Here is a 144,179-nt window from a genome sequence, read left to right as displayed (position 1 = left end):
AATTAGACGGGAAATGCTGCCACATGTTGAACAAATGTCTGAACCTATGCAATGTCATAGAGTTTTGTCTAGGGCGCAACGTCAGGAGTTTAGAAGACGTAATAAGCTGTGTTTTTTCTGTGGAGATGCCTCTCATATTATTTCTGTCTGCCCTAAACGAGAGAAACTTTTTGCACACACATTTGCTGTAGGTGGTGTACAACCTAAGTTTCTTCTGGCAATTACTCTGATCTGCTCCCTGTCTACATTTTCCGCTAAAGCCTTTGTGGACTCAGGAGCGGCCTTGAACCTAATGGATTTGGATTTTGCTAAACGTTGTGGTTTCCCTATGACACCCCTGCGGACGCCTATTCCTTTGAGGGGTATTGATGCTACTCCGTTGGCGAAGAATAAACCTCAGTTTTGGACCCAGGTGGTAATGCGGGTAGCCCCAGACCATCAAGAAAATTGCAGATTTTTGGTGTTGCATAATTTGCATGATACCATCGTTCTGGGATTCCCCTGGTTGCAAATCCATAATCCAGTTTTGGATTGGAAATCTGTGTCTGTGGTGAGTTGGGGTTGTCGGTGTGCTCTTAGTGACACTCCTGTTTTCTCCACCTCTCCCCAGTCGCATGAGGTTCCTGACTATTTGGCTGATTTTTATGATGTGCTTAGTGAGAGTAAGTCTGCGTCTTTGCCTCCTCATAGGAGTTATGACTGTGCAATTGAGCTGAGTCCAGGGTGTAAATTTCCCAAGGGTCGACTTTTTAATTTATCTGTACCCGAACATGAGGCTATGCGTTCTTATATTAAGGAGTCATTGGAGAAGGGTCATATTAGACCATCCTCTTCACCCTTGGGTGCTGGGTTTTTTTTTGTGGCCAAGAAGGATGGTTCATTAAGGCCCTGTATTGACTATCGCTCCCTTAACAAAATTACTGTGAAATATCAGTATCCGTTATCCCTGATTTCTGACCTATTTTCTAGAGTTGAAGGTGCTTGCTGGTTTACCAAGCTTGACCTCAGGGGGGCGTATAATCTTATTTGCATTAAGCATGGGGATGAATGGAAGACAGCGTTTAATACTCCGGAGGGACATTTTGAGTACCTGGTGATGCCTTTTGGGCTCACTAACGCCCCTTCTGTCTTCCAGTGCTTCATGAATGACATTTTCCGGGACTTTGTGGATAAGTTTCTGATCATCTATTTGGATGATATTTTGATCTTTTCCAGGGATTGGGACTCTCATGTGGAACATGTTCGGACTGTGTTCCAGATTTTGAGGGAAAACTCCCTGTATGTTAAGGGATCAAAATGTCTTTTTGGGGTACAGAGGATTTCATTTTTGGGATTTATTTTGTCTCCGTCAACTATTGAAATGGACCCGGCCAAGGTACAGGCCATTTATGATTGGGTTCAGCCCACTTCTTTGAAGGCTCTCCAGGTTTTTGGGGTTTGCTAACTTTTATCGTAAGTTTATAGCCAATTTTTCTGTTATTGCCAAACCATTGACTGATTTGACTAAGAAGGGCGCTGATTTGCTGAATTGGTCTCCAGAGGCTGTTTCTTCTTTTCAGTAGCTGAAGCGGAGGTTCACTTTTCCGGTTTTGCGACAACCCGATGTCTCACTTCCATTTCAGGTGGAGGTGGATGCTTCAGAGACTGGTGCAGGAGCTGTTTTGTCCCAAAAGGATCCTGTAACATCTAAAATGAACCCCTGTGCCTTCTTTTCCCGAAAATTCTCTCCTTTGGAACGCAACTATGATGTGGGGAATCGAGAACTGTTGGCCATGAAGTGGGCATTTGAGGAGTGGAGACATTGGTTGGAGGGAGCTAGACATCAAGTTGTGGTCCTCACTGTCCACAAGAATTTGATCTACCTTGAGTCGGCTAAATGCTTGAATCCGAGACAGGCCAGGTGGGCCTTGTTTTTCACACATTTTGATTTTTTTGGTCTCCTTTCTTCCGGGCACTAAAAACGTTAAGGCTGATGCCCTCTCTAGGAGTTTTTTGGCTGATTCTCCTATTGTGACCAAGCCTGCTACCATCTTAGGTGAGGGGGTGGTTCTTTCTGCCATCTCGCCCGATTTGAGACGTGCTCTGGAGAAGTTGCAGGAGGATAAGCCTGAGCGTTGTCTAAGTGGTAGGTTGTATCTTCCTGACCAGTGGAGGAGGAAAGTGATGTCTGAGGTTCATTGCTCCGCGTTGGCTGGTCATCCAGGTATTTTTGATACTAGAGATTTGGTGAGTCGGTCTTTTTGGTGGCCTGCCTTGTCTCGTGATGTCAGAAATTTTGTGCAGTCCTGTGGGACTTGCTCCCGATCTAAGCCTTGTTCTCGTTCTATTGGGTTGTTGATGCCCTTGCCGGTGCCCAGGAGGCCATGGACCCATATTTCAATGGATTTTATTTCTGATCTGCCTGTCTCTCAGAGGATGACTGTTATCTGGGTGATTTGTGATAGATTCTCTAAGATGGTCCATCTTGTACCTCTCCCTAAGTTGCCATCTTCTTCAGAGTTGGTGCTCTTGTTTTTGCAACAGGTGGTTCGCTTGCACGAGATTCCAGGGAACATTGTATCGGACAGAGGAGTTCAGTTTGTCTCTAGATTCTGGAGGACCTTTTGTTCCAAGTTGGGAATTCAGTTGTCCTTCTCCTCTGCATTTCTCCCTCAGACCAATGGGCAGACGGAGAGAACAAACCAGACTTTTGAGGCTTATTTGAGATGTTTTATATCTGCTGATCAGGATGATTGGGTTTCATTTTTACCCTTGGCCGAATTTGCTTTAAATAATAGAGCTAGTTCTGCCACTTTGATGTCACCCTTTTTCTGTAACTTTGGGTTTCATCCTCGATTTTCTTCAGGGCAGGTGGAGTCTTCTGCCTGTCCAGGGGTTGACACTGTGGTGGAAAGAATGCAGCAGATTTGGGACCAAGTGGTGGATAAATTGTCTCTTTCCCAGGAAAAGGCCCAGTGGTTTTCTAACCGGCATAGGACCATTGGTCCCCAGTTTAAGGTGGGTGATATGGTCTGGTTGTCATCAAAGAATATCTCTATGAAAGTGGCTTCTCCAAAGTTTAAACCTAGATTTATTGGACCTTACAAGATTTTGGAGATTATTAATCCGGTCTCTTTTCGGTTGGCTCTTCCTGTCACATTTAAGATTCATAATGTGTTTCATAAGTCATTGTTGAAGAGGTTTGTTGAACCAGTGGTTCTTATGGTGGCACCTCCTGACCCTGTGTTGGTTGAAGGTAACATGGAATATGAGGTAGAGAAGATACTGGATTCCCGTCTGGCTAGACGGAGAGTCCAGTATTTGGTTAAGTGGAAGGGTTATGGTCAGGAGGATAATTCCTGGGTCTCTGCCTCTGATATTCATGCCGAAAGATTGGTGCGTGCTTTTCATCGGGCTCATCCTGATCGGCCTGGTGGCTTGGATGAGGGTTCGGTGACCCCTCCTCAAGGGGGAGGTACTGTTGTGAGCTCATCTGTTCATTCACCTTTTGTGTCCGAGGATCTCCCTCTTCTGGTGAAGGAAGGTAGTGAGGCTGATTTGGAAGAAAGAAACCAAGCACCTGATCAGGTGGATTGTGACTGGGTAACGGGAACTTCAGACTGGATATAAGGCAGCCGACGCCCTTCTGAGTGGCTGGTGATTTCTCTGCTGGATACTTGGAGACCAGTCTGATTCCTGCTTCCCAAAGATAAGTTTTTGCTCTGCTATTGAACTTATTAGTTTTGGTTTTGTTTTCCTTGTTTTCTGAGTTCAGCCATCCCCGGCTGGGGGTGTGCTGGATTCTTTTTCCTTGATCAGTGTTCTCTTTTGCTCTGCTTTCAGAATATTCTGAGTGCTGATATAGGGTTTGAAGTCTAGTGACTTCAGGGTCCTTTTTGCTTATCAGTTGTGCTGGTAATATTTTTAGCAGGGATTTCTCGGCTTGCAGACAGCAGCTTTTCTGTCCTGTCCTTTTTAGTTAGCTTGGGCCCCATCATTTGCTCAACCTATCTTTCTATCTGTGTTAGTGTTTTCATCTTGCTTCACCATCATTATATGTTGGGGGCTGCCTATTGCTTTGGGGTCTGCTCTGGGGCAGTCAGTTTTTCCCTTTTCTCTCTTTAGGCTTAGGTAGATCTCCGGCTGTGACGAGGTGTCTAGGATCACCGTAGGAACACTCCACGGCTATTGCTAGTTGTGTGATAGGATTAGGGGTCTGCAATCCGCTAGTTTCCAACCTCTCTGATTTTCTGTTCAGAGCTTGTGTTTTGTTTTTTCCTCCTCGGTGACTCAATCATAACAAGAACCCCAAAGAAATAGATAGCCCCAAAAATATATTGTGTGTGAGACCAGATGAGGGACAAACACAGGCAGAAAATAGACTGAGCAAATGATGGGGCCCAAACTGTCTAGATAGGATAGGAAAGGAAAGACATTGTCTGCAATCATGCAAAAACTCTAAAAATCCAACACGTCTGATGTACAAAAAACACTGAGGCCTCACGACCTCTCCCCCACTACAGTATATCAGCATTTTGGTGTAAACTGGAAGCAAAGGAAAAGGGACTAATATAATAGGGGACTGAACAAACTGACACAAGCTGTAACATATGGAGCGGGGTCCAGCACGATGAACCCGCACAGCAAAGCAGAATGAGGCAAAACCAGATCAGAAGCAAAGGATTAGCAAATGAACAACTTAGCTGAAAAATGCAGGATCAGGCAGGAGACAGCAGACCTCAAGTTGCATAGGAAGAACTAATCACCAGCAACAATAGAGGGAAGCATGCTCACTTAAATATTTCCAATCAGTAACCCCAGATTTCTAATCATCATCATCAGGTGAAAAAAAACAAAAAAAACATTGCCGTGACGTGGCGGGATGGCTTGTACATTATTTTGATCAAAATTATGTTTACTAAATACCCTTATTATTATTACAACTTTTATGCATTATTTGCAGTATATTTTTTACTTTTTAGTTCAGGATATTTGTGTTTTTGTTTTTTTGTTTTCTCTGGTTAATGGTCATGTGTTAATATGCACTTACATTGTGCATACACATTAACTTACTTTTCTCAGTTCAGATTTGCTTTTTATTAATTTCATTGTGCATTCAGTGCATATTTGGGTGTAACCGCCCTTTTTCTGAGCTGAGAAAGCCATCCAGTCTGGCCTAAGCTGTTACTAGTGGTTCAGCCGCTCGATCCTTATTCACATTCACGTCACTTGGCAAGTGAAAAGGTTTTAAATACTAGAGTAGGGACTGTCCCACAAGGGTTGCCGTGACGTGGCGGGATGGCTTGTACATTATTTTGATCAAAATTATGTTTACTAAATACCCTTATTATTATTACTACTTTTATGCATTATTTGCAGTATATTTTTTACTTTTTAGTTCAGGATATTTGTGTTTTTGGCTTTTTGTTTTATCATCATCAGGTGGCAGACCTCTGTCAATCCGGCCAGCTCCACTACTCACAGTAACCACCAGAGGGAGCCCTGACTCAGAAGTAAGAGAATTCACAACAGTACCCCCTTTGAGGAGGGGTCACCGAACCCTCATACACGCCACCAGACCAATCAGGATGGGCCCGGTGAAAAGCACGAACCAATCTCTCGGCATGAATGTCAGAAGCAGAGACCCAAGAATTATCCTCCTGGCCATAACCTTTCCATTTGACCAAGCACTGGAGTCTCTATCTAGCCAGACGAGAACCCAATATCTTCTCTACCTCATACTCCAAATTACCCTTAGCCAATACAGGGTCAGGGGGTGCCGCCATGAGAACTACTGGCTCCACAAACCTTTTCAACAAAGATTTATGAAAAACGTTATGAATGGTCCTATGGTACTATGGTCCTATGGAACCAATGGTCCTATGCCGGTTGGAAAACCGTTGGACCTTTTCCTGAGAGTGGGACAACTTATCCACTACTTGGTCCCAAATCTGCTGCATTCTCTCTACCACAGAATCCACACTTGGGCAGGCCGAAGCTTCCACCTGCCCGAAAGAAAATGATGAAACCCAAAGTTACAGAAAAAAGGAGACATTGAAGTGGAAGAACTAGCTCTATTGTTTAGCGCAAATTCGGCCAAGAGCAAAAATGAGACCCAGTCATCTTGATCAGCAGATATGAAACATCTCAAATAGGATTCCAAAGTCTGGTTTGTTCTCTCAGTCTGCCCATTTGTCTGAGGATGAAATGCAGAGGAGAAAGATAACTGAATTCCCAGTTTGGAACAAAAAGCTCTCCAAAATCTGGAAACAAACTGGACTCCTCTGTCCGACACAATGTTCTCAGGAATCCAGTGCAAATGAACCACCTGTTGTAAAAACAAGGGCACCAACTCAGAAGAAGATGGCAACTTTGGGGGTGGTACAAGATGGACCATCTTAGAAAATCTATCACAGATCACCCAGATAACAGTCATTCTCTGAGAGACAGGGAGATCAGAAATAAAATCCATTGAGATATGGGTCCATGGCCTCCTGGGCACCGGCAGGGGCATCAACAAACCACTAGAACGAGAACAGGGCTTGGTCCGAGAACAAGTCCCACAGGTCTGCACAAAATTACTGACATCATGAGATAAGGCAGGCCACCAAAAAGACGGACTCACCAAATCTCTGTTACCAAAAATACCTGGATGACCAGCTAACGCGGAGCCATGAATTTCAGACATTACTCTTCTCCTCCACTGGTCAGGGACATACAATTTTCCCATAGGGCATCATTCAGGTTTGTCCTCCTGAAATTCCTCCAGGGCACGTCTCAAATCGGGTGAGATGGTGGAAAGAACTACAACCTCATTTAGAATGGAAGTAGGCTTGGTCACATCAAGAGAATCCACAAAGAAACTCCTAGAAAGGGCGTTCGCCTTAACATTCTTTGTTCCTGGAAGAAAGGAGACCACAAAATTAAAACACGTGAAAAACAAGGCCCACCTAGCCTGTCTAAAATTCAAGCGCTTGGCTGATTCAAGATAAATCAAATTCTTGTGGTCGGTGAGGACCACAACTTGATGTCTAGCTCCCTCCAACCAATGTCTCCACTGTTCAAATGCCCACTTCATGGCCAACAATTCTCGATTCCCCACGTCATAGTTACGTACAGATGGGGAAAATTTTCGAGAAAAGAAGGCACAGGGATTCATCTTAGAGGTTACCGGATCTCTTTGGGACAAAATGGCTCCTGCACCTATCTCAGAAGCATCTATCTCCACCTGAAATGGAAGTGAAGCATCAGGTTGCCATAGAACCGGAGCAGAAGTGAATCTCTGCTTAAGCTCCTTAAATGACGAAACTGCCTCTGGAGACCAATTCACCACATCAGCGCCCTTTTTAGTCAAATCCGTCAGTGGTTTAACAATACCAGAAAAATAACTTATAAATTTACGGTAGAAATTAGCAAAACCCAAAAACTTTTTGAGAACTTTCAGAGAAGTGGGCTGAACCCAATCATAAATGGCCTGTACCTTGGCCGGGTTCATTTCAATAGCAGATGGGGACAATATGAATCCCAAAAACAAAATCCTCGGAACACCAAAGAGACATTTCGATCCCTTAACATACAGAGTATTTTCCCTCAAAATCCGGAACACAATCTGGACATGTTCCACATGAGAATCCCAATCACTGGAAAAGATAAAAATATCATCCAGATAAATGATCAAAAACTTATCCACAAAGTCCCGGAAAATATGGTTCATAAAAGATTGGAAGACGGAATGGGCATTAGTGAGCCCAAAAGGCATCACCATGTACTCAAAATGTCCCTCCGGGGTATTAAACGCCATCTTCCATTCATCCCCGTGCTTTATGCGAATAAGATTATACGTCCCCCTGAAGTCAAGTTTGGTAAACCAACAAGCACTTTTAACTCTGGAAAATAAATAAGAAATCAGGGGTAACGGGTACTGATATTTAACAGTGATTTTGTTAAGGGCACGATAGTCAATACATGGCCTTAATGAGCCATCTTTCTTGGCCACAAAAAAACAGCACCTAAAGGTGAAGAGGATGGTCTGATATGACCCTTCTCCAACGACTGCATGATATAAGATCGCATAGCATCATGTTCAGGTACCGATAAGCTGAAAAGCTGACCCTTGGGAAATTTACAACCGGGCATTAACTCAATTGCACAGTCATAACTTCTATGAGGAGGCAAAGACACAGACTTACTCTCACTAAATACATCAGAAAAATCAGCCAAATAGTCAGGAATATCATGAGACTGGGGAGGGGTGGAGAAAACAGGAGGGTCACTAAGAACACATTGACAGCCCCAACTCACCACAGACACAGATTTCCAATCCAAAACAGGATTATGGGTTTGCAACCAAGAAAACCCAGTACAATAATATCATGTAAATTGTGCAACACCAAAAATTTACAATTCTCTTGATGGTCCGGGGCGACTCGCATTATCACCTGGGTCCAAAACTGGGGTTTATTCTCTGCCAAAGGAGTAGCATCAATACACCTCAAAGGGTTAGGAGTCCGCAGGGAAAACCACAACATTTGGCAAAGTCAAAATCCATCAGATTCAAAGCTGCTCCTGAATCAACAAAAGCCTTAGCGGAAAATGTAAACAAGGAGCAGTTCAAGGTAACCGCCAAAAGGAACTTAGGCTGTACACTGCCCACCGCAAATGCGTGAGCAAAACGCTTTTCTCGTTTAGGGCAGACATAAATAGTATGAGAGGCGTCTCCACAAAGAAACCACAACTTATTACGCCTTCTAAACTCTTGATGTTGCACCCTAGACAAAGCCCTATCACATTGCATGGGTTCAGAAGTTCGTTCTAAAGGCGGCACCGCCTCTCGTGAAGTTTTACGTTCATGTAAACGTCAATCAATTTGAATGGCCAATGACATATAGTCGTCAAGACCAGAGGGGACAGGAAATCCCACCATAACATCTTTTACAGTTTCTGCCAGACCCTTCCGAAAGAGAGCTGCTAGGGCATCACCATTCCACTTTCGGAATTTTTGACAATATAACTGCTGAATCCTGACCCTGGTTCAATGCCAATAAGGTTTTCTCAGCTTGATCAATAGCACTAGGTTCATCATACAACAACCCCAGGGCTTGAAAAATGCATCCACATTAGCCTGAATAGGATGTCCAGGTGTCAAAGAAAAAGCCCAGTCCTGGGGATCGCCGCGCAGCAGGGAGATGACAATTTTAACCGGCTGCACAGAGCTCCCCTAGGAGTTAGGTTTCAAAGCAAAAAATAGTTTACAATTATTCTTAAAATACAAAAATTTAGACCGATCCACAGAAAACACATCAGGAGTAGGGATCTTTAGTTCTACAGTAGATGATTGAACGAGATAGGCAGAAATTCCCCGCACTTCAGCAGCGAGCTGATCAACACGATTGGACAATTGCTTAGTCTCCATTAGACAAAAAATCCTCCTATGGCCCCAGAGAAAAAGAGTAAAAAATATATAAAAAAAATTCTGACACTTTTTTTTTTTTTTTTACAATTCTTTCCTTCTTTAGAGTACCCTAGAGTCTACAGTATAGTTGATGATTCTGTTATGATCAGGCCACCGAGGAGGATGGCAGGAATAGGCTAGGCCACCAGGAAAACAGAAAGGTTGGTCACTTAGCGAATTGTAGACCCCTAATCCTAACAATACAACTAACAGTAGCCGTGAAGCGTACCTACAATGCCCTACACACCTCGACACAGCCGGAGAACTAACTAGGCCTAAAGCAAGAAAGGTGATATCTAAACTGCCCCGGAGTAGAACCCCAAAGAAATAGATATCCCCAAACATATTGTCTGCGAGACCAGATGAGGGACAAACACAGGCAGAAAATAGACTGAGCAAATGATGGGGCCCCAACTGTCTAGATAGGATAGGAAAGGAAAGACATTGTCTGCAATCACACAAAAACCCTAAAAAATCCAACATGTCTGATGTACAAAAAACACTGAGGTCTCACGACCTCTCCCCCACTATATCAGCATTTGGGTGTAAACTGACAGCAAAGCAAAAGAGACTAATATAACAGGGGACTGAACAAACTGACACAAGCTGTAACATATGGAGCGGGGTCCAGCACAGCCCCAGCAGGGAGTATGCTGAACCCGCACAGCAAAGCAGAAAGAGGCAAAACCAGATCAGAAGCAAAGGATTAGCAAATGAACAACTTAGCTGAAAAACGCAGGATCAGGCAGGAGACAGCAGACCTCAAGTTGTACAGTAAGAACTAATCACCAGCAACAATTGAGGGAAGACTGCTCACTTAAATACTCCCAATCAGTAACCCCAGATTTCCAATCATCATCCTCAGGTGGCAGACCTCTGTCAATCCGGCCAGCTCCACTACCCACAGTAACCACCAGAGGGAGCCCCGACTCCGAAGTAAGAGAATTCACAACAGGGACTACTTCCACCTTCCTTTAAAAGGTCACCTGAGGCATCAGCTGGTGTTGATGATACACTTCCTCTTTGGAGACCAACCAACCTGGAGTCAGAAGCTGGCTGAGTGCAGTGGAGCTTCAGCTATTACCTTGTTCTGGTGCCTAACTCTGCTGTATGGTGCATTGCAGCAGATAAAGCTAAGTTTAGTTTTTTAGTTGACTTAACACCCAGGTGTCTCTCTTATCTTTCCTTTGGTTTTGGGTGCAGTTCACTTTTTTCCTGTCTCACCTCCTGGGGAGGGGGTTGGGGGTTTAGCTCAGGGCTAAACAGGAGATAGGGACAGGTCAGTGACTTGGGCCTCATTACCATCAAGTGTACCCCAAGTTAAGGAAAGTCAGGGCACCCCCTTAGCCTGAGGGGCAGTTCAGGGGCCCAGGTTCCTCATTCCCTGTTTTCACACTACTGCCCTGTGACATCTATGGTGTGTTGTTGGTTGGGTAACACTCAAGGTTGTTTCCTCTGTGCCCTATCGCCAACCACGGACAACAGAGAGGGGATCATTATCCTCTTCACCTCCTGACTGTTGTGCATCCATCACCTTTCTCCTCATACTCTTTCATTTGTTTCTCAGCTCCTGCACCTTTATGCTTTGTCTGGTACCATGATCCCCCCTCAATCTCTGTAATCCACCCTCTGTGCTATGAATCTCCGGAACTTTGAGCTATTGCTATCCTTTCTGTATATCTCCTCTGCTTCCACCTCTACCTCTGGTACCACCGCCTTCTCATGCAGACAATTCAATTTGTGTTCAGGCATGTAGATGACCAGAATAGTGATGCTGATGATGTCATTGTCAGCGCTAACCATCTTAGTAGCCATATCAAAACTGTTTTGAAGGGTGCAGAGGTCCTTCATGTGTGCCCACTGTGCAAGCCTGATTTGCACCACGTCCATTCTGCTTTGGCACAGGCTATTTGAAAGGATATACTGCACCAGGGCTCGTTGCTGCTGCCACTGTTGCTGCATCATGTGCAGAGTGGAATTCCACTGTGTCGGAACATCGCAAATCAAACGGTTGAACGATAGGCTGAAAGACCTTTGTAGTGATGCAAGTCAATAACCTGCGCGGGTGCAATCAGCAGAAGTGAGCACACAGCGGCCATGGTTTCTGCAGCAGCGCATCCTGGTCAGGATAGTGGTGGAGATATTGCTGTACCACAAGCCGCGGTGTAGGTTGCCACCAGATTGGTGCCATTATCACACATGGCCCTCCAAGGCTCCAGGTTCAGTGCAGACAGCCATTTCTCTAACTTGGTCCAGATAGCTGTCCACAACTCTTGAGCCTATCTGCACTGTTTGAATGCATGTCTGATTAAGGGAGAGGTTGAGGGCACAGGTGGAAGCCTTAGAGGAGGTGGAGGAGCCAGAAAAAGTGGAGGAAGTGTTAAATATAGAAGTTTGCCCTGCAAGCCTTGGGGATTTAAATACTTGGAGTATTGTGTGCAATTTTGGACGCCGGTGCTCAAGAAAGACATTACTGAACTTGAAAGGGTTCAAAGGCGGGCTACCAAAATGATAAATGGAGTTGGTTCACTACAATACCCAGTAAGGTTATCAAAATTAGGTCTATTTACTCTAGAAAAGAGAAGACTTAGGGGAGACCTAATATATATGTACAAGTATATAAGAGGGCAATATAGAGATCTCTCCAATGACCTGTTTGTACCAAGGACTGTGAAAAGAACAAGGGGGCATTCTCTTCGTTTGGAAAAAACACAATTTCTGCACCAGCATAGAAGAGGGTTCTTCACAGTAAGATCAGTGAGGCTCTGGAATTCTCTTCCTGAGGAAGTGGTGATGGCCAACTCACTGAATGAATTTAAGAAAGGAATGGATGCTTTTCTTGTGAGTAACAGTATAGAAGGTTACGAATAACATAATATCATAGGTAGATGGTTGACCCAACTTAGGGGAAGGAATATTTTTCCCTATGGAGAAAATTGGCAGAAAATTGGCTTCTACTCTGTGCGTTTTATGCCTTCCCCAGGATCAACAATGCAGAACAGCTGCACTAAAAATAGGCTGAACTAGATGGACATAAGGTTTTCCTTCAACCTTCAAAACTATGTTACTATGTTACTTGTGGAGCAGCCCCTTTACTACCTGCCCCCACAGTCACCAGAGTCACCAGTGCCCAGTCAGCAATATGTAATGCCCCTGCCCATATTTGTGCATTCAGGTGTCAGTGGTGAAATGCACCCTAGCAGACATAGATTTTTTCAGGGAAAAGGTGATGTTGTCTGCAACAGGCTAGTGTAGTGCAGACACAGCTTTCTTAGAGAAGTAATGGTGACTGGGCAACTGTTACTGTGGGACTGCGATGAACATGAACTTTCTGAAACCATCATTATTGACCAGGCAGCATTTCCGTGGCCACAAATTGGAAATGGCGGTGATCATGCACTTAGCTTTGGCATGTGTAGGAGGAAACATTATTGTATGTGACCACAACTGTGGGATCAAGGCCTGGCTGCTGTGCTGACAGAGAGTGGAGTATGGAAAACAGGACAAACTGCAGGACTGAGAGGGAGCTGCAGGTGGACATGTTATGGTGGATTGAGAAAGATGTGCTGTGCTAGGTGACACAAAAACAACAGTCACGTCCACTTCTGTAACAGCTGGCAAGCTCTCACTCACCCTGACTGTAGGGGGTAAACAAGTGGAGTTTCTGCAGCTGGGGACCTGTGTGAGAAGACTTGGCACAGTGACAGAGGAGAAAGAAGCAGCAGATGGGGTTGATGGGATAACTGGTGGTTGGCAAAGCCTGCTTTTCTGCATTTTTAAGCACTGAAATTTCCACACTAAGGCATGTTGATCACATGCCTCTACCGAGTCCTTTTTTTTGCAAATTTGGCACATAATGTTAGTTGGGTCATCCTTTGTTGTCATAACAAATGCCCAGGCTAGGCAACCCTTGCCGCCCCTGAGAACTGCAGACTTGCGACCGCTGCAGGCCACAGTCAAAGTTGTAGATGCAGTGCTTGCTGTGGTTGTATCACTCCGAGTCTATGTGGAAAGCCGCAATGTATCCTTCTCGCCTTATTCCTCCTCCACCACCTTTGTTGAGCTACTCAGCTGCATAGCTCTTGAGTTCACACCAAGTGGGATCTACAACCTCATCATCATCTTCTCTGTTCTCCCCTCTCCTTTTCCTTCCCTGACTCCACATTACAGTCCGTTTGTGCATCTGGTATCTGAGTCTCATCAGGATCACCTCCACCCCCAGTGGTTAATATCTGGTGATGAAAGTCCGGATTCTGTTTGGACCCCGATTATTCTGGCACCAGATCCATTTTGAAAAAAATTTGGACATTGGAGCACATGCTTTTCTCCTCTAGATTCTGGGAATTTTTGGAACAGACCTCTGATGGCCATGGCATAGAACAGCTTTGCAGAGTGGCCCATCTGTGGTTTCCCTTAGCCAGTTAAGCATTTGGAAATTTGTACGAAAGCATGGGTAAAGGGGAAAAGGAAAATAGTCAGCTCACCAGTCTTTTGCAGGTTTCTCTGATTGAGTACGCACGGAGCCGCCTTGATCAGAGGCGTGGTTCACAATGAAAAATGGAAGAGGAAAAAAATCTCCAGCGTGTAATCCAATAAAATCAATTCTTTTATTCAAGACATATTAAAGTTTATGTATCGAAAATACAAAGGAAAGGAAGGATGGGGTCCCTATAACAACCAACGCGTTTCAAAATCTTGCGGTCTTAGTCATGGTATGAAATGAGATCCCTTGTCCAAACCTAAAATGATTAGCTGCACATGACAAAACAGGTGCAGTAATTAAAAATCTTAAGAACACACAATCAAATCCACTTGGACAAGAGAATGACAAAAATACAAATATACATATCATAGTATCATAGAGAACCTATAGTCGGCACTTCTTTTCACGAAAAGCAATCCCAGCCCTCCACGTGCATGTGAAAGACCGCATTGTCCATGCACTCAAGCAATTAGTGAGTGGAAAGGTGTACCTCACAACAGATGTGTGGTCCAGTAGGCATGGCCAGGGCCGTTACGTGCCCATCACTGTGCACTGGGTTAATGTGGTGGATGCAGGGTCCACAGGGGACAGTGGCGGTGGGACTGTGCTGCCTAGCCCACGGTATAGGAAACAGTTGGCCCTAGGCGTTCGACCCTCCTCCTCCTATAGAAGCGAAAGCTTGTCCACAGAGCGCAGTCGCATGAGCACTCCATCCGCAGCTGCCAGTGTTGCACACGAGGTGTCCCACTATCTAACAGCTAGTGGTAAGCGTCAGCAGGCTGTGTTGAAGATGATGTGCTTGGGCGACAACAGACACACCGCGGAGGTACTGGCCGACTACTTGCAGCGACAAACTGAGTCATGGCTGTGCAGTCTACATCTTGAGGCAGGCAAGGTAGTTAGTGATAACGGCTGGAATTTTGTGGCAGCCATAGCCCTTTCAAAACTCAGACACATACCTTGCCTGGCTCACACCTTGAACCTGGTGGTGCAGTGCTTCCTCAATAATTATCCAGAGTTAACAGCCCTGCTCCATAAGGTGCGAAGACTGTGCTCGCACATCTGCCGGTCACCCGTACACTCCAGTCGTATGCAGAAGCTGCAGCGATTGCTCCACCTTCCCAAGCACCGCCTAATTATCGACTTTGCAACAAGGTGGAACTCCACCCTGCACATGGTTCAGAGGCTGTGTGAACAGAGGCAGACTCTAATTCATTTGTGGGAGGATGCATGGGCAGGCAGTTTGCAGGCAGACATGGAGTTGTCTGGTGTGCAGTGGTCGAAACTGAAAGACCTCTGTAAAGTCCTTCAGTAATTTCAGGAATGCACATGGCTGGTAAGCGCAGACGACCCCATCATAAGCATGAGCATCCCACTTATGCGCCTGCTCATGCAAACTTTGATGCACATTAAGGAGCAGGCGTCTGCAGCCGAGGAGAAAGAGGAGGAGGGAAGCCTTGATGACAGTCAGCCATAGTCTGGTCAGGGAAGTCTCGTGGACGAGGTGGAGGAAGAAGAGGAAGAGGAGGAGGAGGAGGATGATGGGGATGATTATTTTGGGGAGAAGGATGCTTCTCAGGGGGCAAGAAAAAATGTTGGCATGGAAAGGTCAGGTACAGGGTTTGTGCGTGACTGGAGGGATGTGGATTTGCCAGAAAGTGCTCCTCCACCCAGGACTCACAGTGTATCATTGACACCTGGAACATTGGCCCACATATCTGATTATGCCTTGCAGATCCTAAAAAGGACCCCTGCATTACCAAAATGTTGAACGATGGCGACTACTGGTTGGCCAGCATCCTGGATCCACGCTATAAAGGCAAATTCCAATACATCATGCCACAGGAGATCCTAGAGCTAATATTGGCTAACAAACAAGCAACTCTGGTAAACCGTTTGTTTGAGGCATTCCCAGCACGCAGCGGCGGTGATGTTTTTCCAACGAGCCGTAGGAGGCAATATGGAAGAGGTGTTCGTGGTGCACACAGCTGAAGTGGCGTTGGACACAGGGGTTTCACGACCATGTTGTGGACTGATTTTTCAAGTACCGCTCACACGACTGGTAATACTGCATCTATCGAAAGTGACAGGAGACAGCAGTTGTCAACTATGGTAACAAACTACTTCTCCTCCCATATCGATGTTCTCCCTCACCGGTCATTCCCCTTTGACTATTGGGCCAGTAAACTTGATACCTGGCCTGAATTGGCACAATATGCCTTACAGGAGCTCGCTTGCCCTGCTGCTAGTGTGTTATCTGAATGAGTCTTCAGTGCTGCTGGATCAATCCTGACAGAAAAAAGGACCCGTCTGATGACCAAAAATGTTGATGATCTAACCTTCATTAAAATGAACCATGCATGGATTTTGTCCCACCCTCCCCTGCTGACACATAGGTTGCCAGAAAAATGGCTTGCATTTGTCCTCCTCTTTCGCAGACTTCTCCAATTACTCCATTTGCAGCTGCTGAATGTCCAACATCAACATATGCCAATTTTTCCACCTCCCTAACTGGGCTGCCTCCCCCCACAGGACCGGGGTCGCCACCTGGCGCATGCATCCGTGCGAGTGCCGTTGCCCTGGACAGGTGGGTGGGCACACTCTTTGGCAATGGCACTGGCACAAGGTCCCTCATAGTAGAATCAAGTGTCTCTGACGGTGGGGGTGCACACCCGCCGTCAGACATACCGGCTTACAATGAAGGGCCCTATGCCAGTGCCGTCGCCAATGAATGGGCCCCCCCTGCTTGCTCAGGATCACAGCACTTGCAAAGTTGAAATACTTACCTCTCCCTGCTCCACCGCCGTGACGTCTTTCGCGTTTCCTGACAGTGACATTTTGGTCAGAGAGCGCGATGACATCACGTCTGTACGCCCTCTGCCTAAACAGTCCAAGTGCAGTGAGATGGAAGATGGGGACAACGAGGAGTCCAAACTAGTACAGGGATTCCCTAGTGAGGAGACTTATTTAATTGTTTTCAATGCTGGGACAGCTATTTTTGGGAGCACAATACTCTGGAGAATGATATATGAGGCCCATCATACACTGGAGCATTCCAAAGGTGGACATCAGACAGTGGAGCAGCATTTACAGGGCCCATTATACACTAGAGCATTAGAAATGGGGCCCATTATATATGGAGCATTATTTGGGCCCATAACACAGTGGTGCTTCATCCATGGGGACCAACATATACTGTAGCATTATGCGGAGCTCATCATATACTGTTTCAAACATTATATGGGACCAATGATTCTGTATGGAGAAATATATGGGCCTCATTACTCTGTATAGCACACTAGGCGGTGGCCATAATACTGTATGGAGTAATATACTGTCCGTTTTTGGAGCTATTGGAGAATTTAAAATGGATATCAGTCATGAGATGTAAGTATTTTTCTTTGTACTATACCGCTATTTCTCTGCCGTATCAGAGGATCATGAATTGTGGCATTTGTTAAAGGAGCCCATTGACACTCTTTGGCCCTGGTCCCACGAAAATCTGGAGCCAGCCCTACCCCCCCCAACAACTTTTAGCCAAATAACCACCAGTTTTCAATGCCTAACTATTATTATAAAATAAATGAAGGTTGACAAGCTTAAGTAATAAGAATTGATGTTTTTGGCATTATAATGGGAACTGTAGGTGTGCTTCCTGTCCTCCACTCCCTGCCGTGGTTACCTATTGACTTGCATTGGGTTTCATGTTTCAGTCGGCCTTCGACTTTTCACGATAATCGGCCGATTTCGTTCGACCCGACTTTTGAGAAAGTCGGGTTTCATGAAACCCGACTCGACCCGAAAAAAGGTAAAGTCGCTCATCTCTAGTCTAATGTCCAATCCTTGTATTCTTTAGCCCAATCAAGTCTCTTCTGCTTGTTTGCCTGTCCTTAGCAGTGGTTTCCTAGCAGCTATTTTACCATGAAGACCTGCTGCACAAAGTCTCTTCTTAACAGTTGTTGTAGAGATGTGTCTGCTGCTAGAACTCTGTGTGGCATTGACCTGGTATCTAATCCGAGCAGCTGTTAACCTGCGATTTCTGAGGCTGGTGACTCGGATGACCTTATTCTCTGCAGCAGAGGTGACTCTTGGTCTTCCTTTCCTGGGGCGGTCCTCATGTGAGCCAGTTTCTTTGTATCACTTGATGGTTTTTGCCACTGCACTTGGGGACACTTTCAAAGTTTTCCCAATTTTTCGGACTGACTGATCTTCATTTCCTAAAGTAATGATGGCCACTCGTTTTTCTTTACTTAGCTGTTATTTTCGTGCCATAATACAAATTCTAACAGTCTATTCAGTAGGACTATCAGCTGTGTATCCACCAGACTTCTGCACAACACAACTGATGGTCCCAACCCCATTTATAAGGCAAGAAATCCCACTTATTAAACCTGACAGGGCACACCTGTGAAGTGAAAACCATTTCCGGTGACTTCCTGTTGAAGCTCATCAAGAGAATGCCAAGAGTGTGCAAAGCAGTAATCAAAGCAAAAGGTGGCTACTTTGAAGAACTTAGAATATAAGACATATTTTCAGTTGTTTCACACTTTTTAGTTAATTATATAATTCCACATGTGTTAATTCATAGTTTTGATGCCTTCAGAGTGAATCTACAATTTTCATAGTCATGAAAATAAAGAAAACTCTTTTAATGAGAAGGTGTGTCCAAACTTTTGATCTGTACTGTATATTTATCTATGGCCATGCTACACATGTTTCTGATGTTTCTGAATTGCACCACTTCATAGCTTTGGTTTTATTATGTATTGTTTTTTTCGTTTCAGTAAAATTTGATATATTTCAAAGTAGAGTCCTTCGTTTTCTGATAGGATTATATTGTTGTATTTTTGTGGGGATACTACACATAACAATAAAATATATTGTCCATTTATCGGTTAATGAGTGTTCAATAGCTAATTGCACCTTAAGCATAGTGCACAGGTTTAGCCCAGCTCACCTTGGTTGAGGCTTCCAAGAGACTTCAGCATGGAAACACCACTCCTGCCCAATGTGGCCAAAATTAAATAAAGGAAATTCCAGCCATTGCTTTGATTACATATTTCAAAACCTTTATTCTAGAAAATAGCAAAAATTGGCAATATCGGTACATCCAAGAACATGCAATTTTTCCTATGAGCTTCAGACTAAAAAGAAGTCATTAATTACCATATATACTAGAGCTCAAGCCGACCCAAGTATAAGCCGAGGCACTTAATTTTGCCACGGAAAACTGGGTAAGCTCATTGACTCGAGTATAACCCGGGTATGCATTGTCCCCTCATCCCTGTCCTGGTATGTGTGGCTCCCCCTGCTGTATGCATGGCTCCTCTATCCTCCCCCTGCTGTATGCTTGGCTCCTCTGTCCTCCCCCTTCTGTATGCTTGGCTCCTCTGTCCTCCCCCTCCTTTATGCATGGCTCCTCCATCTTCCATCCTCCCCCATGTATGCATGGCTCCTCCGTCCTCTCCCTGTTGTATGCATGGCTTGCCACGGCTTCCCCCATCCTCCCCTTCATACTCACCCCCTCCTGGCGTGGTCTCTGCACCTCCCTGCTTTTCCGATGATCTCCGGCGCCAGCAGCTTCTTCCTGTGTTCAGCGGTCACATGGTACCGTTCATTAAAGTAATGAATATGCTCTCCATGCCTATGGGAGTGGAGACACATTCATATTCATTACTTTAATGAGCGGTACCACATGACTGCTGAACACAGGAAGAAGCTGCCTCGTCGGACAACAGAGAGATGCAGGTAGGACTTGCAGCGATTGCGCGAGGAGTGGGTGAGTATGATGTAACAGCCGCTGGCTCCTTCCACTTCCCCTCCTTCACCAACCCCCTGGGACAAGGACTCTTGTATAAGCCAAGAGGGGCACTTTCAGCCTGAAAAAATGGGCTGAAAATCTCGGCTTATACTCGAGTATATACGGCATGTTTAAAAACGTACTTGAAGTCCAAAATGTGCAAGAAAATTGCATATAATTGGATGTATAGAGATTGCCAATTTTTACCATTTTATGAAATATAGGTTTTGAATTATTTTATTATAGAAACAATTGGAATTTACTTTGTTACTATACAGTTACTGATGTCCATCATTTGTGCTTTTACATGTGTATTAATGTACCTCATTTATTATTTAAATCATCAGAACTTTGGCATGTCTTTATTGAATTGTTCTTGATATATTGTGCACTTTTGTTAGTGTCCACTATCACAACTTCACAAGAAAAAAGTGAGAAAGGATCCATATGGCTATTTTTGGTAAAAAGTTCTAGTCTTTATTTTCTCCGGTGGTCAACGGACCTGGATCCAAGCTGTATCAATAAGGAGCCATCGCCCATGCATCACACGATGAGGCTTATTTCCACTCTTGTTTTGTGTTTCTTCTCTGTCAGGACTTCAGTGTGTCTATACATGACTATTATCTATTTGCTGTGCACAAATGCCGATGTCCACCATCATGGCTTTGGTACTATTGTACATTCTGCACTTTATTTATTAGGGTGCACATAAGCTGGTGTCCATTATCAAACTAGTTTGAAGTATTTATAGATGAATAAAACACTGAATATTTTAAGTGCATCAATTAGCATAGTTTTAATATTGTTCCTGCCACTTTCACCATTGATAGTATTGGGGTGTAGCTACATGCTTTCTATAACATTTTCTTCACACATAATAGATTCTAATTTTATAAATAATTATCAAAGTTAAATTTCTTTATTAACAGTTTCAGATAAAAGTGAAATGCTACAACACCCATTTTAAATGAATCTTGGATCATACAGTATTTCAATTTTTAATAAATTATATTTAATTTCTAATATATGAAAACTAGGTCACAGTTTAGGTCACATCTGCAAATGATAATTACAGCTCTAATTACTTAACTGAATGAAATATAATAATGCCACTTGGTAAAATTTGCAGTTGATCATGTAGCTTGCAGAATCGCATGTTCAGATATAGAAAGATCCAGATGATGGCGGAAATTTCAAAGACAACTTTAACAGATAATGTCAATATCAAAGTTTTTTGTTATTAAAGTCTGAAAGCAGTCTCATCTAGGGTCCTATTGTAAAATATAAATACTGTTTCTTTTATTGAGTAATTACTAGAAGCAATTTTCCTAGGAACAATTATCATTCTCTTTTAAGTTAATGTTTCTTGCATTTAAATTTAGATTCTGTAATTGGAAATAAGCCTGTAGAAGGGTAATAATGTGTTAATTATTTTATTAAAGTATTGTAGCAAATTACTTTTTACTTTTCTAAGCTACTCTTGAGACAGCATTTTTGAAAATGCACGCTTTGTTTCTGCATTGTCTGAGTAAACAATGTAACAGGGCTATGTCAATGAATGGGAATTAATTAACCCCTTAACGACCAGGGGTATTTTTGGTTTTGCATTTTCATTTTTTGCTCCCCTTCTTCCCAGAGCCATAACTTTTTTATTTTTTTGGTCAAAATGGCCATGTGATGGCTTTTTTTTTGCGGGACAAGTTGTAATTGGCTTTACCATGTTATGTAACAGAAAACAGGAAAAAAATTGCAAGTGCAGTGAAATTGACCCCTTAACTCTCGGAGCTTTTTTGTGTTTTTGTTTTTTGCTCCCCTCCTTTTATGTCATTTTAAGTGTCATTTTATGTGGTAAAAACTCTGGAACACTTCAATAGATCCCACTGATTCTGAGACCTTTGTGACGTATTGTACTTCAAAATAGTGGTAAAACTTGTTGTACATGACTTACATATATTTCTGAAAATATCAGAAATTTGGTGAAAATTTTAAAACTTAGTAATTTTCAAACTTTTACTTCTTATGCCCTTAAACCAGAGTGTTATATTACAAAGAAAAGTTAATAAATAACAATTCTCAAGTGTCTACTTTACATCTACATAATTTTTTTAACATTTTTTTAATTTGGAAGTTAGAAGGGTTAAAAGTTGATCTTCAATTTCTCATTTTTCCAACAAAATGTACAAATCCATTTTTTTATGGATCACATCACATTGGAAGTGACTTTGGGGAGCCTATATGATGTAAAATACACCAAATTGATGAAAATTCTAAAAACTTCACCCATAAATGTACTCAAAACCACATGCAAGACGTTTATTAACCCTTCAGGTGCTTCACAGAAACTAAAGCAATGTGGAATGAAAAAAAATAACATTTAAGATTTTTTCATCAAAATTTTAATTTAGCCCCAAATTTTTAATTTCACAAGGGTAACAGGAGAAAATGGAGGACAAAATTTGTTGTCCAATTTCTCCTGAGTTGGTATACATGCAGCATATAGACGCATGTTCACATTGGGCATAAAGCATACAAAACCTACAAAGACAAAATGAGAAAAACCCTGCTATAATTAAATAAATAAAAAGCAAAAGTGCATTTAAGAAATACAGAATTTTTAGTATGACTCTATTTGAATAAATATAGCATAAAAGCCGTCCCAACATTGACCAGGTGACTCTGTGGTCAGGGCAGTCCTACACTTTCTAATACTAAAAACCTTATCCTGTGTCAAAGTTGACGTCAGTGTGTGAATAAGGACAGACAAAAGAACCGGGTCCCAACTAGTGGACACCAGTCAGGGGGAATACATCAAGAATTGTATTTAGATCTGTGGTGAGCACCTTGAACCCCCAGGTGCTTCACAGAAGTTTATAAAGTAAAGCTGTGAAAATAAAAAAAATTCCAATTTTACCCACAGAAATGTAATTTTAGCCCCATTTTTAATTTTCTCAAGGGTATCAGGATAAAATGAACTCCAAAAATTTGTTTTAAAATTTTTCCTGAGTATGCCAATACATCATATGTGGGGAAAAACCACTGTTTGGGTGCATAGCAGGTCTTGAAAGGAAAGGGGCACCGTTTGACTTTTTGAACACAAAAATGACTGGAATAGAGAAGGGACACCACATTGCATTTGGAGAGTCCCTGATGAGCCTAAACAGTGGAAATAACCCACAAATTTCATCATTTTGAAAACTAGACCCCCTCAAAGAATGTGTCATGATCCCAGTGCAGGTTTTGACCTGCACGTCAGGGGTTAATGTCTTGAGCTCAGTGCAGGCTTTGACTTGCACACCTGGGGTTAATTATTGTGGCCTCGCTTTGGTTCAGGCAGAGCTTTTTATTGCCGTGAGATACTTCAATCCCTGTCAGTTATACTTTTGCCTCTGGCCGAGTGTTGTGACCACTGTGTGCCTGTTCATTGTCTTAGCTTGCTTACATGGTTCTGCTCCGGTTCTGTCCCCCGTTGTGAGTTTGCCTGTCGATTCTGTACTGTGTATCTGCTTCTCTGGTTTCTGACTTCTAGGCTACGTCCTGACTATCCGTTCTGTCTTGCCCTTTGGTAATTGTCATGCTATCTCGTGCTTTGACCCCGACCTGATCTGGTTTATTTCCCTGTCTATGCCAATTAGTAACTTTGTTCCGTAGTTACCATTCTAGGAGTTTTCCTGCAGCTCCTAGCTCTCGGGAGTTTAGGTCATGCCCCCAGCAATCACATGTTTCAGGTCCTGTGGGTCTGAAACACACATCTTCTCTGCTGCTGCCCGCTCCACAGGTATCTCTGAGCACAGGTTGTCTTACTCAGTACACACGCACTGGCTCAGTGAGCAAGTGCAGTGCGGTGTTCCTGACAGAATGTATCTAGATGTGTGGTGAGCACCCTGAACGCACAGGTTCTTCACAGAAGTTTCTAACGTAGAGCTGTGAAAATTAAAAAAAAATCAGTTTACCCACAAACATTTACTTTTAGTCCCAAGTTTTTTTTATTTTCACAAGGGTAACACTAGAAAGTGGACCAAAAAATTTATTTTGCAATTTCTCCTGAGTACTCTGATTACTCATATGTGGAAAAAAATATGCCATTTGGGAACATGAATTAGGCCAGAATCACACTAGCATATGGTATCCGATGCAAGAGCATCGGATGCAATATGCTAATGATCCTCGGCTCCTGCTCTGCTGCGAGCGGAAGCTGAGTGTCATGCTACTGTGCTCCGAGCCTCTTGCACAGAGAGGATTGGAGCACAGCTGCGAAGGAGGCAGAGAAAGTAATTTCTCCATCTACTTCACTGCCGGCGTTAGCGTATATCGCTCTGCACTCGGATGATGTCCGAGTGATGTGTGCTGTGTCACTCGCATCCATAGACTTATATGGGTGTGAGTGAGCCGAGACTCGGTCGAGTCACGGTGCCAATGGCAGCATGCTGCAATTGTTCTCGCACTCTGATTTGGCATGAGAAAATAATTGCAGATGTGATGTGCCCCACAGATTAACACTAGGCCGAGTGCTATGCCATGTTTTCTCACATAGCAGTCGTCCGCATTCTATGGTAGTGTGACCCCGGCCTTATGCTGCCTGTGGTTTGAAGCAGTTGAGATTTTACTGTAAAGAGACTCTTTAATCATCAATTATGTTGTCTCCGAAAAAGTACAGTGTTTTTGAATTGCTGCTGATGCCCCTCACCAGCATTTTTGTCATCCCTAAATTGGAAATCAAATTTTGTCCATTAAGAGCTAGAGTAACCATATTTTATATGGATTACCACACCACCCATGCACTCCTCTAACAGGCAAAGTCAATTATTGGCCTGCTATGTAACACACAGACAGCTCTGTAATTTATAATATAGCGTGGCACTACTGCAGGGTGCAAAAGTAGGTTACCCAAACCAAAGCTTAATAGTGAAAAGTAACTTGGCACTCAACTTAAGAGTCCATAGAAGAAAATTTTATTATGCAGTCCGCTTGTCTTGTCACGCGGCAGAAACCGCGTCCAGCCTGATGCCCATCACCACTGACCTCCCATGCCTCATAAGGACCTGCTATACTACCACACGGCAACTAATATAACTACAGAGAAACTGTAACAAGCCTTCTTTTCAACGTAACAGGTTCTTCCTACAACTATTCTGAATTAATATATGATACTAGGGAGCCGGACAAGCTCACCTACAAGTTTTCCTTTATAGTAGGAACTCACGCTTGTTCCCCTTTTCTCCACAATACTTTTAAGCAGTCGGACTGATGAAGGCCATGTAGGCCAAAACGTTTTGCAAACTGCATAATAAAATTTTCTTCTATGGACCCTTAAGTTAAGTGCCAAGTTACTTTTCACTATTGAGCTCTGTACATTTACACACAGCTATCTATGAGAGCATAAAATCAAGAGTCTAGAGCAATATGGACAAGGACTTTCACAAACTTTTAAAGAAAAATTGCTTTACATCATCGCTTTTTTGTGGGGTTGCAACCACCGAAATTACGTGTACAATCGGAGAAGAAATCTGAGGGATAGGCCACAATCACATGTTCAGTATTTGGTCAGTATTTTTCATCAGTATTTGTAAGCCAAAATCAGGAGTAGAGCAATCAGATGAAAAGTAGAATAGAAACCCATCACTAATTCTGCAGTTTTCATCCACTCCTGGATTTGGCTTACACATACTGAATGTGTGAACATGGCCTAAAGAAGATTATTTAGTCATTCTATAAAACGTCTTAGCTAGACACAGATTCTTTTTTTGCTGGGTGGAATAAGCTTTGGATTATTGAAGATTGCAAATAATTACGTTCATTAGGATGTTACAATCTAGTTCAGACTACAAAGGGGATGAATCAATGTCAATAATCAGTTACCTCTATCTGAGACAGAGAAATCAAATACATAAATATTTTTAAGATACTCAAAATCTTTCATCATTCAATAGATTCTTATATATCAATACAGTATACAGTGTTATAGTGGAGACAGTACAATACATTCAGAATTGTGCGAGTTTTCATTTCTGTCTATAATACGACATTATTACTTTGTTTTGTTGTTAGGTATGATGTGCCTAAGCTATAATGACTGAAAATGACTGAAATTACTTCGTCTTCAAGTCATTCACTACCAGAAACCAAATATTGTATAGCAAATGTGATTTTTTTTCAAACAATACAGTACATGCAGAAGTAGGTCAATAATAAGATTCAGTATATAAGAATTTTATTTATAATAATATTTTTTTTTATATAGCACCAACTTATTGTCCAGTACTTGATAATTAAGCGGGGAATATAGTATACTGTATATATATGTATATGTCCTATATGTATGTATATAGCTATAAATGTATATATGTATATAGCTATAAATTTAATCTTATTGATACATAATATTGATGTTACAGATTGGAAGCAATATAAGTGTTATAACAAAACCAGGTGTAAACCGATTGATGGTGTGTGCTTTTTACCTAGGTTCCTGTGTTATACTGTGTAAATAAATGAGATATGGAATTTTGAAGCAGGGAAGTGTGTATTTTTTCTACAATACTGAGCTACTCAGGATAATTGTAGCTAATAACTTACAATGCTTGCGCACTGTGTAAAAGTACAGAGAGCCAACGAGCTGAGGCATAGCTCCCAACCGTCCCAGATTCAGTGGGCCTGTCCCGATTTGAGTGCTCAGTTCTGCAGTACAGACACATCAGGGATTTGTCCTGACTTCTAAGGCCGGGATCACACACATGCTAGGAATACGGCCGAGTCTCACATGTTAATACCCGACACTGCCCTGTGGGGCATTCCATAAACACAGGCGAGTTTGGCAATCTTGAGATGCATTGCACTCAGTGAACCCAGAAGCAGATTATTCATGTACATTGTACACAGCAGAGTATTTATTTGTTCTTGTATACTGAGGTGAAGAAAAAGTCAGAATTTTTTGTTCCTATAAAACTACTAAAAATAATAAAAAGCAATTACAAAAATGTTACATTCTCCTTTTTTGTGATTTTTCCACATGTCTTGAAACCCACAAACTTCAACATTACAGACCAGAGCACCAGGCTCTGGTGATATAACAGGGAGAATTTTGTATACTTGATCTGTATTGTAGACTCTGACTCCACAGGCAGATTTCATAGAGATACATCTGTACATAGCAGTTCATTTTTATGAGTATTGTAATCTTTACTAAAAATTAATGAAAATCAATTACAATAATGTCAGTTTTAATTTGCTTTTTTTTGTTTAACCCCTTCACCCCCAAGGGTGATTTGCACGTTCATGACCGGGCCAATTTTTACAATTCTGACCACTGTACATTTATGAGGTCATAACTCTGGAACGCTTCCATGGATCCCGGTGATTCTGACACTGTTTTCTCATGACATATTGTACTTCATGCTAGTGGTAAAATTTCATTCAAATAACTTGCGTTTATTTGTGAGAAAAAGAGAAATTTGGCGAAAATTTTGAAAATTTCGCAATTTTTCAACTTTGAATTTTTATGCCCTTAAATCACAGAGATACGGCACACAAAAAACTTGATAACTAACATTTCCCACATGTTTACCTTACATCAGCACAATTTTGGAACCAAAATTTTTTTTGTTAGGAAGTTATAAGGGTTAAAAGTTGACCAGCGATTTCTCATTTTTACAACACCATTTTATTTTTACGGACCACATCACATTTGAAGCCACTTTGCGGGGTCTATATGATAGAAAATACCAAAAAGTGACACCATTCTAAAAACTGCACCCCTTAAGGTGCTCAAAACCACATTCAAGAAGTTTATTAACCCTTTAGGTGCGGCACAGGAATTTTTTTGAATATTTAAAAAAAAATGAACATCTAACTTTTTTTCACAAAAAAAATAATTCAGGTTCAAATTTTTTTATTTTACCAAGGGTAACAGGAGAAATTGGACTGCAAAAGTTATTGTGCAATTTGTCCTGAGTACGCTGATACCTGAAATGTGGGGGGAAACGACTGTTTCGTCGCATGGCAGAGCTCAGAATGTAAGGAGCGCCGTTTGACTTTTTGAATGCAAAATTGGCTGGAATTCAGATCGGACGCCATGTCACGTTTGGAGAGTCCCTGATGTACCAAAACAGTGGAAACCCCCTACAAGTGACCCCATTTTGGAAACTAGACCCCCCAAGGAACTTATCTAGATATGTGGTGAGAACTTTGAACCCACAAGGGCTTTACAGAAGTTTATAACGTACAGCGGTACAATTAAAAAATCATATTTTTTCCACAAAAATGATCTTTTCACCCCAATTTTTATTTTCCCAAGGGTAACAGGACCCTAAAAGTTATTGTGCAATTTGTACTGAGTACGTTGATACCCCACATGTGGGGGTAAACCACTATTTGGGCGCATGGCAGAGCTCGGAAGGGTAGCAGCGCCATTTGACATTTTTGGCTGGAATTGAGATCGGACACCATGTCGCAATTGGAAAACCCCTGATGTACCAAAAAGGTGGAAACCCCCCACAAATGACACCATTTTGGAAACTAGACCCCCTAAGGAACTTATCTAGATGTGTGGTGAGAACTTTAAACTCCCAAGGGCTTCACAGAAGTTTATAACATACAGCCGTACAATTAAAAAATCATATTTTTTCCACAAAAATGATCTTTTCACCCTCAATTCTTATTTTTCCAAGGATAACAGGACCCTAAAAATAATTGTGCAATTTGTCCTGAGTACGCTGATACCCCACATGTGGGGGTAAACCACTATTTGGGCGCATGGCAGAGCTCGGAAGGGAAGCAGCGCCATTTGACGTTTTTGGTTGGAATTGAGATCGGACACCATGTCGCGATTGGAAAACCCCTGATGTACCTAAACAGTGGAAACCCCCCACAAATGACACCATTTTGTAAACTAGACCCCCCCAAGGAACTTATCTAGATGTGTGGTGAGCACTTTGAACCCCCCAGTGCTTCACAGACGTTTATAACGCCCGGGCGTGAAAATAAAAAATTCGTATTTTTTCCACAAACATGATCATTTAGTCACCATTTTTTTATTTTCCCAAGGGTACCAGGAGAAATTGGACCCCAAAAGTTGTTGTCCAATTTGTCCTGAGTATGTTGATACCCCATATGTGGGAGAAAACTACTGTATGGGCACACGTCGGGGCTCGGAAGGGAAGTAGTGAAGTTTTAGAATGCAGACTTTGATGGAATGGTCTGCGGGTGTCATGTTGACTTTGGAGAGCCCCTAATGTACCTAAACAGTAGAAACCCCCCACAAATGACCCCATTTTGAAAACTAGACCCCCTAAGGAACTTATCTAGATGTGAGGTGAGCACTTTGAACCCCCAAGGGCTTCACAGAAGTTTATAATGCCAGGGCATGAAAATAAAAAAATAATTTTTTTCCTGAAAAATGATATTTTTGCCCCCAATTTTTTTATTTTCCAAAGGGTGACAGGAGAAATTGGACCCCAAAAATTGTTTTGCAATTTGTCCTGAGTAGGCTGATACCCTACATGTGGGGGTAAAACACTGTTTGGGCACATGGCAGAGCTTGGAAGGGAAGGAGCACCATTTGATTTTTTCAACTCAGAATTGGCTGGAATTGAGATCAGACGCCATGTTGCATTTGGAGAGCCCCTGATGTGCCCAAACGTGGAAACCCCCAATTCTAACTCCAACCCGAACCCCAACACACCCCTAACCCTAATCTCAGCCCTAACCCTAACCCTAGCCCTAACCCTAGCCCTAACCCTAACCCTAGCCCTGGACCTAACCCTAGCCCTAACCCTAACCCTAATGGAAAAATGGAAATAAATACATTTTTTTAATTTTATTATTTTTCCCTAACTAAGGGGGTGATAACGGGGGGTTTGATTTACTATTTATGGCGGTTTTTATCTTTGGCAGCTGTCGCATGCTAAAAGCTATCATTTTTCCGTATTTTGACCCACCGAGTCATGTGAGGTCTTATTTTTTGCGGGACGAGTTGACATTTTTATTGGTACCATTTTTGGGCACGTGACATTTTTTGATCGCTTTTTATTCCGATTTTTGGGACGCAGAATGAACAAAAACCAGCGTTTCATGAATTTCTTTTGGGGGGGTGCGTTTAGACCGTTCTGCGTGTGGTAAAATTGATAAAGCGGTTTTATTCTTCGGGTCAGTATGGTTACAGCGATACTTCATTTAGGTCTTTTTTTATGTTTTGTCGTTTTTTTGCAATGAAAACTATTTTATATAAAAAATAATTATTTTTGCATCGCTTTATTCTGAGAGCTATAACTTTTTAATTTTTTCGCTGATGATGCTGTATGGCAGCTCGTTTTTTGCGGGACAAGATGACGTTTTCAGCGGTACCATGTATATTTATATGCGTCTTTTTGATCGCGCGTTATTGTACTTTATGTTCGGCAGTATGGTAATAAATCATTATTTTTTGCTTCGTTTTTTATTTTTATTTTTTAAGGGGTTCACTAAAGGGGTTAACTAATGGGACAGTTTTATAGGGCGGGTCGTTACGGACGCGGCGATACCTAATATGTGTACTTTTATTGTTTTTTTTTTATTTCCAAAAAATGGATTTATTGGGGGAATATTTTTTTTTTTTTCTAATTTATTTGGCGATTTTTTTTTATTTTTTTTAACTTTATTACATAGTCCCAGGTGGGAAATCACTGTCCTGTGACAGATCGCTGATCTGTCACATCACAGATCACTGTGACAGATCAGCGATCTGTCACAGGCAGTGCAGAAGGCTTCCTCATGCCTGCGCTTTGCAGGCACTGAGGAAGCCAGCTTCCTGCAGGCCCCCGAAGGCCCCCGTCGCCATCTTGGATTCGGGGGCCTGCAAGAAAGGAGCCTCCCGCAGCAGCGCTGCACATTGCGCTGCCGTGGGGGACTCAGGGAAGCACGGAGGGAGCCCCCTCCCTGCCGATGCTTCCCTTTAACCCCCGGTACGCCGCGATCATGTTTGATCGTGGTGTGCAAGGGGTTAACGTGTCGGGGCGGTCCGTGACCGCCCCTGACACATTGTGTCGGGTGTCAGCTGTGATAATCAGCTGACACCTGGCCGCGATCAGTGGTGCTCACCACGTGGGCGCCGCTGATCGCGGTAGATGTACTATCCCGTCCGTGGGCATAGGGGCCCAGGTCCCATGGATGGGATAGTACGTCGGATGTCAGGAAGGATTAAAAAAAAAAAAACATTAGTAATCAGTAATTCACATGGACATATTTATTGTCCATGTAATCGCACATCACAGTGATTAGATTATTTATGGGAATAGGTAAATTACACAAAAAAATGGCATGATTGATATTTCTTCATATTAAACCCTTAAAAAATATACCGGTAACAAAAATGTAATGCTGAGACTCTGTTCCCACTTAGAGTAAATGCTATATTCTTTTCTACTGCTTTTTTCTACAGATGTTTGCACCACATTACACAATAATAATCTTCTCTGATTATTGAATGTTTGTGCACATGTAAAAAGAAGCTGGGGACATACACTCAGATTAAGTGAGCATGCCGGGGAGCTGATGGGCAGTGCGCATGCGTGGGATTTCCAATGCCATTGCCATACCGTCATGCCCACTCATGGCAATCAATCACAATGCGGTGAGAGTGTATAATTTTGAACAAGACCATGACTGACTATGACTGAAGAGGTAAAAAGTGCTACTTCCATGACTGAAATGTAAGGTATGGGATTCAATCTAGTAATGATATAAAGAGTTTTTACACATACACTGAGTACGGAAAGTATTCAAACCCCTTTAAATTTTTCACTCTATGTTTTATTGCAGCCATTTGGTAAATTCAAAAAAGTTCATTTTTTCTCATTAATGTACACTCTGCATCTCATCTTGACTGAGAAAAAACAGAAATGTAGAAATTTTTGCAAAGCTAGCTGCCATATAATGATTATTGCAGCTACATGAAGATGAAAAAATTATGCCTACTGCAACTGCCTACCCTACCCGCCACCCTAACCGCGCCCTCCGCTCTGCTGATGACCTGAGGTTAGCATCATCAATAATCAGAACCTCCCACTCCCGTCTCCAAGACTTTACACGTGCTGCGCCAATTCTTTGGAATGCACTTCCCAGGTCAATACGATTAGTCCCCATTCCCCACAGTTTTAAGCGTGCCCTGAAAACGCATTTATTCAGACTGGCCTATCGCCTCAACACATTAACCTAACTATCCCTGTGTGGCACAGCCAAAAGTTTTACCATAACCAGGTTCCCCGCATCATGTTCCCACATGCTTTATGCGTCCATTAGCCCCCTGTGTCTGTATTGTTACACACTTAACATTATGGCTGGTCCATACAATCAGGGCAACTGTTACCACCCACCTTTCGTGTCTCCCCTTTTTCCCTCATAGATTGTAACCTTGTGAGCAGGGCCCTCATTCCTCTTGGTATCTGTTATGATCTATGTGATTGTTATGCTGTAATGTCTATTGTCTGTACAAGTCCCCTCTGAAATGTAAAGTGCTGCGGAATATGTCGGCGCTATAGAAATAAAATTTATTATTATTATTATTATTATTAACTGCGAATGAAGGAGCAAAAAGTAAATCAATGGGTCCAAACTAGAGATGGGTAGGATGCACAGATGACATCACACTGGCCCTGACTAGTCAAAAGCTGCTCCAGGAATAGTAAGGGATTTTGCGGGCCTCCCGTCCAGCCGCCCAGAACCACTGACCTGAATGTTGACCATGAATTAATCTGCTCCTTTCTAGTCCCAGCTATCCCGGTTGCAGTGGACAGTCCTGGATTTGGGTCTACACCCTGCAGTCTCAGGCGTCTAAATGTACCTCACTACGAACGCCCCTCTGACATCTCCTCCTGCCGGGATAGAAAGAAATGGTAAATGGGCATGGACGTGCAAACCAATGAAACATATATTAGTTTTCGTCTGACCATTGTGCTTTTTTCATTGTATCCTTGTTTCTTGATATTTATATGCTCAAGCATTTTGGAAAAACAATCTCCTATGCACACAAAAACAGTCATCAAAATGTTATGTGAGTTATACAGTCAGATAATTTAAACCCTTAAAGAAAATCTGCCACCAAATGTTCACCTGCTAATCTGAGAGTAGCATAATGGAGGGGCGAGACCCTTATTCCAGCAATGCATCACTTACTGGGCTGCTTGGCAGTTTTCACAAAAATCAATTTTATAAGCAGGAGATTATCACTAGAGGACTAGTAAACTTGCTGCCATGCAATCCTCCATATTCATGAGCTCTAAATAACCTGCCCACACCATTGATTGGCAGCTTCATATCTGTGCAAAGTGTATGTAGAAAGCTGCTAATCAGAAGTGTTATACAAAGCTCAGCATTCAAAGAACTGGTACATCTGCAGGTAAAACAGTTCTTAATCAAAACTGCAGTGTCCAGCAAAGTGAAACATTGCTGGAACCAGGGTCTCTGCCCCTACAACATGTTGCTCTCGGATTGGTTAGCAAGAACCTGGTGACAGTTTCAACAACTAAATCATTTATAGCGATTTTACACAATGAAGAGCATTTTTTTTAGACTGACTAGCTTAAGCTTACAACAAATAATAGTAACATTACGCTGCTTTTTAAGGTAAAAAATTAGAGAACAACTCTAATAAATTTGACATATTTCTACCCCCTTTTCTAGACAATTTAATGTAAAGTGAAAAAAGTGTTTAAATCACTTATGTGTTGTGGAAGCTGGTGAATACTAAAGATCAGGTTAGAGAAAAGAAGTTGTCCTACAGCATCAAGGAGTGGCCACTACACATTAATTGGAGTTGCATACTGCATGTTCACGTGTAGCCTCTGCTGGTAATTGTAACAACTGGACAGTGGGGTTTCCAAGTATTGGACCCCAAGCAATGTAATATTGATGACATGTCGTATAGAAAAACCTAATAATGAATGTGGCATGTTGCAATTACATTCTTGCTTGTACATGATCCCTTTGGTAATTGAATGATCCTGACTTAAAAATTTTTTATGGTACAAAAATAACTCTTGCAGCCTTTAATGTGACATGCACAAGTAGAATAGTTTTGAAACGATTTTCTTTTCTCATTTTTCTTAAAATCTAGTTATTTTTAAGCTGTCAGTGTTATTTTGAACAACTTCCTTATTTAACCCCTTCTTTCCAAAGACTGTTTTTACCTTCCTGCCAGGCCAAATTTTTCAGTTCTGACCAGTGTCAGTTAACGAGGTAAAATCTCTTGATTCTGAGATTGTTTTTTTTTTCTCCATATTGTACCTCATGATAATAGTACACTTAGATCAATATAATTTGTGTTTATTTATGAAAATATTGCAAATTTGACAAACGTTTTGAAAAAATTAGCAATGTGTGAACCTTGAATTTGAATGTCCTTATACCAGATAGTTATAACACACAAATAATTAATAAAAAAAAAATTACGGCATTATCTATGTTATATCAACATCATTCTTGAAAGAACATTATTTTGTTAGAATGTTGGAAGGATTACAAATTTTGCAGCGATTTTTCATTTTTTTCAGTTAAATTTACAACCTTTATTTTTAGGGACCATTTTCACTTTTGATGTTGAGGGACCTATATTTCAGAAAACCCACAAGTGAGACCTCAAAAGGAGAATTTGGACCCAAACTCTGGTTTCTCTTTGCTTTGGATATTGTGATGCTGGCTAGTGACTTCTCACTGTCAAAGCATGAAAATGGGGAGCAAAGGAGTCTGAGGTCCTGGATACCAGGTGTGTACATCATAGGCAAAGGGGAAATACAAATTAATACTCAAGAGGCAAAGTTTGAGGTCAGTCAGCAAAGATCAGAACAGCAGAACAGAGAGCACTAGGTACACACTCCACCAAGCAAAGCTACAACAGGCAATAATCTGACCATTGTCAGCTAGCTAAATATCCATGCAATCATCCAAAAGGGATGATACCTGGAGGAAACTCAACAGGCATGGAAATGCCCCAGCAGTTGATTGGGAAGCCAGGCTATTCCATTCACAAAACGGACAGCCCAGCTTGCCCCTGAAATCAATAGGGCAGCAAAGCTGTCAATTACTGTGTCTTTGGGACACAGTGCATGGCAGAATCATTATACATATCAAGTGGAATCTGCAGAAAGTGACAACTAAATGGATGGTCACCATGAAGGCAATTGTCCTCAGTGCATACTTTATAATATGCATTGATCCACCACACTTGACCTGGATCATTGACTTATGCTGTTGAATTCCACCTGGAGGCTCCTATGTAAGAGGGTCAGGGCCTAGCCCTTTAAATGTTGATGCTACTGTTAACATGTGCATAATTGCCATATTTGAATGTGTCATATTTATGTATCTTTGTATTATATGTAAGCTGTATGTAAGCTAAGGACAGTGCAGTTAGGGAAAAGGGACACTAGATGGGGCTCTGAGTACATTGCATTGGAAGGTTTAGTTGTAGGACACTTAGAGGTTAATTGTAGGAGTGGTAGCTGGGGAATAAGCTAGACAGATTTCCTGGTTATAGTCAGTCGGGGGTAGGCCCCCTGTGTGTGCTCAGGTGGCCTTGGGGCCTAGGCTGCTTAGCTATCACACAGCAGTTTCAAGTAGAAACCCAGCCATCCATAGAAGGGAGTGAAAGTATAAAGGAAGAAGAGAAGAGTTAAGTGCATGGTATCTGCAGCAAAGTAGTGAAGAAGTTACAGAAGAAGTTTGGGAACAGAAGTAGTAGAGTGAGCCACCAGCGAGTGAGCGGGCAGGATAACCAAAAGGGGGTGGACGCCCCAGTAGATGATATTTCCAAGTCTGGTCTGAAGTCGGTATATTGAAGTGCCGTTTTCACCGGGCTCCTTGTCCCATTATAGCTTTGTGGTCTATTCCAGTGTCGTAGAAGAAGTTAGGGAAAGACAAAGAAAAATGCATTGCTGGTACTGTGACAAGTGTGCTGGAAGTGTTATGGATGTGCTGTGTCCTGAAGAGAATAAATCTGTTATGTTTAAAGTTGCTTTGGACTCTGCCTCCTGTCTTGTGAGTGGAAGGAAGAATGGGAAACACTGCAGGGAAGAAGCAGTCGACAGCACAGTGAGTATGGATTGTGCTGACATGACTACCATTACCACCCGGCCGGTAGTTTACACCTGCATAAGACATTTCAGCCATTTCAGCAATTCTTCTGGATCAAAATACACAGTGATATAACAGTGCTTTGCTGTTTGTATCAGATACTTTCTACATTTTGCCTAAAGACAGCTGCTGGAGCAGGGTGAGTGGTAGAATAACAGCTCTAAGTAGGGCTTAGGGTTTCACATCTGTTGTAAAATATATAGCAGCTGCATGTGATCAGATTTTTTTGGGAGGGAGGTGAAAATATTTATTATATTGCCACCCATACAATATTACATAATTTGTGATACATTTCTGTGTTACCGTATTTTTCGGACTATAAGACGCACCGGATCATAAGATGCACCCCAATTTTCAGAAGGAAAATAGGGAAAAAAATAATAATGTGTCAAATGGGGTTCCGTCTTACAGTCCGAATTCAGCTTACCTGGGAAGGAATCCGGCACAGGTGGAGGAGTGGTCACAGGGGTTATTCAGTGGTCCAGGCTGGTGCGGTGGAGGCGGCTCTGTGCTGGGGCAGGTTGGTTATGCTGGGGCAGGTTAGTTGTGCTGGGGCAGCTGTGCTGGGCTGGGGCAGGTGGGCTGTGCTGGGGAAGGTGGGCTGGGCTGGGGCAGCTGTGCTGGGGCAGGTGAGCTGTGCTGGGGCAAGTGAGCTGTGCTGGGCTGGGGCAGCTGTGCTGTGCTGGGGCAGCTGTGCTGGGGCAGGTGGACTGGGCTGGGGCAGCTGGGCTGGGGCAGGTGGGCTCTGTGGGGTGAGGGTGGCGGCGGGCTGTGCTCCGGTGCAGGGGTGGTGGCTCCGCCGGCATTTCCTCAAAGCCCGGAGGCCCCCACACATCCGTTCCCAGAGGCCACTGCAACATGGCAGCAGCCAGCAACGGATGTGCGGGGGCCTCCGGGCTTCGAGGAAATGCCGGCAAAGCCCCACACGGAGCACAGAGAGCCACTCCCCCTGCACCAGAGCACAGCCTGCTGCCACCACCGCTCCACAGAGCCCTGCGGCACCCGAACCAGCCACCAGCCATGGACAGATGTAAGTATATTGCGACCATAAGACGCACCCCCCACTTTCCCCCAAAATTTTTGGGGACAAAGTGCGTCTTATGGGTCAAAAAATACGGTATATAACACTCCAAAACGCGTTGAAAAATTTGTCTGAATTCAATTACTCATCCAAAGAATATTGCATGCTTTCTGTTGCATTTTAGTGGTATATAACACCCATGACACTCATTCAGCATCCTGGCACTGATGACTGGGTCTCTTGACAAGAATAGTAAAGTTTTTAAAGACACTCTAACAATACCTGGCTGACAAAACCAGGAAACTCCATAATTCCTATGTGACCTTCAGCTAATGGGTCTCATAGTTGGACACCTGGCATGAGCTGTCCCTCTATGGTTTGGAGGTGTTGTGCTGCCCTGCCGCTAGCGTCTTGTCTGAGCAGGTTTTTAGTGCTGCCGGGGGTCATAACAGACATGCATTTTTGCTTGTTAGCAGAAAGTGCTAACAGACTCACTTGGATAAAAATGAACAATGTCTGGATTAGCCCCGGCTTTTCCTCACCACCAGATGGCAACAGCACATAAAGTGTTTTTAATCTTCAATATTTGAATGAGGCCCGCCAGTTGTTGCCTACTGGTTTATGGATGACTGGATGACCCTGGCTAATTCAAATTTCAAAACATTTCCTCCTCTTTACTATATATCAATCTGTTCAGCTTCTCCTGCTCTGTAAAAAATCTATTCATAGATTGCACAGCATTTTCATGCTGACCAATTCTCTATACTGTATCCATTTGTACTGCATTTATTTTCTAGGACTTTTTTTACCCCAAGTTTATTAACCCCTTCCTGACATGAGACGTACTATCCCGTCCACGGTACCCGGGCCCGTATGACCGGGGACGGGATAGTACGTCTACCGCGATCAGCGGCGCCCACGTGGTGAGCGCCGCTGATCGCGGCCGGGTGTCAGCTGATTATCACAGCTGACACCTGGCACTACGTGTCAGGGGCGGTCACGGACCGCCCCCGACACGTTAACCCCTTGCACACCGCGATCAAACATGATCGCGGTGTACCGGGGGTTAAAGGGAAGCATCGGCAGGGAGGGGGCTCCCTCCGTGCTTCCCTGAGCCCCCCACGGCAGCGCAATGTGCAGCGCTGCTGCGGGGGGCTCCTTTCCTCCAGGCCCCCGAATCCAAGATGGCGACGGGGGCCTTCGGGGGCCTGGGGAAGCTGGCTTCCTCAGTGCCTGCAAAGCGCGGGCATGAGGAAGCCTTGTGCACTGCCTGTGACAGATTGCTGATCTGTCACAGTGATCTGTGATGTGACAGATCAGCGATCTGTCACAGGACAGTGATGTCCCACCTGGGACTATGTAATAAAGTAAAAAAAAAATTAAAAAAAAGTGTAAAAATAAATTAAAAAAAATCGCCAAATAAATTAGTAAAAAAAAAAAAAAATAGTCCCCAATAAATTCATTTTTTGAAAATAATAAAAAAAAAAAACAATAAAAGTACACATATTAGGTATCGCCGCGTCCGTAACGACCTGCCCTATAAAACTGTCCCATTAGTTAACCCCTTTAGCGAACCCCTTAAAAAATAAAAATAAAAAACGAAGCAAAAAATAATGATTTATTATCATACCGCCAAACAAAAAGTGCAATAACGCGCGATCAAAAAGACACATATAAATATCCATGGTACCGCTGAAAACGTCATCTTGTCCCGCAAAAAACAAGCCGCCACACAGCATCATCAGCGAAAAAATAAAAAAGTTATAACTCGCAGAATAAAGCGATGCAAAAATAATTATTTTTTATATAAAATAGTTTTCATTGCATAAAACCGACAAAAACATAAAAAAACGACCTAAATGAGGTATCGCTGTAACCGTACTGACCCGAAGAATAAAACCGCTTTATCAATTTTACCGCACGCGGAACGGTGTAAACGCACCCCTCCCAAAAGAAATTCATGAAACGCTGGTTTTTGTTCATTCTGCGTCCCAAAAATCGGAATAAAAAGCGATCAAAAAATTTCACGTGCCCGAAAATGGTACCAATAAAAACGTCAACTCGTCCCGCAAAAAATAAGACCTCACATGACTCGGTGGGTCAAAATAAGGAAAAATTATAGCTCTCAATATGTGGTGATGCAAAAACTATTTTTACAATAAAAAGCGTCTTTTAGCGTGCGACAGCCGCCAAACATAAAAACCGCCATAAATAGTAAATCAAACCCCCCGTTATCACCCCCTTAGTTAGGGAAAAATAATAAAATAAAAAAAATGTATTTATTTCCATTTTTCCATTAGGGTTAGGGCTAGGGTTAGGGCTAGGGGTGTGTTGGGGTAGGGTTGGGGTAGGGTTAGGGCTAGGGTTAGGGCTAGGGTTAGGGGCGTGTTGGGGTTCGGGTTGGAGTTAGAATTGGGGGTTTCCACTGTTTGGGCACATCAGGGGCTCTCCAAATGCAACATGGCGTCTGATCTCAATTCCAGCCAATTCTGAGTTGAAAAAGTCAAATGGTGCTCCTTCCCTTCCAAGCTCTGCTATGCGCCCAAACAGTGTTTTACCCCCACATGTAGGGTAGCAGCCTACTCAGGACAAATTGCAAAACAATTTTTGGGGTCCAATTTCTCCTGTTACCATTAGGAAAATAAAAAATTGGGGGCAAAAATATCATTTTTGTGGAAAAAAATGATTTTTTTATTTTCACATCCGAGTGTTATAAACTTCTGTGAAGCACTTGGGGGTTCAAAGTGCTCACCACACATCTAGATAAGTTCCGTGGGGGGTCTAGTGTCCAAAATGGGGTCACTTGTGGGGAGTTTCAATAGTTTAGGTACATCAGGGGCTCTCCAAACGCACATGACACCCGCAGACCATTCCATCAAAGTCTGCATTCCAAAACGTCACTGCTTCCCTTCCGAGCCCCGACGTGTGTCCATACAGTAGTTTTCTCCCACATATGGGGTGTCAGTGTACTCAGGACAAATTGGACAACAACTTTTGGGGTCCAATTTCTCCTGGTACCCTTGGGAAAATAAAAAAATGGTGACTAAAAGATCATGTTTGTGGAAAAAATACGAATTTTTTATTTTCACGCCCGGGCGTTGTAAACTTCTGTGAAGCACTGGGGGGTCAAAGTGCTCACCTCACATATAGATAAGTTCCTTAGGGGGTCTAGTTTACAAAATGGTGTCATTTGTGGGGGGTTTCCACTGTTTAGGTACATTAGGGGCTCTCCAAAGGCAACATGACACCCGCAGACCATTCCATCAAAGTCTGCATTCCAAAACGTCACTACTTCCCTTCCGAGCCCCGACGTGTGCCCATACAGTAGTTTTCTCCCACATATGGGGTAGCAGCGTACTCAGGACAAATTGGACAACAACTTTTGGGGTCCAATTTCTCCTGGTACCCTTGGGAAAATAAAAAAATGGTGACTAAAAGATCATGTTTGTGGAAAAAATACGAATTTTTTATTTTCACGCCCGGGCGTTGTAAACTTCTGTGAAGCACTGGGGGGTCAAAGTGCTCACCTCACATATAGATAAGTTCCTTAGGGGGTCTAGTTTACAAAATGGTGTCATTTGTGGGGGGTTTCCACTGTTTAGGTACATTAGGGGCTCTCCAAAGGCAACATGACACCCGCAGACCATTCCATCAAAGTCTGCATTCCAAAACGTCACTACTTCCCTTCCGAGCCCCGACGTGTGCCCATACAGTAGTTTTCTCCCACATATGGGGTAGCAGCGTACTCAGGACAAATTGGACAACAACTTTTGGGGTCCAATTTCTCCTGGTACCCTTGGGAAAATAAAAAAATGGTGACTAAAAGATCATGTTTGTGGAAAAAATACGAATTTTTTATTTTCACGCCCGGGCGTTGTAAACTTCTGTGAAGCACTGGGGGGTCAAAGTGCTCACCACACATCTAGATAAGTTCCTTGGGGGGTCTAGTTTACAAAATGGTGTCATTTGTGGGGGGTTTCCACTGTTTAGGTACATTAGGGGCTCTCCAAAGGCAACATAACACCCGCAGACCATTCCATCAAAGTCTGCATTCCAAAACGTCACTACTTCCCTTCCGAGCCCCGACGTGTGCCCATACAGTAGTTTTCTCCCACATATGGGGTAGCAGCGTACTCAGGACAAATTGGACAACAACTTTTGGGGTCCAATTTCTCCTGGTACCCTTGGGAAAATAAAAAAATGGTGACTAAAAGATCATGTTTGTGGAAAAAATACGTTTTTATTTTCACGCCCGGGCGTTGTAAACTTCTGTGAAGCACTGGGGGGGGGGTCAAAGTGCTCACCACACATCTAGATAAGTTCCTTGGGGGGTCTAGTTTACAAAATGGTGTCATTTGTGGGGGGTTTCCACTGTTTAGGTACATTAGGGGCTCTCCAAAGGCAACATGACACCCGCAGACCATTCCATCAAAGTCTGCATTCCAAAACGTCACTACTTCCCTTCCGAGCCCCGACGTGTGCCCATACAGTAGTTTTCTCCCACATATGGGGTAGCAGCGTACTCAGGACAAATTGGACAACAACTTTTGGGGTCCAATTTCTCCTGGTACCCTTGGGAAAATAAAAAAATGGTGACTAAAAGATCATGTTTGTGGAAAAAATATGAATTTTTTATTTTCACGCCCGGGCGTTGTAAACTTCTGTGAAGCACTGGGGGTCAAAGTGCTCACCACACATCTAGATAAGTTCCTTGGGGGGTCTAGTTTACAAAATGGTGTCATTTGTGGGGGGTTTCCACTGTTTAGGTACATTAGGGGCTCTCCAAAGGCAACATGACACCTGCAGACCATTCCATCAAAGTCTGCATTCCAAAACGTCACTACTTCCCTTCCGAGCCCCGACGTGTGCCCATACAGTAGTTTTCTCCCACATATGGGGTATCAGCATACTCAGGACAAATTGGACAACAACTTTTGGGGTCCAATTTCTCCTGGTACCCTTGGGAAAATAAAAAAATGGTGACTAAAAGATCATGTTTGTGGAAAAAATACGAATTTTTTATTTTCACGCCCGGGCGTTGTAAACTTCTGTGAAGCACTGGGGGGGTCAAAGTGCTCACCACACATCTAGATAAGTTCCTTAGGGGGTCTAGTTTCCAAAATGGTGTCATTTGTGGGGGGGTTCCACTGTTTTGGTACATCAGGAGTTTTCCAAACGCGACATGGTGTCCGATCTCAATTCCAGCCAAAAACGTCAAATGGCGCTGCTTCCCTTCCGAGCTCTGCCATGCGCCCAAATAGTGGTTTACCCCCACATGTGGGGTATCAGCGTACTCAGGACAAATTGCACAATAACTTTTAGGGTCCTGTTACCCTTGGAAAAATAAGAATTGAGGGTGAAAAGATCATTTTTGTGGAAAAAATATGATTTTTTAATTGTATGGCTTTATGTTATAAACTTCTGTGAAGCCCATGGGGGTTCAAAGTTCTCACCACATATCTAGATAAGTTCCTTAGGGGGTCTAGTTTCCAAAATGGTGTCATTTGTGGGGGGTTTCCACTGTTTTGGTACATCAGGGGTTTTCCAAACGCGACATGGTGTCCGATCTCAATTCCAGCCAAAAACGTCAAATGGCGCTGCTTCCCTTCCGAGCTCTGCCATGCGCCCAAATAGTGGTTTACCCCCACATGTGGGGTATCAGCGTACTCAGGACAAATTGCACAATAACTTTTAGGGTCCTGTTACCCTTGGAAAAATAAGAATTGAGGGTGAAAAGATCATTTTTGTTGAAAAAATATGATTTTTTAATTGTATGGCTTTATGTTATAAACTTCTGTGAAGCCCATGGGGGTTCAAAGTTCTCACCACACATCTAGATGAGTTCCTTAGGGGGTCTATTTTCCAAAATGGTGTCATTTGTGGGGGGTTTCCACTGTTTTGGTACATCAGGGGTTTTCCAAACGCGACATGGTGTCCGATCTCAATTCCAGCCAAAAACGTCAAATGGCGCTGCTTCCCTTCCGAGCTCTGCCATGCGCCCAAATAGTGGTTTACCCCCACATGTGGGGTATCAGCGTACTCAGGACAAATTGCACAATAACTTTTAGGGTCCTGTTACCCTTGGAAAAATAAGAATTGAGGGTGAAAAGATCATTTTTGTGGAAAAAATATGATTTTTTAATTGTATGGCTTTATGTTATAAACTTCTGTGAAGCCCATGGGGGTTCAAAGTTCTCACCACATATCTAGATAAGTTCCTTAGGGGGTCTAGTTTCCAAAATGGTGTCATTTGTGGGGGGTTTCCACTGTTTTGGTACATCAGGGGTTTTCCAAACGCGACATGGTGTCCGATCTCAATTCCAGCCAAAAACGTCAAATGGCGCTGCTTCCCTTCCGAGCTCTGCCATGCGCCCAAATAGTGGTTTACCCCCACATGTGGGGTATCAGCGTACTCAGGACAAATTGCACAATAACTTTTAGGGTCCTGTTACCCTTGGAAAAATAAGAATTGAGGGTGAAAAGATCATTTTTGTTGAAAAAATATGATTTTTTAATTGTATGGCTTTATGTTATAAACTTCTGTGAAGCCCATGGGGGTTCAAAGTTCTCACCACACATCTAGATGAGTTCCTTAGGGGGTCTATTTTCCAAAATGGTGTCATTTGTGGGGGGTTTCCACTGTTTTGGTACATCAGGGGTTTTCCAAACGCGACATGGTGTCCGATCTCAATTCCAGCCAAAAACGTCAAATGGCGCTGCTTCCCTTCCGAGCTCTGCCATGCGCCCAAATAGTGGTTTACCCCCACATGTGGGGTATCAGCGTACTCAGGACAAATTGCACAATAACTTTTAGGGTCCTGCTACCCTTGGGAAAATAAAAATTGGGGTGAAAAGATCATTTTTGTGGAAAAAATATGATTTTTTAATTGTACCGCTGTACGTTATAAACTTCTGTAAAGCCCTTGTGGGTTCAAAGTTCTCACCACATATCTAGATAAGTTCCTTGGGGGGTCTAGTTTCCAAAATGGGGTCACTTGTAGGGGGTTTCCACTGTTTAGGTACATCAGGGACTCTCCAAACGTGACATGGCGTCCAATCTGAATTCCAGCCAATTTTGCATTGAAAAAGTCAAACGGCGCTCCTTCCATTCTGAGCTCTGCCATGCGCCGAAACAGTCGTTCCCCCCCACATATCAGGTATCTGCGTACTCAGGACAAATTGCACAATAACTTTTGCAGTTCAATTTCTCCTGTTACCCTTGGTAAAATAAAAAAAATTGAACCTGAAGTATTTTTTTTATGAAAAAAAGTTAGATGTTCATTTTTTTTTAAATATTCAAAAAAATTCCTGTGACGCACCTAAAGGGTTAATAAACTTCTTGAATGTGGTTTTGAGCACCTTAAGGGGTGCAGTTTTTAGAATGGTGTCACTTTTGGGTATTTTCTATCATATAGACCCCTCAAAGTGGCTTCAAATGTGATGTGGTCCTAAAAATAAAATGGTGTTGTAAAAATGAGAAATCGCTGGTCAACTTTTAACCCTTATAACTTCCTAACAAAAAAAAATTTTGGTTCCAAAATTGTGCTGAGGTAAAGTAAACATGTGGGAAATGTTAGTTATCAAGTTTTTTGTGTGCCGTATCTCTGTGATTTAAGGGCATAAAAATTCAAAGTTGGAAAATTGCGAAATTTTCAAAATTTTCGCCAAATTTCCGTTTTTCTCACAAATAAACGCAAGTTATTTGAACGAAATGTTACCACAAACATGAAGTACGATATGTCACGAGAAAACAATGTCAGAATCACCGGTATCCATGGAAGCGTTCGAGAGTTATGACCTCATAAAGGTACAGTGGTCAGAATTGTAAAAATTGGCCCGGTCATGAACGTGCAAACCACCCTTGGGGGTGAAGGGGTTAAGCAAGAAAAACAACACTATCTACACATAAACTTTAATGGGGCTTATATCTCTTTCAACAATCACAGAATGTCCCCTCCTAACATCCTTCTCAGTGGCAGAAATATGTCTGTATGTTTGATTAAATCTATGCTCTTAAAAGCAGTTCCTCTTAATAATGTACGCCTCAAAGTTTGTGCACAATACATTTTCAGCCACTAAACAAATAAATATACACACAACACAAGCATAAAACATGTGAACACTGAAAGCACATAGTAAATATTACAAAGCCAGTGTTGCTGAATTGTGCCTATAAGTTATTATATGTTGGAAATACTGTACAAGCTGCCTCAACAAATTAAAAAGTAACGTTTTATACTCAATAACACATACGGTATTCAGATTTCTTGCATCTCTTACAATATACCTTCAGATGGAAAAGTTTGTGATATATTTTGAAAAGTTGCTAAATAATTTAAGTACCTAGTGATTTGTTATTGAAGTGTATCAGACACAATATAAAAAAACAGTAGTTGAATCACACCAGTGAAAAATGGTAAAACCATATGTAATTATGTTACTCATTACTGTATATTGCCAATCAATTGTTATGTTCTATCTCTGTGTTCATAATATGGTAAGGCCAGATATAGAAATGGTGCTTACAGTATTCCCAGATGTTATGTTCTTTTCCTGCATGCGTAATTTGCTTGCTACAGCCATATATAAATATGGTACTTACAGGCTCGGACTGGTCCACAGAAGAATCCTCCGGTGGGACCCTGTGCAGGAGTGGCTCACCACCCTCTCATATGAGCAGTGCTTGGCACAATATACTTGAATCACTATGTACTGACAAAGGTAGCATCTTATTCATTTAATAATCCATCCAGAATATTGTTATAGAATTTTGTGAATGAGGATAAAGTCCTACTTGCAAGTAGATGAGAAGTGGAGTCCTGTAGTTGATGTTACTGGTGGGCCCTTGGCACCCCAGTCCAACACTGGGTACTTACCATATTGACATGTTCCTTTTTGCTTTTTAAATAAAATATTATTCTTTCACACAATTTACTATAATGTTGTGAGGACACAGCAGTTATGCTTAATTAACCAGATGTCTATTTTCAGCAAGCCAGACAGAATAGCTATCCAAATGTTGACTTTTAAGTAAACGTGTTTCTTTCAGGTTGGTCAAGACAACAGACTTTTGCTTGTGTAAGGCTACTTTCACACTTGCGTTAGGAGGCGCAGCGCATGGCCGCCGTGCAGCTCTGCCCCCTGCCGCGCCCCCTCCGGTCAGCTCCTCATATGGGCGCATGACGCTGCATGCGACCTGCGTACCCTATCGTTAGCATTGGGTATGCAGGCTGTGCGCTGGTATGCTTTTGTTGGCACATGTGCCTTTTTGAAGGTGTGCTGACGTGCGCCAAACGCACCGTCAAAAAAGGGTGCATGCGCCAGCAAAAGCATACCATCGCACGGCCTGCGTACCCAATACTAATGATAGGGTACGCAGGTCTCATGCAGTGTCATGCGCCCATAGGAGGAGCTGACCGGAGGGGGCGCAGCAGGGGGTGGACCTGCATGGCGGCCATGTGCTGTGCCTCCTAACACAAGTGTGAAAGTAGCCTTAGCCTGTAATTCTGTTTTGTAAGTTGACATTGATGTAAAATACTGTGCTCTTTTCCTGGATAACTAGTGATGTTTGCTGATATGCTAATTATACATTGTGCATGCTAGCCAGTTTGTTGGCATTCAAAACCAAGGAGGAAAATCTATGCAAATAGATTGCATAATCAAACAATGTGAGCTGATCTTATCAGTATTACCTGTAAATACTGAATGAAGGACATTTCTTAATTATAAAAAGAGATTACAGTATATGCCCCTGTATGAAGAGCCAGAGATTCAGCCAAAACATCAAAACAGCCAGAGACTCTACAGGACGGCAGCCAAAACATCATGACTCCATCACGAGGAACACAGATTTAGTATTCTACGAGATACCAGCATAGGGGGACCTCGGCCCCGGCAGGAAGAATACAGATCTGCTCCATTGACCATCACAAATCCTTGGATACGTTTGGAAAAAGTCAGGATTGGGACCCCTAGTGGCCTGGCTCCATGGAGATGTTTAGAGAAGCCAGGTTGTGATCCTCTAGTCAACTGGCCTTGTACCTGAATGGACTATCATCTTCCTAAGCTTGTTGTTACCTTCACGCTGTGCATGCCACAGGTAGGGTAGTTGACCCTGGAAGCTCTGAAGTCACAGCTGCACTTATCCCGGCAAGTAATCATAAGCATGAGACTTTGTAATGTGTACTATCATGGATACTGTGCTGCGACTGTTCTATGTATTATCTGCCTGCTTTGTGGTTCAGTAAAGTACTGTCCAACAAAGTGCAAAGTGATGAGCACCACTGCTAAGCCTTCCGTGACAATGAGCATTAATAGTATCCACATACGCTGCAGGCAAACATAACCTGATCTTCGGGTGCCCAACCTGAATGCAACAGCACTAAACGTCCATACAAAAGAAGAGTGGGTGGCACTCACCAGAATAAAATTCAACCTTCTACAGGTGACCCGTAGAAGTGCAGATGTGCGAAATGGCTGTTGTCCTCACACTCCACTGTTCCACTCTGTGATGAAGATGCTTTAAAGGTGACCAATAAAGGTTAAATTTTATTCTGGTGAGTGCCACCCTTTCTTCTTTTGTATGATCAATAAAGTATTACCACACTGTTTTACCCTCACCCTGTGTTGTCTGAATAGAGTTATGCCCATGGTAAAATGAGAGTGGGCGTTCGGTGGGGTGATCCCAGGTCCATGCGGTTTCGGCTAGTGGATCCGGGTGCCCACCGACTCCCTCTGTCTTCACAAATGTATTTTTAAAGTGTGTACTTGAATATTATAGCACAAAATAAAACCTGGAAGACTAAGTGTTTCAGTGGGAGTTCTAAGGGATTTCGTTATCTACTCTCTGTTATCTACCAGAATAATAGCCACTCAAGAGTCAAAACATAAGACAGAAGAAAACACGAATATATCTTGCTGTAAGTAAATAAATAAAAGCTATAGTGCATATAAATAACATAGGATACTTAGTACACACATTTTTTGATTATAAAGTAATTGCACCAGTGTCAAAGGGTATCCAAGTTCGGGATGGCCTATAACCTCTAGTATTAAAACCTTACCATGAGTCAAAGAGACATCAATGTGAGGGCAAAGCAACAAAGGGTCCTGAATAAGGATACACAGTAAATAGGAAGCTATAGAAAATTAATGTCCAGCTCAAAGAAAGGGAGACCATGCCTTAACCTATATTAAGTGCAGAAACCTGGAAAAAATGAACTGGAGTATTAGTTGATGTACATGCAAAATAGAAGCATATTCATCAAACAGACAAAACCTAAGGTAGAAACACAGTGAACATATACCCTGCTGTAAGTAAAAGCAATATTGCATATATATAACGTAGGGTACTTAGCAAACACCACTTTTTATCAAAATAAGTGTAAAAGCAATCTGAACGGTGGGCTCAAGAGTGCGAAGGATAGGCTTGTGCTGCTGCTTCATCTGCAACCACAGTCCGAGAGCACTACATCTAACCATAAAGAGGAGAATGGTGTATGAGCAAAATATAAAAAAATGCTGATGACATTACTAATAAATACGGGGTCAGCCAACTACACACTAAAAAGCATGCAAGTAATAATGGGCAAGAAGTATGCTACATTGTTGAGATTACCGAATAATATAATTCAAAATTATGTATTGAAAAAGACAAACCAAACAATGACATAATGATAAAAATATTTAAGCAGCAATACAGCTACAGTACTAATAATACACCGGGTGTGTCCGTGTTGGAACTAACAGCCCTTCTCTAATGTCCACCACAGTCCACCCCATCTCCAATGTTCACCTTTAATATATATCTATAGCTTTGCTAATTTATTATTGTGATGTTATACCCATCACAAATTAGACTTAGAATTAGATTAGTGATTAGCGCCGCAGTCTTACAGCGCTGGGGTCCTGGGTTCAAATCCCACCAGCGACAACATCTGTAAGGAGTTTACATCTTCTCCCTGTGTTTGCGTGGGTTTCATTTGGGTTCTCTGGTTTCCTCCCACACTCTAAAGACATACTGATAGGGAATCAAAATTGTGAGCCTCGTCTGGGACAGTGATAATAATATATGTAAAGTGTTGCGGAAAATGATAGCTCTAGCAAAGCATAATAAATAATAATAATAATAATAATAATAATAATAATAATAAAACCGTCATTATTACATGTTTATTGTGGCTGTCATTTCAGTTGTTCAGTAGGAAACTCTGTGGTGGACGATGGAGGAGGGTTGTTAGTCCTAACACAAACACACCCAGTATATTATTAGTAAGGTAGCTGTATTGTTTTTAAGGCCGTAATCACACTACCGTACAATACAGCTGAGTGCTATGCGATAAAACATTGCATAGCACTTGGTCCAGTGTTACTCTATGGCGCAATCCTGATCAGTGTACTTTTCTCTGGTGTATTCGGCGTGCTTGTGAAATTGCAACATTCTACAATTGGCACCAAGACTCGGCCGAGTCTTGGCTCACTCGCACCCATATGATTATATTGGTGTGAGTGTCCCAACGCATAGCACTTGGATATCATCCGAGTGTGGTGCGATATACGCCGATGCTGGCAGCAGAGGAGATGGAGAAATTAATTTCCCAGCCTCCTCTGCAGCTGTGCTCCGATCGTCTCTGTGTGAAAGGATCGGAGCACAGTAGCATGACACTCGGCTCCCACTCGCAGCAGAGCAGGAGCCGAGGGTCATTAGGTCTCGCATTGGATGCCATATGCAAGTGAGACACCACCCTAAATCTTTTTATCATTATATGTCATTGATTGATTTGTCTTTTTCAATAAATAATTTTACATTATTTTAATCGGTGATCCCAATAATGTAGCACACTTCTTTCTCATTATTACTGGTTTGAGCAAAATACAGAACAAGTACGGTAATTGTTCAGCAAGGGCTTCAGTACCTGTCCTAAGGATGCTGCAGGCCAAAAAGCTTGCCCCTCTTTTTGAAGCTATCCCTCCCAAACTGCAATATCTGGACAGCTAGTACATCTAGTACAGGTTTTCCGGAAACATTTTTGACGACTTCATTAAGGTACATTTTGCTCGGTACTAAAGCCGAGCACCCAAGCAGTCTGACATGCTTGATTTGAGTATTGAGCAGTTTACTGTTCACCCATTACTAAGCTATGGGTTAAATTATGTTTGCATTGCATTTTGGCAGAACATGATGGTGATGATGCACTTTTTGCTTTGTTATTTGTGCTCCTACTGACAATGGCTTCAATTTTAAAATGGGGGACTATAAACCGCAGTATACCACTAACAAAGTCACAACCCACATAATTTCCAAAGTATTTCAAGCTCATGAAGTAACCTGTATGATGCCATGGAATATCTCCTAATTATGTTCTTTTTTTTTTTGGCATAAATAGGACATAAGGAAAAATGGGACATAAATGGTTAAGATTACTATTTGGGGACTATTACCATATGGAGGCACAAATGTGTCAGTATTACTGTTCGAAGGCACAAATGGATGCTACTACCATGTGGAAGCAAAAAGAGGGCATTATTATTGTATATATGCATCAACAAGGCATTATTACTGTGTTGGGGCACTATTAGCATGGACAGAGGAATAGAGTTATAGATAGTTCAACTTTTTAAATAGCTTCTGTAAATACACACATCTGTCATATTTAAACATCCTGTACCTTTAATCAAGACTTTATTATTCATTACTCAGTATTTGTACAGTTATGTTTTATCATCTTGCTTCTTCCTTATGCTCTGCCTATTGCCAGCTGTCTACAAATTCGACATTTCCAGCATCACACGGTTCAGAGAAGACGGTGCTGTGTTCTCAAAGCGAAAATACACTAAACAACCAGGTAAACGCATGAGATTAATAATGCATCCTCTCACATAGGCAAATAAGATTGATACATTTACTTTACATATGGTTATTATTTACTTCAAGATGTTACTAGAAGGGAGGAAGCTGGGAACTTTCAGTTTTTGGAATCACAGAAATGAATCTGGGAGCCTTAAATATAATATAAACATTATTTTATTTGTTAAATATTTACATAAATACTCTTAGTACATTTTTATTAATTGTGCCAAGACGCTCCTTTATGATAATTAGTAGAAAAATCACAAGTATCTGTTATTATAGTTGCTTGCTAATTGTGTTTGACAGATTAGACAATGAGAGATATTGTATTTATTTCCCAACTATTCCGCATACACAGTATATATATATACTCCCTGACGAAGGTACGCCGAAACGCGCGTCAGGGCTGGCACATCCCGGGGACCCCTGCAGCATATAGGTACAGCACGCAGCATTGATTGTACATTTTCACTATTTTTGATTTTGGGCACCTTTTTTCACTGTGATTCACTTTAATTGTGTGCACTAGAGCCACATATTGCTCTTTTCATGTTTTATATGTTTTGTTGCACTATTTACTTATTTATTTTTATATATATTTATATATATTTTTCTGCACAACCGTATTGCTGCACTATTTTTATATTTTTTTATATTATGCACTTTATTAACATCAATTGGTAATACATTATAGCACGGTCACTTTATATATTTATATTTATTAAAATTATATTATTTTTTATTAATATATCGTACCTGTGTGTATCTTTATGTTATTATAAATTTTGGTCCCCGGTAGTGCCTTATCCATGGCATTGACCCCTTTATACATATTTTATTAATTTATATATATGCTAATTATCAAAAAAGTAATTTTGGACATTTTCTCGGTGGTTTCGTTGGTTTTATCTTAGTATATATATATATATATATATATATATATATACATATATATATAAATGTTATTTTACAAATTAATACAAACATCTATGTATATAGTATTATGCTGTAGTTTTAAATGGAATGAAATTGAATACTTAATCAATTTAAACAGTTGATTAATTCTCTATACAGTGTCATCATTGATTTTATTTTTATTAAAAAAAGCTGTTTGGACGGTCAAAATATGACTTACTGATGCTAAGTTATGGTTTTTACAGCAATACATCCCATAGACAGCAACAGATGCTGGTTTTGAAAATGACAGACTACAAACTGATACTTTTCAAAGATATAATTAAAAAAGAAAAGGAATTGTTAAATCTAATCAGATAAGCATTGAAGAAGCCAATTTGAGTTGAAATTCAATTTAAGCACTTAAAGGGTTACTGTCTGCAGGATTTTACACAACAAACTGTCTATATGGGCATGTAGCTCTTTCAAAGACCAGTAAAGCAATTGAATTTATATGCAAATGAGGCTGAAAATTTGAAGCCTGTGTCATCCCAGCTCTATTTCTCATACAGTGCTGCCTCCACCTGCTTCACTGACTGCTCCTTTCCTGAAGTCAGGCAGCATTGAGATTGTGAGTCAAGCAGGAGGATTCAATATAAAAGATCAGGGCTGGCCAAGGAGCTCCATTTTCGGATTTTACTGTGAGGTGATAGAAGGTCAGAGTAAACAGCTCATTGCACATGGTCATAGAAAAAGCAAATTTCTAGCTACTACATTCAGTGCTCAAGCAGAAAGAGAATTGAGATCATAGTCTCAGTCTAAGAACACTAATGCAGAGATTCAAATGATACCGGTGAATCTCACAAAATTAAAATATCATCAAAAAGTTAATTTATTTCTGTTCTTCAATACAAAAAATGAATCTCGTATATTAGAGTCTTTACAGAGTGATCTTTTCAAGTGTTTATATCTGTTAATGTTGATGTTTATGGCTTACAGCCAATGAAAACCCAAAAGTCATTACCTCAATAAATTACAATACTTCATAACACCAGCTTGTAAAAATTATTTTAAAATCCGAAATGTTGGCCTACTGAAATGAACGTTCAGTAACTGCACTCAATACTTGGTCGGGGCTCCTTTTGCATCAATTACTGCATCAATGCGGCGTGGCATGGAGGCAAGCAACCTGTGGCACTGCTGAGGTGTTATGGAAGCCCAGTTTGCTTTGATAGCAGCCTTCAGCTCATCTTCATTGGTGGGTCTGGTGTCTCTCATCTTCCTCTTGACGATACCCCATAGATTCTCTATGTGGTTAAGATCAGATAATTTTGCTGGCCAACCAAGTACAGAGATACTGTTGTTTTTAAACCAGTATTTGGTACTTTTGGCAGTGTGGACAGATGCCAAGTCCTGCTGGAGAATGAAATTTTCATCTCCAATAAGCTTGTTGGCAGAGGGAAGCATTTAGTGCTCTAAAATTTCCTGGTAGACAGCTGTGCTGACTTTGGTCTTGATAAAACACAGTGGACCTACACCAACAGATGACATGGCTCCGGAAACCGTCATTGATTGCGGATACTTCACACTAGACCTTGGAAATCAAGATCCCAGAGTCTGGAGGAAGATTGGAGAGACAGACAATCCATGCTGCTTGAGTTCTATTGTGAAGTTTCCTGATTGAGTTTGCCAGTCTAATAATAGATCTGCCAATCAACAAGCTTTTAGACTGTGGGCACTTCTGGAGCCATCAAAACCATGCCAAGTATTGACTTGGCTGTGATTGACCAGCACACCATGTGACATGGCCTGTAATAAAGGCCAGATTACGAGAGCCGCTTCCATTATCTTGAGGGTGTTAAATCCCCCCGGAAGACCTGCATGTTGTGAGTTCCTTTTTTCCCTTCACCATTGAGGTCTGATGAACTCCCTCTTCTGGTGAAGGAAGGTAGTGAGGCTGATTACCAAGCACCTGAGCAGAATGACTGGGTGACATGGAATTGCTGACTGGATATAAGGCAGCCGACGCCCTTGTGCCTTGCTGGTGATTTCCCTGAGGGATTCTAGGAGACCAGTCTGATCCTGCTCCTCAAAAGCTAAGTTTTCTGCTCTGCTTTTTGCATTTGTGCTTTGGTTTTGTTTTGCCTTGTTTTTCTGGATTTCTGCCATTCCCTGCTGGGGTGAGCTGAATTCCGTTTTGCTCTGTCTTCAGAAAATACCTGAGCACTGATATAGTCATTTTGAATCCTAGCGTCTTCAGGGCTTTTTTCCCTATCAGTCTGTTGGCTCTTGTTTTGATAGGGTTTTGGCGGATTGCAGACAGCAGCTTTTCTATCCTGTCCTATTTAGTTAGATTTGGCCCCATCATTTGCTCAGCCTATCTTTCTATCTGTGTGAGTGTTTTTTCATCTTGCTTCACCGTCATTATATGTTGGGGGTTGCCTATAGCTTTGGGGTCTGCTCTGGGGCAGTTTAGATTTCCCTTTCTGTCTTTAGGCTATTTAGTTCTCCGGCTGTGATCAAGGGGTCTAGGGCACCGTAGGAACCCCCCACGGCTACTGCTAGTTGTTGTTGATAGGTTCAGGGGTCTGCAATCCGATAGCTGCCAACTTCGCTGGTTTTCTGGACTTAGCTAGTATTTCTGTTTTTGCCTCCTACGGTGACTCATTCATAACACCTGCAGTTATACGGTCATGTCAGGTAATGAATCACAGGTCTTCTTTAGAGATGGTGTGATTTGTGTCCCATATTAACTAGATTTTATTTTCACTGGTGCTTAAGAGGTTATCAACCCTTTCTATCCTGGTCAGAAACATGCAGCTCCATTTTAGCTGCTTTTGATTTGGTCATTACTTCTCCCTATAAAACTGACTGCAGTGACAATGAGTCGGATGGGAATGAGAAGCCCAGGATTGAGGGTCTCCTTGAAGAAGGGAGAAAACAATCCCCATCCTCTGTATCTCACTCCCAGATGACCACAAATGAAGCCTTAAATAGAGGTTATACGCTTTCTGGAATGCAACAAGCTTACCCAGTTTCATTTCAGTTGTCTGTTGTCACGAGACCTTAGACCATAGATCGGACAGCTCAAAAAACAGACCTTGCAACTGTCTTGCAAGGCTAGTGATGGTATCCATGTCAAGATCCAAAAAAGTGTTGGTCCAGTAAAAATGTCAAGCTATGATGATTCTTCAGTAAGCAAGGAGGGCCTCAAACTGCCCCTGGAACTAGCACCATAACTATCCCTGTCCAGGCGATATTCTTGAAAGTAGAGAGACCTGAGTCTCCAATCTTACTTTGCTCCTGTTAAATCCTGATCTGACCCCTCCCCAACCCATGAGATTTGGGACAGAAACACAAGGTAAACTAGACACAAAGACAAAACAGAAAGCAACATACAACCAATCACCAAGGGTAGAGAGTTATATAGGGTAGGATAGGAATGTACCATCCAAATCGGAATAGGACAATGAGAAAAGCATACACCCAAAAACAACAAGTAACAATCTCCAGTAGAAACAATAATCTCCAATTTAGCACATCGTCTCCAAGGAGCTAGGAAGCAAAGCTTTCGCTGGCAAGGCAGAGAGTGTCTTGCCAGGTTTTATAGGGAGAGATAATGACCACATCAGAAGCAGCTGAAATGGAGCTGCAAATTTCTGATCAGCATAGAAGGGTTATTAACCTCTTCAGCACCAAAGGAAGCTAAATCCATTAAATAAAGAACACAAACATCTATGCTAAACAGAAGATCTGTGATTCACAATGCATAGTGATCTTCTAACCCCAGATCTCCAAAGAGGATGTGACAAACTTGTGACACCTGGTAACTATTCCAATATAGTTTATTCCACCCTGTCCCTATCCTCCTCCCTATTGTTAGTGATTTTGTATGATAGAGGTAATCTGCTATCCCTGTATTGTATTTGTGTCTTGTTTACCTTACATTTCTGTCCCATGCTTCATGAGGTGAGGGAAGGGATAGATCAGGGTTTAACAGGAGCATACTAAGGTCAGAGACTCAGACCTTTCTACCTTCAAGAGTACCAGAGTCACACAGGACAAGGATGGTTAGGGTCCCAGTTCCAGGGACAGATTGAGACCCACCTTCCTTACCGAAGACCGTCACAGCTTGACTTTTTTTACAGGACCCACATTTTGTAGAATCATAGAATTGTAGAGTTGGAAGGGACCTCCTGGGCCATCTGGTCCAACCCCCTGCTCAAAGCAGGATTCTCTAAATCATCCCAGACAGATGTCTGTCCAGCCTCTGTTTGAAGACTTCTATTGAAGGAGAACTCACCACCTCTCGTGGCAGTCTGTTCCACTCATTGATCACTCTAGCTGTCAAAAAGTTTTTTCTAATATCAAATCTGTGTCTCTTCCCATTCAGTTTCATCCCATTGCTTCTAGTCTTTCCTTGTGCAAATGAGAATAAAGATGATCCTTCTGCAATGTGACAGCCCTTGAGATATTTGTAGACAGCTATTAAGCCTCCTCTCAGTCTTCTCTTTTGCAATCTAAACATTCCCAAATCCTGCAACCTTTCCTCATAAGACAGGGTTTGCAGACAGGTCACCATTCTGGTCGCTCTTTTCTGAACTTGCTCCAGTTTGTTGATGTCTTTTTTAAAATGTGGCGCCCAAAACTGGACACAGTATTCCAGATGAGGTCTGACCAAAGAGGAGTAGAGGAAAATAATGACTTCATGTGATCTAGACTGTATGCTTCTGTTAATACATCCTAGAATTGCATTTGCCTTTTTTGCTGCTGCATCACACTGTTGACTCATATTCAGTCTGTGATCTATTAGTATACCCAAGTCTTTTTCACATGTGCTGTTGCTTAGCCCTATTCCTCCTATTCTGTATATGCTTTTTTCATTTTTGTATTGCTCAGATGTAGAATTTTGCATTTTTCCCTGTTAAAAACCATTCTGTTAGTCGTTGCCCACTGCTCCAGTTTATTTATATCTTTTTGAATCCTCTCTTTCTTCTCTAGTATTAGCTATCCCTCCTAACTTTGTGTCATCAGCAAATTTAATCAGTTTACCCTCAATTCCTTCATCTAAATCAATGATAAAAATGTTGAACAATACTGGGCCCAGGACAGAGCCCTGTGGTACCCCACTTGAGACATTCTTCCAACTGGATGTGCAGCCATTTACGACCACTCTTTGGGTCCGATCACTAAGCCAGTTATGAATCCACCTAACGGTTGCCATGTCCATTCCATACTTAGTCATTTTTTCAATAAGGATTGTGTGAGATACTTTGTCAAATGCTTTGCTGAAGTCAAGATATAATATATCTACAGCATTTCCCTGATCCACCCAATTAGTGATTCTGTCATAGAAGGAAATTAAGTTAGTCTGACGTGACTTATTAGTTACAAACCCATGCTGACTCTGTTTAATCACTTCATTCTTATCTAGGTACTTACATACATGTTGTTTAATAATTTGTTCAAAGATCTTTCCTGGTATAGAAGTCAGACTCACCGGTCTGTAGTTGCCTGGGTCCACTTTCTTCCCCTTTTTGAAGATAGGAACCACATTTGCTCTTCTACAGTCTTCTGGGACTTCTCCTGTTCTCCAAGAATTTTCAAAGAATATGGAGAGGGGTTCAAAAATTTCTTCTGCTATCTCCTTCAGTACTCTGGGGTGTAATTCATCTGAACCTGGAGACTTGAATTCATTTAGGTTAGCTAAGTTTTTCCTCACTATCTTTCTGTTTATAGATATCCTGGATTCTTCTATTTCCTTAATGGGACAGTGAAGAACAGTTGATATTACATTTCCTTTCTGAGAGAAAACAGATGCAAAATAGGAATTTAAAAGTTCGGCCTTCTCAACATCCTGGCTTACTATTTCATCATTTTCATCCTGTAAAAATCCTATGGTATTTTTTACTTTTCTTTTACTTTTGACATATCCCCAAAATCCTTTATTATTGCTTTTGACGTCTCTTGCAAGCTTCAATTCATTGTCAGCTTTAATTAATCTGATTTGTGCCCTGCAGGTTCTGCAGACAGCATTATATTCTTCTTTAGATATGCCTCCCTCTTTCCATTTTATAAACATTTCTTTCTTCCTTCTTAGCATGTGCTTAAGTTCTGTGTTCATTCATCCTGATTTCCTTAATTGCTTCCTATTCTTCCCTCTTTTCGGAATTAACAATTGTGCTTTGAGAATCTAATTTTTCAAGATTTCCCATCCTTCCTGTACATTTTTGTCTTTAAAGATATCCAGCCATTGGTTCCCTCCAATTCTCTTTCTGTTTGGATCCTGTTGCAGTTCTTTCCAAACAATTGCAGGTTCTGTTGCTTGAACTGTCAAACCAGTAATCTAGGGTCTCACAGCAGCAGACAGTTGTTCTGGCGTGCAGTCAGGCTAAACTGATGGTCAATTCTTTTTTTTTAGGCTCAATGCCTCATCTATGATGATCTGGACTGTGTCTCAGTTGCTGTGTCTAAGCTGCATAAAGTGCAGCAGGGAGACCAACTGGAAGAGGAATTTTGCTCAAAGTTCTGTAGATGAGCTTCGTAAACCCAGTTTCCCCTGTATTTTTGATAACCAACCAGGCAAAACTCACAGCTGGGGGCTGCAACCCTCAGCTGTCAGCTTCAGCAAGGCTGAATCAAGAATAGAGGGGTCCCCACTCTGATTTTTTTAAAATGTTTAAATAAATGATTAGTAAAAATGCCATGAGCCCCCTGCATTTTGACAATCATCCCTGCTAAAGCAGATAGCTGGGGGCTGATATTTTCAGGCTGCTAAGGGGCTATGGATATTTTGTAGGAAAAATTTGTTTTTTTTTATTTTCAACATAATAAACTGTGAAGCACCTGGCGTTCAAGGTGCTCACCACACATCTAGATGAGTTCAAAAAGACAAAGAGTGCTCTTTCTCTTCTGAGCACTGCCATGCTCCAAAACATTAGTTTTCCCCCACAGTGGTTTTCACCCTCATATAGGGTATCGGCGTACTCAGGAGAAATAGTACAACACATGCAATTTCTCCAGTTACCCTTGTAAAAATGCAAAATTTGGGGCTAAAAACATTTTTGTGGGAAAAAATGTGATTTTTGTTATTTTCACGGCTCAACGTTACAAACCTCTGTGAAGCACTTGGGGGATTCATGGTGTTCACAACACATCTATATAAGTCCCCTGAGGGGTCCAGTTTCCAAGATGGTGTCTCTTGTGAGCAATTAACACTGTATAGGCCCATCAGGGGCTCTACAAATGCAACATAGTGTCCACTAATTATTCCAGCAAATTTTACATTCAAAAAGTCAAATGGTGCTCTTTCCCTTCAGAGCTCTGCCTTGTGCCTAAACAGTGGTTTCCCCCCATATATATGGGGCATTGACATACTAAGGAGAAATTGCACAACAAATTTTGGGTCCATTTTTTCCTGTTACCGTTACAAAAATAAAATAATTTTTTGTGGGAAAAAGTTAAATGTTCATTTTTTCTTCCACATTCCATTAATTCCTGTGATGCACCTGAAGGACTCATAAACTTCTAGAATGTGGTTTTGAACACCTTGAGGGGTGCAATATTTAGAATGATGTTACTTACTATTTCCTTTCAAGTAGGCCCCTCAAAGTGACTTCAAATGTCATGTGGTCCCTAAAAAAATGGCTTTGCAAATTTTGTTGGAAAAATGAGAAATTGCTGGACAACTTTTAACCTTTATGAATTGTGCTGTTATAAAGTAGACATGTGGAAAATGTTATTTATTAACTATTTTGTGGGACATAACTGATTTAAGGGCATAAATATTAAAATTTTGAAAACTAAAATTTTCCAAATTTTCTTCAAATTTCCAATATTTTCACAAATAAATGCAAGTCATAGCAAACTTTTTTTTTACCACTATCATGAAGTACAATATATACTCAGAAAAAAGACTCAGGATTGGTGGAATCCATTGAAGTGTTCCAGAGTTATAACTACATGTACATAAATTGACACTGGTCAGAATGATAAAAGTTAGCAAGGTCAGGAAGGGGAAAACAGGCTTTGGGGTGAAGGGGTTAACGTTGTCAGTCAGGAGAAGTGTACACTTTTTCAAGGCATTTTGATACACCATGGAACGCTGAAGAAGCCATTAAGCATTGGCTTATATTTGGCACAAAAGTTACATTAAAGCAAAAACAAAAGCAAGGGCCAGCAGTCCTATTGCAGTCCTATTGCTATATATGTAATATCGAGGTGCACATGAATGTTCTGGCCATTAACATGCAAATATAACTTAGGAAAAAACATCGGTCCTAATTCATCAAGATCGGCATTGTTCCCAGTGGTCTTGATGAGAGGTCATGCTGGATCAGGGCCCAATACTGGCAAAATATTTTGCCCACTTGACAATCCGCCAGGCTCCACCCCAGCTTCACCTCCACCCCTTGAACCTTCCACAGTCCCACTGCCCATTCTTGGAAAAATTCTACTTCTGCACCACGTCCTCACCAATCACAAATTAACAGTTAGTGAACACCATATCAAGTATATAGCCATCAGCTTTTGTTTTAGTCAATTTTATTAAGCCTGTCCACCATGACAAGGTAAAGTCTTTTGACAGAGCCCTACTCTCCTCTAACCTATTAAAAATAATTAAAATCTGTAAGGGAATGCGTCACATACATTTTTTAAAATGGTCAATAGTACCACATACAAGATGGCTAATTATGCAAATTGTCTCTTCAGAGAGGAAGAGGACTAGAACTCTAGTGCCACCTATTGGAAGTAGCAATCCTAAAAGTCAATGTCGACCCTTTAACAAGCCTTGTTACATGACTTAGGATAAAAGCCAGAATCTCAATTTGCAGACACTGTGTTTCGGGGTACTGTCCATTATCAGAGCAAAGTGTGAGATCTGGTTTGGCTGTGAGAGAGGCGTCTGACCGATAACCAAGAAGTATAATTTCTCCTTGCAGAGAATGACATGTTAAGCATGTCGAGATGAGGAGACATAAAGCATATTTCCCAGAGGAGCATTGCAGCTTTAAGTCTCATCTCGACATGCTTAGCATGTCATTCTCCGCAAGGAGAAATGATACTTCTTGGATAACATACAAGAGAGAAATGCTGTCATGTCACACCTTAAACAGACCACATATTACCATACATAATGACTGAATAATACCACATACAAGGAAAAAATTCCACCACACCATGACCAGATCACATATTACCACCACACAGTGACCGAATAATACAATATATAAGAAACAAATACCACCACACCATGACCAGACCAAATATTACCACCACATAGTGACCGCATACTACAATACTGATGATTAGTTAAAAAATCATTACTAATATTACCATAAATGACATTATCTACAAGAGCTCTGTACATAGGGATTGGAGAAGCAGGAAGCTCATCAGCATATTTCCGGTGCATTCTGGGAAGAGGAGAAGAGTCGCCTTAAGCTGATCGATCGCTGGGACTTGCCGGGTCTCGCTCTTTGAGGACATCGCAAAACCAGGAATTGGAGAAGCAGGAAGCTCATCTGCATATTTCCGGTGCATTCTGAGAAGAGGAGAAGAGTCGCCTTAAGCTGATCGATCGCTGGGACTTGCCGGATCTTGCTGTTTGAGGACATCGCAAAAGTTTCCACCCATCATAGACTGCATCAGCAATAGCAATATGGAAGAGAAGAAAATCCACATGGTCACCTGCAACACATGCTACATGTTTATGGATCTTCCGGCCTAAAAACTCAACTTTACCTGTCAGAAGTGCAAACTTGTTGCCCTCTTAGAGGAAAAGGTGCAGGGACTGGAAGAAAGAATAGCAACACTGAAGGTAATTAATGAACATGAGGACTTCTTGGATGAAGCAGAAGCAACCATTCAGGATACAGAAAGTGAGAAAAGCATCAGAGCACATACAGGGGCTGAAAAGTGAGGCCATGTGATGAAAAGAAGCAAACGGATCAAGTGGTCATCACCACCCACACAGCTTAGTAACCGATATGAAGCCCTCAGGCTGGAGAACGAAAATGGCACAGCTCAGGATGATACTGTATCTACAAGAGAAGACACACTAGCAACAAAAGAAGTTACTCTTTCAACAAAAGCGGAAACAAATGACACTCAAAAACAATTACGAGCAACAAGCAGTGCATACAGAAAGAAAAGAAGAGTGGTAGTTATGGGCGACTCACTACTTAGAGGCATGGAGGCAACTATCTGCAGGCCGGACATAACCGCACGAGAAGTATGCTGCCTCCCAGGAGCAAAAATCAAGGATGTGGCCAACAGGATACCAACTATCCTCAAATCCAAGGACAACTACCCTTTCCTACTGATACATGTAGGCACAAACGACACGGCAAGAAATGACCTACCAACTATCTGCGAAGACTTTGAAATTCTGGGAAGAAAATAAAGGAACGGAACGTACAGGTTGTTTTCTCATCAATCCTCCCAGTTGATGGTCATGGCATCAGAAGATGGAATAGGATACTAGAGGTGAACAACTGGCTACGACGGTGGTGCAGGCAGCAAGGATTTGGAATCTTGGTCCATGGCGTGAATTACCTCTACGATGGACTTCTCGCAAGAGATGGGATACACCTCACAAAACCTGGGAAACACACATTCTCCAGAAGACTTGCCACACTCATCAGGCGGGCTTTAAACTAGAAGAAGAGGGGATGGGAGGAAAAACAGCAGACAAGAACATGCAGCAGAAGGACAAACTAATCAAGGATACTAGATGTGGTAAAGAGGACCAAGACAGGGTAATCAGAAGGAAGCTAAGAAAAAGGAAGCAAAACTTCTTTCCTGCATGCTGACCAACGCAAGAAGCCTGACCAATAAGATTGAAGATATGGAGTTGGTAATGTATGAGGAAAAATACGACATAGTAGGAATAACTGAGACATGGTTAGACGACAGCTATGACTGGGCGGCTAACTTGCAAGGATAATATTTGTTTAGGAGGGATCGTAAAAAAGGAAAGGGGGTGGAGTCTGTCTATATATAATGTCCACTTTAAAGCCCACACTAAGAGAAGATATACAATATATCAATTTTACACACCCACTGCGAGCTAGCCATACCGTACAGAAATAAAAGGGCTAGGAACAGGAGAACACCAATGTGGCTAAATAAGGATGTAAAAAGGGCAGTAAATAACAAGAACAAGGCATTTAAGAAGCTAAAACAAGAAGGCAATGAAGAAGCATTAAAAAGTTATAGAGAAAAAAATAAAATGTGTAAAAAACAAATACATTTAGCAAAAGTGGAAACTGAGAGACTCATTGCTAAGGAAAGTAAAACAAACCCCAAACTATTCTTTAATTATATAAACAGTAAAATGATTAAAATTGATGGTGTCGGCCCTTTAAAGAACAATGAGGGTGAAATCATAGAGAGTGATGTGGGAAAAGCAAATGTTTTAAATATTTTTTTCTCAACAGTGTTCACACAGGAAAAGGATTTGCCAGGGGAAATGCAGAGTGATAATGTAAACTCCCCATTAAGTATTACCTGCCTAACCCAGGAAGAAGTGCAGAACCGCCTTAGTAAGATTAAAATTGACAAATCACTAGGCCCTGATGCCACTCACCCTTGGGTATTAAGGGAGTTAAGTAATGTGATAGACAGGCCTCTATTCCTTATATTTAAAGACTCTATAGAAACAGGGTCTGTTCCTTTTGATTGGCGGCAAGCAAATGTGGTACCAATAGTCAAAAAGGGGTGTAAAAGTGAACCAGGAAGCTATAGGCCGGTAAGCTTAACATCTGTTGTGGGTAAAATTTTTGAAGGGTTTCTAAGGGATACCATTATGGAATATCTCAATGTTAATAAATGTTTAACTCCATATCAACATGGATTTATGAAGGATTGCTCCTGTCAAACTAACCTGATCAGCTTCTATGAGGATGTAAGCTCTCAAATGGACCAAGGAGAATCATTGGATGTCATTTATCTCAACTTCTCTAAAGCATTTGCCACTGTCCCACATAAAAGATTGGTAAGTAAGATGAGAAAGCTTGGGCTGTGGAAAATGTGTGTAGATGGGTAGGTAGCTGGCTTAGTGATAGAAAACAAAGAGTGGTTATTAATGGTGCATACCCAGATTGGGCCAGGGTTACTAGTGGGGTACCACAGGGTTCTGTATTGGGCCCCCTACTATTTAATATATTTATTAATGATCTAGTGGATGTCTTACACAGTAAAACATCAGTATTTCCAGATGATACAAAACTATGTAAGGTAGTTAACACAAAGGAGGACAGTTTGCAACTACAGACAGATTTGAGTAAATTGGAGAATTGGGCTGAAAAATGGCAAATGAGGTTTAACACAGGTAAGTGTAAAGTTATGCACATGGGAAGGAGAAACAGATGCTACAATTACTTACTAAATGGGAAACTGCTGGGGAAATCAGACATGGAAAAACACTTAGGCAGCTTTGTCAATAAGAAGCTAAATTGGTGTGCCCAGTGTCAGGCAGCTGCCACCAAAGCAAATAGGGTCATGGGATGCATTAGAAGAGGTCTGGGGACACGTGATGAAAACATAATTCTTCCTCTGTACAAATCACTCGTCAGACCACACATGGAGTATTGTGTACAAGTTTGGACACCGGTGCTCAAGAAAGACATTACTGAACTTGAAAGGGTTCAAAGGCGGGCTACTAAAATGATAAATGGAGTTGGTTCACTACAATACCCAGAAAGGTTATCAAAATTAGGTCTATTTACTCTAGAAAAGAGAAGACAGGGGAGACCTAATATATATGTACAAGTATATCAGAGGGCAATACAGAGATCTCTCCAATGAACCGTTTGTACTAAGGACTGTGACAAGAACAAGGGGGCATTCTCTTCGTTTGGAGGAAAGACAATTTCTGCACCAGCATAGAAGAGGATTCTTCACGGTAAGAGCAGTAAGGCTCTGGAATTCTCTTCCTGAGGAAGTGGTGATGGCCAACTCACTGAATGAATTTAAGAAAGGAATGGATGCTTTTCTTGTGAGTAACAGTATAGAAGGTTACAAATAACATAATATTATAGGTAGATGGTTGACCCAGCTTAGGAAAAGGAATTTTTTTCCCTATGGAGAAAAGTGCCTTCCCCAGGATCGATAATGCAGAACAGCTGCACTAAAAATAGGCTGAACTAGATGGACATAAGGTCTTCCTTCAGCATTCAAAACTATGTTACTATGTTACTATGTTAGTGTATAGTGTCACTGTACATGTAATACAATGACCCATCAGTGACATTAAGCACAGGAGATCTGTTTATATTGTCAGTGTACAGGTAATACATTGACTCACTAGTGACATTATACACAGGAGCTCTGTATATAATGTATAGTGTACAGGTAATACAGGGATCTCCAGTGCCATTATACACAGGAGCTCTGTACATAGTAGTCAGTGTATGTTGCCAGTGTACATACAGGTAACACACTGACTCAGTGGTGATGTCTCTAGTTGAAGTTCTTCAGCTTTGCTTTTCTTCTTCAACCAGCAGACCACCACTATTATAGAAAATACAGGAAAATAACTGTGGTGGCGGTGTGTGATAATGACTGTGAAACTGCTGTTGGATCCATTAAAGGTAGAAAGTCAAAGTGAAGTGGCATTGTTATAGGAAACACCGCTAGTTTAAAAATATTGTGTAAACATAACCTTAGGATAGCTTCATGAATTGGAAAAACTCCTTCAAAAACACCTAAAAAGGAGCAATTCTGAAGAGGTTTCCAATAGAAACTTCATTGTTTTTGACAGTTTAAAAAACCCCAAAAGTAAAGTGTTTAATTAAACAAAGATTATTAATCATTTAATGAAACTGGAATAGTTATTTAATTTCTTTTAAAATCCTACAAACCATCATGTCATTAAATTTATCTAAAATTCTAGATCTATTGAGTTTTACGATTTCTTTCCATGTACAGTATATAAAATTGTCATTAGTCATTTTCACAATGTATAGTGTGCAGCAAATTAATTGCTTCTCTCCAGAACATTTCTTGTTGAACATCAATCTAAAATGACAGGTCATCAAGGCTGTGAAAACAAGATGTATGTAATTTGCCTTGACGGATTTTTCCACTAGCTTAGTGCTGTGTAGAGCTATCGCGTTTTGTTTTTCAGTAAGGTTTCCGTTTAAGAGCACTGCACTGTTCACTAACGTGATTACTGCTTAGAGATTAAGGTAAGTTTCAAGACAAAGCTGAATACATTTCTATTATTATTATTATTTATTATTACCGTATATATCATTTACTTTAAACCTATTAGGGTAACATTGTATGATCACTGCAGAGTTTTGCTATGAAATGGCTAAGCCATTTGTGTGATAACCATTCATAAAACTTTTCCATGTGGGTGTCTGATTGATCATTGTTCTGAGGTCTCAGCTCCACATCACTAGGCAGAATTTTCTATTGGAAAAACTCATCCATATGAAATAACATGTAATTTATGGTTTACTTGTCTGTGATGTTTCATCATTCATTTTAAATACTTTAACAAAATGCAAAAAAATAATGTGTACAATTCTCTGAAAATATATAGGATGCAATATGCACTTATACAATTATACCTGCATTGGGTGCATAGAATTATATTTTATCTTTACACTGAGCATATTTAGCCATTAGGGTGACAAGAAATGTGTTCATTTTTTATATCTTCATTTCAGCAAAAAAAAACTTTTTTATATGTATGCAGCAATGTGGGATTTTGTTTTTTGTATATCATGTAATTTCCATCCATATCATTTTGAGGTATTCAAAATGTGTGAACATTTAGGCAACATGCACACGTTGAGTATTTGGTGACCTTTTTCCCTCAGTATGCGCAAGCCAAAACCAGGAGTGGAACAGAGGAAATGTATAATAGAAACACGTCACCACTTGCGTATTTTTACATGGCTTAAAACTACTAATGTAAAATATTGACCAAATACTGATCGTGTGAACATGGCCTTATTTTGACTCTGTGTCAAAAATGCAGTGTCTTAGGTTGGAGTCAAACAAAACATATAAAAAAAATCAGTTCGCTTTACACGGACAAGAATCGCAGAAATGGTCCCTATACAGTGATCCGTATGTCATCCTTGTGCACTGCGAAGATGCGATTTTCTCACATCTAAGCATCCGTGTGACATCCATATGGAGTTAATGTTGTTGGAACATAATTATGACATGGTGGGGATATCTGAGACATGGCTGGACGAGAGCCATTACTGGGCGGTAAATTTACAGGGCTATAGTCTGTTCAGAAATGACCGTACAAATAAACGAGGGGGAGGCGTGTGTTTATATGTAAAATCATCCTTAAAACCCATCCTTCGTGATAATATATATGAATCTAATGAAAATGTAGAGTCCCTGTGCGTAGAGATAAGGGGAGGGGGGAAAAATAATAAATTACTGATAGGGGTTTGTTATAAGTCTCCAAAAATAATGGAAGCAACAGAGAATATCCTCATAAAGCAAATAGATGAAGCTACGACTCAAGGAGAAGTCATTATTATGGGGGACTTCAGCTACCCTGAAATACATTGGGGAACCAAAACCTGCAGTTCCAGCAAAGGTAATGGGTTTTTGACAACTATGAGAGCCAATTACCTTTCACAACTGGTTCAGGACCCAACAAGAGGGGGGGCGGCACTGCTAGACCTAATATTAACCAACAAGCCAGACCACATATCAAATGTAAGGGTTGGGGGTCACTTGGGTAATAGTGATCACAAATTAATAAGTTTTCATGTATCCTTTAATAAGATGTGTAGTAGAGGGGTTACAAGGACACTAAACTTCAGGAAGGCAAATTTCCAACGGATGAGAGATGATCTTGGTGGAATTAACTGGGATGATATCCTGAGACATAAAAATACACAAAGAAAATTTGAGACATTTATTAGCATCCTGAATAGGACCTGTGCACAATATATACCGTATGGGAATAAACATGCTAGAAATAGGAGGAAACCACTATGGCTAAATAGAGCTGTAAGGGGAGCAATAAGTGACAAAAATAAAGCATTTAGAGAATTAAAGCAAGTAGGTAGTGATGAGGCATTAAATAAATACAGAAAATTAAATAAATTCTGTAAAAAGCAAATCAAGACAGCAAAGATTGAGACAGAGAGACTCATTGCCAGAGAAAGTAAAAATAATCCCAAAATATTCTTTAACTACATAAATAGTAAGAAGCTAAAAAATGATAGTGTTGGCCCCCTTAAAAATAGTCTGGGTGAAATGGTGGATGTGGATGAGGAAAAAGCCAATATGCTAAATGACTTTTTTTCAACAGTATTTACACAAGAAAATCCCATGACGGATATCATGATCAGGGATAAAAATTCTCCATTAAATGTCACCTGCTTAACCCAGCAGGAAGTACGGTGGCATCTAAAAATCAGTAAAATTGACAAGTCCCTGGGCCCGGATGGGATACACCCCCGAGTACTGCAGGAATTAAGCACAGTCATAGATAGACCATTATTTTTAATCTTTAAAGATTCCATAATAACAGGGTATGTACCACAGGACTGGCGTATAGCAAATGTGGTGTCAATATTCAAAAAGGGGACAAAAACTGAACTTGGAAATTATAGGCCAGTAAGCTTAACCTCAACTGTGGGTAAAATCCTGGAGGGTTTTCTAAGAGATACTATACTGGAGTATCTGGAGAAGAATAACCTCATGACCCAATATCAACATGGGTTTACAAGGGACCGTTCCTGTCAGACTAATCTGATAAGCTTTTATGAAGAGGTAAGTTCAGGACTGGACCAAGGGAATGCAGTGGACGTGGTGTACATGGACTTTTCAAAAGCTTTTGATACGGTGCCACACAAAAGGTTGATACATAAAATGAGAACAATGGGGATAGGGGAAAATATGTGTAGGTGGGTTAAGAGCTGGCTCAGGGATAGGAAACAAAGGGTGGTTATTAATGGAGCACACTCGGACTGGGTCATGGTTAGCAGTGGGGTACCACAGGGGTCAGTTTTTCTTTTTAACATATTTATTAATGACCTTGTAGGGGACATAGAGAGTAGAATTTCAATATTTGCAGATGACACTAAACTCTGCAGGGTAATCAATACAGAGGAGGACAATTTTATATTACAGGAGGATTTATGTAAACTAGAAGCTTGGGCTAATAAATGGCAAATGAGCTTTAATGGGGATAAATGTAAGGTTATGCACTTGGGTAGAACGAACAAGATGTATAATTATGTGCTTAATTGTAAAACACTGGGCAAAACTGTCACTGAAAAAGACCTGGGTGTATGGGTGGACGACAAACTCACATTTAGTGGCCAGTGTCAGGCAGCTGCAGCAAAAGCAAATAAAATAATGGGATGCATTAAAAGAGGCATAGATGCTCATGAGGAGAACATAATTTTACCTTTTTATAAGTCACTAGTGCGACCACACTTAGAATACTGTGTACAGTTCTGGTCTCCGGTGTATAAGAAAAACATAGCTGAACTGGAGCGGGTGCAGAGAAGAGCGACCAAGGTTATTAGGGAACTAGGGGGTCTGCAATATCAAGACAGGTTATTACACTTGGGGCTATTTAGTTTGGAAAATCGAAGGCTTAGGGGTGATCTTATTACAATGTATAAATATGTGCAGGGACAATACAAAGACCTTTCTAATGATCTCTTTACTCTTAGACCTGTGACGGGGACAAGGGGGCACACTCTACGTCTGGAGGAAAGAAGGTTTAAGCATAATCACAGATGCAGATTCTTTACTGTAAGAGCAGTGAGACAATGGAACTCTCTGCCATATGATATTGCAATGAGTGATTCCTTAATAAAAGTTAAAAAGGGTCTGGATGTCTTTTTGAAAAGTATAATATTACAGGGTATATACACTAGTTTCCTTAATATTGCGTTGATCCAGGAAGCTAGTCTGATTGCCGTATGTGGAGTCGGGAAGGAATTTTTTTCCCCAATGTGAAGCTTACTGTTTGCCACAAGGGGCTTTTTTGCCTTCCTCTGGATCAACATGTTAGGGCAAGCTAGGATAGGATATGGGTTGAACTAGATGGACTTAAAGTCTTCCTTCAACCTTAATAACTATGTTAGATTTTCTTGGCGTCTTACAAAATGGACATATAATGGATCCTGGCCAAGAAAATCATAAATAAATAATGTGTAAGCCTATTTCTTGACTCCACAAGTTCCATCCTACAAGCAAAAAAATAGCATGGGCTCCCGTGCAATTTTCTTCACTAGAGAGGGAAAGACGATGGCCAGGGCCGATATTTGTAGCCTGGGAAGGGGTTAATACCCATGGATCTTCCCAGGCTATGAATATCAGCCCACAGCTGTACATTTAGCCTTTACTGGCTATTCTAATAGGGAAACCCCCCCCAAAAAATGATGTGGGGTCACCCTATAATTAATATCCAGAAAGGCTACACATACAGCTGTGGGCTGATATTCATAGCCTAGGAAGGGGCCATGGATATTGACCCCCCTGGCTAAAAATACCAGCATCCAGCTGCCCCAGAAAAGGTGCACCTATGAGATGCGCCAATTCTGGCACTTTGCCTCTCCCATCCCACTGCCGTGTATCAGTGGCATATGGGGTAATAAGGGGTTAATGTCACCTTGCTATTGTAAGGTGACATTAAGCCCGGTTAATAATGGAGAGGTGTCAATAAGACACCTCTCCGTTATTAATCTAATAGTATGAAAGGGTTAAAAAGCACACACATTAACAATAAAGTCTTTTAATTAAATAATTAAACACACAGGTTTGCCATCTTTATTAAACTCCCAATCCAAGTGAAGCCCTCGTTCTCCTGTAAAACATTAAAAATAAAAATGCAACAATATGCTATACCTGTCTGTCGTATAGTCAAGTCCATGCTATAATCCATCTCAATGGGTTAAATAATTTACAACCAGTAGCGGTGTTAATACTACCACCTCGGCTGTAAACCACTGTGTAACGAATGAAAATCTGCCTGTGCAGCCTCCTCACCTGACCGGTCATGAACTCTGTAGTGTGGGAAAGTTTCTGAACTTTTTACCACACTACTGAGTTCACCTCAGGTCACGCGGGGTTGCTGCGCAGCCTCACAGACTACCGCTGACATCACTGAGGAAGTGCGGTAGCCCCACCTGACCTGAGGTGAACTCGGCAGCACCTACCACTTGTCCACCACTGCCCCTCCAACCTCCCTCATCTCTGCTGAGGACTTTGCCACGCACATCAAAAATAAGATCGGCCAAACAAGGGTTAAAAAAGCACACAGACATTAAGAATAAAGTCTTTTAATGAAATAATTAAACACACAGGTTTTCCATCTTTATTACATTCCCAATCCAAGCAAAGCCCTCATTCTCCTGTAAAAATAAAAAATAAAAAGCAACAATAACCCATACCTGTCCACCGTACAGTCAAGTCCCACGCCGCAATCAAAATCAAGGGGTTAAATATTTTACAACCGGGAGCAGTGCTAATGTGACTGGCCTGGCTGTAACCCACTATGGAATGACTGAGAAGCTGCCTGCGCAGCCTCCCAACCTGATCAGAGATAAACTCTGTAGCGTGGAAAAGTTTCTGAACATTTTCCCATGCTGCCGAGTTCACCGCGGGTTAGGCGGGGAGTCTACGCAGCCTCAGTGACTAGAGCCGACGTCACTGAGCATGCGCAGACTCACAGCCTGACCTGTGAGGAAATTGGCAGCATGGGATAGTGTTCACAAATTTTTCCACGCTATAGAATTCATCTCTGGCTAGGCTGGGAGGCTGCGCAGGCAGCTTTTCAGTCATTCCACCGTGGGTTACTGCTGGGCCAGTCACATTTGCACCGCTCCCGGTTGTAAACTATTTAACCACTTGATTTGGATTGTGACATGGGACTTGACTGTACGGCGGACAGGTACGGGATATTGTTGCTTTTTTAGTTTTTATTTGTTACAGGAGAATGAGGGCTTCGCTTCGATTGGGAGTGTAATAAAAATGGAAAACCTCTGTGTTTAATTATTTTATTAAAAGACTTAATTCTTAATGTGTGTGTGCTTTTTTTAACCCTTTCATACTATTGGACTATTGGATTAATAATGGATAGGTGTCTAATTGACACCTCTCCATTATTAACTGGGCTTAATGTCACCTTACAATACAAAGGCCTCCGCTGCAGGGCAATGTGAAGAGAGAGGCTAAGTGCCGGAATTGGTACATCTTACAGATGTGCCTTTTCTGGTGTGACTGGGGGCAGATGTTTTTATCTCGGGGGGCAAATGACCATGGTCCCTCTCTAGTCAATTAATATTTGCCCTCAGTCACTGGCTTTCCCTCTCTGGCGCAGAAAATTGCACGGGAGCCCACGCCAGTTTTTCCATTGAAAACATTCTTTTAGTAAATACCTACAGGTCCCAAATTTTACACACACATACTACTAACACTATTAGTCACTGACATATATAAATCTAATTGTTCTGCAATGGTCTACTGTATGTAAACCATGTCTCCTATCCTGTTGGGTTCTGCAATGATTTTACAGAAGCCGACAAATGAATTAACGGCTATTCTGCTATCTAGCTCTATATGAAATATAAAGACATATATATATATATATGTCTCAGTGGCATAAATATATGTACTGTATATATGCTATGATGAATATTTGAGGCCAATGATCAGATAAATGTCCAATATGGAAGGCTGCGATAAAATGTCGCCACACGGATGCTATACGTTTGCCATATATATGTCACATGGATACTTTGATGCGAGGAAATTGCATCCTCGCATTGCACACAAATGACATACGGATCACTGTTCAGGGAACATTTTTGCAATTCTCGGCCATGAAAAACAGACCGATTTTTTATACGTTATGTGTGACGCCAGACTGAAAGTGTGAGTTACAGGTGATTGTTAGATCTTGGTCTTTGCACTAACCCAGTGATGTTGCACCCTTTACTAACCAGCTACTGAATGGTATCATCATTCAATAAATGCTGAGTAACATATGCGGTAGAACAGGGTTAGTAGAAAGAGTGATCTCACACTTTCATAGCAATAAAGGAAATGGATGGATGTGGATCCTGCTCTGCATGCCAGTGTCCCACAACCCAGAAGTTTGGTCCCAAATTTTAGAAGAGCATGAGGGACCTTGTCTAATAAGTCTTATTTAGTAAAATCCTCAGTCTGAGGCTGCCAATCATTTTCTAAATAAAATAGCAATCCCAATGGTTAAAAATATTATTGGAAGAGAATCTGCCATGTGAAGAACACTATTAACCTGCAGATATGTAGCTAATTTGCAGGTTAAGGCTGTGTGCACACGTAGCGATTTTTAAGCGTTTTTGCCGCGATTTTCGGCGTGAAAACGCTTAAAAATCGTTTACAGAACGCCCCCCATGCATTCCTATGGTATTCCGCACATGCTGTGCTAATGCTGCGCTTTTTTCCACGGCGGAAGCGCATCGCGGAAAAAATCGCAGCATGCTCATTCTTTTGTGCGGAATCACAAAGAATTGCCGCGATTCCGCACCCATAGGAATGCATGAGAATCGCTTACTTCCCGCATGTGGCTATGCCCACCATGCGGGAAGTTAAGTGTCTCATGTGCGGTTGGTACCCACGGTGTGGAGGAGAGGAGACTGTCCTCCAGGCCCTGGGTACCATACCCCTGTAAAAAAAAGAATAAAAAATAAACAATCTGGGTATATTTACCTTCCAGTGTCCCGCGCTGCATTCCCGGCCTAGCGTTCCCAGTAATGCCTTGCGGCACGGTCCTGTGATGACGTAGTCTCGCGTGACTCTAGCGGTCTCGCGAGATCGCTATAGCAACGCGAGACTACGTCATCACAGGTCTCGCAAGGCATTACTGGGAACGCTGAGGCCCGGGAATGCAGCACGGGACGCCGGAAGGTAAATATACCCCGATTTTTTATTTTTTTTTAGCATTTTAACATCCTATCTTTTACTATTGATGCCGCATAGGCAGCCTCAATAGTAAAAACCTGGTCACACTTGTCAAACACTATGTTTGACAAGTGTGACCAACCTGTCAATCACTTTCCAAGCGATGCTTCAAATCGCTTGGAAAGTGCTTGAATAACGCACGCGAAAATCGCGGCAAAATCGCGATCATAATCGCGGTGAAATCGCACAGAAAAAAACGTGCGATTTCTGGGAAGGAGTCCGTTTTTTAGTGAGCGTTTTAAAACGCTACGTGTGCACATAGCCTAAAAGAGTTCTGAACCTGTCCGGCACCTGCATAGAGAGGTCCACTGCTGTGAGAATAGAAACTTTATTCTTGCCTGTAGGCTCAGGCTTTCAGTTATTGGGATTGGTCGGTGCAGCTTCAGTCTCAGCTCAGTGTATAGTGACCGGCGGCTGTAAATGCACCCCCAGCACTGACTGACAGATGACTGCTGTCAGTCAGTGCAAGGGCGTGGTTTCAGCCATCGCTTACTAAGCACTGAAGTTCCACTGGTCCACCCCTATGACTGAAAGCCAGAGTCTGCTGGCAGAATAATTTTTTTTTCCTGACAGCAGTGGGGCTCTCTGTACAATTCCTGGGCAGGTTCAGAATGCTTTTCACCTGTAGATAAACCACATATCTGGAGGTCAATAGCATTTTTTTTACATATCAGGTTCCCTTTAAAAAAATCTGTCACCAGCTTAAAATAAATTATTATCATAATTGTAAGTTAAACAGTAAGTATAAAATAAGAGCAAAAAACACTGCCCACTATTGACCTGATATCGGGTCCTTTTTAAAAAGTTTAAAACCAGACCATATACCCTCGTTCCTGACAAGTCACATTTTCAGGCTTTTTTTAATACATGCGGTTTAAAGAGCTGTAAATATTTTTCTCATTCGGCTTTTCAAACAATTGTTACATCTTTTTTTTGTGATGCATTAGGCATAATTTATATACTATTTACATATTCAATTTTATTTTTTTGCTGTCATTGTGCATTATAGGTGGCAAAGTATGGGAACTATTTGTCTATTTTTGAAACTTTTTAATTTTTTATAACTGTTGTGGACCACATAAATAATAGCAATTTGGATTGGCACAGTATTTTTTTCCTGCATTTTATTTATTTATGTATTCTTCTGTTCATGTATTTATTATTCAGTAATTTCACATATTGTATTATCCATTAAGTCATGAAATATTTCAGCCTTTAAATATTGTTTTTTTTTTAAAAAAAAATCTTATTTCCCTTTAACTCTTTCACCACCATGGGATTTTCCTCTTTTGTGTTTTCATATTTTGCTCACCTTCTTCTTCCCAGAGCCATAACTTTTCAATTTCTTTTGTCAAAATAGCAATGTGAGGGTTTCTTTTTTGAGAGACGAGTTGTACTTTTGAACGTCACTATTGATGGATGGGATTAGTAATGCGCTTCCAGTGTGGCCATGTCAAATGCCACTGTTGGAGACTGACAGTGGCATTTAACATGTTAACAGCCGCAGGTGGATTGCGATCTCACCCACCACTTTTAGGAACACATGTCAGCTGATGAAGTCAGCAGTCATGTGCCAGAAAACATGAGGGCTCAGCGCCGGAGCCCATATCAAACCTATGAGGTACCTATAAATCATAGATTGTATCCATAAATCATATTGTAGAGGGGTTAATTGAATTTGGTATATTAACCCCAGGTACAAGAGAAATTCAGCTTCCTGGCTGCATGATAGAATAGGGATGGTCAGGTCTGTCAAGTTTAGCCATACTGTCTAAAAAAGTTCAGTTCAGGTACCAGAATGATACCCTAACTTGATTCAGAGCCAAGACACAATTAAAAAAAATCGGTGGCCCAAACATTGTTAACTGTGTGACAGCATTATACAGAGGACATTGTTTGAGCCAGGAGCTGTGACTGGCAATGAAAAGGTTTCCACTGGTCAGGCATTGGCTGATGACTACTACTCTCATCATCATACACCTGGTCTCGCTAATAGCAGTGAGAGCAGGTGATATTGATGAGAGTATTCACCAGCTGTCACCTGTGCATAATAAGAAAGATGTCAGTGAGATATATAATTAGTGCAGCGCATGTGTAGTTAACTGTACATATATTTAGGTAATAAGTAAACAAATAATAACTAGCTGAGTTAAAACAGACAGCTGGAGGCTGGTGTTATTCTGGGAAGGGACCAATATTCATGGAGCTTCCCAGGCTATCAATATCAGCTCACAGCTATCGGTGTAGCTTTTACTGGTTATTAAAGATGGGGACCCCAAAAAAAGATGATGTGGGGGTCTCCCCTATTTTTAGTAACCAGCCAAGAGTAAGCAGACAGCTGCGGGTTGATATTAATAGGCTGTTAAGGGGCCATGAATATTGGCCCCTCACAGACTATTAACATCAGACCTCAGCCGCACCTGAAACAAAGCATCCACTAGATGCCCCAATTCTGGCTCTGAACCTCAGCATTTCCTACTTGTCCTGGTGCGATGGCAAGCGGGGTAATGGATTTTGGGGTTGATGTCATCTGTGACGTAAAGCCCAGGGGTTAGCAATAAACAATAAAAGTAACAAACAATTAAAACCCTCTTTTACCCATTTATTACCTTGAAAAATTAAAATAACTCAAGAAGGTCCACTGTAAATCTATCCCATGTCCCCCGATGATCCCCAACTCTGCTCAGTCCAGATGCAGTGCTGAGCAGTGACGTTAGTAAGGTTACCGCAGTTCATCGACTGCAAACTTCGATAAACTTACTGACATCAGGCTCTTTCCAGCAGCTGGTTTCACACGCTACTGTCAATGTGTTCTAGGTATCGTGCTGAGCAGTCACATTACTGATATCTCCACTCAGCACTGCATATGGATGTAGCTGAGTTTTTTACTTGGTTCACCGGCCAATCACAGCCATGCCAAAACTTGACATGGCTGCGAAGGTGCCGAAGTGGCCACACAGGAAAAGCTTACTGATTGACTGCGCTGCATCCTTTTAACAAGCTTTGTTTGGGCTGCCGAACTGGAACAATAACATAGATTTTCATGAGAAGTCCCTGTTCAGGGTCCATGCACGGACCATAGGTGTCTGATATGGAACCAGAACCATTCAGGTTCTCCCATCTCTATAGCAGAACTGACTGGGTCTCTTAAGACCCAGCAGCTATTCCTTCCTGATTACACCCAGCAATCACATAACTGCTTTATCCGCAGAAGGAAGCATTCTTTAGTACATCTTATTAGTATATGCAAAGCGCTTGTTTAGTACTGAGTATACAGGGATCAGAAAGGCAGAGACAGTAGCACATGTCTCTACTTTTTCTACGGGGACTCTGACTGTATCTTAAAGCAATCTTCCTGTTTCTGCAGCAGTACAATCACATGCATCTGCTCTACTTTGCAATGACATTTTAGTATGTCACTGCAGAGTACAACATGGACTACCCAGACTATTATCATCTATTGGTGATCCAGAAGTAGTTAAGAGGGTTATTCTTTGTAATTATTACATTCTATAACTGTTAAACTTATTAAATTATGACTAGTATAACAAGAATGTTGCTCTAATATCAAGTATTGACTATAGATTGTGAAAAAGCACTTTTTATACTGAGCCTGGACATTCTTTATTTTCATACTGGTGACAGGTAATTTGTTTCTGCATTTTCATGTGTACATCTCATTCTGCATATTGCTCTGCTCTATTTATTTCTTTGTTAATAATTCTCCAAAGCGCTGCCTTCTGTGCTGCATATTACAACCTGCCATTGTTGTTAAATGTCAGGCTATTGCTAACCTTGTAGACTTTAATGCCTTACTCAGAATAAAACACAAAGCACTTTTTTGATAAGCCCCGTAATGCCATTTTCCATAGTAAGAAGCACTCTATAGTCAGCTTAGTTCGTTTAATAACAGCATGTTTTTACTTTTCTATAGTTATTCACAGTAAGCATTCTTTAAAAGCTGCTTATTGTCGTAGCCAAAATGCTTGAGCACCTGCAGATTTTATCATATTTTTTGGGAAGAACAAGGCAACATGCAGTACTATTCTTCTTTTTTAAATGCTGTACGTCATTTGTTTCATAGGAACTGTCATATCTTGGTTTCAGTTTATAACAAAAACTATTTCGCAAATATGCAAAGAGACAAAGAGGTTTTTAAATGGATCACTAAATTTATCCTCTAAAAATACAGCATTTTTGCATATGTGGACATGACCTAAAGGAAAAAAGTCATAAAATGTCAGACTCTGTATTCGTTTATATTGAATACCATATCTCTGCCTATTGTGAGAACGCAAAGTATTCAGATCCCTTTAAATTTTTCACTCTTTGTTTCATTCCAACCGTTGGGTGAAATAAAAAAAAATCATTTTTTTCTCATTGATGTACACTAGGGTGACCGCAAAAAATCGATGTCGGAATTTTGTCCGTCTGGACCCCACAAAACGATTCCCCTTTCCAGATATTGAGATAGCCAAAATTTGAGCTCGATCAAACGACGTTAACCCGTGCCGCTCGTCGCTCAAAGTTTGAAAAAATCCAAATTGAGGTATTTTAAGATTTAGGTATTTTGCATAGTCTGTTAGACTATAAAGAATGTGACAACAACATTGCAGAAATAGCCCTGACCAAATTTTCGAACCATTTGTGGTATTTGAATGCAGAGTTGGTGGGATTATCGTTTTTTGATCCCACCATTACAGACAATGAAAAGTTGTTAATGGCTAATAAATTGCTCAGTAGCACAGATGAACCATCAGAGCACGCTAGGGTTGTAAATCCAAAAGTTAGGAAAGAAAAATTAAAAGAGGTAGGAAGTAACCGACTTTAACGACCTTCTGACAAAAGATGAAGAACAAAAGCAATATGTCCTGCAAGTTGTAAGCAAATGCCGAGCATTATATTCTGACGTTTCAAAAACTACTTTAACAAAAGCTCTAGAACAGATTAGATAACTATGTAAAATTATCAACTCATGTAGGTTAGCGTGCTCTGATGGTTCATCTGTGCTACTGAGCAATTTATTAGCCATTAACAACTTTTCATTGTCTGTAATGGTGGGATCAAAAAACGATAATCCCACCAACTCTGCATTCAAATACCACAAATGGTTCGAAAATTTGGTCAGGGTTATTTCTGCAATGTTGTTGTCACATTCTTTATAGTCTAACAGACTATGCAAAATACCTAAATCTTAAAATACCTCAATTTGGATTTTTTCAAACTTTGAGCGACGAGCGGCACAGGTTAACGTCGTTTGATCGAGCTCAAATTTTGGCTATCTCAATATCTGGAAAGGGGAATCGTTTTGTGGGGTCCAGACGAACAAGATTCTGACATTTTTTCCCCCCATATGAGATCCGGTCACCCTAATGTACACTCTGCACCCCATCTTGACTGAAAAAAACAGAAATGTAGAAATTTTTGAAAATTTATTAAAAAAGAAAAACTGAAATATCACATGGTCATAAGTATTCAGAACCTTTGTTCAGACACTCATATTTAAGTCACATTTTGCCCATTTCCTTGTGATCCTCATTGAGATGGTTCTACTCCTTCATTGGAGTCCAACTGTGTTTTTTCAAACTGATAGGACTTGATTTGTAAAGGCACAGACCTGTCTATATAAGACCTCACAGCTCACAGTGCATGTCAGACCAAATGGGAATGATGAGGTCAAAGGAACTGGCCAAGGAGCTCAGAGACAGAATTGTGGTAAGGCGTTGCGTTACAGTGTGGTCGGCGGGCACACGTCAAAAAGACGCACGCGGACACATCCACATACAACGCATGTCCCTGCGTACCCAATGTTAAAGATAGGTACGCAGGATGACTCAGGACGCATGTGGAAGTAGGCAGAGTGTAGGCAGAGCATAAGGGAAGAAGTACGCAGCCATACGCAGACCAGCCAAACGCTAATCTGAACCCGGCCTTAGTTCTGTATAAATTTGCTCCACTTTTCTGGAGGGCCTGCCATCATACCTGAAAGACATTCAAAGATATTTTATCGGAAAAAGAGGCAGAGATACTACCTTCCCATTTTCCTTATGATTGTGCTATAAATCTTTTTTCCAATGACAAAGCTCGCCTGTATAATTTGTCAGGATCTGAACGTGTTGTTGTGATAAAATATGTAAATGAAAGTTTACAGAAGGGTCATATCTGTCCATCATCCTCGCCTGTAACTGCAGAGCTTTTTTTTGGTAAAAAAAAAAGGTGGGGGTCTTTGCCCTTGCCTCGATTTCCATGAACTAAACAACCTTATGGTTAAAAATGTACTTGCTTCCACTCATCCCTATATAATCAGCATACAAGGGCTAAATGGTTTTCTAAACTTGATCTTAGACAGGCTTATAATTTGATAAGTACCTGGAAGGGTGATGAGTAGTGAAAGGTGAGCACTAAAATGCTCGGGTGCTCATTGCTTGGGTTAGGCATATTGAAGTGCTCGGATGCTCGACCCGAGCAACAAGCCCAATGTAAGTCTATGGGAAACTCGACCATTTTTGCCACGGCCCCCCTTGGGTCATTAGAGTGTCTATAAACTGCAGAAATCGATGGAACAGTGCTCAAATGACATGGGAACATCATGGGGAAGACCCCTGGAAGCATTTCTTACCCCCAGGTCACTGCTGTGAGCAATGTTGTCAGATTCTTACACCATTTTTACAGTCTCACAATACAACATACAAAAACAAAATCAAAATTAATTTTCCTGGGAAATATGTTAAGGAACATCTTTTCCAGGGTAATGATTTGTACGTAAGGCAAAAAAAATAACCGAAAACAAAAATGCTCCTCCACCACTTGGGCTATGTTCAAACGTAGCATTTTTGATGCATTTTTCAACTTTAGCATTGCTTTCAATCAGTGCCCTGATGAAGAAGGTCCGCAGATCCTAGAAATGCGTTGGCTTCTAGTTTGGCCTGCACGCGCTCCCTTCCCTTTTATCCCGGTGACGTCACCTGATCCCTCCTCCCCGCCGCTGCACGCCGGCGGCGCCTCTCGGCCGGAGTGCGCCGCCATTGTCCATCAAGCGCAGCGGCTGCCAGTTCCAGAGACGCTACTGCACCACCACTTATAGGAGGGACGCCTCCTTGGTGCTGCGTCTCTGTTCTTCACCACCGTGGCACGGTTATCTCCACACGTGGTGCATGCTGGATTCATTTGCAGATCTGCAACTTTTATGACGTAAGTGGTACAATAATCCACAGTCACTTTTATTGGTAGTTCTTTGGATATAGTTAACCAGCGCAGGTATTCTTTTTATTTGTATGTTTTTTTCTTTGGGTGTGAACAGACCCAATATATATACCAGCAGCGGTTGCATTACACATATCCATTCCTATCTGCACCAGGAAGCGCCAGTGTGTATTTGTTATTATATATTAATTTTAACATTTTACAACCTTATCTGGCCATGTGGTGTGTGACACATGATCTGACACATCCTGTTTCATTTATGAAGGAGGGACTCTGAAAGTCACAAAGCCTATTTTTATAGTGCCATCAGGCTGCCTTTACTATTCTTAAAGGGCCAGCAGTCGGTCCTCACTATTCTTAGAGAGCCATCAGCCGGCTATGCTTTGTTGTTCCCATTATTAAACAGTGGGTCTTCAATCATGTTATTGCATATGCAGTTTGTGGCAGGGCTGCTCAAAATTTGGACGCACCCCAATACCCCTTTGATGAGACATACAGAAGAGCCACCTGAAAGCAATGTTCCCATTGTTAGGAAGTTGGTACTTCCATACTGTTTGCTTATGCATTGCTTGCAAGGCCTGTCCTGTATCAAAATTAGATGCACCCCAATACCCCTTTGAAAACAAGTACAGGTTGGCAACATGAAAGCAATGTTCCCATTATTAGGAAGTTGGCACTCCCATACTGTTTGCCTATGCAATGAATGCAACACCTGCCCCAAATTTGGATGCCCCCCACTTACCCTTTTGTCTAGATGTACAGGATGGCCATCTAAAGCAATGTTCCCATTATTAGTAAGTTGGTACTCCCATACGGTTTGCCTATGCATTGAATGCAAGGCCTGCCCTGCCCACAGTTACATACACCCCAATAACCCTTTGATCAGACATACTGGATGGCCACCTGAAAGCATTGTTCCATTATTATGAAGTTTTCACTCCCATACTGTTTGCCCATCAAGTGAATGCAAGGCCTGCCCCAAGTTTGGACGCACACCAATAACCCTTTGAACAGACGTACAGGATGGCCACATGAAACTGAATTTCCCATTATTAGGAAGTTGGTACTCCCATACTGTTTGCCTATGCAGTGAATCGCAGTGATGAGTCTGAGGAACCTGCATTAGAGAATTGCAGTATTGAGGATGAAGACCCGGCAGTGGAGAATGTCAGTGTTAAGCCTGAAGAATCTGCTTTGGAAAATGTCAGTGTTGAGGATGAAGAACTGGCAGTGGAGCATTGCAGTGTTGAGCCTGAAGAACCCGCATTGGAGAATATCAGTGTTGAGGCTGAGGACCTGGCAGTGGAACATTGCAGTGTTGAGCCTGAAGAACTTGCATTGGAGAATGTCAGGGTTGAGGCTGAAGACCCGGCAGTGGAAAATGTCAATGTTGAGGCTGAACACCCGGCATTGGAGCATTGCAGTGTTGAGCCAGAAGAACCTGCATTGTAGCATTGCAGTATTGATGAAGAACACCCGACACTGGATCGTTGCAGTGTTGAACCTGAAGAACCTGCATTAGTGAATTTTAGTGTTGAGGCTGAAGACCCAGCAGTGGAGAATTGCAGTGTTGAGGCTGAACACCCGGCAGAGGAGAATTTCATTGTTGAGCCTGAAGAACCTGCATTGAAAATTGAAGTGTTGCGGATGAAGACCTGGCAGTGGAGCATTGCAGTGTTGAGCCACAAGAACCTGCATTGGAGAATGTCAGTGTTGAGGCTGAAGACCCGGCCTTGGAGTATTGCAGTGTTGAGGCTGAACATCCGGCAGGGGAGCATTTCAGTGTTGAGCCTGAAGAACCTGCATTGGAGAATTGCAGTGTTGAGGATGAAGATCCGGCAGTGGAGAATTTCATTGTTGTGGCTGAAGAAATTGCAGTGGAGAATTGCAGTGTTGAGGCTGAACACCCTGCAGTGGAGCATTGCAGTGTTGAAGCTAAATAACTAGCATTGGAGCATTTCAGTGTTGAGCCTGAGGAACCTACTTTGGAGAATGTCAGTGTTGAGGCTGAAGACCCAGCATTGGAGCATTGCAGTGCTGAGGCTGAACAACTGGCAGTGAAGCATTATAGTGTTAAGCCTGAAGAACTTGCATTGGAGAATGTCAGTGTTAAAGCTGAAGACCCGGCATTGGAGCATTTCAGTGCTGAGCCTGAAGAATCTGCATTGGAGCATTGTGTTGATACAGAAGAACACCTGGCAGTTGAGCATTGCAGTGTTGAGCCTGAAGAACCTGCATTAGAGAATGTTAGTGGTGAGGATGAAGACCTGGCAGTGGAGCAATTCAGTGATAAGCCTGAAGAACTTGCATTGGAGAATGTCAGTGTTTAGGCTGAACACCCAGCTTTAGAGAATTGCATTGTTGAAGCTGACCAACACCTACACTTCCCATTATTAGGAAGTGCATCTCCCATACTGTTTGCCTATGCAGTGAAGTCAAGGGCTGCCCCAAATTTGAATTCACCCCAATATCCCTGGGAAGAGACGTGGAGGAGGACCTCCTAAAAATCTGTTCCGATAGCAGCGTGTCTCCTATACTTGTAATGCCCATGCAGTAAGTGTATGGGCTGACAAACATTTCCCCTGAGGGGTATACATCAATATACTGTCTAAATATTTTGGTTATGGGCATCATAAACACCCTTTAAACCAATAATGTGGGTGTTCAAGCCCTTTCCGACATTGGGTGTATATTTACGCTGATGTCGGACTCCCTCCCTTTAATGTGGGCTCCGGCGGTAAGCTCACATCTTTCCCGGGACTTGTTAGCTGTTTTAAACAGCTGACATATGCCAGCAATACCCGTGGGTGGAATCACGATCCACCCGCGGCTTTTTACTAGTTAAATGCTGCTGCCAAATGCTGACAGAGGCATTTAAATGGCACTTCCAGCAATTGTGATGGAAACACGCACACCGGTGACCCGCTTCAAGTGATCGTGGATCATCAGTGTGTCGTCATGACAACCCGAGGTCTTCTGGAGACCTCTATGGTTGTCAGTGCCGGTCTGACCATCTCCTCTATGTAGTCCATGTAGCAGAGCGGATCGGGCTACGGCAGCTTCTAGTCTCCAATGGAGACTATTGAAGCATGCCAAAAGTTAAAAAAATGTGTTTAAAAAAATAAAAAAAGTAAAAGTTCAAATCACCCCCTTTTTGTCCTATTCAAAATAAAACAATAAAAATAAAATCAAACATACACATATTTGGTATTGCCCCATTCAGAATCGCCTGACCTATCAATAAAAAAAGGATTAACCTGAATCAAAAAAACAGAATTTCCTTTTTTTTTTTCGCCGCGGCTTTGCGTTAAAATGCAATAACGGGTGATCAAAAGATCGTTTCTGCACCAAAATAGTATCATTAAAAATGTCAGCCAGGCGCTCAAAAAATAAGCATTCAACCAAGCCGAGATCACGATAAATGGAGACGCTATGGGTATCGGAAAATGGCGCAATTTTTTTTTAACAAAGTTTGAAATTTTTTTCACCACTTAGATAAAAAAGAACCTAGACATATTTGGTGTCTATGAACTCATAATTACCTGTAAAATCCTAATTACAGGTCAGTTTTAGCATTTAACGAACCTAGCAAAAAGCCAAACAAAAACCAGTGAGGGATTGCACTTTTTTTTGCAATTTCACCGTACTTAGAATTTTTTTCCTGTTTTCTAGTACATAACATGGTAAAAACGATGGTGTCAAACAAAAGGACATCTCGTCCCGCAAAAAATAAGCCCTCACATGGCCATATTGACAGAAAAATAAAAAAGTTATGCATATGGAAAGGAGGGGAGCAAAAAGCGAAAACAAAAATGTTCCGAGGGTTAAGGGGTTAAACAAATAATGTAGGTTTTGCATCACGGACTATGGTCACTCTGGTGTTATAGTGGTGGTGGATGAATGCAGGGCGGAGACCCGAGCTCCCACCAAGCAACCCTGGAAATGCCCGACGCTCGCTGAGCATCACGAACAGCGAGATGCTCGGACGAGCACATCCGAGCATGCTCGCTCATCACTAGTGATGAGTGGAATACAGCATTTTTAATGTCAGAGGGTTTATTCGAAAATCTTGTCATGCCTTTTGGGGTAACCAATGCACCTGCAGTCTTTCAGAACTTCAGAAATTAATATTTTTCTGATAATTATTGGAAGGTTTATTGTGGTATATCATGAGGATATTTTAATTTGTTCACCTAATTTGTATTCACACTAAGAGCACGTTTGGTTAGTTTTACAGAAACTTAGGGAAAATTCTTTGTTTGCTAAATTGGAAAAGTGTACTTTTTCTGTTCAAGAAATATAATTCCTGGGGTTCATTGTATCATATCCAGTGTTTAAGATGAACTCTGGGAAAGTGCAGGCTAGATTTAATTGGGTTCAACCTCGTGACCTGAAAGCATTGCACTGATTTTTAGGATTCGTCAATTGGTAAAGAAAATGTATTAGGTGTTTCTCTTAGATCGTTAAACCCCTTACTGACCTCACACGTAAGGAGGTGGATTAAAAGGTTTGGTCACTGAATGCTATTGACTCCTTTGATAAATTAAAGGAGTTCTTTATGTCCACCCCAGTTTTGATTCAACCTGATCTCCAGAAACCATTTATCATAGAGGTGGATGCCTTTGAGGTTGGGCAGGAACTGTTTTGTCTCAAGGTTCCAAAACTCTAACTTGCGAACATGTGCTTTTTCATCTGGGACATTTTTGCCTGCTGAGGGAAATTATGCTGTTGGGAATTGTGAGCTGCTCCCTGTCTAGTCAGCTTTTGAAGAATGTAGGTATTTTTTGGAGGGAACTATTCATCCAGCTACTGTGGTGACAGATCATAAAAATGTAGCTTATTTTGAATCTGCTAAACATTTAACCCCTAGACAGGTAAGATGGTCCTTATTTTTTTCTAGATTAAATTACTTCTAAATTATTTGTTCCTGTGTATCTAAGATTAAGTCTATTGCTGGAGTTTAATGATTCTGTCTTAAGTGGTCACCCAGGGGTTAGTGTTACACAGAAAACCATGGCTAGTCTCTTTTAGTGGCCATATAGCCTTATTGATATTAAGGATTTCATATCCGTTTGTGCGCTAAAGTCTGTCTTAGCCGGCCAGCCAGCAATTGGCTCCATTGCCTACTCCAGAAAGACTGTGGATTCATATATCCATGGATTTCTTTACTGATTTGCCTTTGCCTGATGGGAAAACTTTTATTTGGGTAGTAGTTGACAGATCCAGTACACAAGCTTACTTTGTTCTGCTCTCTGGTTTACCCAATACTGAAACGCTTCCCAGGTTGTTTATCAATCATGTGCTTAGAATGCATGTCATTCCTTTGAACATTGTATCTGATAGGGAGGTGCAATTAGTATCTATATTTTGGAGGGAATTTTGCAGGAAATTGGGATTAATTTGTAATTTTCCTCTGCTTGTGACCCTGAAACCAATGGTCAGACAGAGAGGGCAAATCAATAGGTAGAACAAATTTTAAAAATGTTTTGTTTCGGCTCAGCAGGAGGACTGGTCCTCATTTTTACCTCTCTCTGAGTTCGACTTTAACAGTTGAATCAATCAGTCCACAGTAACCTTGCTTTTGTTTTGTAATTATTGTTTTCACCCTAATTTTGGTGAATTTTCTAGGATGAGTTATGGGTGTTCTGGAGTAGAGAAGACTATTCAGAAACTTGGTGATGTTCGGAGGGAGGTTCAGGGAAATATTGGGGTAGCTAAGATTCATAAAAACATAAGGCTGATAGAAAACATTCGGCCATTCCACTTTCAAAATCGTTGATAAAGTTTGGTTATCATCCAAAATTGTTGGGCTAAAAGTATCTTCGATGAAGTTGGGTCCTAAATTTATTGTGTGGTATGAGATTATGAAGTTAGTCAAATCAGTTGCCTTTAGATTAAAACTTCCACAATCCCTTTGTGTCCCCAAAGTTTTCCACAGATCACTGTTAAAGAAGTTTGTCCCTTCAGTCTTGCATTTCTCAGCCACACCTCCTCCTGTATCTGTGGAGATTGGAGTACGAAGTGAAGATGATTGTGGATCTTCAGAGGGTCCGAAATTTCCTCCAATATCTTGTTCATCAGAGGGGATACAAACCCGAGGAGAGATCCTGGGTTCCGGCTCATTCGGTGAAGGCTGATCATTTAGTTGGAGCTTTTCATTGTAGGGTTCCTGGGAAACCTGGGGATCTGGTGGCCCCCCCACTAGAAGAGTGGGTACTGTCACAATTCTTCTGTTCTCTGTGTATAGGACTCAGTGATGGACAGCTCTGTCATTCTATCCTGTGTTAGGGCTTGCTGAGCTGTCAGTGCTTTGATTGACAGCTCAGTTTACCTATAAGATACTCTGAGGTAAAGAGATTTCTACAGGTGCTTCCTGTTCTTAGCAATTGCCCTGCTGTTTAGGTGAGCTGCCTGGCCCAGGTCACTGCCAATCAAAATATTCTTCTCTCTGGTGTGTGTTCACCTGATCCATGTGCTGAGAGTTCTGACCTACTGTTGCCTGGGCCTTTGGACCATCCAGACTACCCATTTTTTATTGCCCCTTTGCATATCCGGTATTTCTCTTGCATTCTAACCCTGAATTGTTACCTGAGTTACGCCTTCACCTTTTCCCTTAGTTTAGTATGTGTTCTCTTGGTGTGACCCAGGAACGTCTGAATTCTCTGCCTCACAACCTGCCAAGAGTAGTGACTAGAGTCATATTATAACACATTAATTTTAGTAATTCAAATGAGTACTGCCTAATTTCCGCAAGACTAGTACTATAACTGTAACAACCCTGCTGGCATCACTGCATGGCCTCCCATCCCCAGCACACCAACTTACTTTCTGCTTCAAGCCATGCTGTGAATTCTGTCTGTTGCCAGCTCTGTGCCTCTGCTCTCCATGTTTCCAGACTGTGTGTATAGGGGGGCGGCGCCTGAACTCTCTGGTTCTTATGCAGTCAGGGTGCACCTGTGTAATCTGTCCCTGACCAATCACCTTGAGCCCTTGACTATTTAGCTCCGACACACCCACTGAAACATTGCCTGTGCAATGTCTAATCTCAGTTAGTATCTTGCTGCTGAGGAAGCCAGGCCCTGTTCTGTGTATCTCCTTCTCTGGAGGTTTTCTCCTAGTCTTGCTTTGTACCTTGTCTGCCTGCCAGGAGGCTGAATATCCTGGCCCTTGAGTCTTGTTCCCAGTGCCTTGTCTGTTCTCTGTCCGCCTGCCAGGAGGCAGAATATCCTGGTCCTTGTGTCTTTGTCCCTGTGTCTCTGTCTGAACTCAGTCTTACCTCTGTCTGTCGGTCTCCTTGTCTGTGGTGCCTTCTCTGCCGTGTGTTTCCTTGTGTCCTCCCTATCTGTGCTTCTGCTCCTTAGCCGCTCTGTCTGCATGGCTCCTGCTGCCGCTGCAGAACCTCTTGCTGCAGCTTCTCTCCACAGACCTTGTGGTTCAGCTTTGCTCCATTCCTGCTGCCGCTGCAGAACCTCTTGCTGCAGCTTCTCTCCACAGACTTTGTGGTTCAGCTTTGCTCCATTCCTGCTGCCACTGCAGAACCCCTTGCTGCAGCTTCTCTCCACAGACCTTGTGGTTCTGCTTTGCTCCATTCCTGCTGCCGCTGCGGAACCTCTTGATGCAGCTTCTCGTCACAGACCTTGTGGTTCAGCTTTGCTCCACTCCTGTTGCTGCTGCAGAACCTCTTCCTGCAGCTTCTCTCTCCACTCCTGCCTTCACCTGCACCTCCTGTGTGAACAGGTCCAAACCTGTTCCTTCATATTCCACGCCTGCCTGCCTGCATCCATACCTGCACCTGCTGTGTGAACAGGTCCCTACCTGTTCCCTCTCAAGCCGTGCCCGCCTGTCCTGTGTCTCAAGCCATGCCCGCCTGTCCTGTGTCTCAAGCCGTGCCCATCTGTCCTGTGTCTCAAGCCGTGCCCACCTGTCCTGTGTCTCAAGCCGTGCCCGCCTGTCCTGTGTCTCAAGCCATGCCCGCCTGTCCTGTGTCTCAAGCCGTGCCCGCCTGTCCTGTGTCTCAAGCCGTGCCCGCCTAACCAGTGTCTCCAAGCCACGCCTGCTTGCCCAGTGTCTCCAAGCCACGCCTGCTTGCCCTGTGTCTGTCATACCTTCTTGCCCTGTGTCTCAGCCTGTCTGTCAGTCACACCTGTCCAAGTGACTTGCCTCCAAGTGGGATCAGCAGCCACAGCCAGACACCACCCTGGAGTGGCACCCAACAGATATCTGCCGCACAAGCCTGACCTCACCATCAGAGGCTCCAGTGAAGACCAAGGTAGCTGTCGCAGTCACACCCCTTCCAGGGTAGTCTGGTCTGTGGCACAGTGGGGCCACAACCCCCCGGCTCGCGCCATTCAGCCAAGGCGCGAGTGTGACAGTTTGCACAGGCCATGGTCCCCGCTGAGTCCCATGTCCTTTTGCTTGCAGAGCATGAGGGACTTTCTCTCTGCCAGTATCAGCATCTGGAAGAATTTGTTCTGCCCTGTGTGGTTCCGATTGTTGAGACTTCTGAACCCATCATTGTCTCCAATGCCATCTACAACCAGCTCCTGGCTTATGAGAGGCTTGACCCTGAAGATCCTCCAAGGTTATATGGAGATCCTAAGGAGTGCCAAGGGTTCCTGGAGCAGTGCCTGTGGTACATTGAGTGGAATTCAGCCTGTTTCCCCTCTGATTGGGTCAAAGTGGGATATATAATGTCCTACTTAGCAGGAGAAGCTTTGATGTGGATCTGTCCCCTCTGGGAAGCAGGGGATCTTATCATCACAGACCTAGAGGCCTTCCTAGTGGTCTTCCGTAAAGCCTTTGAAGTACCCAGTCCAGCTACGTCTGCTAAGTCTTCCCTTTCCAGATCTGAGAGGCGCGCCAGACGGGCGAAACCAGTGAAGAAACCGCCTCGTCAGACCGCAACTGCCATCCGAAACCCTCTAGTTCCTCCACCTGTTAAAGCAGCTACTCGAGTTGAACCCAAGAAGACTGTTAAGAGTGGGCTGGCAAAGCAGCAGCCTGAAACCAGTCATAAGATGTGCATACAGTATTGCTGCGGTAGTGTGGAACACCCGGACGGCTTCTGTCCGAAGGAGCGCAAGCTCCAAAACCTTGGGTCAGTGGGAGAGGCTGCCCTTGGTAAGAGTCCCTCCTCCTCATTAAGATCGGTGACTGTTTGTGTGCCTTGTGGGAGCTTCGGCCCTGCAGATGTGTTAAAGCTGCAAGCCAGACGGAGTCTGTGTAGGGTTCCTGTTAAACAGCTCCAGAATCCGGTGACGGTGTTTGGTGATGGTCGTGCCCTACTTAGGAACAGTCGAGTGTCGAAGGGACAACTACAGCTCCAAATCGGAGCATTATATTTGGAGAAGTTTATTTTACACTTACTGACCAGTTTGCCCATCGGTCCTTCTGAGCCGGATACTCTACTGCCCGTTCCGGTCCGAAGACCCAGCGTGGTGCCGCACTTGGAGCTACCTAGTCACCAAAGGTATCTAGTTCCAATGTTACAAGGTCAGGCTACAGTATTACCTTCCCCATCTGTTCTGCTGGCTATTGGGTCATGGTGTGCTGATGTCACTGAAGAAAAGGAAGCAGTGGCGCCCTCTCCACACACCTCCTGTGACCAGTTCCCAGAAGCATCCCTGTCGCTTGAAAATCTTTCTTTAGGCCATGGGCAGAAGATGGATCCTGTACGGATGCCTTCAGATTCCATGTGGCAGGTGGATGAAGAAGTTGGAGCAGAAGCTCTTGTACGTCTGCTTTTTACCAACCCAGAGGAACAGGTCCAGTTCTCTTCTGATAACGGGCGAAGGATGGATCCAGTGTGGGTACCCTCAACTTCTAGTTGGCCGGCTAATGAAGATACTAAGGAGGAGGTCCAATTTACTTGGGATATCGGGCTGCAGTCGGACTCAGTGAAGGTCTCTTCTGTTTCCAGCTGGCCGGCTGATGTAGGGGTCAAGTCTGAGGCTTCCAGGTCCCTGCTTTCTGCTACCCAGGAGGAAGAAATCCAAGTCCTTATACCCTCTGTGTTGGAAGATGACTCCATCAGGCACCAAGAAGCTTGGCACTCTGGGATTCCTGATGGCACACTTATTCCACCCTACCTGAAGGATGTCTTGTCAACCTGGACTGTGTGTGGTCCCATACTCCTTCTTCAGGTCATTCTGGCAGGCTTGAGGAAGAGGGGCCGTAAAGGGGGGGTACTGTAACAACCCTGCTGGCATCACTGCATGGCCTCCCATCCCCAGCACACCAACTTACTTTCTGCTTCAAGCCATGCTGTGAATTCTGTCTGTTGCCAGCTCTGTGCCTCTGCTCTCCATGTTTCCAGACTGTGTGTATAGGGGGGCGGCGCCTGAACTCTCTGGTTCTTATGCAGTCAGGGTGCACCTGTGTAATCTGTCCCTGACCAATCACCTTGAGCCCTTGACTATTTAGCTCCGACACACCCACTGAAACATTGCCTGTGCAATGTCTAATCTCAGTTAGTATCTTGCTGCTGAGGAAGCCAGGCCCTGTTCTGTGTATCTCCTTCTCTGGAGGTTTTCTCCTAGTCTTGCTTTGTACCTTGTCTGCCTGCCAGGAGGCTGAATATCCTGGCCCTTGAGTCTTGTTCCCAGTGCCTTGTCTGTTCTCTGTCCGCCTGCCAGGAGGCAGAATATCCTGGTCCTTGTGTCTTTGTCCCTGTGTCTCTGTCTGAACTCAGTCTTACCTCTGTCTGTCGGTCTCCTTGTCTGTGGTGCCTTCTCTGCCGTGTGTTTCCTTGTGTCCTCCCTATCTGTGCTTCTGCTCCTTAGCGGCTCTGTCTGCACGGCTCCTGCTGCCGCTGCAGAACCTCTTGCTGCAGCTTCTCTCCACAGACCTTGTGGTTCAGCTTTGCTCCATTCCTGCTGCCGCTGCAGAACCTCTTGCTGCAGCTTCTCTCCACAGACCTTGTGGTTCAGCTTTGCTCCATTCCTGCTGCCGCTGCAGAACCCCTTGCTGCAGCTTCTCTCCACAGACCTTGTGGTTCAGCTTTGCTCCATTCCTGCTGCCGCTGCAGAACCTCTTGCTGCAGCTTCTCTCCACAGACCTTGTGGTTCTGCTTTGCTCCATTCCTGCTGCCGCTGCGGAACCTCTTGATGCAGCTTCTCGCCACAGACCTTGTGGTTCAGCTTTGCTCCACTCCTGTTGCTGCTGCAGAACCTCTTCCTGCAGCTTCTCTCTCCACTCCTGCCTTCACCTGCACCTCCTGTGTGAACAGGTCCAAACCTGTTCCTTCATATTCCACGCCTGCCTGCCTGCATCCATACCTGCACCTGCTGTGTGAACAGGTCCCTACCTGTTCCCTCTCAAGCCATGCCCGCCTGTCCTGTGTCTCAAGCCGTGCCCGCTTGTCCTGTGTCTCAAGCCGTGCCCGCCTGTCCTGTGTCTCAAGCCGTGCCCTCCTGTCCTGTGTCTCAAGCCGTGCCCTCCTGTCCTGTGTCTCAAGCCGTGCCCGCCTGTCCTGTGTCTCAAGCCGTGCCTGCCTGTCCTGTGTCTCAAGTCGTGCCCACCTGTCCTGTGTCTCAAGCCGTGCCCGCCTAACCAGTGCCTCCAAGCCACGCCTGCTTGCCCAGTGTCTCCAAGCCACGCCTGCTTGCCCTGTGTCTGTCATACCTTCTTGCCCTGTGTCTCAGCCTGCCAGTCAGTCACACCTGTCCAAGTGACTTGTCTCCAAGTGGGATCAGCAGCCACAGCCAGACACCACCCTGGAGTGGCACCCGACAGCTATCTGCCGCACAAGCCTGACCTCACTATCAGAGGCTCCAGTGAAGACCAAGGTAGCTGTCGCAGTCACGCCCCTTCCAGGGTAGTCTGGTCTGTGGCACAGTGGGGCCACAACCCCCCAGCTCACGCCATTCAGCCAAGGCGCGAGCGTGACAATAAGTTAGTATTGCAAAGAATAAGTCAGACAAGTCTTCAAACTGTTTGATATGGGAGGTATTATCTTCCTAACTACCCATCGGGTGTCACACTTGTATACGTCTGGCGGACAACACAGCATATAAGTAATACAAGATGGAAAAAGGAGAAGAAGGCTCTAATGTTATGGAGCAGAAGATGGGACACATCCTGACACCAACCTATGCCTGTCCCTAAGCATTGCTAATGCCCTATGCGGGTCCTTCCCCCTGCCACTGTTATGTGCCAAGTCCCTGACTGTCAACTCTATGTACGCTAGCCTTGCCACTGCAAATGGAACACACAGGGGAAGAGATGAACAGGGGACAGGCAAAAAGAAAACTACTCCGCTCAGGCTTTGCTGCTAATATGGGCATTGCTAGGGTCCTAAAAGATCAAGGGCCCATGCCCCAAAGTACGTGTTTCCCATACAACCTCCCCGCCACATAAAAGAGGATCTATACATATATAATTACAGTATACCACTGTTGCTACCCTAAAATACATTGTAAAAAGACCAATATTACCTATGGAAGTGCATTGAGCAGCAAGGTGGTGTGCTGTTGAAAGGGGAAAAAAAAAAAAAAAAAACTCTTTTAAATCTTCTTCCTGAGCGAGTGTGAACGAGCTGAGTGTGACCTGAGCGTAAGTGCGAACTGTGGTAAGTGTGTGACTTGAAATTCAGTGAAGAGGTATTTGGAAAACCTATAACAAATACCTGTGTGAGTTGCTGAATTGTAGGTTGCTGAGTGCTTTCTACCTGTTCAATTTTTGGGGGGCTTTGGGGGCTTGTTTAACCTATATTTTCTCTCTTCAGGGTTAATCTCTTCTTTTACTATCTGTGTTTTTAAGGGTAAACTATATTGCATTTAAATCTAGAGGTGTAACTATATTCACAAGGGGTTAATTAAGGGTGGGAGTTCATACAGTAATTAAGGGTTTATAAGGGGCAGCTGGTTGGGGCTCAACTCCTTTTGGAAGTGCATTGAGCAGCAAGGTGGTGTGCTGTTGAAAGGGGAAAAAAAAAAAAAAAAAAACTCTTTTAAATCTTCTTCCTGAGCGAGTGTGAACGAGCTGAGTGTGACCTGAGCGTAAGTGCGAACTGTGGTAAGTGTGTGACTTGAAATTCAGTGAAGAGGTGTTTGGAAAACCTATAACAAATACCTGTGTGAGTTGCTGAATTGTAGGTTGCTGAGTGCTTTCTACCTGTTCAATTTTTGGGGGGCTTTGGGGGCTTGTTTAACCTATATTTTCTCTCTTCAGGGTTAATCTCTTCTTTTACTATCTGTGTTTTTAAGGGTAAACTATATTGCATTTAAATCTAGAGGTGTAACTATATTCACAAGGGGTTAATTAAGGGTGGGAGTTCATACAGTAATTAAGGGTTTATAAGGGGCAGCTGGTTGGGGCTCAACTCCTTTTGGAAGTGCATTGAGCAGCAAGGTGGTGTGCTGTTGAAAGGGGAAAAAAAAAAAAAAAAAAAAAACTCTTTTAAATCTTCTTCCTGAGCGAGTGTGAACGAGCTGAGTGTGACCTGAGCGTAAGTGCGAACTGTGGTAAGTGTGTGACTTGAAATTCAGTGACTTTAGATTCAGAGAGTTTCCAAGGGAGGTCTTACTGAATTGCTGTTATAGTAATACTTTTTTTTTTTTTATTTATTTTTGCTTATCTTATTGTCTGGTGCAATCCCCATTTGGATGTGCTCCACTATTGCCAATGCCATCCAGTGCACGTCTTGCCGCATGTATGCAGTCCTTGAACAGCCGGTCGAGGGTGCATACTGCTGTGCAAGATGTGAGCACGTTGTGCATTTGGAAGCCCAGATACTGGATCTAAATGTGCAGCTGGCAACACTGAGATCCATAGACAATATGGAAAGGAGTCTTCTGCTCACTGAGCAGACGCTCAATGGGATAGATGAGGGGGGGGATGCTAGGTTGGAGCTGCAGGACAATGAAGCAGCTAGCTGGGTGACAGTTAGAAGGCGGGGTAGAGGGAAGAGCACCAGGGAGGCTAGTCCTGATCTGGCACACCCCAATAAGTTTGCAAAGTTGGCAGATGAGGGGAGTGTTAGTGCAGGAGTAGCACTGCTGCAGCAAGGCATGTCCTCTGAAAGCTGGAGGAGTGTCTTCTCCAGTAAGGGGGGAAATAGGAGAGCAGGGCAGGCCAGACAGGTTCTGGTAGTGGGACTCAATTATTAGGGGAACAGATAGGGCAATCTGTCACAAAGACAGGGATCGTCGAACGGTGTGCTGCCTACCTGGCGCTCGAGTCCGACACATCGCTGATCGGGTTGACAGATTACTGGGAGGGGCTGGTGAGGATCCAGCGGTCATGGTGCACATTGGCACAAATGACAAAGTTAGAGGTAGGTGGAAGGTCCTTAAAGATGATTTCAGGGAATTAGGCTGTAAGCTTAAAGCAAGGACCTCCAAGGTGGTATTTTCGGAAATACTTCCTGTACCACGTGCCACGCCAGAGAGGCAACGGGAGATTAGGGAGGTTAATAAGTGGCTCAGGAATTGGTGTAGGAAGGAGGGGTTTGGGTTCCTGCAGAACTGGGCCGACTTCTCAGTTGGCTACAGGTTCTACGCTAGGGACGGGTTGCACCTCAATGGGGAGGGTGCAGCTGTGCTGGGGGAGAAAATGGCTAGAAGGTTGGAGGAGTGTTTAAACTAGGGACGGGGGGGAGGGTATTCCTTTTATAGGAGGGGAAGACAGTGCAGATAGAGATCTGGGCACAAATAATGACATTGGGGGTGGGGGTGGCATGGGGGGTGGGGTTAGAACAGTTAATAATTTAAGAAAGAATAGAGGTACAGAGAGATACATAAAGTGCATGTATACTAATGCCAGAAGTCTCGCCAACAAAATGGAGGAATTGGAGTTAATGTTGTTGGAACATAATTATGACATGGTGGGGATATCTGAGACATGGCTGGATGAGAGCCATGACTGGGCAGTTAATTTACAGGGCTATAGTCTGTTCAGAAATGACCGTACAAATAAGCGAGGGGGAGGCGTATGTTTATATGTAAAATCATCCTTAAAACCCATCCTTCGTGATAATATGTATGAATCTAATGAAAATGTAGAGTCCCTGTGGGTAGAGATAAGGGGAGGGGGGAAAAATAATAAATTACTGATAGGGGTTTGTTATAAATCTCCAAAAATAATGGAAGCTACAGGGAATATCCTCATAAAGCAAATAGATGAAGCAACGACTCAAGGAGAAGTCATTATTATGGGGGACTTCAACTACCCTGAAATACATTGGGGAACCGAAACCTGCAGTTCCAGCAAAGGTAATAGGTTTTTGACTACTATGAGAGACCATTACCTTTCACAACTGGTTCAGGACCCAACAAGAGGGGGGGCACTGCTAGACCTAATATTATCCAACAGGCCAGACCGCATATCAAATGTAAGGGTTGGGGGTCACTTGGGTAATAGTGATCACAAATTAATAAGTTTTCATGTATCCTTTAATAAGATGTGTAGTAGAGGGGTTACAAGGACACTAAACTTCAGGAAGGCAAATTTCCAACGGATGAGAGATGATCTTGGTGCAATTAACTGGGACGATATCCTGAGACATAAAAATACACAAAGAAAATGGGAGACATTTATTAGCATCCTGAATAGGATCTGTGCACAATATATACCGTATGGGAATAAACATGCGAGAAATAGGAGGAAACCACTATGGCTAAATAGAGCTGTAAGGGGCGCAATAAGAGATAAAAATAAAGCATTTAGAGAATTAAAGCAAGTAGGTAGTGATGAGGCATTAAATAAATACAGAAGATTAAATAAATTCTGTAAAAAGCAAATCAAGACAGCAAAGATTGAGACAGAGAGACTCATTGCCAGAGAAAGTAAAAATAATCCCAAAATATTCTTTAACTACATAAATAGTAAGAAGCTAAAAAATGATAGTGTTGGTCCCCTTAAAAATAGTCTGGGTGAAATGGTGGATGAGGATGAGGAAAAAGCCAATATGCTAAATGACTTTTTTTCAACAGTATTTACACAAGAAAATCCCATGATGGATAACATGATCAGGGATAAAAATTCTCCATTAAATGTCACCTGCTTAACCCAGCAGGAAGTACGGCGGCGTCTACAAATCACTAAAATTGACAAATCCCCGGGCCCGGATGGGATACACCCCCGAGTACTGCAGGAATTAAGCACAGTCATTGATAGACCACTATTTTTAATCTTTAAAGATTCCATAATAACAGGGTCTGTGCCACAGGACTGGCGTATAGCAAATGTGGTGCCAATATTCAAAAAGGGGACAAAAACTGAACTTGGAAATTATAGGCCTGTAAGTTTAACCTCAACTGTGGGTAAAATCCTGGAGGGTTTTCTAAGAGATACTATACTGGAGTATCTGGAGAAGAATAACCTTATGACCCAATATCAACATGGGTTTACAAGAGACCGTTCCTGTCAGACTAATCTGATAAGCTTTTATGAAGAGGTAAGTTCCGGACTGGACCAAGGGAATGCAGTGGACGTGGTGTACATGGACTTTTCAAAAGCTTTTGATACGGTGCCACACAAAAGGTTGATACATAAAATGAGAACAATGGGGATAGGGGAAAATATGTGTAGGTGGGTTAAGAGCTGGCTCAGGGATAGGAAACAAAGGGTGGTTATTAATGGAGCACACTCGGACTGGGTCACGGCTAGCAGTGGGGTACCACAGGGGTCAGTTTTGGGCCCGCTTCTTTTTAACATATTTATTAATGACCTTGTAGGGGGCATAGAGAGTAGAATTTCAATATTTGCAGATGACACTAAACTCTGCAGGGTAATTAATACAGAGGAGGACAATTTTATATTACAGGAGGATTTATGTAAACTAGAAGCTTGGGCTGATAAATGGCAAATGAGCTTTAATGGGGATAAATGTAAGGTCATGCACTTGGGTAGAACGAACAAGTTGTATAATTATGTGCTTAATTGTAAAATACTGGGCAAAACAGTCACTGAAAAAGACCTGGGTGTATGGGTGGACGACAAACTCACATTTAGTGGCCAGAGTCAAGCAGCTGCTGCAAAGGCAAATAAAATAATGGGATGCATTAAAAGAGGCATAGATGCTCATGAGGAGAACATAATTTTACCTCTATATAAGTCACTAGTGCGACCACACTTAGAATACTGTGTACAGTTCTGGTCTCCGGTGTATAAGAAAGACATAGCTGAACTGGAGCGGGTGCAGAGAAGAGCGACCAAGGTTATTAGGGAACTAGGGGGTCTGCAATACCAAGACAGGTTATTACACTTGGGGTTATTTAGTTTGGAGAATCGAAGGCTTAGGGGTGATCTTATTACAATGTATAAATATATGTGGGGACAATACAAAGACCTTTCTAATGATCTTTTTACTCTTAGACCTGTGACGGGGACAAGGGGGCATCCTCTACGTCTGGAGGAAAGAAGGTTTAAGCATACTCACAGACGCGGATTCATTACTGTAAGAGCAGTGAGACTATGGAACTCTCTGCCATGTGATGTTGTAATGAGTGATTCACTACTAAAATTTAAGAAGGGACTGGATGCCTTTCTTGAAAAGTATAATATTACAGGGTATATACACTAGTCTCCTTAATATTGCGTTGATCCAGGGAGCTAGTCTGATTGCCGTATGTGGAGTCGGGAAGGAATTTTTTTCCCCAATGTGAAGCTTACTGTTGCCACATGGGGTTTTTTTGCCTTCCTCTGGAACAACTTGTTAGGGCAAGTTAGGATAGGATATGGGTTGAACTAGATGGACTTAAAGTCTCCCTTCAACCTTAATTACTATGTTACTATGTTACTACTATACAAGGCCAAAATAATACTGCAACATAATGCTATTTACTATCATCACTACACAATGAATACAGTACATATTATAATATGACGATTGCCGCTACATAATTCACACTGTACATAGACCAATAATGAAGCCATACATCAGTCACTACATGTCTGAAATGCATTAAGATGTTACTAAATAAAAGGAACAAAAAAATGCTATTGAAAAGACTAATGATATCGCCATATGATGACCATATATTGGCAGATACCAGTCCTGCCAACCATATTACGGAGATTACAGTACAGATATAGACAGTATAATAGGGATTTACAGCTTACTTTTTTTCTGATTTAGATGTTTTCTTTTCTTGTTTTTTTATTTGGCCCAGACCGACGTGATGACTTCTTCCAGTCAGAACTCGGCTGCACAGATTACAGCAAAAACACTTTTGACTTATCACATTTCCTGCACAATCCCCATCTATTTCCAAACTGCACAAACTCTTCATGCTGCCTGATCTTCCGACATGGGGCAGTGACCCCAATATTATGTCATTACTATGACTACCCCACCACAAATTAATGCTTCAAAGACAATGTGGCAGATAGAGGGGGCCTGTAAAAATAATTATGTCCCATAAAAAATAGTAAAGCCCCTACTTTGCTAACTAACAAGTAATCATGCCAGATCTGCTCTTCTGAAAGTTATAATATCCGAATTGTCCCCTCCAGGCAACAAATACCCTTGAGTATCCTCTTTAAGTAACAATACCCCTCCCAAAAGTAATAATACCCCCTCAAAGCCTCAATCAAAACTAATAATGCACCTACACTTGTGCTCAAAAGTTTATATACCCCAGCAGAATTTTTGCTTTCTTGGTCTTTCTTCACAGAATACGAATGAATCATAGAATCATACAATCATAGAATGGTAAAGTTAGAAGGGACAGGATTAACTAAATCATCCAGGACAGATGTCTGTCCAGCCTCTGTTTGAAGACTTCCATTGAAGGAGAAATCACCACCTGTTGTGGAGCCTGTTCCACTCATTGATCACCCTCACTGTCAAAATGTTTTTTCTAGTATCTAATCTGTGTCTCCTCCCATTCAGTTTCATCCCATTGCTTCTAGTCTTTCCTTGTGCAAATGAGAATAAAGAAGATCCTTCTACAATGTGACACCCCTTGAGATATTTGTAGACAGCTAATAAGTCTCCTCTCAGTCTTCTTTTTTGCAAGTGAGACACTCCCAAATCCTGTAACCGTTCCTCATAGGACATGGTTTGCAGACCACTCACCATTCTGATTGCACTTCTCTGAACTTGCTCCAGTTTGTTGATGTATTTTTTAAAATGTGGTGCCCAAAAATGGACACAGTATTCCAGATGAGGTCTGACCAAAGAGGAGTAGAGGGCAATAATGACTTCACGTGATCTAGACTGTATGCTTCTGTTAATACATCCTAGAATTGTAGTTGCCTTTTCTGCTGCTGCATCACACTGTTGACTCATGTTTAGTTTATGATCTATTAGTATATCCAAGTCTTTTTCACATGTGCTGTTGCTTAACCCTATTACTCCCATATGCTTTTTCATTTTTATTGCCCAGATGTAGTACTTTGTATTTTTCCCTGTTAAAAACCAATCTGTTAGTTGCTGCTCACTGCTCCTGTTTATTTATATCTTTTTGAATCCTCTCTCTCTCTTCTCTAGTATTAGCTATCCCTCCTAACTTTGTGTCATCAGCAAATTTAATCAGTATATCTTCAATTCCTTCATCTAAATCATTGATAAAGATGTTGAACAATACAGGGCCCAGAACAGAGCCCTGTGGTACCCCACTTGAGACATTCTTCCAACTGGATGTGCAGTCATTTACAACCACTATTTTGGTCCGATCACTAAGCCAGTTATGAATCCACCTAACAGTTGCCTTGTGCATTCCATACTTAGTCATTTTTTCAATAAGGTTGGTGTGAGATGCTTTGGCAATGACAACACCAAAACTTTTTCTCCACTCATGGTTAGTGCTTGGGTGAAGTCATTTATCGTCAAACTACTGTGGTTTCTCTTTTTAAATCATTGTGACAATCCAAAACATCCAAATGACCCTGATCAAAAGTTTACATACCCCATATCTTAATTCGGTGTATTGTCCCCTCTAACATCAATGACAGCTTGAAGTCTTTTGTGGTAGTTGTGGATGAGGTTCTTTATTTTCTCAGATGGTAAAGCTGCCCACTATTCTTGGCAAAAAACCTCCAGTTCCTGTAAATTCCTGGGCTGTCTAGTATGAACTGCGCACATGAGACCTTCCCAAAGTTGCTCAGTGATATTGAGGTCAGGAAACGGAGATGGCCACTCCAGAAACTTCACTTTGTTCTGCTGTAGCCAAAGACAGGTTGACTTGACCTTGTGTTTTGGATCGTTGTCATGTTGGAAGATCCAAGTACATCCCATGTACAGCTTCTGAGCTGATGATAGCATATTTGCCTCCAGTATTTGCTGATAACATGCTGCATTCATCTTTTCTTCAACTTTGTCCAAGTTTCCTGTGCCTTTGTAGCTCACACATCATCAAAACATCAGTGATCCACCTCCATGCTTTACAGTAGGAATGGTGTTCCTTTCATCATTAGCCTTGTTGACCTTTCTCCAGATGTATCATTTATGGTTGTGGCCAAAAAGTTCAATTTTGGTCTCATCACTTCAAATTACCTTGTTCCAGAAGTTTTAATGCTTGTTTTGGTGCTGTTTTACGTATTGTAGTTGAGATACTTTCTGGCATTTTGACAGTAATGGTGTCATGCTGTAGTACTGCAGAGTAACACAATCTCCACTAGATGGCAGCAGAGTGGAGAATGAGCTGAAAATCCTGCAAGGAAGCAGACCCGCAGAAATACAGTGAAGCCACCACTTGGTGGCAGCAGAATAGTCAGAGAGCTGAGTCGATGCCAGAGAATATGCAGTACAAAGGGGAAATCCAAAACACAGCGTCAGAAGCAAGCAAAAGGTCAGTGCCAGTCAACAGCTGAGCTAACAGATGGGAGAGACAGGATCAGGTCAGGGATGAGCTATTGTCAAATACCGAGGAATCCAGACACACAGGGAACTAAGGAGCAGGGTCGAGTAGTAGGAAGGTCAACAGACATGGGTAGGGTCAGATGAACGCAGCAGGACAGATCAGGAACTCACCAGAGCCAGCTAGACACGCCAAAGGTATGCAATATAACTGGCACTGCACACAGGTTGCAGCACAGAGATATAGCAGACCGGACAAAGAAACGAGGCAGGAAAAATTAACCCCTGACATGACCAGACCGGGAAAGGAGAGACAAGAAAAAATCCCAGCCTGGATCATTACACATGGCTTTCTTCTGGCGACTAAACCATTTTTCTTTAAGGGCCTCCTTATTGTGCATTGTCAAATAGCTACACAGCTAGTATTCAGAGAGTCCAGCATTTCAATTGATGTCATTTGTGGGTTTTTCTTTGCATCCCGAACAATCTTCCTGGTAGTTGTGGATGAAATTTTTGTTGGTCTACCTGACCGTGGTTCTGCTTTTACAGAGCCCCTGATTTTACATTTGCTAATCACAGTTTGAACACTGCTGACTGGCATTATAAATTCCTTGAATATCTTTTTGTATCAATTTCCTGTTTTATACAGTTCAACTACCTTTTATCATAGATCCGATGACAATTGTTTAGCTTACCCCATGACTCACAATCCAGTAACATCAGTGGTTGCATGAAAGATGCAAGAGTCTGTCTGGATCCAGAAACTCACTCAGCTTTTATGCACACACGCTTATTACAAGCAAACAGGTCACAGGTGAGGATGTTACATTTAGTAGCCATTCAAACCCATTTGTGTCAACTTCTGTGCATGTTATCAGACCAAAATCACCATGGTATGTGAACTTTTGATCAGGGTCATTTGATGTTTTGGGTTGTCATTATGATTTAAAAAGAGAAAACACAGTAGTAATGGCTTCACCCAAAATCACTAACCTTGAGTGGAGAAAAAGTTTTGGTGTTATCATTCATGTTCTATGAAAAACGGACAGAAAAAAAAAAAATTCTGCCGGAGTATGTAAACTTTTGAGCACAACTGTATTTAAAAGAAATAAAGTCCTGAGTGCTCCCACAGGCCACGTATATACTGTATGATGGTCTCACAGCTCCCTACACACTGTTTGATGGTCCCCATAGCTGCTTACACACTGTATGATGTCCCCACAGCTACCTACACTTTGAATGATAGTTCCTCAGCTCACTACACACTGTATGATGGTCCCCACAGCTCCCTAAGCACTTTATGATGGTACCCACACCATATAGATATGCAGGTGCTACTCACAAAATTAGAATATCATCAAAAAATTAATTTATTTCAGTTCTTCAATGCAAAAAAGTGAAACTCATATATTACATAGTCATTACAAACAGAGTGATCTATTTCAAGTGTTTATTTCTGTTAATGCTGATGATTATAGCCTACAGCCAATGAAAACCCTAAAGTCATTATCTCAGTAAATTAGAATATTTTATAAGGTCAAGCTTGAAAAATAATTTTTAAGTCTGAAATGTTGGCCTACTGAAATGTATGTTCAGTAAATGCACTCAGTACTTGGTCAGGGCTCCTTTTGCATTAATTTCTGCATCAATGTGGCATGGCATGGAGGCAATCAGCCCGTGGCACTCCTGAGGTGTTATGGAAGCCCAGGTTGCTTTGATAGCAGCCTTCAGCTTATCTGCATTGTTGGGTCTGGTGTCTGTCATCTTCTTCTTGGCAATGCCGCATAGATTCTCTATGGGGTTAAAGTAAGGTGAGATTGCTGGCCAATCAAGCACAGTGATACCGTTGTTTTTAAACCAGGTATAGGTACTTTTGACAGCGTGGACAGGTGACAAGTCCTGCTGGAGAATGAAATTTCATCTCCAAAAAGCTTTTTGGCAGAGGGAAGCCAGAAGTGCTCGAAAATTTCCTGGTGGATGGCTGCGCGGATTTTTGTCTTGATAAAACACAGTGGATTTACACCAGCAGATGATATGGCTCCCCAAACCATATAATACATGAGTTTCACTTTTTGTATTGAAAAACTGAAATAAATTACCTTATTGATGATATTCTAATTTTGTGAGAAGCATCTGTTTTAGTATAGTATAGTCTCCACAGTGCAATTCTAGCGATTACAAACTTATGCAGTTTTTAAATATTTCTGTCGTGAAAAGAAAAATTGGAAATTTGTAAAATACAATGTATATTATTGTGTCACCATTAAAAAAGATCAATAGTAAAAACAATCGGCGCTACGCTTTACATATATCACACACAAGCAGCAAGTTTTAAGGACAAAACCACTCGATTTGTCCAATATAATAAACCATAAAAAGCAAAGCTATAAAAACTCGCACTGTAGTGTATAACTAAGGGTTAAATTCCACTAAACCAGTTTTTATATGCCAAGACTAATGTCTCAAACTAGACTGAGATAAAGGATGTGTTACCTTTCAGGCAGGCACTGGCATAATGACGCTGGAATTCCAAGAAAGGTGTTTAGCAGACAGGGAGTCAGAAGGTCCTTCTCATGAAAATTCCACAGTGAGATAAAAGTAACAACCTTGGCTAAGGAGCACTACAGATATTGAGCCGACGGATATTTGAACTGGACACTTTGATCCCGAATGGTCTGAACAGTGAGATCGAACTATTTGCTTTTAATGTATAAAGTTTTTTTTTTTGTTTTTGTTTTTTTTCAAGGTGATGCAGGATATAAAAGGAGGATCTGTGCTGTATCGGGCTATCCCTGAGGAAGGAATCCGAGATTCTGAAATGCGTAGGATTAGCAATCTAGCCACCGGAGCGCTCTGTAGTGCTCCTTAGCCTATCACGTGATTAATCACGTGTCTGTGACGTCACGCAAGGTCCTGCAGCATCTTTGCACCTTGCAGGCTTTCCTAACCCGGCCTCTGTGCAGACGGCTGTTAACAGATCTACAGATAGACGATAGTCACTGGTCGGGACTATGTCTTCTTTCAACACCTTGCTCACCTTTGATCCAAGGTTGTTAATTTTATCTCACTGTGGAATTTTCATGAGAAGGACCTTCTGACTCCCTGTCTGCTAAACACCGTTCTTGGAATTCCAGCGTCATTATGCCAGTGCCTGCCTGAAAGGTAACACATCCTTTATCTCAGTCTAGTTTGAGACATTAGTCTTGGCATATAAAAACTGGTTTGGTGGAATTTAACCCTTAGTTATACATCATTAAAAAAGACCCTTAATGGTTTTATTTTTGAGTCGATGGAGCAGTGTGATTCTAAATTTTTTGTGGAGCAAGACAATGTTTATTTGCATACTATTTTGGAATAAATATGACATTTTGATCACTCCTTACTGTATTTTTTGCAGCTTTTCTTTACATTCTTTTTTACATTCAAAATGTTTACCTTTCAGGTTACTTAAGGCACCACTCCAGCAATTTTTTTCTTTCAGAAATGGAGTGGTGCTGCTAATGCACGTTCCCTGTCACTATTCTTATAGATACCAGCTGCTGTCTTTAGCTCTTTCCAATGCAGCTCGTGTCCACTATCTTGTGACAAAGACTTCTGACTAGAGATGAGCGAATATTTCTATGTTCGGTTCAGATTACGATAGATGAATTTGAATTATTCGCCTAACATGACCGGACGTCATTCACCTCAATGGGAGGCAAAAGCAAATGCATGCACAACAACTTATAACGGCCCCAAATGCTGCCAAAACACATCTAATGAGAGACAGACACCAGGAAAGTGGCCTCAATTTACCCACAGTCAGCGTTGCAGCAGTCAGCCAGGCATGAGGTATCAGGGTCTGGGACAGCATTTACAGCTTTCAATTGAACATCACAGTATGACCAGGTGGGTAAGGGATCGGTGTAGGCCTCCTTTGCTGTGAGCCCTGATACTAAATACAACACGTCTACCTGCTTTCATGCTGATCCACATTCAGGTGGCACAAATATCAGTTTTGTAGACTACCATTGTCGAAAAAATGTAAGGATAGTAACAAGGGTAGCTGAATCCAAGGAAGTGGAGGCCTGATGGTTTCGGAGGCCTACTGCTACAGGCAACATGCATGAAAGAGACCCAACCAGAAGTGTTCATATTTCCAAAAAATATTGGCACACAAAACCAAAGTGGCATCGATTTCACCACGGTATAGATAGTATAATAGGGACCGACAAGTCTTCAAATACATCCAGAACAGCAAATGGATACCCAACAAGGAGTGTTTACATTTCCAAAAATTACTGGCAGATTCTATAAAAGTGGCATCAATTTAATCACATTAGAAATAGTATAATAGGGACTCACAGGTCTTCCACTACGCCCAATCCAGCAGATGGACACCCAACCAGTAGTGTTCACATTTAAACAAATGAGGGCCTTTCACCACAGAAGTGGCATTAATTTCACCACAGTAGAAATAGTATGATTGGGACCGACAGGTCTTCCACCACACCCAACCAGGAGTGTTCACATTTCCAAAAACTACTGGCAGACACCACAAAAGTGACATCAATTTCACCACAGTAGAAATAGTATAAGAGGGACTGACAGGTCTTCCACTACGCCCAGTCCAGCAGATGGACACCCAACTAGGTGTGCTCACATTTAAACAAATGAGGGCCTTTCACCACAGAAGTGGCATCAATTACACCACAATAGAAATAGTATAATAGGGACTGATGGGTTTTCCACTGCACCCAATCCAGCAGATAGACACCCAAACAGGAGTGTTCACATTTTAAAAAATGAGGGCCTGACACCAACGAAGTGGAATAACTATCACAAGAATAGAAATAGTATGAATGGGACCGACACGTCTTCCTCTATAGCTAACGCAGCAGATGAAGACCAACCATGACTGTTCACATTTCCACAATTTTAGGTTAACATCACCAGCAGCAGCAGTAGCCACAGCAAGCACAGAAGCCACACTGATTGCAGCTAGTTGTGATCTGAATATTCAAAGCTTTCAATCTAAAATGCTGATGATCTTGTCATTGACTGATATTATCTGAAATATAAAATTTAATGCTGAAAATGAATCTATATTGTTTTTCAGTGCAAGGGGAAAAACATTGTAAAACATCAATTTAAACCAATAAAATCGATCAATAAAATCAGAAGATGGAGAGAGCAACAGAAATGATGAAGCAAACCACTGGTTACATAAACGGGACTTCAATGGCTCCCAATCATACTCAGTGCTTAATCATCAACGTCCCAGAAGAAATATTTTTCACCATATCGATTCTAGGTATATTGGAAAATGTTCTCGTTTTTACTGCTATAATCAAAAACAAAAAACTCCACCTGCCCATGTACTTTTTTATTTGCAGTTTGTCTTTTTCTGACATCCTGGGAAGCCTATACAAAATTCTGGAGAACATTATGATGATTTTGGCAAATCATGGTCATCTTAAAAAAAATGGTAAAATTGAGAAAAAGATGGATGATATTATGGACTGGTTCTTCGTACTATCACTACTTGGATCAATTTTAAGTCTGTCTGCTATTGCTGCTGACCGATACATAACTATTTTTTATGCCCTTCGCTACCACAACATTATGACTGTCAGAAGAGCTTGGATCATCTTGACTGCTATATGGATATTAGGTGGTGGATGTGGAATAGTTATAATAATCTTCTTTGATTATACCATTACAGTAATGTGCTTTACTTCTTTATTTTTTTTGCTCTTTGTCTTTATAGTATGTCTTTATATCCATATGTTTCTTCTAGCACAATCACATGCAAGAAAAATATCATCACTTTCTGGTCAATGGAATTCCATGCAGCAGAAGACAAACATGAAAGGGGCAATTACGCTGACAATTTTGTTGGGTGTTTTCATTTGTTGCTGGTTTCCATTTATCCTTCATCTCTTCTTATTCATATTTTGCCCTCAAAATCCTTATTGTGCTTGCTATATGTCAACTCTATATGTAAACTGCACACTTATATTGTGTAATTCAGTGATTGACCCTTTGATTTATGCATTTCGAAGTCCAGAACTAAGAAGCACCTTTAAGAAAATGTTGTGCTGCTAGATGTTTAGAAATTGATAAAACACATATGGTATATCTTGTAGAGCAAACAGTATATTGAAAGGGGTGGTTTGAAGGTATAACATATTTTACTCCTAAATGCCTATTTAATAAAGTAATCGTGCCATTTTTATAATACACTTTAATTAAAAATTCCGCACTGTTCCCTCTCTACTCTAACTGCTTTTATTTTTTTGTTACTATTTCCTGTGACGTATTGTTTGAGAATCTCGGTGCATGCTAGGATAGTCAAATAAGCATCATCAGTGGCATAGGCTGCAATCACTCCTGCAGCCTATGCCTTCTCCTGAAAGGAAGCATCATCAGTGACATCTGCTTCAGGGGCATGGCTAGTACTTGCCCAACTGAGCATGCATCTGTGAAGTGATGGGGAATGTGCTGCTGACCATCACCTATCATTAACAACTTGCATGTAATTTGCAGCTGCTGTTCCATTATATTAGTAATGTATATAGACATTGAGAATATTGTTCTCTGCAGTACTAAAAATAGGCCACAGGAGGCCACTCTTTCCCCTGTAACTCTGCTATAACTCTGGATTAAACTGGTGTGTGCAGAATGTTTATTCAGAGATAGTTACCCAGTTCTGTGAAGAAACATGGAAACAGCTATCCAGTTGACATAGACTTGTGTTATGTTCAATGGACTCTGTTCTGCTGGTATGAACTAGAATTTGGACAGAACCAGACAGATCTCCATGCCAGGGGCCAGTGCAACCACTTGGGAGGATGTGCCTGATAGGAAAAAGTTGGTTAGGTGGCCATCTTGGGAGAACAAGGTAAGAGCTGAAAGGAGGAAGACATGTGACATCCCTGTCAAGCGCCATGCATGGATCTGGATGTTCCAGTGGGACAAAAACCGCAAAGGGTAGCAGACAATAACATCCTGTTCCAGTTTCACCAGCAGGGAAAAAATAAAGCGATGACATCTGCAGGGATCTGAAATCCCCAGGATCCAAAATCCATGACGCACCAGGAGGAGGCTGGACCCGTAGAAGCGCTATCTGAGTGCGAAACGTCCATCGTCCACCTGTTCCCCCGTATATCTCTCCCTGCACACCACACAACTGCCTGATGTTTGTCCGGATTATCTAAAATAAACAACTTTTTTTTCTTCACAGAGGAAAACGGGGAGTGCTGCCTATGGTCTTATCAGGATATAAACTGTTTTGTTGGCTACTGCACCACCAATAAGAAATAAGTTTCTGCAGCAACTGTGATATTCTGCCCTTATTAGACTGACGTAATGCTGGTGCCTTTCCATATCCTCACTTTTATGTGCAACTTAAAGGGAAATCTGCTGAAGTATATAAAGGTTTTCTGATGATATGCCTATTGTTCTTACATGGTACTTAAAGTGAACACGACGGTGTACAGTATAATTCAATAACTGGGTTCTACCTAGAGGGTTTAGAGTAATTTTGTTAAGTTTGTAAGCTGCTGTGCCGCATCACCTTTAGGCCAATAAATATCCAAAAGCCGGCAAATGTTTCTGCGGCTATTCTGCTTTGATGAACTGTATGAATTAGAAATATATGTATAAATGTGTCTCTATGACATGTATAATATACTGTATATATATATATATATATATATATATATATATATATATATATATACTGTGTCTAGATACATTCATTCTTTCTTTATTTAACCGGTCTCTGTGATTTTACTGTATTGGAATAAAGAATTGCCGGCTTTTGCTAAAGGACACCGAGTATGATTTTATCGCAACTCACACATCGGGTCCGTTTTTAGTCCCATTTTTTCTCGCCCCCATAGACTTGTATTGTCGAATCCGATCCGAAAATCGGTGACAATCGCAGCATGCTGCGATTGTCTCGGTCAGAGGATCGGATGCAATAAAAAATCGCATGATGTGAGCTGCCCCATAGAATAACATTGGGACGAATGCAATGCGATTTCTTATCGCATTGCATTCGTCCGTTTTATTCGCCAGTGTGACCCCGGCCTAAAAGTTTAAATGACAAGTTTAGTATTTACTTCTTTCTTTGTACATGGTTTCACTGTATCCTGGGGAGCCCACCCCGCTCCACACATTGGCTGCCAATTTCTATGTATGCTTAGTAGATTCTGTCTGGAGATTCTGTTACTAGTTATCCTGTACTGTTAACCCAGCTGTCTTCAATCAATATACAATTGTAAAAGTTCTTCAATTTAGATTCTCAGTAGATTCTGCCACTGTGCAATACACACAGTGACAGGTGTTATGAATGGGTCACCAAGGAGAATAGCAGGCCAGGCTAAGCCACAGAAAACCAGAGAGGTTGGTAACTAAGCGGATGCAGACCCCTGATCCTGTCCACACAACTAGCAGTAGCCGTGGAGCGTACCTACGATGACCCTAGACGCCTCGGCATAGCCGGAGCGCTAACTAAGCCTAAAGCAAGAAAGGAGAAATCTAAACTGCCCCGGAGCAGACCCCAAAGGAATAGATAGCCCCCAAACATATATTTTCAGTGAGAAAACATGAAAACACAAACGCAGGAGGAAAAATAGACTGATGGCGATGGGGCCCACACTGACTAGACAGAACAGGAAAGGAAAGACACTGCCGGCAATAACGCAAAAAAGCCTGCAAAAAGTCCAACACGTCTGATGCACAAAAATACTGAAGTCGCACGACTTCGCCCCCACTTTATCAGCACTCTGGTATATTCTGAAAGCAAAGCAAAAAAAGACCAATATAAAAGGGGACAAAACAAACTGGCACATGCAGTAACATATGGGCGGTGATTCAGCACAGCCCCAGCCGGAGCTAGCTGACCCGCAAAAAGCAGAGAAAAGCAAAACCAGATCAAATGCAAACAGAATAGCAAATGAACCACTTAGCTGAAAATGCAGGGAAAGAGCAGGAGACATCAGACCTCAGGAGGCACAGGAAGAAAATCACCAGCAGGGATAGAGGGAGTCAGCTGTCTTAAATCCCAATCAGAAACCCCAGATCTCCAATCGTCTTCGTCATCATCAGGTGGCAAGCCTCTGTTAATCAGATCAGCTCCACTACCTCCAGTAACCACCAGAGGGAGCCCAGAAAGAGAACTCTCAATCTGACCAGCTCCACTATCTTCAGTAATCACTAGAGGGAAGTCAGAGAGAGAATTCACAACAGACAGGGTATGCCCTGGTGACTGTGAGAAGTAATGAAGCAGAAAAAGAGCATGCTGTCAGTGTGTGTTGTAAGATTACCAAAACTGTCTCTTCAGAGAGGAAGAGGACTAGAATTCTAGTGCTACCTATTGGAAGTAGCAATCCTAAAAGTCAATGTCGTCCTTTTAATGAGCCTTTTTACATGACTTAGGATAAAAGCCAAACCAGAATCTCAGTTTGCAGACACTGTATTTCGGGGTACTGCCCCTCTTCAGTGGAAAGTGTGAGATCTGGTTTGGCTGTGTGAGAGGCGTCTGACCGATATCCAAGAAGTATCATTTCTCCTTGCGGAGAATGACATGCTAAGCAAGCCGAGATGAGGAGGCTTAAAGCCGCAATGCTCCTCTTGGAAATATGCAAATTGTCTGTTCAGAGAGGAATAGGACTAGAACTCTAGTGCCACCTATTGGAAGTAGCAATCCTAAAGGAGATGTCACTAGAGTTCTAGTCCTCTTCCTCTCTAAAGAGACAATTTGCATATTTCCCAGAGGAGCATTGCGGCTTTAAATCTCCTCATCTCTGTAAGATTACCAGACATTATGCAGAAAAAGCAGAGACCAGTGATGCCCACGCAAGTGACGTTGCTACTCTCTGGCTCTGGTCTCTCTTCTGAGAAGGTACAGTAGGAAATTTGTATTCAAAGTGTATTAGAAAAGTAATTTTATTATTATATAAAATAGATAGGCATTTAGGATTGATTGACGGCGCTGACTTTACTCATAACTAGAGTTGAGCGACTTTTGGTTTTTTAGGGTCGAGTTTCGTTTCGTGAAACCCGACTTTTCCAAAAGTCGGGTCGAGCAAGATCATCCGATTATAGGGAAAAGTCGGGGTCGTCCCAAAACACGAAACCCAATGTAAGTCAATGGGGAATAAAAGTCGGCAGTGAGAGGAGGACAGGAAACACACCTACAGTGCCCATTTGAATGCCAAAAGCATCAATTCTTCTTACTTAAGCTTGTCAACCTTAATTAACTTCATAATACAAGTTACGCACTGAAAAATGGGGGTTATTTGGCTAAAGTTGTGGGGGGGAGGGCTGGCTCCAGGTTTTCATGTGCCCTGGGCGAAAGAGCGCCCCTTTAACACATACCACAACTCATCATGCTCCGATACGGCAGAGAAATAGCGGTATAGTACAATGAAAAATACTTCACTTTTTACATCTCATGACGAGGCCCATCTATTTCTCCATACAGAATTGGTGGTCGCATATAATGTTTGAAACAGTATATGATGAGCTCCACATAATGCTACAGTATATGTTGGTCCCCATGGATGAAGCTCCACTGTGTTATGGGCCCAAATAATGCTCCAAACATAATGGGCCCCATTTCTAATGCTCTAGTGTATAATGGGCCCTGTAAATGCTGCTCCAGTGTCTGATGTCCACCTTTGGAATGTTCCAGTGTATGGTGGGCCCCATCTATCATTCTCCAGAGTATAGTGCTCCCCAAAAATTGCTGTCCCAACATTGAAAACAATCAAATAAGTCTCCTCGCTAGGGAATCCCTGTACTAGTCTGGACTCCTCGTCGTCCCCATCTTCCATCTCACTGCACAGTATTTCAACCTTGCAAGTGCTGTGATCCTGAGCAAGCAGGGGGGGCCCACTCGTTGGCGACGGCACTGGCACAGGGCCCCTGATAGTACGGTGGTGTGTCTGATGGCGGGTGGGCCGAACCTGCACTTTCATCTGCAGCTTCCTCTTTGTCACCGTGTAAGATGGAACTGTATATGGGAAGGGTAACCTGAGTTTCATCAGGGTCAGATTCAGGCCGTGTAGCGTGCAAGGGGAATGTAGTGGTCTGGGTCAATGTACCAGCAGATTCATCGAGCAGTGGCTGGGCATCAGTGCACTTGTGTCGCCCCCAGGAGTACGGTCGCCACAGTGGCATTACCTTCCTCCTAGGGAGTGTGATGTCATGCTTGGGAGCAACGAAGGATCTCTCTAGCAGGTTAACTGATTGGGCGGCGTTATTCCCACGAGTCATGACCCTCCAAACAGCGTTCATGAAGGCAAAGTGTTTGTTTTACGTGGGCAGTACGGTTTAATTCGACTCCACCTGGGAAACCTCAACCATGCAAGCCACAGAAAAGATGCACAGATTGCAAGCTTAATTCCGTTAACGAGCGAGACTCCGTCATGCCCCGCGGTCCGAGTCCGGCTTACTAGAGGGACACGTGAGGCTCTGGCACATGAGATTGGCCAATAACTGGTGTGTCATGCCCTTACATGTCCGTGGCTGCATGTGCGCTACACTGAAAAGGCCAGCGTTTGTCGCTTACAGGTGAAGATAACCCGCTGAACAACGTTAGTGATGGGGATCTGTGATTACAATTATTACCCGCGAACGCTGATTTCCCAGTAAGTGCAGGTCAACCGCAGTTCCGGAATTAGGCCTAACCGTCATTCCTGAAAAAATGAAAAACTTACGTGTGCAAACCACAGGTGCTATAGCTTGCTTAACAGCTCGCCAGCCGTTCTCAGGCCCAGTATGGATTACACGTGATTGCACAAAGGTGAGAAAGGGTAGCGTATCCCCGGATAACATGTATGGATAGCGTACACATTCAAATTATATGTCTATACATCAGGAGGCAGGCTCAGACGGTGTTAGGCCCAGTATGGCTTGCAGGTGATTGCACAAAGGTGAGAAAGGGTACCGTATCCCCGGATAACAAGTAAGGATAGCGTACACATTCAAAATATATGTCTATACATCAGGAGGCAGGCTCAGACGGTGTCAGGCACAGTATGGATTTGACGGCCCAGATTACACAGCGGAGGAGCAGGGAGAGGTAAAGATTGCAAATGCTGGGGCCCTGCCCAAGCAAGGGGGGCCCACTCGTGGGCGTCGGTACTGGCACTGGGCCCCTCATAGTATAGCGGTGTGTCTGACGGCGGGTGTGCACCACCACCGTCAGAGACACTTGATTGCACTATGAGGGACCCTGTGCCAGTGCCCGCGCCCAAGAGTCGGCCTACCCACCTGTCCAGGGTAACGGCACTCGCACGGTGTCGTGCGCTAGGTGGTGACCCCGGCCATGGGGGGGGAGGCAGCACAGTTAGGGAGTTTTTAGAAAGTGGCATATGTTGATGTTGGACATTCAGCTGATTCAAAAGGCGAAATAGGTGAAGTCCCAGGAAGAGGTGGACCAAAGCAAGCCATTTTTCTGTCACCCTATGTGTCATCAGGGGAAGGTGGGACAAAATCCTTGGAAACCCATGCATGGTTCATTTTAATGAAGGTTAGATCATCCACATTTTGGGTTGACAGACGAGTCCTTTTTTCTGTCAGGATTGATCCAGCTGCACTGAAGACTCTTTCCGATAGCACACTTGCAGCTGGGCAAGCGAGCTCCTGTAAGGCATATTGGGCCAATTCAGGCCAGGTGTCCAGTTTAGCGGCCCAATAGTCAAAGGGGACTGGCCTGTGTGGGAGAACATCGATATGGGAGGAAAAGTAGTTTGTAACCATAGTTGACAACTGCTGTCTCCTGTCACTTTCCATCGATGCAGTATTACCAGTTGTGTGAGCGGTATTTGAAAAATCAGTCCACAACATTGTCATGAAACCCCTGTCTCCAACGCCACTTCTGCTGTGTGCACCACGAACACCTCTGCCAAGCTGCCCCCGGCCCGTACGGCTCATGTGAGAACCATCACCGCTGCTGTGTGCTGGGAATGCCTCAAGCAACCGATTTACCAGAGTTGCTTGTTTATTAGCCAATATTAGGTCAAGGTTCTCCTGTGGCATGATGTTTTGTAATTTGCCTTTATAGCGTGGATCCAGGATGCTGGCCAACCAGTAGTCGTCATCGTTCATCATTTTGGCAATGCGGGGGTCCCTTTTTAGGATCTGCAAGGCATAATCTGACATGTGGGCCAATGTTCCCGGTGTCAATGATGCACTGCGAGTGCTGGGTGGAGGAGCACTTTCTGGCAAATCCACATCCCTCCAGTCACGCACAAACCCTGTACCAGACCTTGCCACGCCAACATTTTCACTTGCCCCACGAGATGCATCCTCCTCCCCTAAGTAATCATCCCCATCATCATCCTCCTCCTCCTCTTCTTCCTCCACGTCGTCCAGGAGAGGTCCCTGAGCAGACAATGGCTGAATGTCATCAAGGATTCCCTCCTCCTCTTCCTCCTCATCAACATTGGCTGCAGACGCCTGCTCCTTAAGGTGCGTCAAAGTTTGCATGAGCAGACGCATAAGTGGGATGCTCATGCTTAGGATGGCGTCGTCCGCGCTTACCAGCCGTGTGCATTCCTCAAAACACTGAAGGACTTTACAGAGGTCTTTCAGCTTCGACCACTGCACACCTGTCAACTCCATGTCTGCTCTCAAAGTGCCTGGCCGTGTATCCGCCCACAAATGCATTATGGCCTGCCTCTGCTCGCACAGCCGCTCCACCATGTGCAGCGTGGAGTTCCACCTTGTTGCAATGTCGATAATGAGGCGGTGGTTGGGAAAGTGGAGCAATCGCTGCAGCTTCTGCATACGAACGGAGTGTACAGGCGACCGGCGGATGTGCGCGCACAGTCTTCGTACCTTCTGGAGCAGGGCTGTTAACTCCGGATAATTTTTGAGGAAGCACTGCACCACCAGGTTCAAGGTGTGAGCCAAGCAAGGTATGTGGCTGAGTTTTGAAAGGGCTATGGCTGCCACAAAATTACGGCCGTTATCACTAACTACCTTGCCTGCCTCAAGATGTATACTGCCCAGCCATGACTCAGTTTGTCGCTTCAAGTACTCGGCCAGCACCTCGGCGGTGTGTCTGTTGCCCAAACACATCATCTGCAACACAGCCTGCTGACGCTTTCCACTAGCTGCTCGATAGGGGGACACATCGTGTGCAACAGTGGCAGCTGCAGATGGAGTGCTCGTATGACTGCGCTCTGTGGACGAGCTTTCGCTTCTGGAGGAGGAGGAGGAGGGTCGAACGCCTACAGCCAACTGTTTCCTATACCGTGGGCTAGGCAGCACTGTCCCTCCACCGCTGTCCCCTGTGGACCCTGCATCCACCACATTAACCCAGTGCGCAGTGATGGACACGTAACGGCCCTGGCCATGCCGACTGGACCATGCATCAGTTGTGAGGTGCACCTTTCCGCTCACTGACTGCTTGAGTGCATGGACAATGCGGTCTTTCACATGATGGTGGAAGGCTGGGATGGCTTTGTGAGAGAAGAAGTGGCGACTGGGTAGGTCATAGCGTGGTACTGCATAGGCCATGAGTTCGCGGAAAGCTGTGCTTTCCACCAACCGAAAGGGCATCATCTCAAACGAGATTAGTTTGGCAATGTGGGCGTTCAAACCCAGTGTACGCGGATGAGAGACTGAGTACTTTCTTGACCTACTCATAGTGTCTGGGAGGGTGAGCTGGACTTGAGAGCTGCATATGGTGGAAGTAGCAGTGGACAGGGCGGACTGAGAGAGGGTTGATGATGGTGATGGAGTTGTTGTTCTTTCTGATGGCCTAGAATCAGTCTTTCGTTGATATAACAGTGGGATTCCCTGACTGCTGTGGCCTTGCAACGACACCTCAACATTTGCTGCTGTGCTAACCGGTGGGCTCACAGTGGGGGAAACAATGTAGCGTTGCTGACTACTTTCATTGTGATCAGTTGCACATGTGGCACTTGAGGTTTGGTGTTGTGTCCACGCTTGCAAGTGCATGCTGGTTAAATGTCTAAGCATGCAACTGGTATTCAAATTTTTCAGATTTTTCCCTCGGCTAAAGGTCTTTGCGCACTTCTTACAGATAACCTTGGCCTGATCATGAGGATTTTGTTCAAAAAAGTGCCACACTGCACTCTTCCTACTTTGGCAGACATTTTGCGGCCTAGCACGCTGTGATCTTTTGACCCTCTGGACAAGCTGTCCAGCAACTATTTTGATGTTTGGGACCTGTCTTTGGAGTGCTCCGGGCCTGCCAGATAACAGCTGTTGCGATGTCGATGTCTGCTGTGGATGCTCCTCATCTGAGCTATTGGAAGCAGCACCCTCTTCCCCCAATGGATGCCAATCTGGGTCAACAACTGGGTCATCCATCACCTCCTCTTCTATGTCATGTGCACCTTCCTCTGTGTCACCGTGTATGGTGGTATAGTGTGCGGGAAGGGGCACCTGAGTCTCATCAGGGTCAGAATCTGGCTCTGTACACTGCGAGGACAATGTAGTGCTCTGAGTGAATGTACCAGCAGAATCATCCATCAGCGGCTGTGCATCAGTGCACTCCATGTCAGATTCATCTTGGCCTGGGTAATTCACCATTTCACTTGATAATCCAGGCATGGTATGTGAAAACAGCTCCATGGAGTAATCGGTACTATGGCCTGCGTCATCCTTCAATCTTGGTTGGGGTGAAGGACACAAGGAAAGGTGTGGTTCATGAACATGAGCCTCCAATGACGACTCAGTGCTTTTACTTTTTACAACTGAAGAAGAGGAGGCGATAGAGCTGGAGGCTGAGTCAGCAATGTAAGACAAAACTTTTTCCTGATGCTCTAGCTTTAAAAGCGGTTTGCCAACTCCTAGAAAACTAAGCGTTCGAGGCCTTATGTAGCCAGACGATGACGCAGGCTCAACACCTCCTGCATTCGGTCCTATTTTGCTCTTGCCACTACCATCAGATCCACCACCAACACTATCATTACCAGCTGCCCACCCCCGCCAAATTCCACGGCCTCTTCCACCAGACTTCCTCATTTTTGGTAGAAATGTAGACAAAATCCAACAAACTATATAGTAATGTAAAACAAGGTACAAGGTGTCTATAGGACAGGGGAGATTTTGAATTTCTGCAGACACTTGTGGACACTGGACACTTTTGGATTGTGTGAGGCCCACTGAATAACTGAGCGCTCTGTCACAGGCTCGATGGCAGAGCTGTGACCAAAGTCACTAGAGGATAAGGGAGATTTTTAATTTCTGCACACACTTTTGGATACTGGACACTTATGGATTGTGTGAGGCCCACTGAATATCTGAGCGCTCTGTCACAGGCTCGATGGCAGAGCTGTGACCAAAGTCACTAGAGGATAAGGGAGATTTTGAATTTCTGCACACACTTGTGGACACTGGACACTTCTGGATTGTGTGAGGCCCACTGAATATCTGAGCGCTCTGTCACAGGCTCGATGGCAGAGCTGTGACCAAAGTGACTAGAGGATAAGGGAGATTTTGAATTTCTGCACACACTTGTGGACACTGGACACTTATGGATTGTGTGAGGCCCACTGAATATCTGAGCGCTCTGTCACAGGCTCGATGGCAGAGCTGTGACCAAAGTCACTAGAGGATAAGGGAGATTTTGAATTTGTGCACACACTTGTGGACACTGGACACATATGGATTGTGTGAGGCCCACTGAATATCTGAGCGCTCTGTCACAGGCTCGATGGCAGAGCTGTGACCAAAGTCACTAGAGGATAAGGGAGATTTTTAATTTCTGCACACACTTGTGGACACTGGACACTTATGGATTGTGTGAGGCCCACTGAATATCTGAGCGCTCTGTCACAGGCTCGATGGCAGAGCTGTGACCAAAGTCACTAGAGGATAAGGGAGATTTTGAATTTCTGCACACACTTGTGGACACTGGACACTTATGGATTGTGTGAGGCCCACTGGATATCTGAGCGCTCTGTCACAGGTTCGATGGCAGAGCTGTGACCAAAGTCACTAGAGGATAAGGGAGATTTTGAATTTGTGCACTCACTTGTGGACACTGGACACTTCTGGATTGTGTGAGGCCCACTGAATATCTGAGCGCTCTGTCACAGGCTCGATGGCAGAGCTGTGACCAAAGTGACTATAGGATAAGGGAGATTTTGAATTTCTGCACACACTTGTGGACACTGGACACTTATGGATTGTGTGAGGCCCACTGAATATCTGAGTGCTCTGTCACAGGCTCGATGGCAGAGCTGTGACCAAAGTCACTAGAGGATAAGGGAGATTTTGAATTTGTGCACACACTTGTGGACACTGGACACTTATGGATTGTGTGAGGCCCACTGAATATCTGAGCGCTCTGTCACAGGCTCGATGGCAGAGCTGTGACCAAAGTCAATAGAGGATAAGGGAGATTTTTAATTTCTGCACACACTTGTGGACACTGGACACTTATGGATTGTGTGAGGCCCACTGAATATCTGAGCGCTCTGTCACAGGCTCGATGGCAGAGCTGTGACCAAAGTCACTAGAGGATAAGGGAGATTTTGAATTTCTGCACCGACACTTGTGGACACTGGACACTTATGGATTGTGTGAGGCCCACTGAATATCTGAGCGCTCTGTCACAGGCTCGATGGCAGAGCTGTGACCAAAGTGACTAGAGGATAAGGGAGATTTTGAATTTCTGCACACACTTGTGGACACTGGACACTTATGGATTGTGTGAGGCCCACTGAATATCTGAGCGCTCTGTCAAAGGCTCGATGGCAGAGCTGTGACCAAAGTCACTAGAGGATAAGGGAGATTTTGAATTTGTGCACACACTTGTGGACACTGGACACTTATGGATTGTGTGAGGCCCACTGAATATCTGAGCGCTCTGTCACAGGCTCGATGGCAGAGCTGTGACCAAAGTCACTAGAGGATAAGGGAGATTTTGAATTTGTGCACACACTTGTGGACACTGGACACTTATGGATTGTGTGAGGCCCACTGAATATCTGAGCGCTCTGTCACAGGCTCGATGGCAGAGCTGTGACCAAAGTCACTAGAGGATAAGGGAGATTTTGAATTTGTGCACACACTTGTGGACACTGGACACTGGACACTAATGGATTGTGTGAGGCCCACTGAATATCTGAGCGCTCTGTCACAGGCTCGATGGCAGAGCTGTGACCAAAGTCACTAGAGGATAAGGGAGATTTTTAATTTCTGCACACACTTGTGGACACTGGACACTTATGGATTGTGTGAGGCCCACTGAATATCTGAGCGCTATGTCACAGGCAGAAATTGGCTAGTGTATCACAAACTACAAGGTGTATGTAGAATTGGGCAGAATAGGAATCTCCCTAGAGTGCAGGTCTGTAAGAACGGAACATGTCCTCGACTTATTCTCACAGAGTGACACACTGATAGCTTCACTGTGGCTGTGATAACAGCCTTTACACGGTACTGTGTGAGGAGCGTACACCGCTGTATGGTGTGAAAAAATGCACGCTCAGTACCTCAGCAGGACAAAAAAAAAAAATTGGGATTGCTTTTAAAAAAGCAGTTTGCGGAGCAGTGGATAAACAGCAATGCAGGAATGTCAGGAAGCCTTAGAAGACAGCCCAACAACCAACACCACTGATACACCACTATATAGCCTCCCCTTGCACTGCACAGTGACTGGTGTGTTGTACAGGCAAAATCGCTAGCAGCAGAAGCAGTTTTTTTTCTTCTTCTCAGCAGGACAAAAAAAAAAATTGGGATTGCTTTTAAAAAAGCAGTTTGCGGAGCAGTGGGTAAATAACAATGCAGGAATGTCAGGAAGCCTTAGAAGGCAGCCCAACAACCAACACCACTGATACACCACTATATAGCCTCCCCTTGCACTGCACAGTGACTGGTGTGTTGTACAGGCAAAATCGCTAGCAGCAGAAGCAGTTTTTGGTGTCTTCTTCCCTGCCTAACGCTCTCCCTACAAAATCAGCAGCATCAGCTCTCTCTATTCTGAGATCAGCATGAGTAACATGGCGGTCGGCGTGCACGCCCTTTTATACCCCCTGTGATGCCCACCAAAGCAAGCCAATCACTTGCATGCCCTTCTGAAAGATGGTGGTGACCCGTGCCTATGTCATCACGTTGCCCACAGTGTCCGTGGATCCTGTTTGGCTGAAAAAGAGCGCAAAACAAACTTTTGAAACGCGACTTTGGCGCGTAAGTCGCCGACCTCGTGGCCGACCTCATCCTAGGGTCGGGTTTCGTTTCATGAAACCCGACTTTGCCAAAAGTCGGCGACTTTTGAAATTTTTCGACCCGTTTCGCTCAACTCTACTCATAACATAACAAAAACAAGATTAGGGGCAGTGCTGGATTTGCAAAATGGAGGCTGTAACATTGCACCAAGCCATTGTCCATTCCAAGGGTGCACAAAATGCCCTCATTTACATATGTATTAAAAATTACTTTATCTGCAACTATAACACTAAAATGTATATTACTGAAATGATATCTATAATGGCTAAGTTCCATATATAAAGGTTTAAGTAGCTGAATTTGGATTTTGAGAGTAACAGACTCCCCTTAACGTGTCCACTGATCGCATAATTTTCAGAATTCCATTACTTTTCAATGTTCATGAGTGTAAACATATACAGTTAGGTCGAGATTTTGGACAGTGAAAGTTTTTACATTTTAGCTGTACAGTTACACAGTGAGGAAAACATGTATTTAATACACTGATGATTTTGCAAGTTTTCCCACCTACAAAGGATGGAGAGGTCTGTAATTTTATCATAGGTATACTACAACTGGGAGAGACAGAATCTTACAAAAAATATTTGGTACAGAAACCTTTGTTTGCAATTACAGTGGTCAGATGTTTACTGTAGTTCTTGACCAAGTTTGCAAACACTGCAACAGGAATTTTGATTCACCCCTTCATACAGATGTTCTCCAAATCTGTCAGGGTTCAAGGCTGTCCCTGGGCAACATTGAGTCTCAGCTCCCTCCAAAGATTTTCCATTGGTTTCAGGTCTGGAGACTGGCTAGGCCACTCTAAGACCTTGAAATGCTTTTTATAGGGGCGTGGCCTAACAGCTCTGGAGACAAGATGTGCCTGGCAAGAGCTCCTGCTATACTTGATATAAAACTAAGGAAAAACAAGCTCCAAGCTAACAGCAAAGTCACGGATGTGAGCGGGGTACCTCCGGCACCCTCTGAAACAGTTACAAGGAAAAAGAAAGGAAAAAAAAGGACTTTCCTGTCATCCTGAACGGTGAGGTGAGGCGGCCTGTGAGGGCCCAGACAGGAAGACCTGGAAGCCATCCATAGGCTCTGAGATCTGAAGCGGGAGCAGCCTGCCCCGCAGAGGTATTGGGTCCTCGGGTTACCTCCTCTCCACCAGGGCTCATGCAGGCTGGATTCCCTGTCACCCGCTGCCCCCTCCTGCCTCGGCACCTGACGGGAGCGCTCAGGGCACGACTGGACTTGCCTGGTGTGCCGCAAGCATCTCTCTTCTTTTCTGCTCGCCCACACGGAGGTAGAGCTCTGGTCTGCTGGAACCGGACGCAGAGCGCCCGCCACTGCATGATTGCAGATCCTTCTCCGGTGTCTGATCCGCTGGACATCGGGGATGGGGGAGCCGGATTCGGAAAGGTGATGGGAAAGTTCGCGCCATTTTAGGCCTGGGGGAGCGCCATATTGTCTGGGGCGCTGCAGTGTTGGGGGCGGGGACAGAGGGGATCGGAGCTGAATAGAGCTACTGTCGGGTCCTGTGGACACAGCTGCGATTGTGACCCCCCAGAGCTGTGGTGATTCATCTGCTCACACTTCCCTCCTATTTATAACACTGGCATCTATAACACCGGCTCTGTGGCCAGAAAGTGGAACCTGGGAAAAATGCCAGATTAACTATTGCCCTGCTGATACCACTCAGGGGAGTCAGAGGAGAATGTTGGGACAGAGGGAACATATATTCCAACCCCTCAAACGATTTGGATCTGAGTAAATGAGGATTGGGCGACATCTAGTGTTGATCCGAGGGATATATTGCGACTGACTCCCAATACTGAAATATCTGAAAGAATTCTCCAGACCCTCTTTCCAGGACCAACATTAGGCAACACAGAGCAGTGGCAAATTACAGAACAATCATATACCAAACTGAACTAATAAAGGAGCTATTAAATAATTCTATAGAATGACACATGAGAGCACAATTTTGTTTTATGATATCAACAACTGACACACTCTTCTAACTTCGCAGCTTGTTGGCAGGGGGAAAATAACATAATTTTGACATACACCAGCTCTCAGAGCCCAATAGCTAAAACCATCGGAAAAACCACAGTAAAAACCATGAAAAGCTCCACTAGAGCCACAAAATCTCTAACGCAGGCAGACGTGGACAAATTTCTGAAAAAACAAGCCTCTTTCCCGGACACTATTAAATCTCCAAGGCAAACTGACTCTCAACTGGAGGATGACTCAGAAACAGATCTGGAGAGTTACTCAGACGGAGGGGGAGCAATGAAGGATACCCTGGTGACCCGCTCATTTATTAAAAGAATCCTCTCAAAAGCTTTGGAACCTATAGGAAGGGAGCTGGCTGAGATAAAGCAGGACATTGCAACAAGGTCATAGACTTGAAGTGGTTGAAAGTTATCAGACAACCTTGACACAACACACCAATACTCTCTATGATTGTCTCAGTGAACATGAAAACCAGATACATGTGATTCAAAGTACGTTAGAAGACCACAAAAATCGTGAACGAAGAAACAATATTCGCATAAAGGGGCTTCTGGAATCCATGGCTATCAAGGCACTAACTAAAGCCTCAACAGAGATCTTCTCTAATCCCCTATTGAATGACAACCCTAAGGACATTAAACTCATTAGGGTGCACAGGTCTCTATGCCCCAAACCCAAACAGAGAGAGCCCCCAAGAGACGTGCTGTGTTGCTTTCTTGATTACCGTATGAAAAACTGATTCTTCGTAGAGCACACGAAACACAAGAAATTTTGTACGAAGGCTCACAAGTAACACTTTTCCAGGACCTATCGGCCACAACACTTAAAAAGCGTAAAATTTTAAAACCATTTACAGAAGCTCTGATACAAAAAGTGCACCGCTTTCGTTGGCTGTTCCCATTTGGAATTTTCAAAACAGCAGGAGACAAAAAACTCCAAGCCAGGTACTCCAAGCCAGGTCATCCTCAGACATCAAAGAAATATGCAAGAGCCTGGAGACATTCCCGAACCTTGAGTTGTTTCACTCAGCCTCACACTATCAGCATTTTCCAAATCCAACTCCGTGGCATCTGGTGGGGACTCCAAAATCCCAAAAACAAAAGAAGAAATCCACAAAGTCCCCGAACCCAAGAGGAGACGAAGGGGCGACATGAACACTGTTATCCCTTGTTAACTTGCTGTTTCACTGTGGATTCTCCTACTGATTATAATATTTCATGGTTGATACCTTTTGGTACTATGCTCAAACCCATTACTTGATTTGCAGTGGTTCTCGTTATAATATCACTATTATATTGAGTTAGACATAACCCCTTTGGGCTCTAGGACTCAGAGAAAATTTTCCCTCGAAAAAACCCACAAGAATGATGTTTAAGTTCTGTAGAATTGCTAGTTGTAGTTCTTTGACTAATGTGATATTTACAAATTTCACTATGTTGTTTCCTCTTCTTTTTTCCTGCTCTATCTCTTCTGTTTCTTCCCCCTCCCCCGCCTCCATCCAAATACCGGCATCAAAAGGCACCTGGGACAAAAATGGATACTGATCCAGAGAATACTCTCCTGCCATACCTTCCATATCCATGGCTATCCATAATAAGGTATTTACCTTTGCTTCCTTAAACGCAAACGGCCTAAACTCGACGATTACTAGGCAACATACACTAGACACACTTAAAAGGCAAGACATCTTAATGGTCCAGAAAACACACTTCAAAACAGATAAACTCCCCAACTTTGAACGGTCACATTACGACACATGGTACCATGCCAACAACACAGGTGGGCTCTAGGGGCACTTCTGTGGCGATAGCAAAAGGAATACCATTTCAATTGCATGAAATGCTGAAAGTTTCAAACGGGCGATATGTATTAATCAAGGGACGCTTAGCGGGGAATATGTATACTATTTGTAGTCTTCATGCCCCCAATAAGAAACATATTAAATGGCTGATGGCAACCCTTACGAAAATAGAAGAATTTAGAGAAGGGACTCTTATCATAGGGGGTGACCTGAATGTAGTACTAGATCCTCAAATAGACACCACAAAAAAGAAAAGCTCAATATCTCTAAGAGATCTGACCAGACTCAAAACAAAAATAGGATCAATGCAGATGCTAGACATTTGGAGGTACTTACAGCCAAATGACAAAGACCTCACCTACTACTCCCATCCTAATAAGACTCATCATAGATTGGACTACATATTTATCCCTAGAAGGCGACTCCCCAATGCCCTGACCTCAAAGATTCTTCCTAATATTCATTCAGACCACTCTATAGTAACCCTCCAAATGACGCTGCCCAAACCTTTCTCCATCAATAGAACATGGCAACTGAATGAGTCGATATTGTCTGACCTAGGAGCTCGCACCCGCATAACCAAGGCCCTCAAACAATACTTCAACCAAAATGACACAGAGGAGGTTTCAGCTCCTATTTTGTGGGAAGCACATATATCAGTAATAAGGGGGAACTAATCTCAATCACCTCGCATCAAAATAAGCAACAACAGCGAGAAATAAACACTTTATACGAAGAGATATTGGAATTAGAGACCCAACATAAAAAACAATCAGATACAAAATTGATGACTGCACTAACTAAGAAAAGACAACAAATGAAGGACATTTAAAAAAAAAAATCAGCAAAATGGTATGCCTCGTGGTGAATGAGAATGTTTGTACATGGAGACAAAGCCACTAAATTTATGCTCTCAAGCATAAGAAAGCTTCAAGCCCGCACATACATTCAGTCAAAAAACCAGGAGGACTAAGCACCCAAAACTAGGTGCAAATAGAGTCAGTGTTTCTGGAATATTACAAACAACTATATAACCTACGCTGGACAAAATCAAGTTTAGAACAACAAAAAAGGAAAAGTGCAATTAGAAACTTCCTATCCCGACTGAAATTACCCCAACTGACTGAAATACAACAGACGCAGCTGATTAGATCATTCCACCTGGACGAGCTCCAGTCTGCCCTGCCAAAGAGCCCAAAGGGGAAAGCACCAGGACCAGATGGTCTACCACTAGCTTACTACAAGTCCTTCTCCTCGATCCTTAGCTCACACTTGCAGAGTATGTGCAATTCAATACTTGGTAAGGATCAGTTTCCCACCCAGGCCCTCGAAGCTAAAATCTCATCTACTATATACAGTGGGGCAAAAAAGTATTTAGTCAGTCAGCAATAGTGCAAGTTCCACCACTTAAAAAGATGAGAGGCGTCTGTAATTTACATCATAGGTAGACCTCAACTATGGGAGACAAACTGAGAAAAAAAAATCCAGAAAATCACATTGTCTGGTTTTTTTTCATTTTATTTGCATATTATGGTGGAAAATAAGTATTTGGTCAGAAACAAAATTTCATCTCAATAGTTTGTGATATATCCTTTGTTGGCAATGACAGAGGTCAAACGTTTTCTGTAAGTCTTCACAAGGTTGCCACACACTGTTGTTGGTATGTTGGCCCATTCCTCCATGCAGATCTCCTCTAGAGCAGTGATGTTTTTGGCTTTTCGCTTGGCAACACGGACTTTCAACTCCCTCCAAAGGTTTTCTATAGGGTTGAGATCTGGAGACTGGCTAGGCCACTCCAGGACCTTGAAATGCTTCTTAAGAAGCCACTCCTTCGTTGCCCTGGCGGTGTGCTTTGGATCATTGTCATGTTGAAAGACCCAGCCACATTTCATCTGCAATGCCCTTGCTGATGGAAGGAGGTTTGCACTCAAAATCTCACGATACATGGCCCCATTCATTCTTTCAAGTACCCGGATCAGTCGTCCTGGCCCCTTTGGAGAGAAACAGCCCCAAAGCATGATGTTTCCACCACCATGCTTTACAGTAGGTATGGTGTTTGATGGATGCAACTCAGTATTCTTTTTCCTCCAAACACGACAAGTTGTGTTTCTACCAAACAGTTCCAGTTTGGTTTCATCAGACCATAGGACATTCTCCCAAAACTCTTCTGGATCATCCAAATGCTCTCTAGCAAACTTCAGACGGGCCCGGACATGTACAGGCTTAAGCAGTGGGACACGTCTGGCACTGCAGGATCTGAGTCCATGGTGGCGTAGTGTGTTACTTATGGTAGGCCTTGTTACATTGGTCCCAGCTCTCTGCAGTTCATTCACTAGGTCCCCCCACGTGGTTCTGGGATTTTTGCTCACCGTTCTTGTGATCATTCTGACCCCACGGGGTGGGATTTTGCGTGGAGCACCAGATCGAGGGAGATTATCAGTGGTCTTGTATGTCTTCCATTTTCTAATTATTGCTCCCACAGTTGATTTCTTCACTCCAAGCTGGATGGCTATTGCAGATTCAGTCTTCCCAGCCTGGTGCAGGGCTACAATTTTGTTTCTGGTGTCCTTTGACAGCTCTTTGGTCTTCACCATAGTGGAGTTTGGAGTCAGACTGTTTGAGGGTGTGCACAGGTGTCTTTTTATACTGATAACAAGTTTAAACAGGTGCCATTACTACAGGTAATGAGTGGAGGAAAGAGGAGACTCTTAAAGAAGAAGTTACAGGTCTGTGAGAGCCAGAAATCTTGATTGCTTGTTTCTGACCAAATACTTATTTTCCACCATAATATGCAAATAAAATGAAAAAAAAACAGACAATGTGATTTTCTTGATTTTTTTTTCTCAGTTTGTCTCCCATAGTTGAGGTCTACCTATGATGTAAATTACAGACGCCTCTCATCTTTTTAAGTGGTGGAACTTGCACTATTGCTGACTGACTAAATACTTTTTTGCCCCACTGTAATTGTCTAATTCTGTCTGTCTGTCTGTCTGTAATGGAAATCCTGCCTTGCTGATTGGTCGCGTCCTAACTGTCGCGACCAATCAGCCACAGTTGCGTAGTCGTCACGGCAACACGGCTGCATTGCTTATTGTACAGGCACATTACAGTCGTTAACGGCATCACTGCTGCATTGCTCATTACACAGGCACAGTCCTGTACATATTCTGGAGTACAATACATTAGGTAATAAGGTAACAGTAGAACAGTGACTGCAACTCTGGGTGTAACTTGCGTACAATACATTAGGTAACAGCAGAAAAGTGACTGCAGCTCTGGGTGTAACTGGAGTACCATACATTAGGTACGATCTGAACAGTGACTGCAGCTCTGGCTGTTACAGGAGTATAATATATTAGGTAAGAGCAGAATGGTGACTGCAGCTCTGGGTGTAAATGGACTTCAATACATTAGGTAAAAGCAGAACAGTGATTGCAGCTCTGGGAGTAACTGGAGTACAATACATTACAGTAGATAACAGCAGAACAGTGACAGCAGCTCTTGGTGTAACTGGAGTACAATACACTAGGTAACAGCAGAACAGTGACTGCAGATCTGGGTGTAACTGGAGTACACTACATTAGGCAACAGCAGAACAGTGACTGCAGCTCTGGGTGTAACAGGAGTACATTAGGAAAGAGCAGAATGGTGACTGCAGCTCTGGGTGTAACTTGAGTACAATACACTTGGTAAGATCTGAACAGTGACTGCAGCTCTGGCTATAACAGGAGTATAATACATTAGGTAAGAGCAGAACGGTGACTGCAGCTCTGGGTGCAACTGGACTACAATACATTAGGTAAAAGAAGAACAGTGACTGCAGCTCTGGGAGTAACTGGAGTACAATACATTAGATAACAGCAGAACAGTGACAGCAGCTCTGGGTGTAACATGAGTACAATACATTAGGTAACAGCAGAACAGTGACTGCAGATCTGGGTGTAACTGGAGTACACTACATTAGGTAACAGCAGAACAGTGACTGCAGCTCTGGGTGTAACAGGAGGACATTAGGTAAGAGCAGAACAGTGACTGCAGCTCTGGGTGTAACTTGCGTACAATACATTAGGTAAGAGCAGAACAGTGCAGCTCTGGGTGTAACTGGACTACAATACATTAGGTAAAAGCAGAACAGTGACTGCAGCTCTGGGAGTAACTGGAGTACAATACATTAGATAACAGCAGAACAGTGACAGCAGCTCTGGGTGTAACTGGAGTACAATACATTAGGTAACAGCAGAACAGTGACTGCAGCTCTGGCTGTAACTGGAGTACAATACATTAGGTAACAGCAGAACAGTGACAGCGGCTCCAGGTGTAACATGACTATAATACACTAGATGGTGGCTCGATTCTATCGCATTGGGTAGTTTAGAGTCTCTGTTAAAATAAAAAATAGTTATATACTCACCTTGCGATGGCCCCCGGACTCTGTCCCGCCTCTCACCACGCTCCCGGCATCTTCTGGTCCCAGTAATGATTAGCGAGAAGGGCCGGACATGACGTCATCAGCGGTGTTTCGCACAAAGCATTACTGGGACCGGAAGATGCCGGGAGCAAGGTGAGAGGATGGTCAGAGTCCGGGGGCCATCGGAAGGTGAGTATATCACTATTTTTTATTTCAGCAGAGACTCTAGAATACCCGATGCGATAGAATCGGGCCACCATCTAGTTAATCTATAAAGAAGGTAAAGACCAGGAACAATGCAGTAGTTACAGGCCGATATCGTTACTAAATGTCGATCTGAAGCTATTTGCAAATATCCTGGCGCGTAGGATAGCCAAGCTCCTGCTGACAGTAATTTCTCTAAACCAAACGGGCTTTGTGGGGGGGGGGGGAAGGGGAAGGACAATGCATATAAAATATTACACCTTATGCAATATGCGAAAAAGAGTAAACTCCCATTGGTTTTGCTGGGTACGGATGCCAAAAAGGCCTTTGCACAGGGTAGACTGGACCTACTTAGAGGAAACGTTGATAGGGTTTGGATTCCCGAGTTAGATAGTCTTAACCATAATGAAGTTATACAAAAACCCAAAGGCTCGCATTGGAATCAATGGCTCACTTACAGACACGTTCACTATAAAAAATGGCACACGCCAAGGCTGTCTGCTGTCGCCACTGCTTTTTGTGTTGACAATGGAGCCCCTATTAAATGTGATACAGCAATGCATAGAAATAGAAGGCGTTAAAATTGGAAAGCAACATTATAAGACAGCGGCCTTCGCTGACAGCCTACTTGTCACAATGACAAAACCACTCAGAAGCTTTCCAGCCCTCATGAAGATATTAGATGAATATGGTAATATCTCAAATTTTAAGGTGAATGTGTCTAAGTCTGAGGCATTGGACCAAAATGTTCCACAACACACTCTTAACAAACTGAAGAGTCAATACCCGTTCACCTGGCCCAAAAACTATATTACGTACCTGGGAGTCAAAATAAGTAGGACAGAGAAAGAACTGCTTTCACACAACTATAACCCATTATTAGAACGCATTAGAAGGTGTCGCTGCTACAATTAGATCCTGGAGAGACCCATTCTTATCATGGACAGGTAGGAAAAATCTCTTAAAAAGCCTGATATTGCCAAAATATACCTATATGTTCCAAATGCTGCCCATCCATATCCCAGATTCTTATTTGGCTAGAGTAAATTCCCTCTTCTCCAAATATATGTGGAACAGTGTGAAGCCTCGAATAGCTTTCCACACACTAACTTTACCTAAAGCAAGGGGTGGAATGGGTGCTCCAGACATAAGGAAGTACTATTATGCTGCAGTGCTGTCACGATCAGTACACCTGATTTAGGGCTTGCAGGACAAGCAGGGGATAACAATAGAGAAAGAGCTTTCACCTCTACCAATTAGACCACTTCTGTTGACCTATTCTAGACCGAGCTCCCTCCTTCCCCATTCAAACCTGCTCACACGCTCATTATTTAAGGTGTGGGCGAAAACACACAGCATTCTGGTACCCCCCTCATCACCAATACTAACACATTAGCTCACTCCTTGGAAACCTCATCCAAGGACATACAGCATGGGTTAAAAACCTCAATAGACCAGTTGTTAATGGATGGAGTGCTTCTACCACTTCCAGAAATTTGCAAACTACCCAGACTTGCAACCATCAATTTCATACAATACTCCACAATAAAAGAGACCTTGAAAAGAATACACTATTATACAGATATTTCAAGCAAACCCACTCCTTTCGAGACTCTATGTTCCAAATCAAACAAACCCTTAAAAGTACTATCTACAATATACCAAGAGCTCCTTTCAGAAGGTCTTTGTTTTAAGCGAGCCTTTATAGTAAAGTGGGAAAAAGACCTAGGTTACACTTTCTCACAAGAACAAGTACTTCATATATACAAACATTTCCATGGCCCGACTAAATGTGTTAAAACCCAAGAAAACTCCTATAAGGTAGTGTCCAGATGGTATATTTTACAGACTCAGTTTCAGGCCTGGCGGGTGAATCTACATACAAAGTAGATATGGCAGATGGCTAGCACTCGACTAGTGTAATGAATAAACGGTGCTAGTGAAAGGGAGCCTCTGGTCCCGTAAATGTAAAGTCAATATAGAATCACTGCACACGTAAATTATGCTAAAGTGAGCTTTTTATTATTTAAACAACTGCCTCAGCAGTGAATGAGGCACAGCGGTGCCTGCATCCCCCACTGCGCCACCAATGTTTTTTTGCCATACCAACAGGATCTCTGCTCCTCTAGCACCTGGACTATTGGCTATATTGCGACTATGTGATAAAGGCCGTTGTTAGGCCGAAATGTCAGCTGTCGCTTCATCACCGTCAATGAAATAATAAAAAGCTCACTTTAGCATAATTTACGTGTGCAGTGATTCTATATTGACTCTACATACAAAGTGTTGGAGATGTGGAACCGGAGAGGGTGACTATCTCCATCTATGGTGGACCTGCCCAAATATAAAACGCTTTTGGGCGCTCATGGAAAAAGTAATTCAAGATGTAACTGGAAAAAAGCAAACCTGACGCCCGAAGCTGCATTGCTGAACTTTTTGGTGTGGCCTGGAAATAAGAGATTCTCTACATTGGTTCACAACATAATAGCAGCAGCCAAGCTTCTGATACCCACATACTGGAAAACTGCAAACAGCCCTACGCACCAACAATTGCTTCACAAAATAGACCAATTGTATTACACGGCTGAGTTGGTGGCTCAAGTAAACCTCACACAAGCAATCTTCAAAGATACCTGGAAACCATGGATTCTTTTCAGATCAAACGATCACACAGATATGTTACAAGGTGCTGACCAGTGATGCCTCACATGCCTCTACCCCAAATTCCTCTCTTTACCCATACTGTTTCCCCTCTTCTTAATACTATTCACTTCTACCTTTTTTGTTGTCTTAACCAGTTACATTGAAATCACATGATTACTGGAAGTAAACATGTGATTCTTAAGATTGCTAAATTGATTTGTAATATAATTATCTATTTGAAAAAGCATATACTGTAGGAATTAATAATTACAGAGTGAGCATACAATCCCTATAAAAAATATTTTATTTCATACATATAAAAAACACCAATTTCCCAGTGAAACCATGGCAAATGCCACAATAAAAGACCTGAACTGAGATGCTGCAAAGCTCTGCAATAAGCCTTTCTGATACCTTCCTATCCGTGGAGGTTAGCACCCTAGGGATCCCGATTTTGGCGCCCCCACTCAGCGAGGACTGTCCCTTACTGCCCTGCCGGTCCCTGATATCACAGGTATGAAAACAATGACCAATAGTGCAGAGACGAATGGTAAAAAATGCCCTAAACTAATGCAGGCAATCCCAGAAAAATAGAATAACAATTACCACATCATGACATCAGGGTCCACAATAAATGAGGGTATGTCTTTTTACATTTATTGTGGACCCTGATGTCATGATGTGGTAATTGTCATTTTTCTGGGATTGCCTGCATTAGTTTAGGGCATTTTTTACCATTCGTCTCTGCCCTGCTTATTGCAGGGCTTTGCAGCATCTCAGTTCAGGTCTTTTATTGTGGCATTTGCCATGGTTTCACTGAGAAATTGGTGTTTTTTATATGTATGAAATAAAATAGTTTTTATAGGGATTGTATGTAATATAATTATCTCAGGCTCCAAGCCAATATTCCTACTATGGTATTATAACACAAGTTGTAACTATCATAAATTGAATCATAATGATCTTAGCTGGACTTGCTATGTACTTATTAGAGCACTTATACCCATATGTGTTACAATATACCAGTATGTTTGATATTATGCTTTAAAATTCAATAAAAAGAACATTGAAAAGAAATGCTTTTTATAGAGTCACTCTCTAGTTGCCCTGGCTGTGTGTTTTGGGACATTGTCATGCTGAAAGCCCATCTTCACTCCTCTTAGTGAGGGAAGGAGTTTGTTGGCCAAAATCTCGCAATACATCACTCCATCCATCCTCTCTTCAATACAGTGCAGTCGTCCCTTTCCCTTTACAGAAAAGGACCCACAAGGTGTGATGTTTCCCCTACCATGCTTCATGGTTGGGATGGTGTTCTTGGGGTTGTATGCATCCTTCTTCTTCCTCCAAACATGACAAGTGTAGGTGATATCAAAAAGTTCTATTTTAGTCTCATCTGACTACATGCAAAACAAGCCGTGGAGACACCATCACATGTTTCTCAACGCAAGCAATGACTAGCCAGGTCTTTCCCCGGGAAGGAACAACCACGGGAAGGGCAGTCTCCAATGAAAGAAACCACCTATGCGAAAACATGGTATCCATCCACAGATAGCTGTTTCGGGGTATTGCCCCTCATCAGTGTGGAGTAGGAAACTGGCCAGTAGGCGCAATGCCTAGTAGAAGACTGAAAAATGAGGATGAATGAATTCATTGCTCTAGAATCACTGCATTGAGAAACATGTGATGGTGTCTCCGCAGTGTTGGATGTTGATCTCCATGAGTTCATTCATCCTCATTTTTCACAGTCATCTGACTACATGACCTTCTCCCAAGCTTCCTCTGGATCATCCAGATGGTAGCTGGTGAACTTCAAACAGTCCTGGACATTTGCTGATGTGAGGAGGGAGACCTTGCATGCCCTGAATGATTTTAATCCATGATGGCGTAGTGTGTTACTAATGGTAATATTTGAGACTGTGGTGCCAGCTCTCTTCAGGTCATTGAAAAAGTCTTCCCATGTAGTTCTGGCTGATTCCTGACCTTTTGTCAGAATCATCCTAACCACACGAGGCAAGATATTGCATGGAGCACAAGACCAAGGAAGACTGACAGTCATATTGTGTCTCTTCCCTTTTCTAATTGTTGTGCCAACAGTTGTGTCTTCTCACCAAGCTGCTTGCTTATTGTCCTTTAGCCTATCACAGCCTTGTGCAGATCTACACTTTTGTCCCTAGAGTCTTTAGACAGCTGTTTGTTCTTGGCCATGGTGGAGAGGTTGGAATGTGCTTGATTGAGCATGTAGACAGGTGTCTTTTATACAGGTAACAAGTTCAAACAGGTGCAAATAATGCAGGTAATGAGTGCAGAGTAAGAGGGCTTCTTAAAGAAAACCTAACAGGTCTGTGAGAGTCAGAATTTTTGCTGGTTGGTAGGTGATCAGATATCGATTTCATGCAATAAAATGTAATTATTTAAAAATCATACAATGTGATTTCCTGTTTTTTATTTTTAGATTCTGTATCTCACCGTTGAAGGTTAAAACCCGGTAGAAATTACAGACCTCTCTATTCTTTGTAGGTGGGAAAACTTACAAAATAGGCAGTGTATCAAATAATTATTTTCCCCAGTATGTATTTTACTAATGGTGTATAATTATGATCATGATTATTCATTTTAAATATATGGCATTTGCACTTTTTTTACTGCTTGAAAAAGGTTCACACTTTGGACCGAAACTTTGCCATTATGGGCTATTAAAACCACTATTTCTTCACGTTTTCATCTACTGCCTCCAACTGCTTTTTGTAGATAGACAGATAGATAGATAGATAGATAGATAGATAGATCCCTTGTCTGGAATGGCAATGCATAGCTTGATAAGATTTATTACAAAAAATGAACATTATTTAATTTAAATGATTTTGAAAGCTTGACCTTATAGGCTGTGTATATTTTAGATGAATTGGTAAAAAGTGTCAGAGATAATTATTCTGTCACTTTCATTGTCATAACACCAGCCAAAACCTCTGTTGTAGATGCATGGTGTGCCCTTTTAAGCTATGTTACCTAAAGTTTTAATTTATGAAAAAGGGCAGTATTTATGTGAACAAGACAAGTTAGACATGAACAATTCAGAAACAACTGGTAACAGTGCTCTCTTTATTGAGCAGAGTACAGTAATAGCACAATGTCAACCTGTTAATATATTCTTAAATAATAGTTTTAACCTAAGATCAAAAGCAAATACACATACTGTATACACTTCCAATGGACAATAATACACATTCACTTCCTCCATTTTACTGTTTATTTACATATCTATCTAAATAAGCAAAAAAAAAAATCTGATGAGCACCTCCTAGTGTGAACACGTGCAAGCTGCAAAAACTGCTTAAAATAAGCAAAAAAGAACACAACAGAACATGTACATGAATCTAGGCCATGTGAAGACACAGAAAAACATTAAAAGCATTCAATTTAGATTAAACTTCTCAATTTTCCCCCAAATTTTTTTACTTAGGCTAGTTTCACACTAGCGTTTTTTAGCGCTGCGCTTCGTGCACAATAGAATCGCATACAAAAACACATTGTGTATTTTGTATGTGTTTGCTTTTTATTAATCTCATGCGTTTTAACCAGTTTGTAGCCATACTAACTCTTAAAACGCATGCAATTTTAAACCCAGGCGTGCGCTTGTCCATGTGCACGCCTGCGTTCCCATAGACTGTAATGTGATTTTTTTGCGCAATCTGTGTGCAAGCGTGCGCATGCGTTTTTTTGAGACAGGTCGGACGGACCAAAAATGCAACAGGTTGCGTTCGGCGCGCCTAGGCGCACAATACAAAAAACCACATGCGCACGAAAACGCATACGAACGCGTGCATACGCTAGACCATGCGCCCACATGTTAAAGATAGGGGCGCAGGACGCATGCGCACGGACGCGCACGAAGCGCAGCGCTAAAAATGCTACTGTGAAACCAGCCTTACAGTAATAGATGAAAAATGAAGGTTCTTAATGCACAAATTGGACAATTCATATATGCCCATCAACCACGGCAAGGTGCCCTCCCTCTGATGGGTCCCTGCTCTACACTATAATCCTGAAGCCAATTTTACTGTATGCAAAAAAAAATTTGTAAAAAATTTTTTGGAAAATTTTGAGAAGTTTAATCTAAATTGAATGTTTTTAATGTTTTTCTGTGTTTTCACATGGCCTAGATTCATGCACATGTGCTACTGTGTTCTTTTTTGTCCATCTATCTATCTATCTATTTAATTAAAAAAATAGAAAGAAATAGAGTTGAGCGAAACGGGTCGAAAAAATTCAAAAGTCGCCGACTTTTGGCAAAGTCGGGTTTCATGAAACGAAACCCGACCCTAGGATGAGGTCGGCCACGAGGTCGGCGACTTACACGCCAAAGTCGCGTTTCAAAAGTTTGTTTTGCGCTCTTTTTCAGCCAATCAGGATCCATGGACACGGTGGGCAACGTGATGACCTAGGCACGGGTCACCACCATCTTTCAGAAGGGCATGCAAGTGATTGGCTTGCTTTGGTGGGCGTCACAGGGGGTATAAAAGGGCGTGCACGCCGACCGCCATCTTACTTCTGCCGATCTTAGTATAGGGAGAGGTTGCTGCTGATTCTGTAGGGAGAGCGTTAGGCAGGGAAGAAGACAAAAAAAATGCTTCTGCTGCTAGCGATTTGGCCTGCACAACACACAAGTCACTGTGTGTGCAGTGCAAGGGGAGGCTATATTGTGGTGTATCAGTGGTGTTGGTTGTTGGGCTGCCTTTTAAGGCTTCCTGACACGCTGGCATTGCTGTTTACCCACTGCTCCGCAAACTGCTTTTTTAAAAGCAATCCAATCTCCCTTATCCTCTAGTCACTTTTGTCACAGCTGTGCCATCGAGCCTGTCACATAGCGTTCAGATATCAGTGGGCCTCACACAATCCACAAGTGTCAAGTGTCCAAAAGTGTGCGCAGAGATTCAAAATCTCCATTATCCTCTCGTCACTTTGGTCACAGGCAGCTGTGCCATCGAGCGTGTCACATAGCGTTCAGATATCAGTGGGCCTCACACAATCCACAAGTGTCAAGTGTCCAAAAGTGTGCGCAGAGATTCAAAATCTCCATTATCCTCTCGTCACTTTGGTCACAGGCAGCTGTGCCATCGAGCGTGTCACATAGCGCTCAGATATCAGTGGGCCTCACACAATCCACAAGTGTCCAGTGTCCAAAAGTGTGCGCAGAGATTCAAAATCTCCATTATCCTCTCGTCACTTTGGTCACAGGCAGCTGTGCCATCGAGCGTATCACATAGTTCTCAGATATCAGTGGGCCTCACACAATCCACAAGTGTCCAGTGTCCAAAAGTGTGCGCAGAGATTCAAAATCTCCATTATCCTCTCGTCACTTTGGTCACAGGCAGCTGTGCCATCGAGCATGTCACATAGCGCTCAGATATCAGTGGGCCTCACACAATCCACAAGTGTCCAGTGTCCAAAAATGTGCGCAGAGATTCAAAATCTCCATTATCCTCTCGTCACTTTGGTCACAGGCAGCTGTGCCATCGAGCGTGTCACATAGCGCTCAGATATCAGTGGGCCTCACTCAATCCACAAGTGTCCAGTGTCCAAAAGTGTGCGCAGAGATTCAAAATCTCCATTATCCTCTCGTCACTTTTGTCACAGGCAGCTGTGCCATCGAGCGTGTCACATAGCGCTCAGATATCAGTGGGCCTCACACAATCCACAAGTGTCCAGTGTCCAAAAGTGTGCGCAGAGATTCAAAATCTCCATTATCCTCTCGTCACTTTGGTCACAGGCAGCTGTGCCATCGAGCGTGTCACATAGCGCTCAGATATCAGTGGGCCTCACACAATCCACAAGTGTCCAGTGTCCAAAAGTGTGCGCAGAGATTCAAAATCTCCATTATCCTTTCGTCACTTTGGTCACAGGCAGCTGTGCCATCGAGCGTGTCACATAGCGCTCAGATATCAGTGGGCCTCACACAATCCACAAGTGTCCAGTGTCCAAAAGTGTGCGCAGAGATTCAAAATCTCCATTATCCTCTCGTCACTTTGGTCACAGGCAGCTGTGCCATCGAGCGTGTCACATAGTGCTCAGATATCAGTGGGCCTCACACAATCCACAAGTGTCCAGTGTCCAAAAGTGTGCGCAGAGATTCAAAATCTCCATTATCCTCTCGTCACTTTGGTCACAGGCAGCTGTGCCATCGAGCGTGTCACATAGTGCTCAGATATCAGTGGGCCTCACACAATCCACAAGTGTCCAGTGTCCAAAAGTGTGCGCAGAGATTCAAAATCTCCATTATCCTCTCGTCACTTTGGTCACAGGCAGCTGTGCCATCGAGCGTGTCACATAGCGCTCAGATATCAGTGGGCCTCACACAATCCACAAGTGTCCAGTGTCCAAAAGTGTGCGCAGAGATTCAAAATCTCCATTATCCTCTCGTCACTTTGGTCCCAGGCAGCTGTGCCATCGAGCGTGTCACATAGCGCTCAGATATCAGTGGGCCTCACACAATCCACAAGTGTCCAGTGTCCAAAAGTGTGCGCAGAGATTCAAAATCTCCATTATCCTCTCGTCACTTTGGTCACAGGCAGCTGTGCCATCGAGCGTGTCACATAGCGCTCAGATATCAGTGGGGCTCACACAATCCACAAGTGTCCAGTGTCCAAAAGTGTGCGCAGAGATTCAAAATCTCCATTATCCTCTCGTCACTTTTGTCACAGGCAGCTGTGCCATCGAGCGTGTCACATAGCGCTCAGATATCAGTGGGCCTCACACAATCCAAAAGTGTCCACTGTCCACAAGTGTGTGCAGAAATTCTAAATCTCCCCTGTCCTATAGACACCTTGTACCTTGTTTTACATTACTATATAGTTTGTTGGATTTTGTCTACATTTCTACCAAAAATGAGGAAGGCTGGTGGAAGAGGCCGTGGAATTGGGCGGGGGTTGGCAGCTGGTAATGATGGTGTTGGTGGTGGATCTGATGGTAGTGGCAAGAGCAAAATAGGACCGAATGCAGGAGGTGCTGACCCTGCGTCATCGTCTGGCTACATAAGGCCTCGAACGCTTAGTTTTCTAGGAGTTGGCAAACCGCTTTTAAAGGCAGAGCATCAGGAAAAAGTTTTGTCTTACATTGCTGACTCAGCCTCCAGCTCTATCGCCTCCTCTTCTTCAGTTGTAAAAAGTAAAAGCACTGAGTCGTCATTGGAGGCTCATGTTCATGAACCACACCTTTCCTTGTGTCCTTCACCCCAACCAAGATTGAAGGATGACGCAGGCCATACTACTGATTACTCCATGGAGCTGTTTTCACATACCATGCCTGGATTATCAAGTGAAATGGTGAATTACCCAGGCAAGATGAATCTGACATGGAGTGCACTGATGCACAGCCGCTGATGGATGATTCTGCTGGTACATTCACTCAGAGCACTACATTGTCCTCGCAGTGTACAGAGCCAGATTTTGACCCTGATGAGACTCAGGTGCCCCTTCCCGCACACTATACCACCATACACGGTGACACAGAGAAAGGTGCACATGACCCAGTTGTTGACCCAGATTGGCATCCATTGGGGGAAGAGGGTGCTGCTTCCAATAGCTCAGATGAGGAGCATCCACAGCAGACATCGACATCGCAACAGCTGTTATCTGGCAGGCCCGGAGCACTCCAAAGACAGGTTCCAAACATCAAAAGAGTTGCTGGACAGCTTGTCCAGAGGGTCAAAAGATCACAGCGTGCTAGGCCGCAAAATGTCTGCCAAAGTAGGAAGAGTGCAGTGTGGCACTTTTTTGACCAAAATCCTCATGATCAGGCCAAGGTTATCTGTAAGAAGTGCGCAAAGACCTTTAGCCGAGGGAAAAATCTGAAAAATTTGAATACCAGTTGCATGCTTAGACATTTAACCAGCATGCACTTGCAAGCGTGGACACAACACCAAACCTCAAGTGCCACATGTGCAACTGATCACAACGAAGGTAGTCAGCAACGCTACATTGTTTCCCCCACTGTAAGCCCACCGGTTAGCACAGCAGCAAATGTTGAGGTGTCGTTGCAAGACCACAGCAGTCAGGGAATCCCACTGTTATATCAACGAAAGACTGATTCTAGGCCATCAGAAAGAACACCAACTCCATCACCATCATCAACCCTCTCTCAGTCCGCCCTGTCCACCGCTACTTCCACCATATGCAGCTCTCAAGTCCAGCTCACCCTCCCAGACACTATGAGTAGGTCAAGAAAGTACTCAGTCTCTCATCCGCGTACACTGGGTTTAAACGCCCACATTGCCAAACTAATCTCGTTTGAGATGATGCCCTTTCGGTTGGTGGAAAGCACAGCTTTCCGCGAACTCATAGCCTATGCAGTACCACGCTATGACCTACCCAGTCGCCACTTCTTCTCTCGCAAAGCCATCACAGCCCTCCACCATCATGTGAAAGACCGCATTGTCCATGCACTCAAGCAGTCAGTGAGCGGAAAGGTGCACCTCACAACTGATGCATGGTCCAGTCGGCATGGCCAGGGCCGTTACGTGTCCATCACTGCGCACTGGGTTAATGTGGTGGATGCAGGGTCCACAGGGGACAGCGGTGGTGGGACAGTGCTGCCTAGCCCACGGTATAGGAAACAGTTGGCTGTAGGCGTTCGACCCTCCTCCTCCTCCAGAAGCGAAAGCTCGTCCACAGAGCGCAGTCGTACGAGCACTCCATCTGCAGCTGCCACTGTTGCACATGATGTGTCCCCCTATCGAGCAGCTAGTGGAAAGCGTCAGCAGGCTGTGTTGCAGATGATGTGTTTGGGCGACAGACACACCGCCGAGGTGCTGGCCGAGTACTTGAAGCGACAAACTGAGTCATGGCTGGGCAGTGTACATCTTGAGGCAGGCAAGGTAGTTAGTGATAACGGCCGTAATTTTGTGGCAGCCATAGACCTTTCAAAACTCAGCCACATACCTTGCTTGGCTCACACCTTGAACCTGGTGGTGCAGTGCTTCCTCAAAAATTATCCGGAGTTAACAGCCCTGCTCCAGAAGGTGCGAAGACTGTGCGTGCACATCCGCCGGTCGCCTGTACACTCCGTTCGTATGCAGAAGCTGCAGCGATTGCTCCACCTTCCCAACCACTGCCTCATTATCGACATTGCAACAAGGTGGAACTCCACCCTGCACATGGTGGAGCGTCTGTGCGAGCAGAGGCAGGCCATAATGCATTTGTGGGAGGATACACGGCCAGGCACTTTGAGAGCAGACATGGAGTTGACAGGCGTGCAGTGGTCAAAGCTGAAAGACCTTTGTAAAGTCCTTCAGTGTTTTGAGGAATGCACACGGCTGGTAAGCGCAGACGACGCCATCCTAAGCATGAGCATCCCACTTATGCGTCTGCTCATGCAAACTTTGACGCACCTTAAGGAGCAGGCGTCTGCAGCCAATGTTGATGAGGAGGAAGAGGAGGAGGGAATCCTTGATGACATTCAGCCATTGTCTGCTCAGGGACCTCTCCTGGACGAGGTGGAGGAAGAAGAGGAGGAGGAGGAGGATGATGGGGATGATTACTTAGGGGAGGAGGATGCATCTCGTGGGGCAAGTGAAAATGTTGGCGTGGCAAGGTCTGGTACAGGGTTTGTGCGTGACTGGAGGGATGTGGATTTGCCAGAAAGTGCTCCTCCACCCAGCACTCGCAGTGCATCATTGACACCGGGAACATTGGCCCACATGTCAGATTATGCCTTGCGGATCCTAAAAAGGGACCCCCGCATTACCAAAATGATGAACGATGATGACTACTGGTTGGCCAGCATCCTGGATCCACGCTATAAAGGCAAATTACAAAACATCATGCCACAGGAGAACCTTGACCTAATATTGGCTAATAAACAAGCAACTCTGGTAAATCGGTTGCTTGAGGCATTCCCAGCACACAGCAGCGGTGATGGTTCTCACACGAGCCGTACGGGCCGGGGGCAGCTTGGCAGAGGTGTTCGTGGTACACACAGCAGAAGTGGCGTTGGAGACAGGGGTTTCATGACAATGTTGTGGACTGATTTTTCAAATACCGCTCACACAACTGGTAATACTGCATCGATGGAAAGTGACAGGAGACAGCAGTTGTCAACTATGGTTACAAACTACTTTTCCTCCCATATCGATGTTCTCCCACACAGGTCATTCCCCTTTGACTATTGGGCCGCTAAACTGGACACCTGGCCTGAATTGGCCCAATATGCCTTACAGGAGCTTGCTTGCCCAGCTGCAAGTGTGCTATCAGAAAGAGTCTTCAGTGCAGCTGGATCAATCCTGACAGAAAAAAGGACCCGTCTGTCAACCCAAAATGTGGATGATCTAACCTTCATTAAAATGAACCACGCATGGGTTTCCAAGGATTTTGTCCCACCTTCCCCTGATGACACATAGGGTGACAGAAAAATGGCTTGCTTTGGTCCACCTCTTCCTGGTACTTCACCTATTTCGCCTTTTGCATCAGCTGAATGTCCAACATCAACATATGCCACTTTCTAAAACTCCCTAACTGTGCTGCCTCCCCCCCATGGCCGGGGTCACCACCTACCGCACGACACCGTGCGAGTGCCGTTGCCCTGGACAGGTGGGTAGGCCGACTCTTGGGCGCGGGCACTGACACAGGGTCCCTCATAGTGCAATCAAGTGTCTCTGACGGTGGTGGTGCACACCCGCCGTCAGACACACCGCTGTACTATGAGGGGCCCAGTGCCAGTACCGACGCCCACGAGTGGGCCCCCCTTGCTTGGGCAGGGCCCCAGCATTTGCAATCTTTACCTCTCCCTGCTCCTCCGCTGTGTAATCTGGGCCGTCAAATCAATACTGTGCCTGACACCGTCTGAGCCTGCCTCCTGAGACATATATTTTGAATGTGTACGCTATCCATACATGTTATCCAGGGATACGGTACCCTTTCTAACCTTTGTGCAATCACGTGCAATCCATACTGTGCCTGACACCGTCTGAGCCTGCCTCCTGAGACATATATTTTGAATGTGTACGCTATCCATACATGTTATCCAGGGATCCGGTACCCTTTCTAACCTTTGTGCAATCACGTGCAATCCATACTGGGCCTAACACCGTCTGAGCCTGCCTCCTGAGACATATATTTTGAATGTGTATGCTATCCATACATGTTATCCGGGGATACGGTACCCTTTCTAACCTTTGTGCAATCACGTGCAATCCATACTGGGCCTAACACCGTCTGAGCCTGCCTCCTGAGACATATATTTTGAATGTGTACGCTATCCATACATGTTATCCTGGGATACGGTACCCTTTCTAACCTTTGTGCAATCACGTGCAATCCATACTGTGCCTGACACCGTCTGAGCCTGCCTCCTGAGACATATATTTTGAATGTGTACGCTATCCATACATGTTATCCAGGGATACGGTACCCTTTCTAACCTTTGTGCAATCACGTGCAATCCATACTGGGCCTGACACCGTCTGAGCCTACCTCCTGAGACATATATTTTGAATGTGTACGCTATCCATACATGTTATCCAGGGATACGTTACCCTTTCTAACCTTTGTGCAATCACGTGCAACCCATACTGGGCCTAACACCGTCTGAGCCTGCCTCCTGAGACATATATTTTGAATGTGTACGCTATCCATACATGTTATCCAGGGATACGGTACCCTTTCTAACCTTTGTGCAATCACGTGCAATCCATACTGGGCCTAACACCGTCTGAGCCTGCCTCCTGAGACATATATTTTGAATGTGTATGCTATCCATACATGTTATCCGGGGATACGGTACCCTTTCTAACCTTTGTGCAATCACGTGCAATCCATACTGGGCCTAACACCGTCTGAGCCTGCCTCCTGATACATATATTTTGAATGTGTACGCTATCCATACATGTTATCCCGGGATACGGTACCCTTTCTAACCTTTGTGCAATCACGTGCAATCCATACTGTGCCTGACACCGTCTGAGCCTGCCTCCTGAGACATATTTTGAATGTGTACGCTATCCATACATGTTATCCAGGGATACGGTACCCTTTCTAACCTTTGTGCAATCACGTGCAATCCATACTGGGCCTAACACCGTCTGAGCCTGCCTCCTGAGACATATATTTTGAATGTGTACGCTATCCATACATGTTATCCGGGGATACGGTACCCTTTCTAACCTTTGTGCAATCACGTGCAATCCATACTGGGCCTAACACCGTCTGAGCCTGCCTCCTGAGACATATATTTTGAATGTGTACGCTATCCATACATGTTATCCGGGGATACGGTACCCTTTCTAACCTTTGTGCAATCACGTGCAATCCATACTGGGCGTGAGAACGGCTGGCGAGCTGTTAAGCAAGCTACAGCACCTGTCCAGACAAGTACAGGGATTCCCTAGCGTGGAGACTTATTTGATTGTTTTCAATGTTGGGACAGCAATTTTTGGGGAGCACTATACTCTGGAGA

The 144,179-nt window shown here is 43.0% G+C and overlaps 1 protein-coding gene across 2 annotated transcripts; it reads left to right on the top strand.

Annotated features, from left to right (window-relative positions):
* The first annotated feature begins 50,594 nt into the window (after positions 1–50,594).
* On the top strand, positions 50,595–109,170 carry MC2R (melanocortin 2 receptor). 2 transcript variants are annotated; one of them, XM_073590023.1, is made up of 2 exons: positions 50,595–50,676; positions 106,574–109,170. In XM_073590023.1, exon 2 carries the CDS (start codon positions 106,639–106,641, stop codon positions 107,560–107,562), a length of 924 nt encoding a protein of 307 aa, XP_073446124.1. In that variant the 5' UTR covers positions 50,595–50,676; positions 106,574–106,638; the 3' UTR covers positions 107,563–109,170. The 2 variants fall into 2 exon arrangements, with proteins under 2 accessions (XP_073446124.1, XP_073446126.1); XM_073590025.1 differs by lacking the exon at positions 50,595–50,676 and adding an exon at positions 104,386–104,637.
* Positions 109,171–144,179: the final 35,009 nt, after the last annotated feature.

This window comes from Dendrobates tinctorius, unplaced genomic scaffold, assembly GCF_039654945.1.
Source record: "Dendrobates tinctorius isolate UK_male_01 unplaced genomic scaffold, ASM3965494v1 ptg000115l, whole genome shotgun sequence".
In the NCBI taxonomy this organism is placed as follows: Eukaryota; Metazoa; Chordata; class Amphibia; order Anura; family Dendrobatidae; genus Dendrobates; species Dendrobates tinctorius.
This window is presented reverse-complemented; position numbering and strand designations above follow the sequence as displayed.

Coding starts and splice junctions, on each gene's coding strand:
- MC2R (XM_073590023.1), top strand. CDS start 106,639: ATGGAGAGAGCAACAGAAATGATGAAGCAAACCACTGGTTACATAAAC.